This window comes from Idiotropiscis lumnitzeri, chromosome 13 (assembly GCF_059441095.1).
Source record: "Idiotropiscis lumnitzeri isolate Australia: NSW breed Sydney's pygmy pipehorse chromosome 13, RoL_Ilum_1.0, whole genome shotgun sequence".
Lineage (NCBI taxonomy): Eukaryota > Metazoa > Chordata > Actinopteri > Syngnathiformes > Syngnathidae > Idiotropiscis > Idiotropiscis lumnitzeri.
The window spans coordinates 4483390-4621133 of NC_142403.1; the positions used below are offsets into that span (position 1 = coordinate 4483390).

The window sequence follows — 137744 nt, forward strand, 5'->3', positions numbered from 1 at the left end:
TAGTCGAAGCCTCTCAGGACTTTCATTAGCAGGACAAAGAAGTATAAATCCAATCCAAATTTAATTCACAAGTTGCTGTTTTTCACAGTGATATGGTTTGAATAAGCCTGGTAAATATTGCAAGTAAAAAAGACGGACCATTTGTGACCCAAATTGGTGTCAACTTGCACAACTGCCATATCTGGACTGAAATTGGCTGCAATTTGGTTAATAGGAGTGAGGGTTAAATCTCAGGTGCAGCAGGAAAGCTGCATGTTTCTCTCTGAACATGACAGGGAAAATTGGCCTTAATCACAGATGGTATACTTTGCAACAATTTATGTCATACATGTCAATGTGTCGCGCCTGCGACCATCAGTTCACTAATCCCTCACCAAAGTGTGCGGGTTAGTTAGGTTAAAGTTCTTGAGCTGGGATTAGTCAATCAGCTTGTATTTTCTAGTGAAAGAGTTTGATGTATAACCGCGACATGTATTTAGTATTTCCTAGGATTTGTTGAAAAAAAAAAAAACTGCATTGGGACAGCTGTATCAAAGTCTTTCAACATTGTTCAGTCCCATCATTATGCCACAGTCACTTCCAGCGCATCATGATTGCATTGCAAAAGGGCAGAGCAGTGTAATGCAAAATGTCTTCCTCTTGTGCTAAATTTGCTAATGGCCCACAGGCTGTATTTGGATTGGCTGTCATTACATCATGTAATCACAGAAAGGATTACATTAAGATAGTCTGGTCTGCCGCTATTAAAGGACCAAATGGCCTTCTTGAGAGCTGGCATGGCGCCATGTTTACAGAGGGACCCATTCAGTTTACCAAAGAAAAGAGGGCAACATGGCAGACAAAGACGTCATTCTTAAAACTAAATGAGGTTAAAGAATACAAAAGTTTCACATTTCCTGCTTGGCATATTTTGGTTCTCTGTTTGAGTCTCTTCTTTATACAACAGTGGCTGTGGGCAACCTTTTCTATGTGCTGCTGTGCAACACCCCTTCAAAGTGCAAGTTGCACTGTTCCATACCAGAGTTTTTCCTACTAATATTTTGCTCTGCTCTGATGTAGCAAAATAAGGCCACCAACATAATAGAGTCAGCTCTCAGTACTGTTCTACACCACTGAAAATTATAACAATAATAATGAAAATATTTAACTGTGTTGTCATGGTCGTCTTGAAGCCCTTCACGTCTTTTTGTGACCTACTTGAGTTTAGGAAAGAGGAAAAAACTCATCTGGAGGCAGTTTGGGTCAGCTGAGAGTTTGCTCCAGCACGGCGATGTTCTTCTCAGCAGCTCAGGTCATTGTGAGCTGGCGCGTTGTCATGGTGAAGAAGCCAAAAGATGCCTAGCATCAACTTTCACTTCTTCTCACACACTGAATAAAGCAAACATTTATATACATATTACAAGCTGATCGTCTGGCCTTGTGGCAAGAACTCACAGTGGCTGACACTCCTCTCCTCAAATAAATTAAATAAAAGAAATGTTCTCACTCACCTCAACAGGTTAGATTTTGATCTTATGTGTTGCATGAAAATTTTAGCTAACATTTTCAGGGGTTTATAGTCAATATAATTGAATTTAGTTGAGGAAGAAAAGAAAACACAAAAAGATGAGTTTCCTACATGTGTGTGCGTGTTGGGGGCTCTTTCTGACCTTGTGTTGTGACACACCTGTGTGCCATTAAATCAGCACTGATTCCCAGGTGGACGCTCCTGCCTTCCATTAACCCTCCATCCATTTATTTAAGCCGAGGCCCGAGTCACAAGTCTCATATTATTGAAACACCATTTTTTTTGTTTGTTTGTTCATTGTGCATTTCACCATGGCAACGCGCATTCCTCCAGGTGGCATACACTCATCTCCAAATGCACCACCATGAAGTCAACAAACCCTTCCATGCTATTTGAGCATGGCAGTGATAAAGAAAAAGGTGTAAATGAATTATGACTTCAGCCTTCTTCTCTCCAGCTGCAGTTTGAATGTGTGAAGTGTTAGTCAAAATCAAGAAGTTCCATGAGCGCTTGGTTCTAAATTAAACAGTTAACATGATCATTGGGGATTTGGCTAAGTAATTCAGTAGATGGGGTAAAAAAATAAAAAAAACACTAGAGATGTCGGACTTTGTGGTCCAGCTCTTTCGCATTTTGATGCACTAATGTGTTATGAATGCATCATCGAGTTAATTCAGAGAACTAAGCTCATGCTGATATTCACACTTCCCGATTTACTTGCTCGCTTTTAATGACAAACAAACAAAGCTAAAGCTGTCATTATTTTCTGCTCCCAATTTGTGCTTAATTTGCAAATACTGTACAATTAGCCTATATATGTAACATGGGGAATGTTTTTTTTATGCTGGATTTATATGATGATCTGAGTTGTGATTTAAGGTTTCGTTGAGCCTGCAACAATTTCAAATTGGACCCCAGGACTCTTTGAGGTTTGGGAATGACTGCATGCTTTGGGTTGGACTCGCAACATTTCAGAAAATAAGCAAAAGTGTTGATCACTTATTGTTTTATTTAAAGTCTGGTCTCCATTATTGTCTTGTTTTGCCTAAAAAATAACTTGTTTTCTCTTATGGATGACTGATACTTGTGACTCATAAATGTTTTTTTTTCCAAGACTTTTAATTATAGTAAGTTTTTATTTCTTTTTGAGTTTTTTGTTTTCTCTTTGTTATTGGCTGCTGCTTGAAGACGTCAATTTTGTGCGACAAACATTAAGAGGACTACAACTCCCAAATGACTTTTTGACCTTCACTTAACTCTGTCATTAATATCTGTTTTCTATTTTATTTGACCTTTTATTAAGTTACTCAGGACGTACAAATACAATAGCCAGTGGTTTTGAGGTGTCATTTACCACAAAAAAACTGTTATTTCCTTTGAATAAGTCACCTTTCAAAAGGAATTGAAACTTTAAACTCCAGGAACTAAACACTGAACAACAATAATATTCAGACCCAAATTTGCAGTTTTCATTTGAGATTTAGTAAGCCTTTTGAGCAGACACACTGCTGTTGTGACTTTGGCGCAGTTGTGTCACAGGTTACTGATCTGTGAGATACATTATTAAATGTTTTCCACGTATGACCCCAAGGAACTTTTTTTTTTTTTTCCATATTGGTATAATGTGTAATGTCACAGCCGCTACAGTAGGTGGCATTGGCGGTCTCTCATTGTCAGAGAGTGCACAAGAGTATTTCCACCTCTCCATAGGAGTACTAACAACAATTTTAAAGACAAATGATAAATGCTTTTCTTCCTTGTGGGGGTGTAACAATAAACTTTTGTGAAGCACTGCTCTAGGGGTACTCATACTCCTGGTTGGGAAACACTATTCTATAATGTGGACATCGCTGGTCAAAGATGGGTGCTTATTGGTCAAGCAAGTAAAACTGAAAGTAAGACTACCTATTGCCAGTGTTTGGCCATCTGCATGCCAGTGACTCACCCAAGGGAAGCAAACTTCTGAAGAAGAAGCTTGCGCTACTGACCGCATGGCCTCTCATGTCTCACGAATTGATGGTTAGTACAGTGCACATGGATACGCAAAACTTTCACGGCCACACAGACACTTGTAAAGAAAAGGGGGGAAAAAAACATACAAAACTAAGTTGTACACAGGAAAGGGTGACTCAACTGTGCAACCGCCATGATAGAAATTGTTCTTCCTGAGATGAAGTCTTCTTGGTTCCAGCAGGGTCCATCAAATAATTGGCATTGTGTTACTTTCATGAAGAGCTGCATGTCTCGGTCTGGTTTTAATCTGAGATTTTGGCTGCACTTGACTATCTGCTGCTGCTTTGTAAAACAAACTCCATGGGGTCAGTGTATTGATAATTTGCCCAAGCATGAAGGTGTAGAAGGGCCAAAGAAACTTCAAATAGACTGAATGCTGACTTGTGTCGTGTGTTATTACAGGAATATCTAAATGAAAATAACTGAAGCTTCTATTTCAAATGATAGCAATTTAGACACACTCTAAAACTATCTTGATTCAGCAGGAAGCCTGGCCTGAATCATCTCCATACACTGATTAACATCTCTCCATGCAGGATTCTGAAAGCCGATGGTAGGAAGGAAGTAAAGTACGATTTTAATTAGATAGATGAGGAAGACTGCCGTAGGCCTGCTCCTGGACTTGACAAGGACCCGCAACATTATCAGTGAGGCCATACATTTAATTTACAATATCTCCACAAAGACTGTTCAACCACAACCATTTCAAACCAAAGATAATTCAATTAAAGGGGCTTTCATATTCCTTTAGTCTCTGAGGATAACAACACAGCCAAAAGATAATCAGAGACGACAATATTCTAATTAGATGTTGGTATCATCAATGTTCCCACTCAGGTCCGGTCCAGAGGACGCTAAAATGGTACCAATCGTTTCCTTTGATCTTCTCCATGTGTGCAGTCACGTCAGGACAAAACACGTGCCACAAATGAATTCATTAAAACTTGTTTGTAACATTTGTACATGCGTGATTGGCTGAACTTTCATTTGCCTTGCACACGTCTCACTTTGTTCGTGTAATCTTTATTTCTTTTCTTTCTTTTTTTTTTTCGTTAACTATTAATTGTGATTCCAAAGGCAGCCGGTATGTTTTCTTTTCGTGTTGTTTGACCGGGCCAATATACAGCGAGTAGTGACTGTTTCAATTATGGACACCAGATGGCGACACGTAGCTTCAAGGCAACCATTTGTTCAACAGCGTCTGCAGATTTGCGTGTGCGCCTGAGTTTAGTGGGCAGGATCGCGATCATTTGGACAGACGGGAAAGAAGAGAAAGTGAGCTGAGCTGCGCCAAGAAGGAAAGAGACACTCAAACCAGCAAGACCGCTGAGGCTCAACTCTGTCGCAGACGCTCACCAAGTCACTCACAGGTTACGTGACTTAAAGTTTTTGCTCTTCTCGAACTACCAACTTCTGACTGGTGGATGTTTAAAGCTGGCCAAGGTGTAAAGCGAAGTCGAAGGAATGTATCCAAGTCGGACCGCGGTGAGCGGGTGTCTCCGGGGATGTCCAGGCTGGATGGTCGTGCTGCTCCTCGGCTTTCTGGACCTCGGCGCGTCGGGTGAGTCTCCAAACTTTTTGAAACCACTCTACTCTGCACATGTAGTCTGGATTTCTCAACTGCGCGCGCGTGGGTTGAAATATCTGTCTAAATCATTGCATTGATTTTTCTGTGATGCTGTGAGTTCATCACAGAAGTTGAAAAGGCAATTTATGCATGCATGCCACTATACATGTCTTTGTTTGCCTCCACTATTGGATTTGCTTGGCCGTGATAATACCATACGTGTAATTTAAACAGCGCCCCTTGCAAACAAAGCGACCTCCCCTCACATGTAAATGATCTTTGCTATTTAGTTGATGGGGCCCATTGTCAGTAAGCAGCATCCACACGGGGAAGGACTTGACTCCTTAGGCCCACAATGGAGAGCTGTTGTGCCTGTCCTCAGGCATTTAAAGATTATCATGGGGCCTTTTACTTCTATCTATCTATCTATTAATCTAATCTATCTGGTGACATTCTGTGTGCAACCATAGGACCCTTCAATCATGCAAACCTGTAAATTGTCATGAGCTGTATTCTGTGTTTTTCCCCCCCCAATATTCGTGGGACCTTATTTTCTGTAGATATCTTACTTGTGTTTCTTCAAAGGTGGGTCCCTGTTCTTTTCACTCTCTTTTATTCTCTGGCAAAGCTGATTATTGTTGTTGACCCTCATATTCCGCTCATATTTTCTGTTTATCTTCTGAATAGTTGCCCAACTTTTTTTTCTAATATTGGTTAAGTCAGGATTGAGCTCCGGCACCAATAGGTTATTATTTTATTCATTTATTGATTGATTTATTTATTCAATTTTTTTTTTTTTTTTTTTGCAGATGAACATTTTCTGTGTCAGTCACACTGTAATTGACATGTTGGTAGAAAGAAAGAGCAACATGACATGGCAGCATTGATGTGAGGAGAGGACTGCAGTAGTCTGTCCAATATGTTTGTTGTGTGGAAGAGACTCAGGACACCCTAGCAGGAATAAACTGAAAGGCATAGCTGTCTTTTAGTTGCTGCTGTCAGGCTTCTGATAAAAATCATTGGTCTTTATTTCATGTTCCAGTGGCCACTAGTCCAATCAATATTTGTATAAAACCCATTTAGTAGATTTTTTTTTTCTAAATAGTCTAACAAGGGACCTGAACCATGAAACTGAAATTAATATTTGAATATTATGACAAATAACTCAACTGAAAAGTGATGAGATTTCTTTCAAATATATGTTGGATAGGCACTAAATTGCAAACCTTTGAGAAACACCTTAGTACAATAATAAAATGCTCTTGCTGTGTATTTTTTTAAGAAGTAGTCTGATCAGTTCTGTAATCAGCAACTGTGTCCAGTTATATGTTCCAGCTGGCATCATATATTCTAAACCAAATCTTTTCATCCTGTTGGAAAAAGAAATATTGGAATCAGTAGCAGAGATTCTTATTTGTGCTTAAAAAGGAAGTTGAGGAATTGTGTTCAAACATTTCTCTTCTAACTTTTATTGATTTGCATCCTTGGCTGCTCTACACAAAGCTGGAAACATTACGGCGATTCCATAACATTTAAAAAGTATTGTCATGCATTCGAAGGCGGGGGGCTGCTTCACCGATTTAGTTGCTTCTGAAATGTTAATATTGTAGTTTTTAGCGTGATAATCAGATTTATAAAAAGGTGTGCAAATATTCTCTAAAAATGTGTTCGCCGTACGGCGTCGTTTCAAAATGCTCTCTTTCCTTCCATCAATCAAACTTTGCCCTTAAGCTGCAAAGTAATAATCTGTGACATGCCTATAAAAATAAATTGACGACAGTGTTTTCCGACTACATAAATTGTGTACGTGTTCTTGACGCGGGGCATGCATTTGAGAAGGTAAAAGGTCCTCTGCAGAGCACAGGCCCCCATGTGAAATCTGTTTAGAATTGCATTTAGCTATTTAATAACACTCAGGAAGCCTATAGATCATGTTGGGCCCAGCTGTCACGCTACAGTCTGCAACCGAGCGCCATGTTGACACTAAAGGCACTTCACATCTGGGGGGGTGATGAAGAGGGTGGGGGGGCACTAATGTATTAGGGCTTGTCCAGCTCTGTGTGCTGCTCTGTGTCATCTGACATTTTGACAGACGTTATGGAAGCAATTTACAAGCAGGTTAAAAAGAGGTGTTGCACTGCAGCAGTGTCATCTTCCTACCACTCATCGGCTGCTCAGTTTCTTTGACACATGAAGGTGGTATCTTATTTAGTGGTTCATGCTACGCTGAATGGGTCGATATTTATTGGCGCCATGGCCACGTGGTCTCGAGCATTGCAATAAAAAAACTGTTTGGCAAACACTTACAATGGATTTGCGACTTCTGATGAAACCCAAAATGCGTTTGCACGCATTCGTCATAGTGTGACGCACGCCTCAAGGGCCAGTCACTTAATTTGACCACCGGACAAATTAATTCCTGACATTTCTATCATTGGCCAAAATTACATTTACGTCAGGTAAACCTTGCTTTTCCTACTTATTATCAGAAGCGATGGCTTTGTCATGGTATTGATGACACAGTACGATAATTCTTGCGATATTTTCTCGTCACATATACCGACGTGAGGGACTTTACTCGTCCGATTGTTTGAGAAATTGCACTCAGACAGGAGTAGTCCTGTGAGGGACGCCGGGCCTACTAAGTGCGATCCAAGTGTCCATAATCAAACGAGTTAGTGGGCAAAGCTGGCTTTTGATTTTACATGTAGGTATGGTAGTAATGGGTAGTTCTTTTTAAGATATTTCATTATTTTTTTTTTTTTAAGGTTACCTTACATTCGCGTTTGTCATTAGCATAAAATGTATTTTTTTTTTTTTAATTTATACTAGAGTAGTTTGTTGGTTTTCTCAGTACAATTGTAAATATAAAGATGATGGTGCTTATATGTTTTTTTTTCCTTTTTGCTGAAAAGATTTATCACAATTGCCGATGTGTAACACCTGCCACCAAAATTTAAGCTACATTCGACTCCGGTAGGAAAAACATACATCCAAGACAAGAAAAGTTTATTTAGAAAACAGAATGCGTAATGCTCATGCTACATAAACTATAGAAAAAACAAACATCGCTCACATAGCCTCACAGATGATAGCTTGTAAATCACATGTTAAGATGAAGGTGATATGCCGACGCTATACTCTTAGGTTCGGGACCAAAAATCAAATTAACCAGTTAAAAAAAAGCGATCACTTTGCAAATATGTATTGTATATTAAGTGAAATAGTCCTTAATTAAATTGGACAGCACGAGGCACATTTAATGAAATGATCACAAAATCGATGGCATTTTTAGCTTTCATTTTTGGGTGGTTGATATTCTAAATGTGCGCCTAATAGCATGCAATAGCAGTTAAACTATGCACAGTGCATGTGAATATTTTGATAAAATATCTTGCACCACTTCTTCTACTTCCTCTTCATTATCAGGAGCATAAATCTGCTAAATATCAATATGGCTCACTGCTAAAATATGATGAAGGGAAAGTGAGCCCCAAATATATTTGCAATAATATGTTCTATGTGCTTGAACAAGTCTAAACACGACATTCCAATTAATATTGCATTTGTGGAATAGTTAAGTAGCAAAATTCAGACGCTTTTAGTCTCGGGCGGCGGCCATTTTGTTACTTCCTGTCAACTGAAAATCACATCACAGATACTCAGTGCTCTAACAACCAATCATGGCTCACCCTGTTTTCTGAAGCTGAGCCAAGATTGGTCGTTAGCTGAGCCCTGAGCAACTGTGATGTCATTTTCAGTCCACAGAGTGACAAAATGGCCGCCCCCTCAGATGTCATAAATGGCGAGATTTTACTGCTTTAACTCATATTCCACAAATTCAATAATAAGAATATAGAATATATTCTTGTTTAAACATTTTTGGGGTTGACTTCCCCTTTTAAGGACATTGTATGCTAATGTTTGCTTTAACTCTTAAAAAATATGCAGAACATTTCTTTCCAAAGGTATCACATAGCCTGTGTTTAATGTTTCTATCTCCCCTGTGTAATGTGGAATTCACTTATTATGGCGTTTTCTTATGATGTGTGATCATAGCAAAGGTTACACATCTTTTCCATTTAAATCATTGTCTGGAACGTGCTGACAATTTGCTTAGTTGGTAGAAAACTCTTGAAGGAGACGGATTTAGGATTTGCTTTTTTTATTAATCTATGCTATGCCAAACCAGGGCTTTATGTGAATTCGACTTGGGTAAAATTGCCAGAAAACCGCTCTGACTTCTTTAAATTGGATTGTGTGGAGCAAGTTTATTTTTTAGTGGTCATCATGCTTTGGCAAAGCAGGCCTTCTGTCACGGGATAAACATGCTTCCTTCTGATCTTTACTGGAGACGTTTGATAAAGTTTCTACCACTATAAACTGTAGCCAAGCGTGAAAACCTCTTCCTGCAATTTGCTGTCTACTTTGGAGGTCAGTCTGTTAGAGGGAGGAAACAAAAGTGGCATGGCTCAGGCCACAGCTGTAAGTTTAAAGTCACAATATGTAGTTATTTGACGTTTAAATAAGAGCTTCAAATCCTGGGAATAGTTTTGGTGTCATCACCACGGCAACCGGTGTATCACACATTTTATTGGTCTCTTATAGAAATGGACCTGCCAGAACACCTCTCGTTTGCCATGCACAATTCAATGGATGAGGGCTAATTTCGCCACAGAATCATGATTATTTGCCCCAGTTAGATCCTTGATTGTCAATCATTCAACCGTCATCATGTGCTTAATTACAAGTAGCTGACCACTCTTGTTTTTGCTATTAGATGAGTCTTGTTACGTTTTCTGACAAATAAGTTAATCGGCACAAATGTGCTCTGTCTGGAAAAAAAATGCACTTGATGGATAGTTCGTCCTTTCGGAGCTATGCTGTTTAGTATGTCTGCCTCACATTGGAGCGGTCCCAGGTTCAAATTTCAGGCTCATTCCTTCCTTTGTGGAGCTCGTGGGTTCTCCAGTTATTCCATCTTCCCCTGACATTCCCAAAACATCATTGTCAGTTTATTACAGTCTCTAAGTTGTCCATAGTTGTGAATCCGAGTCTGAATGCGCGTTTGTGCCCAGCAATTGGCTCACGGCAGGTCCATGTTGTACCTGGCTTGTCGCCCAATGTCTGCTGTGATAGGACCCGCTCGCTCGCTCGCCTGACTTCACTGCTTTACAAACCAGCCGTAATGATACTTCAATGACTCTTCTTGCCTTCTACATATTTCTGTTCAACCATTTTACCACTTTTTTTGCCTTCTGCTCCGAGAACATGCATTCCATCAAATGTTCTTTGCTGTATTTTCCTGACTAAATACAATGTCCCTCCGCTGTAAACGAGGCAAGCTGTTTGCACAAAGTGTCCTGATGACAAAGTGACACTTTAATGAGTCTAATGGACTAGGCCACACATACAGGCATTGCATATCAATGACCAGTGTGCTTGGGGTAGTTTAACATGGAGGTCTGCAGGGGATAGTGCTGCCTTAAAGAGCTCCTTGAGGCCGTGCTTCATTGCAGTTTTATCAAATTACAGCTTTGTTAGCATTTGCCATTGCTCACTGTGTCTGTGCTTATAATGGGTGTAGAGCCGGCTACAGTTCATTTAATAGAGGTGGGATACAACCTAACATTTTCAACCCTTCATACTTGTCAGGGTAAATCTTTTAAAACCATGTTTGTATTGCATTAAGGAAACTCAAACTGAAAACTGGAGGGTGTGTTCCCTCCACCCTCATTTATACCTTTGAACAACACCATTCCAGTTTTTATGGGCATCTTTCACAAAAATATTTCTATTAAAATGGCTATCACTGTTTGGCAGATGGCCACTGTAAATATTTGTCTTTGGAACTATATTTTCAAGCCTGCAGCCGACTTACTTGGATTTGGCTCAGTGCAGAGATCTCATTGGTTGGTTAAGAAGATTCAAACTGACCCCACAGCTCTTGGTCCTACTTTGTTTCCAATATGTACTTATTTTAGCATGCTTACTCTTTAATTTTCTCTGTATGTTCCCAATAGAGCATTGCTGTCCAAACTGCGGCCTTGGGCTATTTGCAAATTGTTGTCCCATTTTTTTTTTTTTTGTGGTCTGCGGCACATGCTTAATTTAAAATCTGACATTTCATTTGCATGCAATGGGTAGCGAAGACAGAGAAGAGAAGAAGTTTGTTCTTATGTCTTAATTCAAGCGTGTCCAAATCCGGCCCTTGAGAGCCGATATCCTGCATCTTTTAGATTTTTCCCTCTCCCACCTCACCTGATTCAAATGATAAGCTCAGTAGCAGCCTGATTACAAATCTGATCATTTGAATCGGGCATGTTGGAGAAAGGAAACATCTAAAACATGTAGGATTAATTCCTTGTCCAACCATCCACCGGTTCTCTTTATTGTTTATCCTCACAAGGGTCACGGGTATGCCGGTGTCTGTCCCATGCTGGGCAAGTGGTGGGGTACATCCTGAACCAGTCAACAGAACGATGGCAGACCACAAATAGATGAACAACCATCCACCCTGAGAGACTGTCGATTCCCTAGCATGTGAGCCATTCTGACCAAATTTCAGTTTTAGGACAAAAAAGAAAATCCCCTGCTGGGCCAGTATTACACCAGTTCCGTTGAGGGTTCTTTGATTGTGCAAAACCTATTTTGGGATCATAAAGCTATCGCACGTTTTGATTTTTGTCCAAAACTGCGCAGGAGTCTTCAGATTATGCCATGCTTAGCACCCAAAATGTTGGCACGACTTCAAAGTATCCTTCATTTTTGCAAGACTGCAATTCAAAGACTCACAGAGCCCCTGCTGACCTGCAAAATCCAGTTGATGGTTGTGCTGCTGTTGTAGTGTTTTTTAAGAATCTCTCTCTTGTGTTTTGTGATGACAACTGTTGCGTTATGGAAGGAAGTGGAATAGCCAAAAGGGAGTGTTGCACATTATATTATCTTATCCTTTTGGCCTTGTCCAGTTTAGTCTCACTTGCTGAATTTTATATTTAACCTGGGGTGGATTTTTGTCATCTGAAATACTCAGAACCAGCAAATTCTACACACTGTATATCCCTTGAAATCTTGAATGTCACTCCCTGCTGAATTGCTCCCTCTTTAACATGAAAGATCATCCGAAGAGGAGTGCCGAGGGGAAAATGTACTTAAATCACTCTGTTTTTATATACAGCATATCCACTCCGAACGGTTATTTAACAACCAAGTAGATGTTGATCAAGGCTGGCAGTGACTTGGAACCAACTTGAGTTTACATTTGCTTACAGATGCGGTTGTGTCCCGCATGCCAACAGGCCTCTTAAACGTCACTCTTGTTTTCCCGTCGCCCTGTATATCTGACTCGGTCTTGTCTAGGAAAAAAAAATGTTGTCAAAGGTATTGGTTTCATTTAATGTACAGACAGTGTTGACTTGGATTGTGTTTTCATACGCTTTCGATGGCCTTTTGCCGCGGTGTAAAAATGTTGTAGGTGCATCTCTCTTTGGCCACTCTTGACCTTTACACGTTTATTAGAAGTCAATGATCTTCTCCTCAGAGGGGTTTGTGTAAGAGGCTTAGGCCCGCGTGATCCCGCCGGTTGTTTGCTTAACCTCTACGTGGTTGCCTTTGTGGTGCTAAGCTTTGCCCGCAAGAGCTCATTACATTGCAGTCAAACATGGATTTAAGAGCACTTGAGTACAAAGAAATTGTACACGCTGTCACCGTATGCAAACACATACGGTACATTTGCTCTTTATATCGTCACGGTGGCTTCTTCCTCTGCGTCCTACAAAACAGTAGATTTTGTTGTATTGTGATTCAAGATGTACACAGGTACCGGTATTCCTTTTCTAGTACATTACTATCTATATAATGCACTGTCAAACTCAAGGCCCGGGGGCCAGATCTGGCCCGCCATATCCTTTTTATGATATACTGATTAACTTTTTTTAATGCCAGCTAGTTTCCAAAAAAAAGAAATCCTGTTGCGTGCCAGACAGTTTCTAACATTCTCACTGATATTTCAAGGCTCACAGAATGTGTTTTCTTTTATATAAGCAGAGAAAGAACCAAATAAAAGATTAGACTCTCTTCTTTCATTGCAAAAAATAAGTTAGCTTCTACCTTCTTCTGTTTTTTAGTAATCAGCAATACTACCTGGGTTGGTTTTACCCAAATCGTCGATTTTGAACCCACCAAAATGCTGAAAACAAGCTTTTTGTTTAAAAAGATATATATATATATATATATTATGTCAATAGTGACTTTTATGCTAAGTAATAATTTTTGCTTTAGTGACAACTCAAACATCTGAACATTCCTTTGATTCTATAAAATACCGACAGCAACAATGAAAATGTATGCTTTTGATGGCAATATGATGTTCCTCCATTATCATTTCCAAAAAAATCAAGAATTTACATTTGAAAAACCTTTGTCACTATTTTTACGCTATTTGGTTGTAGCAGTAGTAGTCATGTGTATGTATATGCATTATGTCATAAGTTCTAAATTCAAATTCACTCTGTCATCATTTCTCTGTTTTGTGATATTCTTTGTGGTCGATAGAACATGCCAAAAACTTGTATCAATTACGAGGTGCTTGTACTAAGATCTGCATTGTTCACAAGCGTCTGCATTATTTTGAGACGTGAGACGTAACCAAAACGGACACAACGTTATCATCTGCTGACCATATTTAGTGCTATTAAACATTTATCAAACCAGATCTGTCCAAGCCTTTTCTCTACTCATTCCCATTAAAAAAAAAAAAAAAAAAGAAATTTGTCGTTGATGGCAATTAACGTCAACGTCACTCCTCGTTAGGCTTCCACCGCTCAGACTTATTGCAAAGGGTTACGGGTTTTTTACGCACTTATTGGGGAACAAAATGTAATTAGAATTATACATAATATGTAATAATTAGAACGTTAATTTTAATAGAATAGTTAAAACACACATAGAATAGACATGTTTCACTGATAAGCTATTGTTAGAACAGGCCCGCAGGCTACGCAAGATTATCTTTTTGTTTTTAAATCAAAAAAGTGTTTGCAAACATCTGATTTTATGTCACTGCAAAGTAATGACCAAACCAGGAAAGGAATCATTTTCAAAAAGTTTGGTGAGTGGTTTAGTTCAAGTCAGTGTTACCAGGCAAATGTTGCCTAAATTTACAGAGGGCGGCAACAGAAAGTAAAAGATGTTTAAAAATAACTTCTGTGATTTCTTGTGATTATTTTGGACTTGGAACTTTGGCCTTGTTGCATTGGGGATAAGTCTGCTCTGTTCTGTAATGATAACAATCTATGGTGGGAGAACTCACTCCATAAATGTCGTTCCTTTTGACTCCTAATATGACATTGCTTGTATCCAAATGATTACTATGCTCAGTGAAAAATCGGCTCGTTACGTGGTGGATGCCGACCAGCATGTTTGCCCTCAATCTGGGCTTGCACATTCAAGCAAACCAAGTGCAATTGCTGCTACGCGTTGCAAATGTGCACACCAGTGTAGGTGGTCTTGGAAAGCCACCAAGATCACTGGGCTGTTCTGTAATGTGAAAGTAATTAGCAGCCAGCAGTTTTACACACGGCCGATATGTGCGGAATGACAAGAGGCTATGTAGGTCAGCAGTGAGCTTTAGGTACATGGTGGTGTCAGTGCTTTTGTTCAAGTCTGTAGGTGTCTTGCATAATGTCCAATGACAGCCACATATGTTTATCAGTGCAACTAGGAAGGAACCACAACCCCGAGGTTTAAGTTACAAATTCTTGCTCAGGGTTAAAGTTGAATGTTAAATGAAAATGGGTTTAGATGGAGTTTAAATCCAGATTTATTCAGTTCCCTGCAGGCTTCTTTGATGTGTTCACCCTCCGTCTCCTTCATCTGACATTCCCCTCCGATAGAGATCTGCCTTGGATTTATGCTGGAATGTAGTAAATTGGTGTCACACACATATGAAGTTATGAACATTAGGTTACATCAAAGGTGGATAGTAGAGAGCTGCATTTACTCTGTTACATTTGCTTATGTAACTTTTTATCCAAATTTTACTTGACAGAATAGTAGTGTGTGTGTGTGTGTGTGTGCGTGCGCGTGCGTGAGCGTTTATGTATACGTGTATATGTGTGTATGTGTGTATGTGTGTGGATTATATGTTGAAGTGCGTGAGAAATTACTAAATATTTGTCCCCCAAAACCATGCTGAATATTATTACAAATGCATATGGCAGTTTAATTGGACAAGCAGCTGTTGTGACGGATCACCTGCAATACAGAGAAGATGCACTCGGGACAAACTTTACTGCACTGTGTTAAACAGGTGAGTGAGTCATTTGGGCATTTTCAATGACATGCCCATCAAACATATGCTGATATAAGATCAAAATCTTTGAGTCAATTGATTTTTGTAAAAACTTGCATTTAATTCTGGTGTGCTGTGCCATCTTTGAATGATTTTTTTTAATGTATTTTTTTTTCCTTCAAAGCCTTTTTAGTTGAGGAGTGTATCTTTTATATTGTACATAATTAACCATTAAAATATATTACAATACTGTTCTGATCATTGGTTCAATAAAAAAAAAAAACAGACTTGCATTTTTTTTTTGACCTTACGTAAAATGCTATTTTTGTCATACAGCTGGTTTCCGTGCTATGCGGTCCTATGATGGCCCCAGTGGCACTGACGAGAAACTGTGGCCCTCGCCGTCATTTAAGTGGTCCTTCTGTGGCATGAAGTGTAAGCTTTTCAGTCTGCGAGAATTCCACATGGAATTTGAGGAACATACAAGTGTCAGTTTGCGTATGCAAAATGTAATGGAATAAAACCAGCAGGTCACGTTATTCAAATTGCATTGCATTTTACGCTCACTTGAGCTTTCTGTTCCTTTCTGTAAAAATGGTTGTGCACATTAAAATACGAGTGTGGAGAAGATGTGAAACGTATGGACAGCACTCAGAACCGAACACTCAGAACCTGCTTTTGAGTGATGAAGCAAATGTTAGTATTTCTGATAAGTGTGCATGAATCCACCCGAAAAGGTTCAATAACATCAATATGACCAATTTGAAAAAAGAAAAAAAAAGAGCTTGACTCAGCAAGGCTGGCGTTGGATTTTAGCCCGGCCCACTAATTGGCCCTCGTCCGTGTGATGTGGTTTTCCTGAAAAAGGCTTCAAGGTCGAGGCCAAAAGGGTAACCAGGTCATGGTGGCCGAGCGGGGGACTGACCGGCAAAAAAGGGTCAAGTGCTCAGCTCTGTCAATTACTCAGTACTTGTAGTTTTTTTCACAGAACACACTCGTACTCAAGTAATTATTTGACCGACTACTGGTGTCATATTGCCAAATTTAACAGTACTTTTACTTCACTACAATGTTTGGCAACTCTTCCCATCTCTAGGTTAGATTAGGTTCCTTTGTAGATTGAGGATTTTCGGGTGTGCGTGTGCGCGTGTTTACAGTGTGCGAGTAAGGTGCGTGGCCTCTGTCACATCTGGCAGTCTGTGGTTTCTTTCATGACCTGCTAAATGAGGGGGAAAATACTCCCAGCTGCCCTCAGGAAAACTCACCTGGTGCAGGCGTGCTGTCGTCACTGAGCTCACGATCTCGTTTTTCAACTCATTTCCATTGTTGCACACATCCCGAAATAGCCTTTCGTAAGAAGTCCGTGACCTGAGCCTCATGAATCAAGATTATAGCTTAGCTTCTTTGTTCATTTCTCAAGTATTGCAACAATTGGATGTCTTCCTTTCTCTGTATCACAGTAGTAAACATAGCAATACAGATTAATGCAATAAATGATTAATTGATCCTTTCTATGAATTTGTTCATTTTTGAGAAATTATTTTACCTTTTTACGCAATTGTGCCAAATTTGTGTACACACCAGGGCTGCAACTGGCATGGGTACCGTTGATACATTCGTAGCTTGTTTGCTGCTTGAAGAACATGAAACGAGACCTCAGCTAAAGCCCACCTGCTTCAGCCAGCATCATTTAGCTCAATACAACATTGTCATAGGGACAAGAACTCAAAAACATTCACAAACAAATCCTACTATATCCATTAAATATTTTTTAGTCAAAAGAGCATGAAGTAACTTCTGATGTGAATGTGTTGCACACGAAACACAACACCACCTGAATCAATGTTTACGCAAGTAAACATGACACTGCATGTAGAATCGCATCTCATTTCCCTATTTGCAACTTCTTAGGTCCTCGCTCCTCACTCGTCTGTTTGCTTGCTAACATCTCCCACCAGAAACTCCATCAAGGACATGAACAGTCTGACACTAATGTTGACGTCATCGTTTTGACACGCGTCTCAAATGAACCAACCTTCTCCATGGATTTTTACAAAATTGACAAATGTGAACTTAATGTTTAATTTTTCAAGTCCAATATCAAATTAACACTTTGCAGACTCTGTATTTGCCCGTTGCGATGAAAAAGGAGCCAAGTTGAAAGGCAAAACGTTTGATTTACTTGTCCGTCTATGTTCTTAACCTCACCTATGGTCACCAGCTGTGGATTTTGACCGAAAGAACAAGATCACGGAGAAGTGTCTGAAATGAATTTCTTCTGCAGCGTGTCTGGGCTTGACCTTAGCGATAGGGTGAGAAGCTTGGTCATCCAGGAGGGGCTGTCTGCTGGGAGTCGAGTTGCTGCTCCTCCACATCGGAAGCAACCAGATGAGATGGCACGGACATCTGGGAAAAAAATAAAATAAATTTACCAAATTGTGACAGAGGAAGTTACGGCCAGATGGCAGCGATATGTGATTTATATCCATGTGGGAAAGGGTCCAGGTCCAGTGTTTTAGGATTAGCAAATAGAAATTAGGATTGTTCTGTTCATATTGCATGTCAAATTGCAACTGACGCGCTTTTGCAAGATTTAGGGCAGCTAGTTGCCTTAATTTAGGTGCTTAAGGCCCCCTCAGCTGTGAGTGCAGGTTGAAGGGATCAAGTCTAAGACAGTTTCAGCCCCAAAACCGCACAGCTGTTCATACTCCATACAAAAATATTTACGCACGTACGTTTTTAGCATAATCTCAGAAGACGAAAAAGAAAGACAGGCGGTGTGTAGCAAGATGTCATGTCTGCAGGAGCAGCAAATGCCTCTTTGCATGGGAAAGTCATTTTCACCTTGGCCGCTGTGGGAAGAGCCAATGAGGACCAGCAGCCATCCCTCCCACCCCTCACTGAAAATCCGCACCCGACCTATTTCAGCTATCTGAAGTGAGCTGAGCTGGGAGATATCAACCTTGAGAGCTGAAAAGCAGCTTTTGTCTCAAACGACCCTCTGAGAGATCGGGCTGCCCGCTCTATCAGGAAATCATAAACTATGCCGTACAGCCAGAAGTGAAGGGCTCCAAAAAGAATGAAGTGCTATAAAAAGGGGAGAAACACTCAACAACATGAGAGGTTTTAAATGTAAACAGGCACAATTAATAAGTCACATTGTAATCCTCAACATTAATTTTTGCATTAGAAATGGCAGTCAGGTGATGCGGCTTCTAAAGCAGGATGATGGACAGAAAGCTTAGCAATGCCAGAAAAGTTGCTTCAAACATTTGAACTTTGCTTTTAGTGTGGCCACCCCCAACCACACCATCCCACCGGGGAAGTCTCCTCCAAACAGCTAAGATATGTTATCTTAATTTCTGTTCACCATCGCTTTTAGTGCTGATGTCCTCCATCAACAACTCCCTGGAGGTAGCCGTCGCTATCCTTTCACCCCTTCTTTTCTAGAATGTTTGTATTCTCTCACTGTACAAATAGTCAATCTGCCTTCTTGAAGGGGAAGTCAAGAAAAAAAAAAATTCTTTACGGTAATATGTTCTATTTGTAGTCTAAACATGACATTCTGATTAATATGTTATTTGCTGTATATGAGTTAAGCAGCAAAAGCCACTCATTTTTAGCCATCTCAGGTGGTGGCCATTTTGTGACTTCTGTCACAGTTACTCATGCTCAGGTAATGAGCAATCACGGCTCATCTGTTTTCTGAAGCTGAGCCATGATTGGTTGTTAGGCCCCCTGAGATGTACAAAAACGGGTGGACTCATATTCCACATACCCAAATAATAATCAGAATGCTGTGTTTCGACTAGTGGGCATAAAACATATTCTTCAGAATTTTTGGGGTTGACATTCCCTTTGAGGTATGACCTGTCCTGTAGACCTTTCTCCTTAAAGTTGCTGAGATGTCCCCCTTTTTTTCCATTTAAATTCCAATGCACATAGTGCACTGTTTGCTTCAGGGTGGTGTGTTGTTATGAATAGAAACATCAGTCGAACGACAGGCTCTGTGCCCACATCCTTTAAGTTTCTCTAAATAAGATTGAGAACGCCTACTGGTCCTGGGACAGTTTTTTATGAGCTGAGCCTTCTGACACTCTAATGTCCTTGTAGAATGGGAGGATTAAAAAAAAAAAAAACTCCATATAAGAAAGGGATAGGCCACTTAAATGCTGTAGGGGCCGCAATTCTTTCCCAGTGCTACTGGGGACTACACACCATGCACTTCCCGACCACCTGTATGACAAATGTGCCGTATAATAATAATAATAATAATAAAATGAACATAATATATAATTGGGCTCAATACAAAATCTGTGCACCTAATATATTTCACTGTTGATAATACTGTTTTTCAATGCTTGTGTAAAATATCCACTATCCCAACCTACCATCAAATGGTTTGAAGCACACAACAAAATAACATTCTGTATTTTCCCCCCCAGTGCAACGGGCTGTCTTACATCAAAATTACCATTCAAGAATGGCACAACACTGCTGAACAAGAAACCAACATTAAGTGCAGGAACTCATTTTGCGCATTTTTTTTTATAAAAAAAAAAAAACAACACTCAAAAATGTAATATTGTTGAGGTAAGACGTTTGTCCTGCATATCATTCCAAATACCTCCAAACAATAGTAGGCCGATTTGCGTTCTGCTAAAGGGCATTAAGACCCAGTGTAAGATATGTCTGCCATCTAGTGGTGATTGACGATATCACAACTTAAAACTACAGCTGACCCCTGCATATTTGTAGTGTAGATTCATATACTCTGGGACTTTTTTTTTTATTTTTTATTTTTTTATTTACTATCCCTCCCTACAGCACCCGCCTCCTCCCATTTTCATATATTGACTTTACACACTGGATGCCAGTTGCCCATCCCTGATCTAGTATCCATATAACAATAGACACTTTTTCCATGGCAACAATTATGGGGTGGACAGATCTGCTCTAAATGCATTTAAAAGCCTCTCATTTTTAACCTCAGCCTCACGTTCAGTAAAAGAGTTAAGATAATATTATTCTAAATAAAAAATATTAACTAGGTGATACCATGATCCATTCGGCCAACATTCAACGTATTTAACTAAATTCATTTAAGGGCTTGATTGCAGTCTGGAGTATTGGGGAAGTGAAACTTGACCAGTTGGAAAAGTGAGGCACTAATTGTCGTTGATATATACTAAATGTGTCCAAGTTGAAATCGAGCCATTACCTGAACGTCTCATGTTTGGATAAATGCTGTCGGAATTCAATTTACTAGTTAACTTGGTTTGTTTTAGTATAACAAAGTTTTTCAGTTCGGTGAACCGTGGATATTTAAAGCATTGCCAGTGTCAAACGGCCATGAAAGACAAGCGGCTATTGTCATATGAAAATAAAAGCCGTCACTTTTGTTGTCATAAGTCTGTCCCAATTACCAGCTTGTTGCACGAGTCTGTCGAGCTTTCACGTGACTGCGATTAACTCACTGTCGTTCCAGCAGAAATGTGCCATCATCGGCTGCACTTCCAGTAGTTATTTACTTAAGCAGACTGCTATTTAAATGACAAACGTTTGAAATAAGAATTCAGAGTAAGTAGATTCACTGTTACTTCATCCTCAGCAATACGACCATTGGAAGTGTTCAGCTATTCACATTTACGACTCCCTTAATTAAAGGGTAAATCTTAAAATAAGATACTGCCCTTTTTGAGGATGGGTTTGGATAGCGAAGAGCTAAAATGTATGAAAAGGATTAATGTAAAATCTTTTATGAAGCGGTGGAGAATATGAATATCTTCTTTAATGACCATTCAACAAAAAAGCATGACATGCACAAGAATATCTCACTCGTTACAGAACTAAAGATTGACTGTTCTGCCTGCTCACGTCCATGATGGGCAGATTTTTGTTTTGTTTTACATGTGCAAGAGGAAATAGTTGGGAAGTGTAATGACCGTGTTATAGTAGACTGTTGATATAAAATGTCTAATACCAAGTTATTTTTGGGCTTTTGGAGGGAAAAAGGAACAGAAAAACAAACTTGGAGCAGCGTTATGCATTCAGATCCCAATACCAACGGGGCAGCAGGTGGTCTAATTGCTGCCTTATTCGTCCACAAGGCAAACAGCAGCGCCAATGTCTGTCAGTAGGATTACGACAAAACTATCAGGCCAATTTGAATGAAACTTGATGGACAATTGAATGTGACTTATTTCAAGTCAGAAGCATTTAACCTCATATAAATGTATATTTGGTGTTGCTTTTGGAGGTGTGCGCCGTATAGTGTTCATGTCGTTTCAGCCTTTTACTGTGTCCACAAACTTGGGAGTCAAAAGAGATGATGAAAAAAGCAGCTCAAGCAGAAAGTGAGGGAAAGAGGTTAAGTGAAGGCAGGTGTTCCATGGCAGACCCTCGACCGCCCCCTCCACTTTTTTTGTTCTCCTTCTCCCCAGCAGTATTGGTCCACTGAGAATAAGTTTAGTTAACGAATAGCTCCTTGCGAGTCATTTCCCTCTTTCTCTGTGACCGTCTTTTGTCTGGTGTATTCATTGGATCTGATCAAGTCGACCACATTGCACCTTTTCTTTTATCCCGGCCCAATTTGCACAGTCCCCCCTGTGTGCTTTCACCATTGCTGCGAGACCACCTTTGTGCTAAACCTTATAAGCTTGAAGTGGATGGTTGGACAGCTTCCCCACTTTTGCCTGTGTTTGGCAAATTAATTCTGATTCAATTGAAAACAAAATGTGTCCTCTTATCGTGTTTCAGTGCTTGATAAACTACAATTGACAGGCTGACAATTTCATTCAAAGAAAGTTGTAATTGATTGTGAGCTTTTTTCCTCACGGTCACTTATCATGAATCAGCCACATTGTGTTTTTACTTGAAAAGTATTTTCCTAATCAGGTGTCGCAAAACAACACTTCAGTCGCATAACAAATCGGACTGGATCTTTCTCGGTTCCTTTTGTATTCCCATTGGCTGTTATCAATATAATATACCACTGAGACTAAAATTATTTTCTAAAGACAATTTTTGAATCTGGAGAGATACTCTAATACCAGTGATTGTTTTATTTGACAGATTTTCCTAGCTGTAATTTACTAAAACCTGTGGAAACGTGGTCATCAGTCACTAAGAATTCATTAGATTATAAGGATCCTGTCCTGGATCCATTTTTATTCACGATGTCGGCCACAACATAGTTGCAACGAGCCAGATTTGGTGTTGATCCAGTCTTAATACGTATTTGATGTAAAGAAGAGACTAAACAAACATTCAGCAGACTATTAAAGTGACCATTAATATTCCATTTTCCCAGGGATTTTCTGTTGAGCACAAAACCTCTCAATAAAGTGTGCACATTTAAAGTGATATGAATATTTGTCTACACATAAACAAGCAATACGTGAGAAGCATACAGTATCAATCAATCACAATTCATCCTTGCTCATCTGCTGACTGTTTTAATCCTTCTAGTTTCAATCAGAATTGTATTGTTCCTACATTGAACTAGCTTTCTACTTTCTAAATGTTCTCTATTACTTCTCTGGCTGCGACACATTTACAAACACCCACTAGTGAAGTTCTTGTCTAGTCAGTGAGAAACAAATGTGACCCAAGTCCATTCTAGAATAGAGCAGTACTGATAGACCTCCATGGATAAGAGGCCAACCCGAGAATAGGAACAATGACAGTAAATCACTAGATTGTAACACTAATGAAGATGCAGTTTCTCTCAACAGGCTCCAACCACACACCATTTCCAGTGTACAGTGCATTTTAGGGCTATCGTGTGACGCTTGTGTTGTCATTTCTAATCTAGTAAATGTCTCAATCAGACAGTCTGATGGGGAGTTTTCTAAGTTATGTTTAAAGGTCCACACACACACGCGCACACTCACACGAAACTCAAGAGCCAGACAGCGATAACAAGGTTGCCACTCCATTCCTGCCCAACTTCCTTAAGAGGTATTCATAACGATAAGTTATCACCACCCAGAACAGCGGCACCATGCCGGACACCACTTGTCACCACTGCTCTGGTTTATAACAAGCTACATCTATACGTTTGTAGTTATGGTCAATTCAAAATGATTATTGTGAAAGACTGACTCGGATTAAGGAAAAAGAAATGCAGTTGAATCCTTTTGAGGCTTCATAACTCTGTTGAGTGCTCAACATGCATTAAAACTTGTTCTGTTTGCTGCCAACTTGATAAGGAAATGATGAAAGGTTGGCTGATTCAAGCAGACACAAAACATGAACTAATCTGGAGTTTAGTAGCTTTGGGGTTTCTGCCTATACAAGGCTGAGTACATCATATCTGCACTGCTGGGTTATAGATTGCATACTTGATGTTACATGAAGCAGGCCAATGTGCAGAGTGAGATAGAAGTTAAACCTGATCAAGTGAGGGAGGCGGGAGGCTGAAGGCCTGCACCTGGATTTATTGTAATATGGAATTGTCAGGAGTGAGTAGCAACAGGAGGTTTAAGGAATGACTTTTCCTTGACTTGAAAAATGGGAGTCCAGCGATATCCTCTGTTTATGCTCGGGTACACACCCAACGATTAGGCTGCATGGTAGTCACCTGATTAAAATGACCTCCTTATGTAAACCTTGTTGATGGGTTTCGGGCATTGGGCATGACCTTTTATGACCTGGACGTATGAACAATTGCGTCTGTGTCATTAACTATGCGAGTCTTTGCTGGGACTGAACTCAATATGTAGGGAAGAATCAGTGCATTTTGCAGAACATGCAACATCACTGATGTTGAATACATCACAGGGAAACAGCAAGACACATGTGTGTGCTTAAGTACAGTTGTACACACCAGGTGAACAGATTTGGCAGTGATGGGTCATGTTCAGTCATCTGTCAGAGGTATTCATCAATCAAAAATGTAGCCACGTCTCTTCAGCCTGCTTGTTCTCGTGTTGCCTTCTGCGCCAGTATATCTCTCCGTATTTTTCTTTTGGACTCCTTTGCCTCGACTTCTTTTCAATGAAGCTACAAAAACATGCATGTGATTTACCTGCAGAATGTCAATTGTCAAAATGTGAATGATTGTTATTGATAAAGTACTAGATTTCTGGCATTATATTTTTGGACAAGAGTCAAAAGGGTTAATACACTAATAGTAGAAAGATTAAAGTCATCAATACTATAAGTCGAATTAACAGCCGCTCGCCAGAGTCTGAGTAGCTCAATGACAAATCCAGATCAGGGCACGAGGCTGCGCCCAAATTCCTTGTGGCGACTGGAAAAAAAATTACAGTTGCTACATGTACAACCTTCTGAAATCTCCTTGACTCACATTTATTATAAATGAAATGAATCAAATCCATTCAAAGCTACAGCCAAGATTCCCTCAGAAAAGTGAAAAAACATGAAAGAAGTTTTCAAGAACAGAGGAAATGAAAGATCTCTGAACTCTGCCACGAGTGCCGACTGGCAGTCCAGGTTATTCGTCCACAGTCAGCCGAGTCGAACTCCGCCTAAGCTAATGGCTAGCCACATAGACTGCTGGCGAGCCTCTCTGCCTACAACGCCAGGTCTATAACACACAAAACGGGTGAACTAGAACTAGCAGGAAATCGCTGTTCGGGACTGTTTCATTTTATTAACCGCCAAAAGTTGACTACATGCTCAGATTTCCGATGCTTCAATGCAAGGAGAAGGAAAGGAAATGGCCAAAGTGAAGTTTCATTGGTAGATTATGATGTCCAATAATGCACAGACAACAACTTCAATGCATGCTCGCGACCCTAGTCAGGGTAAGTTGTTTAGAAAATGGACGGATCGAGAACGAAAACTATTATACTGCTCTGTCGTTCGGTCATGATAGTAATTAGTCTAACGCTTGTTGGAATACACAATTTTCACGGCTTCTTGAAGTACAGCCATGGAGAAGAGATATTTTTGATAATTTTTTATTTTGGTCCTTGAAAATGTCTTGGATGTCATGGAAATGGACAGGAGCACTTAAATGTTTGGGGTCCTACCTTTTTATTTAAAAAAAAAAAAAGTCTGTATGTGTGTGTGCATTGTTGAAGTGTCACTGCTAAGCAAATTAAATTATATCATCATTATTTATATATATTTAATCATTAATATTAAATGTGTACAAAACACTCACGCATGCAAGTCCCGTTCTTAACAATATAAAAAAAAAAAATTAAAATTAAGATAAATTGTTCAAGAACTGAATATCTATAAGTGGGCAGCAACAAGCACTGTACAATACCGTGTCAGTGTAATTAAGGCCCTGCGCAAATGAGGCGCCATTCGTGTCGCACCATCGGCTCCAGGTGTGGGTGGCCCCTGAGAGCCGATGCTGTCTGCACACTAGGTGCTACTGGCATAGCTGCTTGAAATTGCGACGTGTTTGAGATCATCCTCCGATTCAGAGTCAAGTGACCTTGAAGCCAAAGAGATATTGGAGATGGTGTAAAGGGGGTGGCATGGATCAGTGGTAGAGTGGTCATCTCCCAACGCAGAGGTTGTGGGTTCCATCGCTGACAAGTATGATCATGTTGAAGTGTTCTTGAGCAAGATTCTGAACCCCCGCTAGCTCCTGATGCTGCGTCATCGGTAGGTAGCTGAGGTAACGGTGTGAATCGCTTTGAGTAGCGATGGTAGATATGTGCAGCAAGTAGCGGCCCATTTACCAAGCCTTACATTCTTAGACAACCGCATCGGGGCACTTTACAAAAGCTTTGTCGGTATCTGAAATGTAGTCACAAGGGTGCCTCCATATTTGGTGTATGAGGAGCGCACGCGTTGTGGATAATAGCAGGTTGGCACCTGGGCCCGCACACCTGCGCCAATGGCTCTTGAGTGCCAAAATGATCAAACATGTTTGGTACCCGGCGCAGATCAAAACCCCCCCCCCCCTGCACACAAGATGGGGATACTGAAATGCCGGGTGCCGATTGGGCCTCGTGTGCGCCGTATTTTAGTTTTGCGCCCTTAATTTATGATTGAAGATTATTTTTACGTCGTTATGTTGTTGAAGTCATGAGCAAGCTTTTGTGATGGAAAACGGCCCCAAAACTTTGGAAGACAATCAAGTCAGTCGTTACGCCGCGCCTTCTTGGACATTATTGTTCAGATATTATTTGGTAAGGTTGACTTTAAATTTGACCTTACCGTGTTGAGATTTCTCTTATTTCCAGCCATTGTGACTGACAGATGATTAGTTGAAGTTGCACTCTACCGCTCACCTTAGCCTCATACCCTGACTCTGATAGATGAAGAAAGATAGCACAGTTCTAAAATATATTATAGTATTTCAACTGTATTGAATATCAGAGCAAAATTTTGTGTTCAAAAGTAAATTGAAATACATTTTAAAATGTGCTCTACATAAATTCCTCATGACTGTTGGTTTTCTGCCCCTAAAATCTTCCCCATAAACACACCCATGTGTGACCATAATGATGTAATCTGTTCTTTATCATGAGAATATTATGTCTTTTAGTTTAGTTTAGTTTAACTTCACTCAATAGCACATAGAGACAACTCTGATAGTACGTAAAAGATTTCCGAATTTGACGCCTCCCAGAGAGGACACTGGGAGGAGTGGGAATGTCAAGACAAAGACTACCAGTTGGGAAGGAATGCCGGCATCCTGCTGAGCTAATCCTAGCTGGAAGAAAGGGGGAAATGTGGAAAGTAAGGCTTGAGGGAGGAGACAAGAAGATGTCAATGGTACGTCCAAGGGGTTGGGCAGAAATGGTTGCTCGAGAGAACTCCTCTTTGCATTCACTCCAAAATGTTTTTGCTCTATTGCTTTCGGGTGTTCTTTCTTACGCCGGTGGTCCAACTGGCCTCTGTTCCATCATGGAGACATTTGAAGTTAATGAGACAGCTGGACTATTTCAGAGGTGAAGTCCTTTAGATCGGCCTGTTCTGCATGGTCCAGTGCATATGTTACTTTTCTTCTTAGCCCAAGGGGGAGTGAGTGAAGCCAATTTCACCCTCAAGGGTAGCGGAATTGATGATTTAAGATTAGAAACTTAAGAGCATGGTGAATTTAGATTTTTTTTTTTTTCGTACACTGCACAGATGTTAACTTATCTTGATTCTTTTTAGAGTTATTCTTCTTTTATGAATATTTTTGTTTCGTGAGTCTGTGATTTTTAATTTAAAGCTGCTCTCCAAAAGAAACATCTCAATAAACACAGAAAAGGGCTGAAACATTTACGTTGGTTGCCTCTGATGGCAACTAGACCACTCAGAGCTAGTAGAGCTTAGACACAGATGCAATGGACTGGAAAGCGCATCTTGAGTTTTTGATTCGTAAGGAAAATACAACAACCTTACATAGAAGTCACATACAATGGAAAAGGCTCATTTCACGAGAGCAAGCCAGCATGTTGCCTTACTGGCTGATTCCAAACCATTTCCTGTGCCGCTTCCTGCGCAAGGCCTCCTGGTTTTGTCCTGTCTGGTCCAAGCTTGAAACAATTTTAAGTGACTCGGGGGAAATCACCTCCCTCCGCAACGTACGCTCAGGCTCATTTTTCATAACTCTTTTAAAGTGTTGACAGAGACATTAAACAAAAAAGGCAGTGTCACTGACAATGACGGATGAATGCAAGTTTGGGAAAAAGATCACAAACTACACAAAGATTACTTGAGTCAAAGAGGAGAAATCAATCCGAGGTGAAATTGACATAGAACATGCTCGTTACAAATGAGAATAATGTCCATGGTCCATTTGAATGGGAAAAAATATTTTGGGCCAGCTGTGGTCATTATTAAACATATTGAGAACTTTTATTGCCCGATTTATAGAATGTTGTCATTTTTACTTTCTTTTCGTCCAGGCATCTATTTCCTACATTTTATCTGGAGTCATTCCCAGCTGACTCCGGACTTAAATGTAGCCTATATTCTTGATTGGTTGGCAGTCAATCATACGGCATATCGGATATAGACGCCAACAATAATTCCCTCTTGCATGCTTATTTACATTCACTGTACGTACTTCAATTACCAGTGACAACTTTTTTTTATTCAATCTACACACACATAATTATAATGGTCAACATGGTAAGCTCTGCAGATAAATTAAAGCGAGAGGTGAACATATTAGCATTGAGTAGTCCAGGTGGATTGCTGCAGCAGATGGAAAGTGAAGATAACATTTTTTTCTGAACCAACCACTTTTCTTTCCTGACAAGCCATCTCACAGAAAACAGAAGTCAGCATTTCCCTTTCCACTCTGTATCTGCGTTTCCTCCTTCATTTCTCTGTCTGCCCTTTTGGAAGACTGCCTTTCTTAATATTTTTCTCTCTGGAAATGTCTTGCTGAAATCACCAAGGCCAACTGACTTTAAGTCATCTCCATGTTGAAGGCCAAACATTTTTTTTAAAGCAGTTATGATTCATATTTTAAAATGATTTACAAGGTATTGACACAATATTTATTATAGTACAAAGTGTAGGGCTGGAATCAAAGATAACTAGTAACCACTTGAACTGTATTCATACTAATATGGAAACATTTTAAATCAGAGTTTCCCTAAATATTCATCTCAAGACAAAAGTTCATGCTTCCTTCTTGGGATCCACACATGGCATTATGCATTGCCACTGATATGTACATGAAAACAATTGACTGTTGCTGTGTTTTCTGACTCTTAGTTTGCCTTGAAACAAAAGAGATTAAATAAATTAAAGCAGGAGTGAGGATTTCAGCAGAAAGAAATGTGAGCGACAAAGACATGTTGAGAAACAGCTAAAGCGTTTGATTGTGAGAACGGGGGCGGTGTAATTATAGCGCCAGCTCTGAGAAGAATCGAAGCATTGTCAACATTGTCATCAGTTGACGGGCTTGATGATGGACAAATGGAAATATTTGACATAGCCCCACTGTGCATCACTAAAAACGGAAATATTAATATTACATGATAATAATAATATTATGATAAGTCATTTTTTGGGTGGGTGGAAGAATGACAGTGGTTTATTTTCATCCCCAAGCTCAGAGGTCCCGCTGTGGTTATTTCTTGTTCGGGTGACGGCCTCCTGTCGAGGGGGCTGGGCAAGGGTTATCAAAGGACAAAGAGTCTTTTGGTGTGCTGACATGCGGACAGGTCAGACACCTGTGGGGGTGCGCGTGTGTGTGTGTGGTGACGTGTTTTTGTGCTTAGACACAGGAATCCCTTCCTTGCATGTTTTTACGTTTTGGTTCACAGCCGATGAGTCAGCGTGAATAGTAAACTGTTGATGGAGTGTGTGTGTGTGTATCTTTGTACTGATGGGCCACTGATGAAAGCAACTGTGTGATAACTGACAGGAGGAAATATCAGTGTAGCGCTTTGTTTATTCGAATTGCATCCGGAATACGCCTTGAGTATGTGACTAACAGAAGCACAGTATTTAATGTCGCATTTTAATGTTTCAATACACTCTATTCCTGTTAGAAAGCAAGGTGCTACTGTCAGTATTTGGGACTTCTCACAGTAAAACGAGACATTAAATATGAGGTCAGCAAGCCAGTCTTTTTGAGAGATAACAATGAATCAGATTTTTTTTTTTCGCTTCCTTGAGGCATGCACACTCTTGTGCCACTTTCATTTTGTACATTCCACTATTCGAAATGTATTTTTGTTTCTTCGGTGGATGGTGATTTACAGATTTCCTCTGATTGACAATTTATGAACAATTAGACAATGCTTTTTTATTTTCAATGTGGAGTTTAGGATGTTCTGAACTCCTATTGCAATACTCTTGGCCTTTTTTATGCGGGAAAAGGCAGTATGGAGTAGCTGCACAATAGTTCTGTGTGGATGTAACTTAATGTGCCACCCAAAAGAACGAATCACCAAATTTTAACTCGGTGAAAATGTTTTATTGTAAGGCACCTCTCGAAATTTTGAAATTCATAATTCGAGGTTGTCGACAGTTGGTTCGTTAAAATTCTGTAGTCTTCGGCTCAAAGTAAAAAAAAGTAAAAATAATAAAATATTTAATTCCTGGCTTTATACACTGAGCAAAAATAAAACGCAACACCTTTCCTTTTGCTCCCATTTTTCATGACAAAGCTCTAAAAGCTTTTCAACATACACAAAAGTCCATTTCCCTCAAATATTGCCCTCAAATCCGTCTAAAGCAGTGTTAGTGAGCATTTGTCGAGATAATCCATCCCACCTCAAATGTGTGGCATATGAAGATGCTGATTATTGCACAGGTGTGCCTTAGGCTGGCCGCAACAAAACGCCACTTGGTAATGTGCAGTTTTATCACGCAGCACAATGCCACAGATGTCACAAGTCTTGAGGGAGCTTGCAATTGGCATGCTGACCGCAGGAATGTCCACCAGAACTGCTGCCCGTAAATTGAATGTTCATTTCTCTACCATAAGCCGTTTCCAAAGACGTTTCAGACAATTTGGCAGTACATCCAACCGGCCTCACAACCGCAGACCACGTGTGACCACAGCAGCCCAAAACCTCCACATCCAGCATATTCACCTCCCAGATCGTCTGAGACCGGCCACCCGGACAGCTACTGCAACAAACGGTTTGCATAACCCAATAATTTCGGCACAAACTATCAGAACATCTCAGGGAAGTTTATCTACATGGTTGTCATCCTTATCGTGGTCTTGACCTGACAGCAGTTTGAGTGCGCAAATGCTAAGATTCGTTGCTGTCTGGCATGTTGGAGAGGTGTTCTCTACGGATGAATCACGGTTTTCATTGTTAATTGCACATGGGAGAGAGCGTGTGTGGTATTGTGTGGGTGATGGGGTTTGCTGATGTCAATGTTGTTGATCGAGTGGCCCACAATGGTAGTGGGGTTATGGTCTCGGCAACAAATACAGGTACATTTTATTAATGGCATTTTGAAGACGAAGAGAGCCATGACAAGAACCCGAAGCCCATTAATGTGCCATTCATCCAAACCCATCACCTCATTAAGTAGTAAGATAATCACGGTCCTATGTTGCAAAAATCTTTCGTCAATTCCTGGCAGGTGAATACATCCTGGTCCTTGCATGGTCAGCATACTCACCAGACATGTCTCCTATTGAGCATGTTTGCAATGCTCTCGATCGGCGAACACGACAACATGTTCCGATTCCCGCCAAAATGCAGCAACTTCGCACAGTTACTCAAAAGGAGTGGACCAACATTTAAGAGGCCACGATCAACAACCTGATCAACTATTTGCGAGGGAGATGTTTTGCACTGCGTAAGGCAAATGGTGGTCTCACCAGATGCTGACTGGTGTTCTGACGCCCACAATGAAACATTTCAGAATAGTGTTTTATTGTGGCCAGCCTAAGGCTTACCTGTGCCATAATCATGTTGTCTCATCAGCATCTTGATATGCCACGCCGGTAAATTGGGTTGGATTATCTGGACAAAGGGGAAATGCTCACTAATACCGATTTAAGACAGATTTGTGAACAATATTTGAGGGAAACGGCATTTTGTGTAAAACGTTTTAGATCTTTGAGTCCAGCCCATGAAAAATGGGAGCAAAAATAAGTGTTGCAGTGTATAATAAAGTGTTCTACTTGCCAGGGTTATATTTCATTAGTGAAGATTATAGTTGTGACATATCACAATTTATTGTCCCCTTGGGGATGTTTTGACTTGGGCACAGTGTATGCCGCAATTCTAAGTCCCACACAAGCACACACACACACTTCCACAAAATAGAATCATATTGTGTTGCTTAAAAGATTTAGTAGAGCTATTTTTATGCATTCTGTTTGTTCGGTTACTTCTCTGTATGAACTTGCCAAATCTAAAGTCAAATGTGGTTCCTGAAGAAAGCTTATCATTTGAGGAGCCACTGAGGTCATGTACACCCGCCTTATCATTATCATCTCTGTTTGCCTTGTCATATAAAGGCTTCAGTCTTGTGAGATTAGTTATTAAACCCAACAGGGAGCATTCCACATCCACAGGGATCACTTTAGTCTTCCATCTCGCCCTCCTGCCAACACACACATGCACCAACCCTTAAATCCCTCTCAACTTTACCTTTCCTGTGTTTCGTTAAAATATCTCTGTGTAACCTTTTGGAAAGCTTGGAAAAAGGAATAAGGTACCTTTTGGTGGATTGCGAAATGAACAGAATAACTTTCCCAAGTTTCATCAATCGGTTTATTTTCATTTTCCTAGCCAACTCCTGTTTAGATCCAATTACAGTTTAGATTCTTGTCTTCTTTTTTTTTCTCGGCATAACACAGAGCATTCAATACCGAATACGCTGTATTTCAACATTTGAAATGTTTAGATTTGTGTGAGTGTTTGGCTCATTTTCTAAACATAATTAGAAAAACCTTAGTTTGTTTCAATGTTGTTTCCCAGGGTGCTCTCAGTGGTGGTTGCCATCAATACTGCATTCTGGGGAACATTGATGGATTTGGTATGTTATTAGGGGAGACATGACTTTTCAGCCCTACCGCCACTGCGCTTGTGTGCTGGTGGGTCTTAAGCAGTGTTAGGCAAGTTAATCAAAAATGTAATATATTTTGTTTTGCTAGTTGCTTGCAATTGAAAGTAATGCATTTCTTGACGACATTACAGTCTGTGTAGAGTTACAAGTTACTTATTACTTTTTATATCACTTTTTTCGCAGTTAATCATAATACCTCATTTAGTAGTGGGGGCACACAAAATTAAAGTCTAACGAGGTCTATATGGTATCTGCAACGTGGTTACAATGAATACATGAGTTACAATAATATCATGTTAGAGAATCATGAAAAATCTCAAATCATGCGACATGAAACATTTGTTTTCTTTGCCTCATTTTTTCTTAATTCTTCTGAATTACTTTGCCACAAAAAGACTTAACCAATACGTTACGTTTCTGTGAAACTAAACAAGTTAAGAACTTATTTCTGTGAGGATGATAATTTAAGATACTTTGCCAACAGCGCACTCACCTGGATCAATAACTGATAGGCTATGAATGAATAATTCAAATATAAGTGTACTTCAAGAATGAGGTAGAACAGCAACAAGACAGGGCATGGTTTGTATCCTGCCCTGAAATAGCAGGAATAAAAAGAGCATGAGAACAGCAACAATAACGACTTACTTTGAGAATCTCAAAATATAGCTCGTTTCAGTCCCACAGAGACTTTACAGGGAATTTGTGCTCAGAACCTATTAATATCGGGCAAACAAAAGATGATAAATTGTCATCTTATCAGTAATGATCATAAAGTACTGAGGGTATTTAGCCATAACTTTAGCCTAAGACTCTGCGGAACTGCTCCATACCACTGAAGTATTTGCTATTATGCACCAGGAGTAGCGGCTAGAAGCCTTTATCACCAAGACGGTTTCTCTTTAGGGTGAGCGAGTCCTTAAACGTCAGGCACTTGGTCTGGAGGCAACTCTGAGATAGAGCTGCACTCTGCAGTGAACAAGAACTTAATGCTGTCTTTTCTTGCTTTCTCACGTAACCAGCGTGACCTCAACTTCGGCAGTGAGACAACAGCCAGCAATGCGTCCTTGGACTCAATACTTTCTGCAAACCAGCTTTTGATTGCTTTTATGTTGTCAGACAGTTCAGCAGTCCTTTTTAATACTCCATTTTTAACTGAGAGGGTTTTGGCTTTGGGACTTTCCCAAAGTGGGCTCAAGTGTACCGTAAATACAAGTGCCCTCACCCTTCAAAATGTCAAGGGCTACGGTGAAAAGTTTTACGATCAAACAGTTTTCTTTGAAAAGTTGATATTCCTTTTCATTCAACTGAAGCTGTGTGCACAGCTTATTGATGTTGGCAAGGGGCATTTCAATAATTTGTGCATCAGCATCATAGAATTAGTTTCAATGAGTTACTATGGGACAAATGAGCTTTTTTTTCCCCCACTGACCTCTTAGACGTACTCTGACGCAACAGTCGAGCGGCTGGCCTTTGTCCACAGCGCTCAACGTTTTCCTGTAACACTAAAATTAGACGCCAGCCATTCGTCAACTTCATTGGTTGCGTTTCGATTCAGTATATGGACTGCACGTTTATGTTGGGGAGGCAGTTCACAAAAGCTTTGGCCAATATCGTCCGTAGCAGAGCTGAGCACATGGTGCGGGTCTGTAAAAGTTACTTCTCTGGTCTTTTCCTCCCGCTCCTGATCAGTCTCAGGTTGTGCTTACCGCTGTTCAAACTCTTTGAACACCTTCACAGAGTTCCTCCCGTTATCTGTCACACGTGCAGTCACTTTGTTGTGCAGTCCATATCAGGAAAAGATTTCCACTAGCGACTGCATTGTATGTACTGTACGGCAAGTCTGCCCCGGAATCTTTTCCAGGATAGTGCTGCTTTGTCTCTCTTTAAGGTACCTGGTCATTTATTAAGCAATAACTAGTTGTTTATTTGTTTATTTCTTTACGATTGTGTGTTTTCACTTGTTTATATATTGCATTATATTTATTTTTAGCCACACACTGGCTAAAATAAATAGTTTCCAGTCACTACAATGGGAAATATGACCTGGATTTATGAAAGTTTCAAGTTATAAACGGAACCAGAGGTTGCACTGTATATTACTAGGCTCAAGTTACTCCTTAGTGTAAAAGCCATAAGTCCTCTACACCCAATGTTGTACTCACTGCCGGAAAGTTTAGTTGGTGTCTGTTGTAGATGACAAGGTCAGTGGATTTACCGTATTTTCGCACCCAAAAGACGCGCCGTGTCAAAGGGCGCAACACCTGTTGAGGGCGCTATTTCTGTCTTTGTAACATATACTGGACGCACCGCCTGACATGACGATAGCACAGCTGCTGTTAGCATAGCATGAACTTGGCAGAGCTGCCCACACTGACACAGCCGATAGCAGCCTACTATGCCCCAATAACATAAGCAATCACCCAATTGTTGCAGCAGACGCCAAGTCTTTATTGACAATAGCTGACATTGACAATGGCTCAGGCAAATATTAGGTGCATTGGCAATAGCCTACAAAGCAACGTCAGGGGAGGGACTTGGCTGCTTACCACACTCCTTAGAGTCACGGTTTAAAAAAAAAATAAAAAACTCATCATACAAGCAAACAATGAAACATAGAAATAAGATTAACACAAACATGTATCTCTCATGCCATCAATATACCCAAAAAAATGAAAATAACACAAAAGCCACTCAGCCTTAGCTAATTCAAGCAATGCATTCTGGGAGCAGAGACCCACAATCCCATAGCTGTTTAGAGAGATTTGCATGGCTGTTTAAAGAGATGTGCTGTTATGCTTTGGACTTTTTGTCTGTTGTCTAAACCTGGGACGTTTCTTGCTTGCAATAACATAAATGATAAGACAGACAAAAACATTGTGGACAGCTGCCCTTTGTCCAGCTTTTTCCAACACCATCACCCAAACATTATAGTCAGATAGTGTATTTGTCACGGTCGATTGTAAGCATGAACAACTCACTCTTTGCCCAGCAGGGTGTGCTAACATGCACTGCCAACAGCTCGTTGATGACAGGGGCTGATGGACGTGAGTGGTACTTTGTCCATTTAATGGACGCATCGACTGACAGGGCGCTTTGTTTGTTAAGGGGAATTTTTGTGACTTTAAAGTGCGCCTTATGACTGTGAAAATACGGTATTTATTTTTTTGACACATTTGATGTTCATTTCAATGTTAACGGTTTCCCCATTGACAATTATTCTGAGTATTACTCATGTTTGCATATTGTGATGATCAACCATTAATTTTCCATCAGAACATCATCATCTTCTTTCCTTCTTTTGATCGCTAAATTGTTTTGTTCTGCTGTCTGAATTTTACACTCACAACACTGGCAACAATCTTTCTTTTTCTTTTTTTTGTTCAAGCCACATCTTACTGTCTGTGCGTGTTCTTTTGCCCGTTTTAATATTAAACTTTTGTTCTTATTTTCTTTGCTCCTTCTCAACTTCTTTTTAAATCTTTGCTGTTTCTAAATATTGTTACATCAGATTTATTGACTTGCAGCAAGATCTACAGTATTTATTGACAACATAATGGACTTTTAATACCAGGAGAAAATCAACACCATCCTTTGGTGTACTTGGAGACTCTGGGATGGTTTAGCTGGTCATATGAGTTTGCAGATGTTTAGATCGAGGGTGAACACCTGTTGTGTGCTGAACTTTTCGAGGAGTTTAACTCAGTGATGTGCGCTCGCTGAGGTTTTCAGACTTTCTATCCTGACAAAGTGCTGGCCAGAAAAGTGTGACATTTGCTGACATATTAAAACAAACACTTAACTAAACATGTATCACGTGAACATTGAATAAGATTATACAAAAACTAATTTCAGTGGATACGGATTGAATTATGAATGAATTACAAATGTAAAATTACTAAATCTAACTGGACTGTGTAAAATAAAACATCTTTTCAATCATAAAAAGTTTTCCAAAGACTGTTTACCGTTTCATCATGGTCAGTGAGTAGAAGTACAAAGTCAGCAACGAGGAAAGCACAAACATTCAGATGAAGTTCTTCCACTTAACCGTCATTACAAAGAGCTTTGGCTTTCCTTTTACTCCATTCCATGATTGTTTCTTCTTGCCTTCGTTGTCTCTCACTTGACTTGGCCTCTTCCTCCTCCTTGTTCAAGGTCTCTTTTGCAAAACAGCCATTATTGATATTGAAACCATAATCAAATACAGGCATCGCTCACTAACTAAAACCACAAAGGAAAAGCAAGCCGAGTTAGAGAATAGTTTGTGCTCGACTTCAGCACAAGAGTCATTCAGTGACCCCTATTCGAACAGCATTTTCAGTTGAAGAGGCATTTTTTTTGGAATCTGAGGAACACTACTCTTTCCATTAGGCTGGTCATTTGTTCAGACTGGCAGACAGAAAAATGACAGTAACATCAGCAGTGGGAAGTCCAACTATGGCGTATTGCTTGGCTCAAAACCTTGAATAGAAATTTATAACCATGTTTCCACCGAGTGGTTTAGTCTACCATATTACAGTCTGGAACGCTAGACCTTAATGGCTTCTGTTTCTGTTGCCACATAGGGTGTGTCAGCTGTGTCGGCTGTGTCATAGTTGCTGATCTTCTGCGTAAAAATGTGATCTCAATTTATCAAGTCAGCACAACTCAATGGACAGCAGTTTGTCCAGTTTCAACTTGTCGGGGTGATTCTGCTGCAGTTAGTGCCATAATAAAAAACTGGCAAAAGTACTTTTGGTTTGAATAATAAAAACTGACTATGCTCTACTGACCTTTTGGCAAGAATACTGTATTAACGGACAATTAGGTGCACCGTATCAATAGACGCAATACCAATGAATGGGTATATTTAAAAAATAACTAAATAAACAAATCACTCATTTTATTTGCAAAAGTTGCAACAAGTTGTTTTTTTTCTGTGGAGAGAAACTTGGTAGCAGTTGCATGAAGCCAGCGCATCTGCTGCGCCATCTTAAGATGAAACATGGATGTCACGTTGGTAACAAGAGCAAACTATGAATTCTGATCATCTCAAGATATGGCGCCGAAGCCTCTTATGTGGTGTCTTTGCTCGTAGTTAAAGACAAGAAGTCATTCACTATCGCTGAAGACCTGATTTTTTTTTTTTTTTTTTTTTGTGGACCAATACAAATGAAGTTCTAAAGTTTAATGAATCAGACACTGATAGCATGTTGAAAGTCTTTTTTTTTTTTTTTTTTTTTTTTACCCAAATATTTTGCACTGGTTCAGGGGTATTTAGCTGAAAAAAATAATTTCACAGGATGTACATCACTGGAACCCACTGCTCTATTTAATAAAAGCAACAAAGGTTAAGAAATCAGAGTACTGTGCTCATGACTGAATCCATGTTTGACGCCGTTCCATCAGTAGAAAAGCGTTTAAGCGTTACCTAACGTTTGCGGCACTTTGATGGGTTTCACCATCGCCGATCAAATACATCAAAATCAGACTCTATTCCAATAACTGCAGTTGGTGTGAGCTGTGATTTCAGGCAGTTAATGGAATCAAAGCATGCAATATGATGTTTCTCCTTCAAGAGGTCCTAAACTTCCTTGTACAGGGTTCACCTTCATTTAGGAAGGTACACCTTCATTTCAGGGTCGCTCTGCCCAGAGTGCGTACATTTCATTAAGGCGCATGAGGAGGATGTGAGGATCTGCACAGCCCAAAAGATGCATAACTGTGGGCCACTTCTGACTTTAGCAGATGCCCCCTAGCCACTGAATGGTGTAATGGCAATTGGGGTGTCTTTGGTTGCTGCGAGTATTATTTTAAAGCTATCTTGAAATGCGAAAGTTCATTGTGAATAAGCAAAGTCACAGCTCGGTATTAATCTGTCTGTTCTAAGGAAGTTCGTACATTGCAAAGCAGTTTCTCAGAGGGTGGCAGACGCAGCCCACTGTAGTTTTAATCTAAGCTTTCTCTGTTTGGATTTGCATCGTCTTAGTTTATTGACATTGTGGCACACGCCTTGTACGGAGCAATGTGCTGCAACACAGACACACACTCACGGTTGTTTTTGTTGGACTCCTGAATGTGAGGCCTGCTGTGTGTCATTTCCTTGCGACTGAGGGCTGACAGAGAGAGACCAGGTGTCCTTGTGTGTTTGTGTGGGAGAAAGTGAGAGATAGGCTTGACCTTGTGTGTGTGAGCACATTGACCACGCTCATACAAACCGGGCCTTTCTTTAACGTGCTCATTTTTTATCAAATTGGGTCCAGTGGAAAAGTTGGTGTGAAGGGAGGCATGTTCTACTACTATACTCATTAGGGCTTGGATGTGGGATCGGTGTCGAGAACATCGTGAGCCTTTTTTTGTTCAGCGCCAGCATCATCTCGACCTACGCGGGGGAAAGTTGACTCACTCACATAAAGAACATGCAAGCACATTAACAAGCCCACTTCAGAATGGTTCATATTCACCACAACTTTGCCAAACAATTAGTGTTTCCTTTTTCTTTTTGGTAAAACATATCCTTGACACATGAGGTTAGTAGTACTGTAAAAAGGTTTCCAGCAACGGCGTCGGAATGCATTACGAACCACACATTTTCGTTTCACATGTTGGCAACCGATTTAAACATCCACGTGTCATTGCAAAATTTCACTTTTACTTTCCGAAACTTGGAGAAGACAGTGATGCATGAGTGTGTGGTGTGCCTCCACTGTGAGCGAAATGATAGGGTAGCAGTGTTGGATGACAGTGGCACGTTTGACAGATTTGTGATGTTAATGAGAGGAGAGCAGGACTTGTGTTGGAGGATAAACCTTGTAATGTGATGCACACATACTGGAACTTAAGAAGCCTCTCCTCACTATGGGAACAGAAATACAACACAACTTGACGGCAATCTGTTATGCAAAACACTCTTTAAAATAATCTCTTATAAATGGTTGGTTTAGAATAAAATGAGACCCCATAAAGACTTATAAGCCACAATGTGATCTCATGAACTCTGAAGAGAAATTTTCATATTGGGTTTTTCCATTTTTTAACCCAGCTGCAGTGGTAGTGTTTGTTTTTGTCCCATCTTATTTTGTCCTGATTTTTTATTTTTTTATTTTTTAACTCACCACTCAGCTTGTTTGTCTTCTGTCATAAAAATAAAAAGGCTGACCCCTTCTCCTTTTAATATGCAAGGTTGAATGTTTTCAATGAAAAACACATTTTTTAACGAGGTCTTAGGCCTTAGTTATTACCATATTAGAACTACTCTTTTACTGTCAAAACCCCTTTTAAAATGTACTTCATCAATATTGGAAGTTTAACCTGCTTTTTGACACCCCCAGTGACAGATTGAAGGAGAAAAATCAAGCTTGCATTGACAGACAGCTGAAGTAGGGGTAAAGCAAACGGCGGATATTTGTCTTCGCATTTTGTGGTCCGAACCTCGTATTTGCATGTCATTACTGACCCTGTGCTTTACAAAGATAGCATTCATGCTTGATGTCCTGCTCTTCCTGACACCTCTACTTTCCAAGTTGAGCCACAGAATCCTAAAACCACTGCCCGCAAAAGCTGTCACCTTTTTAAGTTATCCCCTTGTTGTCCACACAGAGGGATTAGGACACTTTCCTTGCTTCAACCACTATAGATGAATTGGAATGTTGTGCATTAAATGAATTGTGTGTTGGTCTCTTTTTCAATGATGTTGTGTTTGAGGGATAAGAGGACAGTCGTGGTTTATGACAACCATATAATACTAGCCTTGCATGCTTGGAGCACTGACTGACCAGTTATTACTAATAGTAATGCGAGCGTCAGGTTGTAAATGGAGGGTGCTAGCGTGTCACCCGCTCAATCACCTTGAAAGTGACAAAAATGAAAAAAATATATAATAAAACATGTATATAAATTTCTAAATGGGCAGTATAAATACTTAATTATTGTTAGTTATTAATTATTGACCAATAAAATTGGTTCATTTATCTCTGGTGCCTCAAGCAGTGATGTAATTTCCAGTGTGGGCACACAGAACAACACCGACTTTCATAAAAGTGTGACACAGGTAGTTGGTCCTACACACATTGGGCACCATCGGGCGCTGAATTGTACCACCCGCAGCCAGTAACGTTTTAACAGAGCTCCCGCTCCGGTTCTGCCCTTTCTTGCCCCATCCAATGTGGCCGCCACACCATTACTTCCTAGCCCCACCGCAGCGAGGGTCAGTAGGGCTCATGGACTAATGAGATTTGTGTCACCCATTCCAGTTCCAGTCTATCACCCGTTCTTACAGGGCCTGAGCTGGCACTGGCCAATTAGTAAAGCTTGTCCACACACAGCTGCACATATGTAGCATTCCTTTGTCAGCGAGCAGGACCAGCAACTGCAATCTTAGTCCAGTTCATCCAAGGAGTAAGCAGGGAACTACCTGGGATAGGGTGTGTAGGAGAGAGAAAAAATATTTAATTTTTTTTCATTCTATTAAGACTCCATCAAGCTTTGCATTCATGTCAACAGCAACAACAACTACAAAAAATGGCATCTAATGTAAAATTGGAATGGTTACCTGAGGCCAGCACTAATTTGTGTACTATGGAAACATGTTTGAGTTAAACCTGATCACTTGGGGTTCCAAACCTGATATATGCCAAGGTAGTATGGCAATTTTTTCCGACCAAGATTTGAACAGTGCTACCACTCTTACAATACTTGCCTTGGAATATGTGTTTGGGTGCCGTGCAGTGATTAAAATTATTGTAAATATTATTGTTGTGCTGGAAAATCACTGCCAAGTCTCAGTGGTAAGCCTCCAGTATTTGAACCGCAAGCTTGTAAAGACAAATTTGGTAAATCGTAAATGTTTATTAAAGATGTAAGATTCTATAATCTTGGCATGTGTGAGAATCAGTAATGCTCTGCTGCTATTTGAATGCAAGTTGGACAAAAACTGAAAATGTGTTGGAATTTTAATTTGAGATAATTGGAAATATACACATGAACCAAATGACAAGATAACCTCAAATGTGCGTGCACATTTTGAAGTCACATTTTTACTTATTTCTATCCATGTGATGTCCGATTACCTCATCAGCATGTCATCTCAGTCAGCGTGGCCACACATCATATGCATGGGATGGATTATGTGCAATCACAGCTAGACAGAGACCAAGGAAGAACGGGAAAGGAATGCATGGGGGATGGAGGGAGAGATGAAAGGGGAAAAATGGAGAAAGGGCTGTCAGAGGTAATGGAGTAGTAGCATTTATCAAACTGCAGATCTCCATGTGGGAAAGATGGACGAAGACACAAGGAGGCGAAGACAGAGGATTTGAAAACTGGGGAGGGCAGCGAGCATGATGGGTGAGTGGACAAGGCATAGGTCAGCAATCGCTCCAGTGAGACCTTTCTCAAGATGAACACTCCCATTAAAGATAAGCAACAACTTCCATATATTATTGGAAGTACAAACCGGACGGTTCTAGTGTCAGGCCATCAAAGATCATCACATAATCTTTTTTAGGTAGAAATTTATTATTATCCCCCCCAATATATCCCAATGATGATGCGTTTTTTTGTGATATTTCAATTTGATTGTCTAACTGAAATATTTTTTACATTGCATCGGTGTGTTAAGTGTGCTATTGCGTGCATGAAATCAAATATGTTGTTCTTCTGCCATCAGACATGTTTGTTTTACATTGGCCAACCAAAGTGACTCTTTTTGGGTGGGTACTTTGAGAAATATGTGATGTATGATGATGATAAATTCTTTGCTTTGAAAAAAAAAAAAAAAAAAAACAGACAGAGACCTGCTGAGAGGCAGCCTTGGAATGTGAACGAGAGCGTAGTCGGGATGCTGTGTCTATGTTGGTGTGTGTCGGTGTCTGGGTGTGTTTTCCCAGACTTCTTAGTCTTCCCTCTGTTTGACCCTGTTTTATGGTCCTTTTACGGCCCCTGCATACTGTAGCCATCAAGATTCTCTTCTCCAGGGCTCTGTTCCCCTCATCAACCTCTGCTTAGATCCTCAGGCAAGGTCAGCTGGCCTTTAACACTACAAGCCTCCTCTTGAAGACTCCATTTGCACAATTTCAGGGAATCTGCAGCCATTTCTTAATGTTTCCACATTGTGTCCACACAGAGATGATGTGTTTATGAACCCAATTCAGAGCTTAAAGATTTGGATAAATCCTAAAATGTATTCGGAGTAAGCTACTGATGATGTCATGTCTTCTAGTTGCCATCGCCATTCACCTAATTAGATCCTCATATATTATCCAGTGAGCGATCGAGACAGGGTTGGTCCGTGAAGGGCAGGGAGGATGATGGGGCGGTTGGTTGAAACTCCTAAAATTCTCAAGACAATGCTGGGAAAAAAAAAAAAAAAAAAAATTAAATAAATAAAAAATAAATAAATACAAAAATATCTCTGTCTATATGTCTCTCTCTCTCTCTCTCTCTCTCTCTCTCTCTCTCTCTCTCTCTCTCTCTCTCTCTCTCTCTCTCTCTCTCTATATATATATATATATATATATATATATATATATATATATATATATATATATATATATGTGTATATGTGTATATGTGTGTATATATATATGTATATGTGTGTATATGTATATGTATATATATATGTATATATATATATATGTATGTATATGTGTTTTATAAAAAAAAAAATACATAAATAAAACAACTCCGCATCGTGTATAGTTCTTGTTCTATTTAAAATGTAGTGCTTGTCCTCACAAGGGTCACAGGTATGCTGGAGCCTATTGCAACTGTCTACTGGAGAGAGGAAGGATATTCCCTGAACTCGTTGCCATCCAATTGCAGGTCACTAATAGACAAACAACCATTCACCCTGATATTTACACTTACAAACAGTTTAGTGTTTTAAAAAAAAACTTACCTCTACAGGCATGGGAAAAACACCCAAACTCCACACAGGAAATGAGCAGAGCCCAGATTTGAACAATGACCTCTGGACTGTGAGACTGAATTGCTAACCAGTTGCCAATTCTGTCGCCCCACAAAATAGGTCTAGAATCCTAAAATACAACAGTGGACATATAGTATCCGACTTATTTTCCCGAACATTTTACTGTAGTGCAGATTCTTAAATATATATGTATTTAGGATTACATTGAGCGTTCTCAATCCTGTACATATACATGAATTCAGGATAGACTTAATGAACAACCACGTTTGTGTGTCTGCGTAGAAATTCTGAGCCTTCTTTCCAGTTTGAGGATTATTGTTTTGGCCTGTGATCAATGATCCAGGACCAGCCTCATAAAACACAGTGACCTGAATATTGCTTGAAACGTACATAAAACTGGAACAATGCTTAATAAGCTCCAGAAATTAAAGGAAACGCTCGCATTCCAACATGGAAATATGCATGCAATGTGTTTCTACTTTGCTCTTATATTTGTGAATCCAAAAAAAAAAAATACTGACTATCCTACCTCCTCTGATAATTCTGCTATTAATTCCCTTTGAAAAAATGAGCCTCGAGATGAAACAAGGTTGGGAGGAAAAATCTTTTCTTTCAAAATGAGGTATCTGCAAAATATAAAGGGCACATGTAATAAATTATCTACTTATGCTGTCTTAAATCTTGCCAGGTTGTAGAAGGGCTTCCTCTGTTCAAAGTGCACCACTGCAAACAAAAACACTGGAATTGAATCAGGACACCTCAGTGGAGAGACACATTTCATCTTTAAGGCTTACTGAAAACTGACCTTCAAAACAACCAAAAAGTTAAACTTGAGGATCAATAAACTTCCAGGGAGTTTTTTGTCTTGAACATCAGCAGCAGCTGTTACATATAATCCATCGCACACAATTAAATACATCGGATTAAAATTTACAAAAACATACATACACATATGGACATTCTGCACGTACTGAAGTCATACATTGCACACGTGGGTTACCAGTTAAATAAGATTTGAAACAATATGGGGTGTTACATTAAGTCTATATGTGATTAAAAAAAAAAAAAGTCTAATTCTAGAAACTAGACTTTACAATCAACTGATCAACTCGGTGTAGATCAATAAATAGTTTGCATTTATTCCAAATCGCTGATTGAATGTAATGTAAGAATTTGAATACTCTTTCAGTCAAAGGTGGCGTCGGTCGATCGCATTGAATGCCAATCATAGACCTGTTGCATGCCTCACCGTGAATGCACATACAAGTGAGCTAACTAGCAAAATTAGCAGTTTCCGTTTTGTTCCTTACGAGGGTCGCGGGGATGCTGGAGCCTATCCCAGCTGTCTTCGGGCAGTAGGCGGAGGACACCCTGAATTGGTTGCCAGCCAATCGCAGGTCACACAGAGACAAACAACCACCCGCGCTCACACTCATACCAAGGGGCAATTTAGAGTGTCCAATCAACTTGTCATGCATGTTTTTGGGAATGTGGGAGAAAACCGGAGTAGCAAACCCACGTAGGCACGGGGAGAACATGCAAAATCAATCACATCACCTCTGCACCATGAGGCCATCATGCTAACCTGTCAGCCGCCGTGGCGCCATACTGAATTGTAATTCTATTTTCAAATACATACATAAATAAAGTGGGTAGATTACTGGGGATTTGTAATTTTATAAGTAGCTCAGAATTAGAATGCCCTTTATTGTCATTGTACTCGGTGTACAATGAGATTACATGCTGGGAAAGAGTGGGCACCCCTATATTTTTAGCTTGATATGTCTCTTATGAGCGGAAAGACTTTGCCATAGAAGGCACAAGTACCACATCTGTGCCCCAAACCATTCAATCACAAACTAATAGTATTTGTTTATTTTCTTTTTTTAGACTGATAAAAATCCCCCAAAACATTTTAATTACGTCAAAAAAAAAAAACACTAGCTACCGTATGTGTGTTATTTAATTTTAACATCTCTTTAATCAAAAATGGCTGTCATCACTCTGCGTTATGTGATCCTTCCTGCCAAACACATTTAACCAATCACAGATGCAACCAGCAGGCAGGTGTGTTGTTTGAACAAACATGGAAATAGGTCCAACTGTTGACAGACGCACGATACCTATTCTGAACGAAGATACAAGATATACTGCTATCATACCGGAAGTGAGATGAGCCATTCTCGCCACACAATTACATATTTAGTCAATGCAGTTTGCGGAGATAAGGCCAAGAGTTCAAAATAGAGATTGCTGTTCGGAGGTTTGAGAGCCTGTAAAGATTTGGTTAATTCTTATAGACTGGCTGTAAAGTTGGTACACCTCAAAGATGCTATGTGCTTCCTTTGCCACGCTTGCCTTAAATGTAGCGTGTTTCCTGTAAGAGCAGTTACCTTCGTGCCAACATTCACCATGTTGAGCTCTGAACAAGATCAAAAATGGATGGATGCATTCGATCAGAATTATTTTGCAAGCCGTTATTCTTATAAAATATTTCATCATACTGTAGTATTGCAAATGCAAATAGTCAAAAATGAGCCCAAGTGTACATAAACATGTTGGAATGGTACACTAAAATAAAGAGGAAGTCTGAGATGATGCAATATCCATGTGGTAAGGGAATTCTCATGTAATTAGAACAGGCAGAGACGCAAGCGTGTTTTTTTTTTCTCTCTCTCTCTCTTCAGTTAGCTTTTTCTTGTCCTCTCTGGCTCAGGCATCTTCTCCTTTCCATTCAGTCTTTTTTCACCGCGTGTCCTAACCAGTGAACTACTGCTGACCTCAGTGGTTTTGTCAGTGATTAATGCCCCCCTCCTATACTCCTGTAACTCCTCATCCCATTGAGGGGAAAAACAGTCCGAGTCGCGATTGAAATCAGATAGTTTGTACCATTAGTTTATAACGCAAAACGTTTGTCATCATTTGTACTCAAAATGCGCTGCATGACCTTGTTGTCTTAAAGAAAAGCAAAGTGCACGTCAGTTAGATTTGTCTAAGGTAGCTGTATATATTCTTTTAGAGTTTAATAATTTAAAGATACCCACTTTAAGAGTCTCAGTTTTTACTCAGTCATTTTTGATCTAATATGTGGTTTATTTTATGAACCATAGTTGCATTTAAAAAGAAATAAAAAACAGCCTCCCACATGTTGCCTGAATGGACTCCAGACATCAAGGCAGCTGTGCTGCCAACTGGCACATCCACTGATGTAATTCACTCAACTGGTGGTTATCCTGTTAGTTCCAAAGATAGAAGGTAAAACAGAGATTCATTGCAGCACATGTCTCCATACAGGAAGCAACATTTGATCTTGTTTTTACATCATGTTGTAAACATCCATCAGTTTTCTGTAGCGCTGCCACGTTCAACTGCCCGTCTTGTTTGAGAGCTCGGCACCGTCACTGCTCTTCAAGCAAATTCCCTCTCATGTTCACTTTTTTTTTTTTAGAGTAACCCATCTAAAGTTGGCTATTATTCCTTTCTCTTTGTCTTCATTCACTCACTTGGACACTCCCAACATGCATGCAAAAACTAGCCTTACTTAGCAGTGATTTATAGTGGCGGCCGTCATCGGTCAGCCGGCTCAAGCCAAGTCCCATGAAAGTAAAGGAAAATCCTTTCAATTGCGTTGTAATTGTTGGCACTTTGCAGATTCTCGTCACTCCGATACGGCTGAGATGCCTCTGGTCCAAAGAACAGACACTGTCAGGCAGGCGGCATCTTTTTGCAATTTATCCTTCCCGACCTCAGCTGACCTGCAGTGGGCAGCTTCACATTTCTGCAGGACTGCAAATGGCTTCCCTTTGGCCAGACAGTCGGATCCACACCCCCCACTCCGCCCGTCAGCGCTGAGGTCACCAGTAAAGTGGAGGTTGCCGCGGCGGTGACTTGCCGATTGTGTGAGCAGGCCAGCTAACAGGCCTGAGGGGAGGGGACTGTGTGTTTGGGACTGACATCTCCTTAGGGAGTAGATGGAGATAAAGACAAAAAAGATAGGAGCAGCATTAAACGGAGATGCGGGAAGCAGAAAGGTCAGCAAAGGGGACAAGACACATAAAAGAGTTCTTTGTGAAGGGACCACTTAAGTTCATCCACGTAATTACTTTCAAGAAAGACTATGTAATGTAATTTTAGCTGCAACATCATTTTTAGGTTCGCTATCTTATAAAGAGAACTGTGATTCTGTCACATCAGATCACTACGATTGTGGTTTGGACTATTACTGGAACGCTCTTGTTCTTACCGTTCCCAGCTTTGTGTGACCTGTGCGATTTAGTGCTTTTAACAATGTTTTGTTTTTGTTTTGTTTTTTTAATCTGTGTGTTATCCTTGTATTAATTGTGGCGACTTCCTTTCCAGCAGTTCTGAACTGGTCTCCTGTTGATGTTGTCATGATTATATACTCAATGTTGAATCTATTGATCGCAATAGATTACCGCAACAAAGCCAGACCAAACCATGTTTATGTCACCAAAGCCCATTTGCACAACTTAATCCACAATGTTGTGGAGTACAGAACTTGTTGTTGCTGCCGTTGTTGCTATGATGACATCATCAATCCACCCACGTTTAATTCCACTACTTTTGCATATGCACAACATAACGGGGTGGCGCATTTTTCATTAAGTGACCAAAGGAAAAAGTGCTACATGGGTATTCTCCTTGTGTTTGTTTGTCCGAGAAATGACATTGAGTTCTAAAGTGTCATGTTTTTGTCATCTTGAACGTCAGATTGGGTAATTGTTGGTGCACATACTGTGATTGTGATGACTCGCTTCTTATCTTCTGATGGACACACAATTGCTGGAATCCAAGAAATGCTGTGTACATGCTGGTCTATGTGACTGAAGCTGACCTGTTGCTCAGAGATCTGATATGATGAGCAGATAGCCCAGATGAAAGCTTTGAAATGTCTTTATCTGCGAAGCCTTCTTTGTCTTTTTCCTTCGACTTAACGAGAACAATTTCATTTTTAGTTCAGTTCAATTCAGTTTGGCATTGGCCCTGAAAAAAAAAAAGACATTGGTCTAGTTCTAATCTATTGAAAAGCGCCACCTAAAATTCTTTATTCGCAGATATAATGATACCAATAGAGTTATGAACGGCACAAATGAAATGGTGCCGTTCTTCACCACTATAACAGACCATGCAGGGGGGGCCAATGAGGTTTTATTTTTTTGTCAAGATCTGATTAGCACAAAAGTTATGCAGTTTAACTCCCAACGGATTCAACATTTCAATAGCTCATGAAGTACAAACATACTGTATCAACTCAAGCATTTTATTCTCCTTTTAGCTGCTTAAAGCAAACATTCAGTGTATCCTATTTGCTTTAGTTTATTTATTTGTGGGTCTGGCAAAAAGTGGCTTATGTTTTTATTTGATATTTATACGTTTTAAGTGCATTATGTCTTTGTTTTTGTTTTTTTTCGAAACATATATTGAAATATTGATTTTATTCCTGCTCAGCATTTTATCCATTGTTGGCTTTTTTCAAAACTGCCTTTTGTCTTTAATGTATGTACTTTAACAGTTTATTCCCTTCTACTGTAATTAATGATTACCTTCCAATGCCAGTGGATTAGAGAGAAATATACTTCTGCTTGAAGCATGCGAAAGATAAATGAGTGTCCTTTAAGTACCAAATGGATGTGGCACCTCCAGGGCATGCGCTCATAAAATAAAAAACACACAAAGGTCGTCTTAATCTTGGATGATAGCGATCGTAAAAATAATAAGTAAAAGGCAGTGTCTTCGATGTCACTAAAAAGCAGAGTGAGTTACAGAAAAAAAGTTGGCACCCACTGTCCAAAGTGCATTACCTGCGGAAGACTGGAATGAAACACTAAACCGGCACTTTTTTTTCTTTCATCACGTCTGTCACACATGTTTAGGTTTGTTTGACCTTGGCCTACTGAGTGCGCTTCTAGTTATCTTTGTCGTCTTACTGTATTTGTCTTCCGCGTTCTGGATTTACAACTCCCCCTACTTTTGGCCATTTTCATCTGCTGTACTTTTCTTTGGATCAGATTTCACTTTTCTCCACCTGGAGTCATTCATTTCCATGAATGACACTTTATTATTGGTGACTTTTTTTTTTTACCATCTTTTTTATATGTGCTTTGGTTGTGTCTTGAGGACTATTTTGGTAATTTAGTTAGTTTTTAAATTACTGCAGCCTTTATTCCGGTCTGCACATTTGTGAGAGACCCTTATTCATAGTAGTGGTCCTGGTGCCATCATGACTCCTCAATTACCAGATCCATCGGTGGTGTGCTTAATTAAATTTTAACGTCTTCTCACTTTTAATATAAGCTACTTCAAGAGGAAGCAATGCGGTGTCTGTGAAGCCAAGTAAAACGATCCACACACTGACACCCGACGCTCTTTCCATCTGTCCAAGTTTGATCGATCGGTTGTGACCTTTTGAAAGGGATGGATGGATGGAAGTCATTTGTTTTCTTAGACAGTATCGACGGCACAATCTCATCCAAACGTTCCAATCAAATGTCCTGTTTGATGATATCTTTGGACATGCTTCTGTGCTCAGACTTGTAGTCGACTCCAGTTTTGCCATTCTAATGACGGGTTGCTGCTCTTTCTCCTGTCCATGACAGTGTGGAAGCAATGTGTTCCTGAGAGCAAAACATCATCATCCTGTTGGGTGTATTTGTTTTTCAGAATAATAGATGATACTTGAAGCTGGCTATCTTGGCCACTCGGTGAATACCGAAAGAAACATCTGTTGCTCGGCATATGTTAAATTTTTAGAAACAGTTACTCTGGTCCAAAATGGCACTTCATTTATTGCAATTCATTTGGCAAATGTGTTTGCTCAAAAACTCTCAATCTCGTAGAAAAAATGGTGTTGGAAGTGGATTTTCTTTTTTGTTTTATTAAATGCCTAAACAAAAGTTACACATTATACTTTAAGTAGAAAATGGTGGCCCGCTAATGAGTAGCGAAAATAGTATTTCAAATAAGGATTTCAGTTTTTGCTCAGAGGATCCATCCAACCGTTTTCTCCTCCTCCTCTCCACACCAATCCAAGCTATTTCTCATGTACTAAATGAACTTTGCTCATTTTCACATCTCCTTTTTGGAGGACCGCTTTCAATCTCTTCCGTCTGCAAACCACCTGATTCAAATGACGAGCTCATCAGCAAGCTCTGAAGAAGCCTGATAAGTATCCTGCTCTTTTGAATCAGGTGTGTTGCAGCCGGGAGAGATAGAAAATGTGCAGGACGCCGGCCCTTGGGGACTGGAGTTTGACATCTCTATAAGTGTTCATGAAAATAATACGATTACTAAGTCAGTATGTAACATTATGCACAGATTGAATATTAACATTGCATTTAAATTGTACGAAAAACTTAAATACAACTGAACTGTACTTGGACAGTTTTTCTTTCAAGTACCACAATAGTACTTTTAGTGCTTCTCATTACTACACTTTGAAAATCAGGTTGGTAGGTAGGCTGGTGGGTAGACCGTTTATTTCTAGCTTGTATAGCACTGTTCCATGCTGACCTGAGACGTCAGGACATGTCAAGAAATGATACACAGCAACTGATTGTTCTTAGACATTGCTTGCATTCATTCGCGGAGGTTTTTGGAATCTCATCGTTCATTATCTAGAAATTGACTTAACTCAATGTCAATGGGACCTGACGTAACTAAACTCATTTAGGAATCTTTCGGTTGCATTCAACATCCCTGTGCAGCCCAGTTGTCACATTTTCTGAGAGTGATAGTGGGCCATTATGACTCACTGTCCAACACCCATGTCCTTTGCAATAGAACATCCTATGTGTGCATGCTTTTACTCTTGTTAGAAACAACACAAACTTCTGATGGTGATGATTACTCACTTGATTCATCATATGTTCATTGTGCTTCTGCAATGTTGTTGAGAGTAGATGTAAATTTTACATAGGTTAAAATTGGCAGCGAATTTTGGAAAATGACAAATGCATGCAGAGAAGGTTGTTAAACATGCAGAAACGTTGCTGCTCGTGTTACATGTACCGGGATGCAACACCAAGTCAAAGATTTATATTTACCTGAATTATAGGTTACGGTGTTAACACAACTGAGACAAATGAAGTCAAATGAAAGCATTCCACTGTAGCCACGAGCAATGAGTCTTTTTTTTTTTTGTCCTTTTTGTGGTTGGCTTCTACATTTCACATGAGTAGTACAAGTGATGCATGTGTGTGTTTCTCACAAACTACGCAAAATTAGAAGACAAATATCAAAACTTAGTCTAAATTAGTCGCATGCTATTTACTAGGACAACTGCCCTGCGGGATTACTGTGAGCATGTAGAGGTAAAGTGAACTTTCCAGCTGTTAAGGTATCAAGTTTGACAGCGGTGTCTTGTCTCAAGTTGAAAAGACGCCTTTAAACACGGCAGTCTTTACCACGTCTTCACCTGTTGACAAGTCTGTTAGGAACTGTTTCTATTTGTGATTTTAGCAGATTGTGCGACACGGCCGCCAACAGCCTGTGCAATCTGTTCGCGTGAACGTACAATTTTGCACACACTATTTGGTCACTGTGAGCTAATCCTAAACACAAAGCATTTTTTTTTTGGTTTGCTGGAAAAACTCCACTATCAACATGATTTATTGTCTTGAGCCTTTGAATACACATTACTCATCCAGCAGAAACACGCAGTGTCGAATGTGAGAAGTCGCTAATGTGTAATGTACTTTATTGCCACCTTCATTTGTTGCTCTTGACACAGGCGTGTGTTAGCATGTAGTCACCAATGACCTATCGTAGACGTGTTAACAACAACACCTGTGATTATGCACTGTGCTGCTTTTGGTTCATTAATACTCACAAACGGACCTGCCTCACCTTGGCCGCCATTGTTGCTGCCTGCGGCTTCGACCCTGCCCACTTTGCTCACGTTTCTTCATTCAACCACTGCAGCTTGTAAATGTAACAGCTTGGGTGAAAATTAGTGGCTCATGCCACTTTTATGAGCCTCTTCTTTCCACTGAGCGTTTCTACCGCCACCCAAACTCCCACGATGAAGGTTAATGAGCACTTTGACAAATAGTTTGCTTTTATGAGTCATTTATCTATCATTTATCTATGCAAAAGATACTGTATGTGCCTCTTTACATTATCTGTCATTCATCTTTTTGTCTTTTTTAGGTAAACTAGACCTATAGTAAAGAACTTGTAAAAAATATTGGGACACTTGTTCATTACATTTAGAAGTGGAAAAGGGAAGAACGCATTTCGATGTTGCATGATCTTCCAGGCTTTTGGTAATGTTGCCTGCAACAGTAATTCTGAACTAGTGTGTTGTGAGAAGTCATCAGGGGACCGGGAGGAATTATTTAATTTCACTTTCAAATATGTTTTTGTTCATCTCCAACAGTCATAGCAACAGACATGGCTTCATTTGAGTATAAAAGCTTTGTCAACTTTGTGTTCAGTTTAACAGGGTAAGATTTCACCATAATTTATTTGATGTGTGAGTCCCCGTGAATTAAGACAATATCATCTTTATTTCAGTTTCCACGCTTTTTGTGCCATTTCTTTTTGGTAGTGTGCCGTGACATTCTTATGATGTAAAACATTGTGTATTGTGTGTACCTTGGCTTAATTAAGGTTGCGAGACGGCGGTCTAAAAGACTGTTTTATGGAAATTTTGAACATTCATCCAGAAGAAGATTGAGAGGACAATGTTAAGAGTTAGACGTTAAATGAAAATCTCTGTTGTAGTTCACAAGCTTCACAACATTTGTTTCGATCCTCAAATACATTTTGAATGGGTCATTAAACTCTCTGGAATACACCAGCTTGATGAAAACTACTCTTAGGGTCCACTACAATTTTGGAAGAAAAAAAAAGTGCGAGTGAGAAGCAGAAAGTTAATTAATTCCAGACAACAACAAAGTCAGACAGCCAGGATCAACTGCAAGAGGAGACCCTTGTGAGGAAAAATGGATATTGGAAATGAATGTATGTATACAGGGCAGAAATGCAAAAAAAAAAAAAAGGACATTTCAAAAGGTTTGACTGTTTGTCTTGGAGTTTGGTTGCATTTAAGCACTCCTTGTGGTGTTCAGCTTCTGCTCAATTTTCAATGTTTATTCTCACCTGATGGTCTGATGGCTCACTACTGAGGCTGTCACAAGAATCATAAAACTGATATGGGCAGTAGTGAATGTGGAAATCAGGCTGTTGTCAGCCAGTTAAACCCTAACCCTTAAATTTAGAGGGTGCTTCTTTATGGGACTGCAGCCCCACAGAGGTGTTGGGGGGGGGGGGGGGCTGTCCTGGTTGCTCAGCGGCAATCACAGCTTGCTGCTGTCACGCCTCAACTTGGGCAATAAAAAGATGTTATATTACATAGATGGGAACACCTATGGTGTTACTGCTTACAGTATTATGCCAAACGCACACATGCACAATTGCACATGTTTTTATTGTAAAAGCCTGCCAGCAACACCAGTTAATAGCCACGGTGTTTTGGGGGGGAGCGTTCCTTGGAGCAACATTAATGGCTCACATACATTCTATTGGGCCAGACTCTGGAAGTGTTTGGACTTGGTTTTATTGCCCTACTACCTGTGTTAGCCTGCTACAAGTCTGTGTTACCCAACATTTCTGTATACAAGAGACCAAAGCCTTGTTTGAGGACTCTAACATCTGGCGCAAAGATAATTGAATCGTGAGATTTTTAATGGTTCAAGTTTTTCTTATGTTACTGGATGAAGCGTTATGGCCGACTGAACGCATGGGTGTAGGTTACAGCAGCACCCTAATTATGTGTAACTTATAGTTTCTGGAAGCTGCAATGCATTATTACTTTCACATTGTCTACCTCTTTTGCTTATTTTCACTTGAAGTCATCATTGTCTCAGCCTCAGCCACTACCCCTTTTTTTTTTTTTTTTTTTTTTAATATTCCTGCTGATACATTTCTTTAAATAGCTTCCTGGGTGGTCGTTAAAGAAAAGTCCAGGAGTGCAATAGTTTAGTGTATAGAGCACCATGTATGTAAATGAATGCTTTGAAAAAAAATGTTACATTTTGCCGTCACATTCAATTATTCTTGTCTCATTATTATTCACACCCAAATAATTTTTTTCGGAGTTCGGACAATATGTAAGATCCTTTTAAAGTGGAAGTCAACCCCCCCAAATTATTTGCCATAATTTAAGTTCTATGCACCTTCACTAGTCTAAACATGGCATTCTGTTTAACATTGTGTTTGTGGAATACAAGTTAAGTGGCAAAATCCACCTGTTTTTAGACATCTCAGGAGGCGGCCATTTTGAACCCACCCTGTGAGGCCATCGTGCTAACCAGTCGCCCACCCTGCCACCATTATTTCTTGATAATGAAATATATCTTTACTTAATGTTTACATTGTACTGTATTTATTCAAACCACACACCGATTCAAATTTGAGGGGAAAAAATAGTAACAGGAACGGATTAATTCCATCCATTTCAATGGGAAATGTTATCTTAATTTGAGAATGTTTTGAGTGACAAACTGAGTCATGGAACAATAAAAAGTACATAACTTTAGGCAAAACTTCTGTACTTTATGTCTCTCTAAGTGTTGTAATAGAATCGAAAGGTTCAACTTCTGCTTGAAAAGTGTTGAGAACCTTTTCCCAGGTTGGATGCGTCAATTTGCGTGACCCCTAGATGGTTAAAATTGAATTATGTTTTTGGGACTGTCTGGGGCCAATTTAGTGAGGGTTCCAGGCGGAATGAACTCAAACACAAGGCCCAGTAACATAGGGCAGGCATTGGGAATGCAGTGTCCATTCACAAACGCTCATAAAAATGCCTTATCGCATGAAATGTGCATGTCAGATTTTCCTATTGAGGTCAGCATTTAGGTTTGGCGGCAGTTTTTGGCAGGGAATCGCTGCCTATGAGGTCACTTGAGAAAATCATTGAACTCATTCAGAGAAAAAAAAACTGCACCGACTGTCACACGATGTGATCATCTTACATATTCCTGTGTTGATAGAGTTGCTCAATTTGCATCCCTCCGCTGGAGAGGAGGTGAAAAATGTGGGGACTATTTCAAGTGTTAAATGAACAGTTTAAAAAAAAATCTTGGCCACTTTAAGTACATTTTGGCTTGTACTGCTTAATATAAACATTTACTTTACAATGAAATGAAAGCTGATGTATAAACCAACTCACAGGAGGATGGCCCGTCATAGCTCTGGATTAGGCGGCCAGCCCAAAAAACAACAGAGAGCTGGATTTGGCTACATCGATAGCCATTCAAGATAGGGAAAAGTAATGAAGTCTGTGTGAGTGTGCAATGCAAAGGTCTTAGAGAATAAAATGTCTTCTAGTATTTACTGTATATAGTTTTCACTTCCCGAGTACTGTATTTGGATGCTCGCCTAATGGCAGAGCGATGTCCAAATTAAAAGAACTCTTTCTCCTGAATGAGTTAGTTGATTAAAAAAAATAGGGGGCCTCAGATGGAGAAATTAACCATGCTGTGACTTAAAAACAAGAATAATGTACGGGAAACTTGTCGGACAATATAATTTTGTCTTTGCAATTTGTTAACATCATTTTGGAGTATTTTTGTATTATTAGATACATTTGTTGAATTTTGTTGAAGTGCTCAAATAAACATTTTTTTTAATCACAAATAAATTATATTTTTTTAGACTACATGAAATTTACTTAGAATAATTAATATAACCGTGCTATAGTTTCAAACTGCAAATTTGACTTGGCGTGCTATTTTGGTTGAGTCAAAGAAAAATGTTTCCTATTGTTCTCCTTTGTGGGGGTTTTTGTTTTGTTTTTTTGTTTTTTGCTCACAGCATAATTAACTTGAATTAATCTTTCCTCAGTAGCTGAAAAAATATTGCCATCATCTGGACCTCCTTCCATCACGTTTCACAGCACGGAACCTCACTGACACATGGGCCGGATGTTTTCTTGTTTTTCTTCGCCGTTCAAGTAGAGATGTTGTCTTCTATGGTTCATGTCGACTTTTTTTGCTGTTGCGGTGCACGCGTTATGGGGCGATTCAAAACTACCTTAGAAAAGCGATTAATGCTGATTTTATGGTGTTGGGTTGTCCTGCTTGGACAGACAAACAAAGCGTTACTAACTGTCATTTTCTCATTTTGCTGATGAGTCACACTCAGCGTGTTCCACACACCCTTGGAGTATTATGATTTGTGTTTTTGCGTTAGGTTTGTTGTTTTTTTCTGACCCGTGTTGTTGTTCCTGGAACGGTGATCCTGTGTTTTCTTTAACAGTTCAACCTTGACGGGGGTCTGTGCTCAACTGAGTGCTCTTCTCTACTTAATGTCTGCCCAATATGTGGGGTAAATAAAAATTTTTCTTCTTCTAACTTTAATCAAAGTGCGAGAGAGCGACGGAGAGCGAACCCAGCGATTTCATCTCATTGTCTTGAAAAAGAGGACTCGGCTTTCGGGCCGCCATTGTAAATGGTGAAAAATGTTTTAAGCCCACAACGATATAATATACGCCTGGAAGAACTTGTTTTAAATCAAGCATAGAAAACATATTTGAAAACTGAACTCGATAACAGCAGAGACAATCATTCAGGTAATAATTTGTAATATTTTGGGCTAGTGCACATAATAAAGTACAGAGTACCACTTAAGGAGCGTTTTGTTTTTCCTCTTCATCAGCTCTTCTCAAAATGTCTTCGTTTTTTTTCTTTTTTAACTTGTCCTCTTCGGCTACTTTGTCATCCATATGGTGGATCCATATGCTTTTTCATGCCTCATTAGTTTTGCTGCACAACTGGAGAATTTGATACGCTTGCTCCATTTGTATTGAGATGGATATTTATTGGAAATGCGGTCCGAATGAACAAAGTTTGAGAGGACGGACAAAAAGATAAGAGAACACAGCCCAAAAAATTTACTCAAATAATGATTTGGATTTTATCAAACCGTGGAGGAAGCATTGCGAGTCAGCGTGCAAATGAGGACAGTCCAGAAAGATGAAAGGATCACGGGCATTGTATAGACATCTCCCAGTCGCCCCGCACCAAGCACCACATTCCCATTGATGTGTGCGATATCTAAAGAGACATGCTCGTGAATCAAAATCAACACACATGCGTATTCGTTTGCCAAGTTGTCGTGAAGGCACAATGGACGGAGGCAGATACGGTTTCTTCGTGTGGTAAAACACAAAATAGAATGTTTAGAATGATCACCAGCCATAAAAAAGGCGACATGGAACTAGGGCTGGGTGATATGACCTCAAATCCATATCGCGAGAAATTGAGCAATTGTACCTCGATAACGATAAATGCACGATAAATTCCCCCCGTGGACTAAAATCAAAATAAATGCAGGAAACGCATATTGACTGTTTTTCTTAATTGACCAACTGGTACACATTACTTTCAATGAAAAAAAAAACTACAAAAATCATTTGTATAAACATTCCAAATAGCTTGCTTTGCATGACTTGAACAATGTCACAAAGAAAAAGGGTACCTCTTGCAAAATCTTTTTCTGCAAGTAGATTGCGCCAAGATGCTCTCATGATGTAAATAATGGCAAATAAAAAAATGCTAAATAAAATGAAAGAAAATGTCAATGGATGCCAAATAAACAAGTGTGCATCATCGGGGAAAATGTGCCGTCTCGAGTACTCTGGTGCGCAGTCGCCACTTGTCGTCTATGTAATGCACAGTCAGGCTCAATCAGGGATCCATGTTGCGACCCGACCACAAGTCGGATGTAGATGCAAAATGCTTGACATGTCTAAGCTCCCGGCCCGATGTAGTCCATATCGGGAAATACGGCTTTCATGAAGCGTTTAAATCCCGTGCGCGCCACTGTAACTAGAGGAGCTTTATCTTTAGCTATGTGCTAGGCTATCGCGTCCACCTCTGAGACGTTCTCTCGTATGGTGTCGCCTCCGTTAATGGGCTGTTGTCACTTGTCGAACCTTGCTTCTCACTTTGAACTTTCAGCACAGCATGGTTGTGTTGTGGGTGGTGAAAAAGCTTCTGGATTTGAATCGCCAGCTACGACAGCGACGTCTGTTTGCTTTCTCGATCAGACCGGTGGAGTCACGTGACTAGAGGCGCTGTAGCGGTCTTAAAGGGGCATGAACATTGCCGCAGACAGAAAAGGCTTTTCTTTTTTTTTTTTTTAAACACCGAATTTACAGACATGGGCAAATGATTTCGGTCATTGTAATAAATTTCGGTAACGGTATATTTTCGGTTTATCGCCCAACCCTACATGGAACCCAAAATACTGTATAACACAAATTATTTAATGCAATACATGTATTGCATTGAATGTAAATCAACATTGATGAAGTAAATGTTAGCCCATAACAGACATCAAAGTTTTTGTTGGATGCAATTCAAACTATACAGACTCTTGTAAATAGTTGCACATTATGATGGATGGCGTTAAGCTTGTTGTCAAGTCTAAGTTGTGTTTGCTGGACTTGTGGAGAGAGTTTTACGACTGCGTGATAGAAAGACTTTCACTTGGCGTGATCAGTGTAAACAATTAAAAAAAAAAAAAAAATCTCTTGTCCTCTTTGTCACATTGCTGATATGATTTAAAGCAGGATTAGTGCTTGGGAAGCTAGATAGTCATAAAAACAATTTCACTTTGAAAAGTGGTTCAAAAATAGGAATTACACACATTCAGCAACATAAATGATGGGGGCTGCGTGTCCTTGAGCTGAGCCAAAGGCATTTATTGCCTTGCTCAAGGGCACCTAAATGGTGCTCACAAATCAGACTAACATCTCTCCAACAACCAGTTCTTACCCCCGTACTTCATTTGGTCAGCAGCAGGACCCATTATTGAATTTCGAGTTTTTCAAGTTATGAGCTGTTGTTTGGTGGATTGATTTTTGCTTGCATGATTTTTTTTTTTTCTTTCATTTTTGAGGGAGCTTCGATACGCCTCGACTTGAGCGAAGCATTTTCACCCGTTTACTGAATGAAACAAGCCGTCAAGGACACACTTGGAAATGAAAACACTCACAAGGAGAAGACGCGAGCATTGAACGTCCCACGTGATAAGTGGGATGTTCAATGCTAGCTTTAAAGACTCGCATCAACACATGAATTCTGCTCTGTGTGTGGGTGTGTGTGTGTGCGCAGTGCATGCATATGTGAGGGCCTTGGAAGCAGATTGCACAACTCTGGTCTCTATCCCTTTGCCACTGAGTGCAAAAGTGAATCATGCTGCCATGCATTATTAGAACTCCTGCTCTTCATCTTTAAGTCAAAGAAACGCCAAACAACCTCACAAGTGGAGCATTCATCAACACGGGAAAGCAACAAGAAAAGAAAAAGTAAATCTAAATCAGAGATGGAGCCAGCCAGAGCATATGGAATATGTTTCAAGTAATATTGCGGGTTACCATGGCAATTGTCAACAGTTTCAGACTTTCTCTCTCCTTTATTTCCTTTGGAAAGAAAAAAAAAGAAGCTTCTTTCCTTTTATATCTTACCAGCCAACTGTGCAGACTGTGTCTCCCTTTTATAGACATTAGAGCAGAGCACTGAGGCCAAAATGGAATTAAGGCAGTATCATACTCACGTAAACATTTCTCCCTCTCGAGAATGGAATATGATCTGCAAGGATGTTGAACATTAACCGGTTTAAGTCTTGCATACGAGTAGCAGTCTGATTTAAGGGAACTGCCTCATTTGTGAGAGTGCCCATTTTATTTCAAGAGTAAAGACAAGTTTGGTCTGTGTGATGAAGACACCGGTCAAGGAAGAATTTGCGACTGGCCTCATATTTTTACTTTAGATTCTAACATGGTAAGCTGGTTGGAAAGTGAAAAGCGACCGATATATTCATATATTACATGAGCAGTGCAAAGCGTTCTAGGGAGAACATATTGAGACACACCGCTTAATCAATCAAATCATTCCCAAACGGCGGAACTGCAGAACAAATGTCTGAGCAAATACGGTGTGTGTGTTGTGTGTGTGCAGCGTGCTCCCGGGTGCAGACGCGTGCACAGACACTCCAGTGTTTCTCAGCCCTCAGATCTTATGGATGGGCCCTTGTTAGCTCTGTCTGTGTCTGTGTGTTTTTGTGTTGATGTGTTTGAACGCAGCAGACACTGCCAGACATCATCAGACGCTTCGAGCTGACAGCTTGTTTTTGCTTCAATTTATGGATGGTTGATAACATGATTTATAAGGAATCTTGGAACAACAATATACAAACTATATAGCTGCATTTTCCACAAAATTCTGGAGGGAGTGTGAATAAAACACTTAATTTATTATGTAATTGCTAACTCACAAATCCGTATGAAGCAATTCCAGTTTTTAGCCAAAATGGAATGTGATTATCGTTTTTTTTTTTTTTTTTTTTTTTTTTTGTGACCAACCAACCCATCCCAGGTAGCCTCAGTGAAGCCACAGTTCACGTGCTTTTGATTGTTTGGGGACAAATTGCTTTACATCCACACTGCTATTCCCGCAAAATGATTGAAGTGCGATGGTCACTACCAAGACGAATCACAGTCGCCTGATGAAAACCTCGAGGTCACAACGGTGATTGAGTGAACTTATTTTGGAGATTTTAGCAATTTTTCATAGTTTAATTTTAGGCTATGTAGCATGTAGCATTGACCACAAGTGGTTGTTAAAGGACTCTGTTGCTCATTTCTGTTTGAAGCCCAAGTACGGATGCTACTCTAATGCGAGGCAATGCAAAACAGAAAGTCACATACTAGAAAGTGTTCTCATTTCCTCGCGTTAAGTTGAGAAGCTGGAGAAAAGAAGCAAGAGTTTCAACTTCTTGCGAGGTATTTACGGCATGGCATGACATTACAGCATTTGTTTGTTTTTGCTGGCTTTGAACAACATTGTCTGTACACAAAGAGGAAGAAAACTGAATTTTATGAGGTTGTTGTATGTAAGTACCCCCTATTATAGTTATTTACTTCAGCACCACCAACCCAGACAGCAGCATTAACAAACCTCAGTGACTCAGATTGTCTTTACTTTTCCCTCACATGATTTGTTTTGACTTGGTTGCTTGGAAACGCAAATATCAGAAGAGTACGCGCAGCCAGCACTCAAACGAGGTTGCACCCAAGAACAATAATTCTATCTTGATGAGAAATATGTAGCCCTATGAGAAAGAAAAATGTGCTTACATTTTTCTCCAAAGCTATAAATTCCACGGACTTTCTATCCAGATAGATGTGACTTTTTTCTGTCTTGCTAGTCATTTGAGAGCTTTACAGTAAATTGGCTTGCGGTGCTGAAGTAATCGGGTGACCTTCTATTAAAAGCACTCAGCTCTTCTTCATTTAGTTTTTGGGCCCCATGGGAACCCTGCAATAACTTCCAAGCCATTTGGCTGCACAGAGAATCCAGCTTTTTTCGTCAGGGTCATTGCACGGACAAACCATTCAAGTCGGCTGGTGCTCTGTTTTTGCTGCCTGGACAGATGACAAAAAAACGAAATAACTGAGGACACAAAAGCGGCAACTGTAGCATCCGTGATTTTCTGACCTTTTATTAGGGGCCGAGTGACAGTGAGGGAAGACAGCTGGCCAGAGGAGAAAATAAGCACTCATAAAGAATATGAATAGGCTTTTGTATGGGAGGAGGAAAGAGGAGGCCTTTAACAAGCCCTTTGTGTGATTCATTTTTGATGCGAGTACAACTCAGTTATGATTAAAAAATAACCAATTTAGGTGTGGAGAGGGGAAAGTTCTCCTGAGGCCTTTTTGAGCAGTTAGGATCTAAAAGGATCCTCCGATGAAATCCGTACTTGAAAACAAAGAGTGTGTTTTCCATGAGGCGTGCTGTTTAATCACTTGCACATGAGGGAAGGAACAACAAAAGTTGGAACAGAAGAGACGAAAAAGAAAGAGGAGGAGGGAACACTGGGATGAGAGCAGAAGGCCACTTGGGGCCAAAGACTTTGATGCCCTTGCAGGCTTTGAAGCGCTTGGGAGGACAGTGATGTCATCGTCAAGAACGCCACAGTGTTTCCTTGACTTATGAGTTTAATTTGATCTGTGACCACGCTTGCAACTCAAGTTCTCCAATGAAATCAACTTAAATGCAAAGATAAAGCTCCGTCCCACATGAGGGGTGGTTATGCATTCAAGCGTTTATGGTGCTTATTTTGTAAAGTTATTTAAATACACTTAAAATAATACAATGACAATTAATACAATTTAATTTACAAAGGAGCAAGGGAAAAAAACATATTGTACAAAAAGTGGACCAATTCCTGTGTTCACAGTAAACAAATCCCATTTTTCCCCAAACTAACAAATTTAACTTAACTCACAATATGAAACAATAATCATGCCCCAAAGATTTACATAAAATATTTAACCCACGGCTGTTGCTGTAATGCTGGCGTTCCCGGCGGTGCCGAGAACCCCGAGGTGGACTCGTTAAGAGCAGACAGGGACAAGCCAGAGAGGGTTGCAAGGAATTTATTATTCCGGCAGAGATCAAACGTAACAAAGGAACAATAACGAGGTGCCGATGGCAAAGCCGAAAGTGCTGGTGGGGAACACACACCAGGGGAAAAACGCGATGAACAGAGAACGCTTGCAAAAGGCAAGAAAACAAGAACGAACTTAAATCGCTTACCGCGGAAGGGTAAGGAAAGCCAATCAGGAAGCAAACACGGCCAATAAGGGCTAAGGCTAGAGGCGGAGTCGAGGAACGGACAAGAGGTCGAAATACACGTGGAGCACAGAACAATGGCGAGAATAATCACTTAGTACATGAACGTGAGCAAGAGAATAATCCGACGTTGAACCGTCAACACGGAGGGTTTAAGAAGGACAGGTAATCATGACGTGATCAGGATCAGGTGCGTGGCAGGTGGGCGCGCCTCTCCAGGCGTGGCGGCATGCCCGGGGAAGAGCGCTGGAGAAACGCCCCCACGTCAGCTGGGTAAACACAAACAAACAACACGTGAGACATGGCACGAGAAAACGGGTCATGACAGTTGCTTTCTGTATGAATTAAAAGCAAGAACAAAGAGAATTCAGACATTTAATAATCTCTTTCTAATCTCAAAAATGTTTTCTCGTTTTCTCTTTTTTGTTCAACTCACGAACTTTTGATCTTGTCGCTTCTCACTGCCTCAGCCGCTGATTGTTGTGACATTTCTGAACGAATGGCTCTTATGAGGTGAATGATGAACGAATCGATTTGCAGTTTTGAGAGAGACGTTCATTTTTTTTTATCCATTTTTTTTTTATGGTATGCTTGTGATTGGCAGTGTGTGCGCCAATAAATTTTGACGGTTCGTCATTTGCCTTCTGCCAGATATAAATTCTTATACTACTACTGCTTCTCCTCCTCAAACTGCTCCTTGCAGCTGGGGTACCCCAACAGGGACATGTTCCCCAGGTGGAACATGTCCCTGCTCGCCTTCTAACTGAAGCACAGAAGAGGGAGCACTGACCCCAATATTGCTTTCTCTTCACTGCATTCCCGTGCACAAGTTCATTTTAAGATACATCTTTTCATCTTCAAATCTTTAAAGTGTACCTCTCCGAGCTCCTCCACCCCTACGCACCTGCCCTCTGCCTCAGGTCTGTGGACCAAATGCTGCCGGAAATGCAGAGGACGAAGCGCAGCCTCAGGAGGGATCAAACCTTTTCTGTTGCTGGTCCTTCTCTTTTGGAATGAGCTTCCGTTGAATGTTAGGCAAGCCCCCTCTCTGTCCACTTTTAAAACTTCGACTCAACATAAGACTGTCGCTGTTCTTCTGGTATCTACTGTATGTGTTTGTGTTCTAATTTACTACTAATCTGTATTACACCCTATGGAAAGTTCTTTCTTACAGCTCCCGCTGTTGTGAAATGACTGATAAAAATACAGTTGTATTGTATTTAACTTTGGCATTATTGGTCCTCCGGCCTGCAAGCATAATTCACATTTTCATCAGGTAAATTGTTTAATAGATGTGGTGGAATTGACGTGATAAATGAGGGACTGGCTATTAACTGACTTTTCTGCAACTCGCAAGCGATTTCTTTGATTGTGAAATTGATAACGTCCAGAAGTGTAGTAGCAAGTTAACCGTGGCATTAAGCTAAAATACTCAAATAACAACCTGATCCTATTTTACTCAGAGGAATTTAATTAATCTAAATAATAAATAAATAAGTAAACTAACTCTTTGCGGGTGTGTCTGGCGGCACAATCACAAACACGTTTTGTCATCGTTTCAGGTCACGTCAGTCAAAATCCCTTTAGATTCCAGGTTTTGCTCAATCCCACCAGGCAGCCTTGCTCCCGCCTGTAAAGCACAATATTGGAGCCACAAAACATCTGCACATGGAAGCGTCGGCATCTAATCGCAGCCAAGGATCATGCAAAACAAAACAAGATCAGGCTCCATCTTGCTGCCTGTTTGTTTTGAATTCTGTCCGTCTGTCTGTCTAACTCTCATCCAGTGTACTTTTCCACCATGCATATTTCAATTGATGTCACATGGAATGTTGTATAGCAATAGCAAAGATGATGATGTTTGGTTTATCTTATGTAGCCAGACCATCAATCCGTCCAAAAGAGGATATGTACACGGCACATTTTCAATAACACCTGATACTGTTTGCCCATTTTAATAAACCGATGATTTAAAAAAAAAAAAAAAACAATTTCCTCCTTTATGATGGTACTCATCTGACGGGGTGGTGCCTGCTGCAGGCTTTTTCCATTGTTTCTCCCCGTCTTGTCAATATATCCTTATAAATCATGTCTGTCCCTTTCCCTCACTTTGATACTCGAGTTGAAGGTTTTTCTCTGCGTTTCATCACTGTCCTCCTCCACATGGACTGTTTGGAAGTCCTCCAGCGGTTGTCAGCGTTTGTTACCTTTGCTATGGTCTTCATTATGATGCATAGTGCTGGACTGTTCCACTGATGCCATAGGTATTGAAAAGAAAAAAAAATATCTTAAATACATTCTTGCATCTGCACTTTGCTCCAATTTGGTGTCAATTCTGCATTGGTTTGTTGCCAGGTCTCACTTTGGGGACTTTCCTTTCAGCTACTCATCTCCTTCGTCGATTTACATTTCACTTTGGCCTGCCGCATAGCCAGCCACCTTGAGAAGTGGAGGAATGCTGTTGCTTATTTTCTTAACCTGGAATGAGGAGAGGCTTCCCATCGAGTATTGCTGTGATTGACAGGGAAGCATGCCGGAAAGGTTCAGAGTTTATCTCAAATTGGCTGTTGGCAACACTCTAATACAGACAATGTGAAGAAAAAATAACAAATGGGAATAACATGACATGTTTTTATTGGAATTCATTTTGCTTGTCAGCACAACAATTCAATCTGGGTTAATCACTCTCCTCTTTTTTTAACACTATTGTCATCTACCTTTCCCTTTGACTTCAAGTCAGACTTTTGTGGATTAGTCTGCACTTTTGACTCAGAACTGACTAGGATTCTTGAATGAATTGAGGATCCGTCACCCTCTTTCCCAGAAGCATCCCAGAATCAGCATAGTAATCTTATGTAGCTTAAAGACAGCGTTCACTTCCTGGCAGTTCAAATGAATGTGGAAAATAAATGAGCGTTAATTGCAATCATAACTAGCACCACAGAAAAAAAAAAAAATTGTAACCCTTTCATTGCATATACATATTTCTTGTTCACACTTTGAAATGCGCTACATAAATAAAGTTGTATTGTGTTGAGCAAACGCAACCCTGTCCACTGCACTGATGGAAGAAAGAGAAGACCAATCTAGGATAATATTGCTAATGTTTTCCACATTTGTGCCACCTCTGTTACTTAAATCAAGCATCTTTAGCTTGTCACGCTCCGTTTCATCAATAGCGGCTCACCTTAATATAACCAGTGATTTAAAGCAGCCTTCGAGCAATTTCCACTCATTATGTCCTCCAGACACGGGGAGATTTGGCCTAATGAGTGATAAAGTACTGACAGGCATGAAGAATAGCTCCGGAATGGTGCCCTCTTCGACTGTAGTCACATGATGTCTAAATCCTCATCATTTTTTGGCAGCCAGGAGCATTATCCTGGTGGTCTCTTATTCCATCTATTTGGGGCCCCTCCTTTTATTAGTGTGTCATCTTCACGGAATCTTGAGAGGTTGCTTCATGAGATCATTGAGGAAAAAATGTGTCTCAGGCTGCACCTAAGTCTTCTGACATACTACATAAGGCCTTTCCCCAAAATGCATGCTCCGACAGTCACTTGTTTCAAATGTGATCCTCCCTTTGCAGACTGTGGTCGTGTAGCAACAAGACACTATCAGATCCTAAAAGGACACTTGAGCCGGCTGAACACTGGCACTTACATAATAGGTATGCATGTAAAGATTACCTCGGTAATACATTTCACCCCCTTAAAAGTCTCTGTAGAGATTTAAGGGCTTTTTAGGGAGGAGATTTACGACGAATTGGCACGCCCCCTTTTGTAGCACGGCTTATTTTTTCCCATCTCAGTTGTATACAGCACAGCAGGCAGGCTGCATTGTAATATTGCTTGGTTTGTCATGTTGTCTGAACCAGCGATCAAGCACCACCAAAGTTTAAATTCACATTAGTACTACTATCCACTTCAACCTGTGAAAGTATAAAAGCATTCTGCAAAATACTTTGGATCAAACGTGAGCTTATATTCACAAAAACCATGATCACCTCCATAAAATAAAAAACACCGCGCCCGTCACGTCTTCACGCACGCAGGTTGACGCGGACAAGAGCATGTATGAAATGAGCACATGGTGTCTGGTTGTATTTTTGAAACATTTTGCTACAATAAAGTTCTATGAATTTGTCTGGAAGCCAGGCATGCATACAGCGTTACTTTTTGCTTCAGGAGCGCCAATCCCAGATAGCGAGCTTCACGACAACCCCGACTGTCGTGCCTTGGTGAAATTTCAAATTTCAAAGCTGACATGCTTAAATAAATTCCTCACTAGTCTGCTTGCAATACTGCTAACTGGTGCTAATGGAAGCCTCTCCCAAGCAGGCCTTTTACATTAAGCCTTGAGTATCATCCAGGTTTCTCAAACCAGTCGTACAATGTGGTTTTAAGCCTCTGTTTATATGAATAGTTGTGCTTTTGAACACATTTTATTTCCACAAATGATGTTTCAAAAAAACAATCTCTGTGGCAGGTCATCACTAGCCCGCCAAAGCATCAGGTGGAGCTATAAACCTTGCATCATGAAGATCTTCTTGGTGTGCTAAACTCATGCGGAAATGTTCTGAAGCAGCTTGAAGTCACTGAAATGAGATTTCACAACACAAACACTCAAAATGTATCCTTGTCACTCCGATGTGTTCTTCAGTTAAATTAATGAGTTGTAGTTTTGTTTGAGAATTAAAATGTTCGTCGCTGTGGAACAAGACATGTTTCTTCTTTCTCTTGTTCATTTCTGTGCTCTCTCTAGTAGGTAGACAATTAGAGTACAAAAGAAATCGCAAGAAATTCAATTTTGATATATATGCAGCGGGATAGATGATGGAATCATACAGTGGTAGTTAAATTGTAGTTTTCCCTTTCTGAGCTTTAGTTTCACCCTCAATTAATCTTTTTGGTAATCTAGATAATCAATAAATGACTAAATTACTTAATTAGAATTTACTACATGATGGGATTAGTCCTGCACTGTGAAATTTTGTTGTCACCGTGATGAAGCCAAAGATAAGAATACAAGCATCCTTTGAACTACGATCAGATGTTTCTGGTGTCCGTTTCCCTCCAATTAGCCATCTGTCCTTCCCTGTGACACCGTGTTTAAACTGGTTAACTATTTCACATTTACACAGCCAAAATGAGACAAAACCTAATCCCGTCCCTCTGGTTTAATCATAACATATTCTGAGAGTGTGATTCAATTAAGGAGCAGATCCATATGAGATTGAGTTGATCTAAACTGACACCGGCCCACTGAAGGTTTCTCTTTGAAAGACCTTCATTAAGAAATAGGCTGAATGCAATTGCTTCCCTCCATTACTGCGTAACGTCAGAAAGCTAATCTTAAAATTGCTGCAATTCATCGCAGATATTCTGAAAGAGAACTAACAGATGTGACCCAAATAGAGGAGAGATTAAGTCGTAAAAGGACAAAGAAATACAGGCACATCGTTTGGTCAACTATTTACAATATATATTTAACATCATTGATATTGTCCTCGTGACAAATCTACAGCTTTCAATAAGGGGAGAAAACACCACTTGGACTCAATTTTCACCTCACTCTCCCATCTGCTGGTGCATTCTCACATTGACCTCTTTCCATGCTCAGCTAGTTGTGTTAGAGAAGTTAGTCAACTGCAACGTCGCCTCTCCTATGTTCTTTGTCCACCACACAACCCTCAGGCTCCTTAATCCTATCAAACTTAAACACAAAAGGAAATTTAGACCCACCTGGGGACTAGAGAGTCACAGTAATACGCTGTTGTGTGTAGGGGAGAGCCAGCAGGAACACGATAACAATAAAAGCGTCAAGGTTTTCAAAAAATGTTGATATTGACTCCATGGTACCATTCTCTTACTGGTATCGTTTTTTTTTTTGTATGATATAGAGTCAGTCAACCCCCACAAATCAGAACCGCGTGGTGACTCACAGAGTTGTTCCGGTTCTTTCAGACTTGAGCCTTTAGCATTTGGGAGCTGGACAAGAGGAAACACAGTCAGATGGCCTAGATCACTGATTCACTATCAGTGTGCCGCTGCACATTACTGTTCCGTGAGAGATCATCAACCATGGGAAATGATTTGATTTCACTTAATTGATCCCAAAGTCTTTTACTCGCTACAAACAATATTGTATTTAATCATCTATCTATGCCGCAGATTTAAAGTGACAAGCAGAACAGTTGAATGTTTTTCCATTAGATGGTAGAAGTAGTAGTCCGAGGCGAGATATTTACTCTTTTCTTACTGTCAAATCAAATTTATGGGGGGACAAACCAAAACTTGTAATGCATGATCAAAGTCTAAACTATTTTGAATGTAAATACATCAGACGTTATTGTTATTGCATTTCTATTTTCCTATTGCTCTTTAATAAAAAGTATTTTCTACCACAGTCATAGATGTAGAAGTATACAGGCAGGCGCTCAAAAGTTAATTCAGTGCAGGTGACGCATAACGAGTAAGTCTCCTCACGAGGGTCGCAGGTGTGCTAGTGCCTATCCCAGCTGTCTTCGGGCACTGAACTGGTTCCCCCCGCTAATTGCACACAAAGACAGACAACTATCCGCGCTATAATCATTTAATTAAATTATTTTGAAGGTGAAATTTCGGCAGATTGTTGTGCCGTGAAGCTTTGCAAGTGTGTGTGCAAATGTTTTATCTTCAGGGTTCGTTCAAGGTCGCAAACGGTCACAAAGCCGTGCACCAACAATTTCATGGTTCCAAACAGTTTTTCTTGTCACAATGAAATTATGAACATGTTGAAAATTTGATGGTGACAAGAAAACCTGTTTGCGTCTTTTCTAAAATATATGCCTTGTCTCAAATAACGATTGGCAAACACAATTGTATACTTGGATCTTATCAAATTTTGACTTTGTTGTGTAAAAAAAAATAAGTCAATTGAGTTTAGTGCGACCATCCCACTTATCAGCCATGAAATTAGTTACTTGCATAAGTGATGAGCAGTCGGCAACATGATGACTTTACAAAGATTATAACGTTTTGGTGTGACCAAGTAGCTTGTACGGGGTGACACAAAAAAATGGGAACTTTTCGACAATCCAATAAAACCAATAGTAATGGAAAAAACAATTTTATTCATAGTCATTGAAACTTTAAAACATGCCATTTAAGAAACGATGATGCCATTTTAATTTTTTTTTAATTACATCCTGTAGATGGTGTCTTGCTGTAGGAATGAATTGAAAATCTCATTTTTTTTATTTTTGGCTCACCCTCCATTACTATAGTTGTCATTCGCAGTGATATAGAACAGCACTTTGTCATCGTGAGTAATGTTCCTAATTTTCTGTTGCATTATTAAGATACATGAGAGGAGCAAATTTATTAGAAATGCTGAATTAAACCGTCCAGTTCTACAATAATCTAAGCTACAATCATAATAATAAACATATTGTTAAATTAACACCTCTCGAACTTCATCAACAGTGGGGGAGGATGCAATGCTGATGTTTTTTTTCCCCCCCAACTCTCATATTGCACTTCAAAGAATTGTGCTGTTTGTGCCTGTAAGTGGATTTTGGTCACTAGAACATAATTCAGCCGTCCTTTCAAGGCGATAACATCATTTTTACATTATAGAAACTACTAAAGCTGCCAGTGTGTTTGTTGGCAAGACTGGCGATGTGATGTGTTAGCTTTAATCTCATTTCACAAGCACCTCCCCACAGTCTTTAGCATCCTGATGGAGCGCATGGGAAACGACACTTTATCACCACATTAGCATGTCTCGTCTGCTCCGCTCTTCCTTCTCTCTCGTCACAGCCTCTGAATCAAAAGATATACCGCTAGGAAGAGTTGAAATGTTTTCGGAAGTTACTATCTAACCTTTTAATTTAGTGAAGTCTTTATGGAGAGGACATTCATCTTTTTTGTTCAGTGCACATGGTTGTATTTATCCATCAAATGTATGACCAGAATATGCCCTCCACAAGAGCTGCTTTTATCATGCAGTTTTTTTTCATGTGCCCTCCTTGAAGGTCCTCCAGATTTTTTTTCTTCCCAATTGTCAAGAATCCCCTTATGTGGCTCATTTTCTGTGCCCCTCATCTGTAATGAAAAGCAGGTTCCGCGCTGTCGTCGGATGGTAATAACGCGGCATTAGGGCCACATGGCTCACTGATGGCATTGCGCTTATAAATTAAAACCTTTGCTCAGTGTTCAGTTGGAGGCCAGTCAGGCGTCAAGTTGAAGTTGAAGAAAATACTTTTTTTAAAATCATTTTTAGTAGTGTCTTTCTATTCAAATGCTTCTGAATCTAGAATATACAAATGCTGCCAGACAGTACAATCAACACAAACTACTATATATATATATATATATATATATATATATCTCAGGTTATCGTTTGCTGGGTGGTGTCGCAATAGGCTGTGAAAGAAAAAAATATTTACAGTTGTCAAGGAAAAACATTCATCAAAGCTGTATTACATAATCTGATATGTTGCCAGACACTTTAATGAAGTATAAAATTGCACTAACTGAACGACTATGATTTTCCACAGGCATGGAAAAAAAACCCTCACTATCTCGAACATTTAGCTTGGGGCATAAAATTCAGTGTGAATTGTTTTTTTTTTGTGTCTAGTGTAAAAAAAAAAAAAATTACAGAAGAGAGAAAATGTTTGATTCCATTCATGGATCCTAATTAATATGTATAAAAGCTTAATTCATTTTTAACCAGTAAATGAAAATATTTTTTCAAAATGTCAATAACCTTTACGTACCTTGTGCAGTTTATTTTTGTTTTTGTTTTTGTAATTCAAAATAATGACCTAAAAATGCTAATAGGAAACTGCAATTGTGCTTCCAGGGTCCGACTTTGGCCAAGACCCAAGTGTGGTGGCAGCCCCTTCATGGAACACTTCTGCTGATGGTAAATAAACACACACACATATGTACACACTTTACATTTAAGCATCCACAATAGATCTAGTCTTTATCTCGACCAATACCGTAAATTCAAATGCATTGGCTGTTACCGACATTGGATGCATTTAACGCAGCCTGAGTGTTATCTGAAATTGCCTTCAATGAGGTGTTGACAAATGAAGGGCAACCTGCAGCAGTTCAGACAACACACACTGTCACAGTCCAGCCACTGTAGAGGACAACTGATGGAACAAATTACACACTAATCTACTCAACATGTGGCCATAGCCACAGGTGCGTCCCTAATTTCCAATGACACATTTTGCTTTTGCTTACTACTGAAGATATAAGCGGAGCAGCAAATGTAAACATCATTTTGTGCTTTGCTTTTATATTTACGTATTCTGTGGGGCTTCTTTATCATTTTTGGTTTGAATCGCATACTCAGTTGGGCATTTCCATCCTGCATTAAGTAAAGATTATGAGTAAAGAGTAAACATTATGATCACATGCACAACTGCAACTGCACATGAACTGAACTGCCTTATTCCGGTAGGTGTAACATTTTATTAAATAAATAGAGATAATAACTTAAAAAAAATTATAAAACAACTTCAAAGTGAATAAAAATCTCAGCTCACAAGCAGGCGCACAAATCGACATACCTATTTACTTGTTTCCTTGGTCACATTGCAATTTGCACAGCAACTTGTTGCTCAGCAGTAAGAAAAATAACAACAACACAAACCATCGCTGTTGTACTGGCAATCGCGCCCCAAGATAGGAAAAAGAAGACATCAAACTTGAGAAAAATGATTGATATTTATTCAAGCAAATTAATGTTTCCATCGAGCCACAACTCTCTGTTAAATAGAAAAATATATTTTTTTTTCCCCCTTGCTATTATCGCATGTTCTATGATCTACGGGCCGATTACTTCAGCCATTCTTGGCAACATTCCACCTGGATCCGAGGCCATGACACCTTCTTGTTCACTAATGATATTTACAAGTTGATGCATATTGTGCCTTTATGTAGAAACTTGATGAAGGAGTCATGTCAGGTTGTTTGTTCTTCAATAATGTTTTCTTAACAGCGTTATCGAGCAAATCTGTCCCCAGCGTTGTCGTTTGGGGCTCAGAGAGCCGACATCCGCCCTCGCAGCCACAAAGATGCGCTGAATTGGAAGGCCCTCATTATTATTGAATTTGACCTTATTTTGCTCTCTCATTTGGTCTGGTTTGTTTAATTCCGCTCTTGCGGGGGCCGACTGAACCGCAACATCCGTCCCAGAACAGATGCTGCGTACAGGTTGGAGGTTGTAGTTTGAACCCACGGCTGCGAAGCCAAGGTAACAACGGTGAACGTCAGGGATATTTCAAACTCCAAAATGAATTGGTGTGAGTTCTGAGTTTTTCTTCCAACAGCAACATAAAAAATGAAAGCGGAATAATGCCGATTGTGTGCCGGCATGCGGTGAAGCGAGTGTGTTTGTGTGTGTCATTTTGAGTCCAGTCTCATAAGCAACATCTGCTCCTTATCTGATGGAAGGATGGTGATTGCGCCACCTGTTTTGTCTTCAGGCGGGGAATGGTTTAGATTGACCAAGAAGACAGCATTCAGGTAGCGCGGCTTTATCAGTATGCATCAGTAGCAGGAAGTTATGCTGAAAGAGGCTCATTATTGGGCTCAGCAATACTGGGATGTAATTAGGAGTGTTGATAGTTTACATAGTTTCTTTTTTTCAGGCTTCCTTTCCTTTTTTCATGCACTTATTTCTTCCTGTCGTCTCGCAGTTGGAGAGCGAGTCAACTTTAATGAAATTCACCTTTAGCCATCGCTGGCAGCGCTACAGAGCCGACTCCTTGTGTGTGTTTGGTTAGCTGCGTAGCCGCTCGGGTTTCTGGGTCGGCCCCTCGCTGAGGGCGGCCTGCAAAGCGCTCTCTATAGAACACGACGGTTGTGCTCAAGCAAAAATGTGCCGTGCAGTGGCTCTAGGACGGAATCCGAAATGCTTGCGTGTGTTGTGGTGGCGTGGGGGGCGTGCTCTTGTTTACGCATGTGCTGCTGCTTGTGAGTGTGTGATTGCACAAAACCTCTGTGAGAAAATGCGGCTTGATGACAGGACACCATTTAGTTGGCCGCCACATGAAAAGGAAAGTGGACAAGAACGGTTTGGATTTCACAGTGCTAAATACCACAACACTCATCACAAGACAATTGCCTACAGAGTGGGCTTTGTCACATTGACATTGGTAGGACATTTTTCTTCTCTGTCCTCTTAACATTGCTCACATCCTTTCTTAGTGCGCTTAACTTTCCTTCTGCGTCTCACTGCTTCAATGCCAATGAAGTGTGCAGGCTCTCGGCTTCAAAGACAATTCGTCTTTTCCATCAACTCTACGAATGTGATGAATCGTAAAATAAGTGCTCGTGTGTCACCCTCTTGTTTGTTTAACAGTGACAATGATGTCGAAGGTGGTGAAATCGTTATGGCAAGAAAGTTCAATCTCCTTTCTTCGTGGATGAAGGAATATTGCAAGTGTACACTTTCCGTTTGAGATACATCAGCAAGAAGCGCTGACCAAGTAATTGGCAGCTACAACAGAGTCAAGCGACTACTTGTGCGAATTGGTTTATGTTTAGGTTGATGCTACGGATAGGTCGATGATCGGACGAGTCGACTAGCCGTGCTGATATTTGGCTTTTTGATGAATATCAGCATCTGCCTTTAAAAAAAAAAATAAAAATCTGACAGCCGTTAAGAGATATTTAAAATTGTTAACTTCAGGCAACCTTTTGTTTAAATTTTCAGTTAACTTAATAATAGATTGCTGACCCTGGGAACTCTCTGCAGCTTTGTTTTTTGGTTTGTTTGTTTGTTTGTTTTTTTATTTTCTTTTTATTGAAGAGCAACATTTCCATTCCACAAACAATCAGACCAAGTGAAAAAAATAAAGTCTTGTCAAAGAGAAAAAAAACCAAAACAAAACAAAACAAAAAGTAATAACTAATAATAGTGAAATAAAATAAAAATGATTGGGAGCATATCGGACCACTTATACAACATAAGACGTAAAACAAAGTAAGGAGCACTACTGACCGTTTGTTGTTTTTTTTTGTTTGAAAAAAAAAAACGTCTACAGTAGCACATAGCGCCCATTTATTAAATATAAACACATCCATAATTGGCCAAATGTTGAATAAAAAGTGGAATTAGGCTTTGCTGAAGTGCAAAAGTGCCACATTTTCAGAAACGGTTGTTTGTCGTAGCAATTTTGCATGCGTGCGTGTCTGTGCCCTCTGTCTTTTGACCTTGTTTATAGTATTCAGTGCAAAGCACTTTTTGATGCAATATCTGAACAAATAAAAATGGATTGAAGGCATCCTGATTTAAGTTCGAACAGCGGAACAGCGACAAGGTGGTTAGAGCAACAATTTGTGTCTTAATTAATAAGGCCAGTGTTACTAGTGTGCATCTGCCATAAACGGACGGTTAGAGTACATAAAAGTAAAGTAGTAAGTAGAATCGGCAGAAAAATTAAATTGATTAAAATAAATATAAGATACTGAGACTGTACAAAACTGCTGAGAATTGGGCCATCATGTTGCCAGGATGGCCGAGTGGTCTAAGGCGGCGCGTTCAGGACCCAGTCTCCCCAGGAGGCCTGGTTTTGAATCTCGAATTTCCCCATTGTGGGACTAATAAAGGGAATATTATTATTATTATTATTATTATGTCAAAAAGGTTTTTGTGTAAGAGGACGCATAACATTATAAATGCGACCGTGGTCTGTCTGGTGTGTGAAAATATTGCGTCCCCAAAACCTTTTTATCTAATATCATAGAGACATCAATAAAGATGATGTTACGTCATTGCCGTACGTAAAAAAAAAAAAAAAATGGCTGAATTATTACTGTCACTGTAAAATTCCGCTTTATGCTTCATGTTTCAAGTGGGATTCAATTAAAGTACATTATTTTTAATAAGAAAATATTTGCTATTTCATTTCTATCCACATCCTTATAATTCTCCCCCTTATGTCTCCAACATGATCTTTTTCTCTAACCTCTGTAGCCCACATTCTTATTTCAACAAGAGCTGGAGTAAATAAATGAGCTTTTACACTTTTCATCTGGACGCATTGTGCAGTTGACAAGTTCTTTCCTCGCTCTCAGAATGTTTGCCAAAAATAACTAGGTTTATAATCCAGTATCAGCCTTGCCAATGTCTCACACCCACACAGCGGCTGCCAAAAAATCAACTCATCAGGAATAACTAGGGGTTCATTTTCTTACTCAAGGACACTTTGACACTTTATGGAGTAGCCACAGACTCACACACATGTGCTTAGACCAAAGCACTGACAAAGGCTCAAGTGTCCTCTGTTTAATTTAATAAACCCTCGAAACGAATAATCAAGGCAGAGGGAGATGATAAAATGTAATATGTTTCGTCATAGGTTGTACATAATGGATAGCCGTGTCTCAACAATGGGGGTTAGAAAGGCAAGGCTCTCTACAATTATGACCGCAGTTAATTTATTCCTCATTTCTATTTGAGAAATTGGTTGGCTCAAGTTTTGTAATCTTTTGACCCTGATTATGTTACTGTTGGTAATTATTTTAACTGTCATTAGACAGTTAAGGGAATGTTGAATTGGAAAGTATAACCATTTTCTGTGGCATGGCAAAGTTGCTTTTACCACAGTCAGGGATAGCGCCAGGATTTTTTTTTTTCTCCCAGGGCTAAAGAGGGGCTTTACCGATACATCGGGAGGCTGGAAAAATAATGTTTGAAGATATTTTAGAATATCAAATAAAATGCTGGAGGGACTTAACTAGGGCTACAGAGATTTCCGACTGGGCGAGATCCCACCCTCAGCCCCAATGCAATGCCTGCAATCCCTGCCCACAATAAAATGTGCTGTTAAATTTAAAGTGAATTAATCCGATTGGTCAGTCTAGACCCAAGAAAGAACATGACAAAAATGGTAGCATGGTTAAAAGTGATGAGCGAGTACGCACAGTGTCTTTCTTTTCACCCATATAAATTATATATATATAATATTATTACCTATCTGGGCTCAGAATGGGCAAGCCATGAACCAGATATGGGTGTGGTCTAACTGGAAGTGGGTTGGGCTTAAATTGGTGCATTATTTTCAGTCTGAATTTTTATCAGAAGAAAACTATTTGCAGAAACCTCAAAATTGAAGTTGAAGCTGTTTTTGATAACAAAAGTGAAACAACTACATACAGTACAAATTTTCAAGTATTTCCGGAATAATCTCAGAATGGAGTTTCAATGTTTTTCATTACAATAGTAAAGGGATCAAATACAGGCAAGCTGAGAAAAAACTAAAATAAATAAATAAATAATTGAAAAAAATGTCCTGAGTGATGGCAGTGACCAACGCAATGAGCCATTTTCAACTGTGTCGAGCCAATTGCGCATGTTACGAAACAAAGGTACCTACCAACTTTAAATATTAAAGAAATATGCTCATTCATGCTCGTATTTAGAAAACATGCAATATCCATAAGGGATACGCGTTTAAAATGCACACACCTAATTATTAGTTTCTTTCAAATTTTTTGACTGACTAAAAGATATCAAAATGTCTTACATTTTTAAAAAAATAAATCAAATATAGTAGGAATAAGATGAACAGTTTTCTGTTGGAATGGTTGGAATCATTCAAACAAAATTTGGGACTTTGTTTTGACAGTTTGAGAAACAAATTGTTGTAGGGATAAGATGAACAGTTCAAAGTCGGAACGGTTGCAATCAGTCAATAAGTGTGTAAATTAGATGGGGAAATGCATGTTTTTTCTGCCTTTATTTTGAAATTTTGGAAAATAATTTGTTATAGGGATTATCTGAGCTGTTTAAAGTTAGAACTGTGAGAATCTGTCAAAAAATTGGGGGATTAGAGATAAAAACAAAAAAATCATAATTTTCTCTTTTAGTATGAAATTTTGTGAAAAAAAATGCTACAGGGACGAGATGACATGTTTAATGTTGGAACTGTTTCAATTGGTCAAAAAGTGTAAAAATGTGAGGAAAAATCATAAAGGTCACACTGGCATTTACTCTGGGAACAAAATTGTCATCGGGATGAGTTCAAGAGTTTAAAGTTACAAAAAAAAATCGGTCGGTAAGTAAAAATAATTTCGTCTGGAATGTTGAATGTCTAATTGGAAATAAATGGAGATATTCATGCAATGATGAGAATTGCTCGAGAAACGGGGAGGCAGAAGCGAATAACGTATCTACCCAAGATCGTAATTTAGTTTTTGCTATGTGGGAAATTAATCCTAAATTGAATTGAATGAGCTGATGAATTGTTAAACATTCCATTGTAAATGAAGGTGGAATTTTTGGGTGAAAAACTGAAGAAAACTGAATGTTTGGAATGTGAGTCATAGCCTGCAAGGCGTAGATTTCTGGAATATTTCAAAGATGGAATAGTTTGAATTTGTCGAGAAATGTAAAAATGGAACAAGTGTTGAAAGATGAAAAAAAAGTAGATTACATATTGTGAAAAGCTGTTTACCTCTTTGATGTTACATATCGTCCCTGACTTTGTTCTCCATTCCTGTCTTCCAGGATTATCATTCATCCGTCTTGAAATGCCGATGAACAACATCACCACCTCTCTGGGCCAAACAGCTGAGCTGCTCTGTCGCGTGTCGGGCAACCCGCCCCCGACAGTGCGCTGGCTAAAGAATGACGCGCCTGTGGTGCAGGAGCCTCGGCGGGTCTCGTACCGGTCCACACCATATGGGTCACGACTTCGCATTCGCAATCTGGACACTACAGACACTGGCTACTTCCAGTGTGTTGCGACCAACGTCCAGGGCACAGTGTCTACAACAGGCGTTCTCTTTGTCAAATTCGGTAAGAAAACATACTTAAGCAAACTTGTATAGGTAGTGCAAGAAGCAGTTGAACAGTTCAGAACAGCCTGCCACACTTATAAAAGTGAATGACTTTCCTACGTCACAATGAAAACATTTTATGAGCAGCGTTTCACCCACTTGGTCTGATTGAACTTTTTTTCTGATTCCGCTTTTCCTGGAGGGGATCTGGCTCCACTTAACAACACTCAACCAATTCTTGCTTGTAGCTGGCAGCTAGCACAGAAACGAATCTGGTTATAATAATATTTATCCTGTGGTCAAATATCCCCTTGTCTTCTTTTCCAGATCCGCTGCCTACGCCTCTACCAGGACGGCCAACGTAAGTAGTTTAATCTCCATGTTCTGGATCCGTATCGTCCCCCATTTTAACGTTCAACAGAGTTGTGTCGACTGGCTTGTGCATGTCAAGGCCAAGGATCAGAATTCTGACTTACCTTTGAGCCTGCCGTTGCTATATTTCATGCTGCTGCGTCCTTTTCATACACTTATGTTTCAGCTCACCCACTCAGAAGAAAATGCCCATAAAAACGCCCTAGTGTGCACGAGTAATGACTCACATACTATGGCCGAGCATACTATGGCCGAGCATGACGTTTTTGTTGTGGCCAAATGAATATCCAATGGCAAACCTTAGTCGCTTGGTTCACATTGACTAAGCGGGAAACACAGTTGATAATTCTAATGCAGGGGTGGGCAAACTTTTTGATTAGCGGGCCGCAATGGGTTCTAAAATTTGACAGAGGGGCTGGACCAGGAGCAGATGGATGGAGTGTTTTTCTAAAACTCAACTCATCTGAGAAAAGAAATAAGTTTGATTTTAAATGAAAGTGAACAAAAGCATAACAAAATATGTCTTTGACACCCCACGATATTTAGAAAATAAAACATGACCAAGGTTTATTCATTTAATTTTTTTCAAATTTGGCGGGCCGGATTAAAACGTTGAACGGGCCGGGCCGCATGTGGCCCCGGGGCCGCAGTTTGCCCACGCCTGTTCTAATGCGTCGTAACAGTCACAGTTTTATTTATCCTACATGGCTCAATAAAGATATGCATTATGGCAATGCAAGTCTGTTTGAATTGCACCAGAGAAGCTGCTTTTAATGGGTGCAACGACAAGTGACACTCGTGATGTTAATAGCGAGTGAGTTGAACTGGGCAAGAGATTCTTTTGACGGCAGTTGAACTGGAGTGGCAGGCGGCCGCTCATCACTGCTGCTCATCATTAGTGTCATGGGCAACTGATGGGCTGTAAAATTGGGTAGCAGCTGTCAAGAAGATTGGGTCACCTAATGAGGGCACACATACTACCTCATGCCGCAGTTACCTGACCTTGCACAAATTCTGCACTTTTTTTCTGAGGCATCTGGTGCACCACTTTGTTGTGTTCACTGAAGCTTGTTCACTGCAACATTAGTTTTTTCCCGAAGAAAAAATGTTGGGAAAACATTCTGAATGAAATGTTGTTTTTCCTTTGGTCTGTGTGGTCATTTTAATCTTCTCCATGTTGGCCTTGAGTACACACGTGGCGTGTGGCCTATTAATAGTGTGTGGAGGTGTGCTTTTGAGTTTTGCCGCAGGAGTAAAGCTGACAAGCCAGAGGTCAAAACTTCAATTCAAAGGATTCTAAAAAGTGTTAAACTCAAACTACTGTTACACATCAACACACGACAGGTTAAAAAAAACAAAAAAAACTGTTTTTTTTTCGCAAATGTTTTTCTGAGTAGTTGTCATTTTCAGTGCTGTGATTAGCATTACATGCTAGTTTACATGTGAGGCATTTGAAAAGTTGACTTTGGACATAGTTCTGCTAGTTGGTCAACAGTTTCATCAAACTGTTTTACATGAAAGTAAATCGGGTATCTGCGCAACCTAGTTCCGTGTTGGGTAAAAACATGCAAAAGCATACTCGCCTATTCCGAATGGGAAAGGGGGACCTTGACATAGCACCCGTGTGAGCTTAAAATGCCTATAAGGTCTTTTTTGAAAACACAGGATGTTACCACAGAGCCACCAAAGATGGCAACAGTTAGACTTTGTCAGGTTCACATCACATCATATTCATAGACATAAATTATATTTATATTTAGTTATTATTTATTTTTAATTTGTGCAAAGACACAAGTCATTTTTTTTAATGTTTCGCTTGAAAACAATGATGTCAACAACCCCCATTGTCTTGCTCCATGTGTCAGCCTACACTATAGGTCAATGATCACATTTCCCAGATTTGGTCCTATGATGCATGAAGTGCACTGAAATTAAGAAGTAGCCCAAATGGTCCTTTTCCCACCTACAACAGATAACACCGGTCACAATTGTTACACCGGTTCTATTCAAGTTTTTTTTTAGCAGTGCTACATTTTTAACATATGTTAACATGAGCAACGAAAAAAAGTCTCTTCTGGGTATCGAGCAAGGGTCAGGCACTTCATATAAAATCCGTTTGGCATCTTAAAACATCACATATTAAGACGTTATGTTTTCTTTATACATATCAACATAAAGACTGAAGTGTTTGTGGAATGATGCGGTGGCTCGTATCTTGGCTCTGTCCAGCCACGACTTGGAGTCTCCACGAGTTGCCTAGCTAGTAAAGAGTGGCCAGAAGGCTTGAGGAAAGCATTGGCCAAAACCAAGACACAAAGAATGGTAATGATGTTCTCGTTTAACTCTTGCTCTGGAAGCCAAGAACTTTATTTCCCAAGAAGTCATAACCGTTCCTTGAAGTCACGCCTCACATCCTTATTTTTATTACTTTTGCCCAACCGTGTTCAAATCCACTTCGGTTCTCTTCCACTCCAGTGTTCCTGAATATGTCAACAGTTATCTTCCACCAAGAGACAGATGAGTACATCTCCGCAATACCCTTCATCTCTGTTCTTTCTTTCGTCTTCATCCTCCGTCTCGCTCTTCTTTCTGCATTGGTCATGTTTTTATAGAGCCTGAACAAATAGAGGTTGAGGGGGAAAATGTCTCGCATGCCAAAGAAAGAACACACCCCCACCGATGCCCCCACGCTCTCGCTCTCGCTTTCTCCCTCTTCCCGCCACACTTCCAGGGTGAAAAAAAGAGCAGTGATGGAAACGTCGGGAGGGTGAAAGAAAAACAGTGTTAGTCGAGTGTGAGGACGATGGTACCATTAACACTCAGGCCGCGTGTTGTTCTTTGATTCCCGACTGCGCTCGGGTGTGATGACTTGTGTTTAGCTGAAGGAAGGTTTCGCTGTAAGCTCACATCAGAGTCAGTTAATAACTCCTAAACTGTCCAAACTCTGCTTGGAACGTCTCATCGACAATGATTCTCAGCTAGTGGTTCGGCATCACAAGCCCACAGCATTGCCATTGTGTACTTTTTGATGCCGATGCAGAGTCAAGATGATGAAGCATGAAAGATGGCCGACCCAGCGAAGCGCAACCGCTGCCATCGTGTAGCCGCCGCAGCTGGGGAGATTGGGCGGGAAGGGCCCGGCGCACGTCCATTGTCGTCAACTGATGCGTGGGCCGGGATGGGCTACATGCCGCGCACACACATTTCCTATTAGTACTTCTTCATTCGCGGTTCTTCAGCACTGCGAAGTAACCATCAAAATTAAGCAGCGACATATTAAAATCTAAATTTAGAAATTTAAAACGATTCCGGTAGAATCACAATGATAGTCCCGGTTTCACTCAATTGTCTGTGCCCAACTCTATCTGTGAGGCTGATGACAAGCGCTGGAGAATGGTTATCATGACTTGATTCTTCGGTTCCTTAAAAATGTGTTCTGAAATGTACTTGGAACATGCCACTGTGTATATTTATAAAAAAGGACCCACATGTGTTATTGAAAGATGGCTTAGAAAAATGCATTTGAAGTGAGGACCAACTTTATGAACTTAGGATTGTGCAAGTTCAGAAACCAGCACAATTTTCACCATTTCTTTGAACTGACTGCTTTATCTGCGTTTTTGATCACATGCTTTACATCAGGGGCATCAAACAAATTTTTGTGGACGGGCCACTTTGTAGATAGGTATATATATATATATATATATATATATATATATATATGAACCTATGTGTGTATGTATTTTTCCTTACATTATCACATACAGACAACAAATTGATGGGAAGCCAGTTTTGAAATCAGAAGCCAGTAAGTAATTGTTCGTTCAACAATTTATTTTAAAAGGGGGGATTGGTAACAAATAAATGGCAATATCTCTTATCTGAATGTTGTTAAAAGTGAAGAAAACGTGCGAGAAACGGGAAGTTGACCCACATGATTTGCTCTTTGCGGGCCACATAAAATGAGGTCGTGGGCCAGATCTGGCCCCCGGGCCTTGTGTTTGACACCAGTGCTTTAGAGGCTTCTAATTTGACAACAGCAGTAAACCGACTTTATGGAACATAGCCACAGATCCGCAGTCTCTGTCTGTGTTTACAAAGGGCTTTTCTCCCTGCTTGAAAAAGATTAATACCACTACACCTCGGCTGCCGACTCTGTTTATATTTCTTGAAACGTTCTCATTCTTTTTTCTCCCTCCACAGTGTCAAAAAAGACAAATACTTAAATAGCACACGTTCACCCTTTCTCTACCTTCATTGCGTCTCTGCTTTCTCTGCTGCCTGAGTGCACTTGAACATAAAGCAGCAACCTTTAACAAAGAACACATTCTCTAACTGTGCCTTTCTTTAAACTTCTCGTCATTTACTCTATTTCAACATATTACAGCTCTCGCAGCTCCTCACCTCATAAATCATTGCAATTCCCATGTTTGCTTGATGTACTACCTCACTTGCTCAACAGTCTGCGTTGTCATATTTTGCGCATCATCATGACTGCTAGCAGGCCAGTCCAGTCCTCGCACTTTTAATATGAAGCCACGCTGTTGTAACGCATGCAGAATGCGGCTTGGCATTGTCTTGCTGAAATAAACCCAGACGTCCCTGAAAAAGATGTTGCCTGTATGGCTGCATATGTTGCTCTGAAACCTTTATATACCTTTCTGAATAAATGGTCCCTTCACAGATGTGAATGCGTTACCCGTGCCTCACACAACAGATGCTGCCTTTTGAACTTTGTGCTCATAACAATCCCGATGGTTGATTTCCTCTTGGCCCAGAGGAAATGTCATCTATGATTTCCAAAAACAATTTTGAATGTGTACTCGTCAGACCACAGCGCACTTTTCCACTTTGCGTCAGTTCATCTCAGATGACTCCCGTGGCGTTTCAGAGTGGTGTTGATACTGTACATGACTTTTGCTTTTCATGGTAGCGTTTTCACTTGCATTTGTACATATAACGACAAAGTGTGTTAACTAGCAAAGGTTTTCGGAAGTGTACAATATCCTTTACACAACGATGCCTGTTTTTAATGCACTGCCATCTGAGGGATCAAAGGTCACAAGCATTCCATGTTGGGTTTCGGCCTTGCTGCTTACTCTAGTTGCAGAGATTTATCCGTATTCTCTGGTATATATTTGATGATATTATGGACCATTGGTGCTGAAAATCCCCAAATTATTCTCAATGGTTGGTTGAGAAACGTTCTTAAGCAATCTTGTTGGACTATTTGCTCATATACTTGTTTTCTTGGACTAAGTAGTGTGAAAAAAAAAGTCTTGGACTCCCAGTTAATCCCATGATACTCACAGAACTGAAGTCGTGTGAGGTATGGAAAAATCCTGTACAAAATGCTGATGAATTGCGTGACATATAGTAGATGAGACCAATTTTGTTCAACTTTTGTGCTGTGTTTTAGTCTCGACACTACAAGCTTGGAGACGTTCGTTCTTTTCAGAATTTAGGCATGTGCATTAAATGTGTACCTAGTAAAGTGGTTTGGTTTAGATTAAATTTAGGCGTCGTTGACCTGTGCCCTACTCTGCACCATTATATTTTTTTGATTCTATTTTTACTTACATTGTTTAAATTCCTTGTCATTGTTCTTAATTTACCTTAATTTCGGGAATACAAAAAACACCTGACTAAAAGTCGCAACAGCGAAATTTTATCATAAAAAAACAAATGTGTACATTGGCTGCTTCGTATTAATAGCTGTGGATGTTCACGTTATAACAGATTAATTGCAAAGAATGAGGACACACAGATGAATTTTCGAAAACTTTAATTACCTTAATCTCCAGTAGACCTGCACCCCCCTCCCCAAATGCCGAACGCAGCTAATTATACACAAGCGTCCCAGAACCTTTGACGCTCCACGGCCTGAAAGCTGTCTTCCGTGGCTAGCCGTTAGCCCCTGTCGGTCAGTTGACCGGGATGGTGAGAGTCGGTTGCCAAACAAATACAGAGACGAGCCACACACCGCAGAGATGGCTGTATTTATGGCAATCATTCCCTATGCTCATTAAACTCAACTCTATATACTGTATCCACCATATTTGCTCCAACACAGCCGCGTACCGTTAGACACACAGGATTCAACAATCTAGGCAACCCGCATGCACACTGATAACCGATGAATACTCAATAATGCTGTACTTAAATATTGGCCAACGCTGTATTTAGTTTACCATTACAGTATTCTTATCATTACAGTACTTTTATCACTGCAATATTTTCCATCATTGCAGTACTTCTACTATGACAGTACTTTTATCATTGCAGTATTTTTTTATCATTGCAGTACTCTTACCATTACAGTACTCTGAATTTCTGCTGCTAATTTTATACATTAACGGCTACATTACGCCGTCCCCTCTGTGTGATGATCTTTATATTTGCTGCTGTAACACTGCAAATTTTCCCAGTGTGGAACTATTAAAGGACATCTTTATCATTTTGTACTGTCAATATATTTATCTACTTGGTGGCTAAGAAACCAACCAAAACACGCTAAATGACTGTAATTAGCCAGCCATCAACGCTAGTTAAAAGTGACGTCTTCTCTGTCGCGACAGGACCTGTGAGGCCCACACAACCATCAGCCCACTGGCAATCCAATTATAAAGTTAAAGCATGAAAGCACCGGTAATTGGACTTCATTATGGCCACCACTGGAGCATGTGTCTCACTCAACGCAGTGTACGAGATGATTGACAAATTATTTTAAGAGAGTTGTTTTACTCACATGTATATGAAAACCCTAAAACAATAATTGCCTTCAATGTCTCGGCTTTATTTACAGCTGTCATGGAAATTTTCAGTCGTAGCAGGTTTTATGTTAATGAGCAGCACTGCTCTCGAGATTTGGAGGGATTTTGGGCGAGTTTGCGGGATTTTCAATCCGGTGAAATCAGCAGTCATGTCATATCTAAATATTTATTAGGTGTATTTTAAAACAATATGCAAAAATTTAAAATGGTACCTTTTGTACATCTAATGTGACAAATATAAATGTAAAATGTATGGCACTTTGTTTCCCACATTTTGCTGTTACAGCAGCCGTACTCCAAATTGGATTTTATTCTGATTTCCCCCCCCCCCCCCCCCCCCCTCAAAACTCTACACTTGATGTTTTTTTTTTTATTTAATTAATTTGAAAAGGAACTAAGTCAGCAACGTATTCACAGCCTTGGCTCTTTCCATTTGTTACTCTTAGGCAGCAATTTCTGCCTCACGTCTTGAATATGATGCCACAAATTTGGCACACTTGCGACTTCCTCTTTTCAGCCACTCTAACCCCATCAGGTTGGATTGGGAGTGTTGATGCGCAACCATTTTTAGATCTGTGCAACAATATTCCAAGTCTCAGTGACTTGGCTGAGTATTTCAGATCATTGCCTTGCTCAAAGAGGTACCATCAACCCAATCTGTGGTCCTGAGCACTCCGGGGGAGGTTTTCATCCAAGAAAAGACAATTCCTCTGACTTCATGCTTGGTTTGTGCTCTGACATGCCTTGTCAACTGTACGACCGTACTGCATAGTAGATGTAGGCCTTTCAATTGAATTTACTCCAGGTGTGCTTTAATTAAGATGTAGAAACGTCTCAAGGATGATAAGTGGAAACAGGAGCTCCAGTTTGAGCTTCGACAAAGGCTGTGAACACTTAAAGCATATCATGTACATTTTTTAAATATTATTCATTAAAGTAGTAAAAATCTATAGTAATAATAATAATTACATGTTTTTCTTTATGATGTCTATGTGGGGTTTTGTATTTGTAATTTTGAGGAAAAATCCATGTAATCAATTTCGGAATAATGCTGTAGCTAAAAATGGAAAGGGTCAAAACTTTGTAAATACCTCCAGATGCACTATATTTTTTACCAATTTATCACAATCTTTTCTCCATTTGCCACAATGACTTAAAAGTAAATACGATTTTGAACACCTAGAGCGAACCCTGAAGTTAAAAAAACATGACCTGAAGTGTTTAGATTAAACCTATATTATATTATCCCACACAAACATTGTTGGCATTGGTCTCCAGATGGCAAACTTTGAATTACTCCCGCATCTGACATTGGCAGTTAAACATGGGTGGCAAAAATATTTTCATCTCAAGGCTATTTATTGTCAAAATAATGCACTTGTCTCGCTACATGAGCTTGTCGGTGAACCGCATGTTCAAGGTTGGTGAGAACACTGGTTCAACTGCTAATTGTCTTGTGCTGCAATTTTCTGACAGGCTATTCGATGTTGTGTAAAGATATGCCGTTAAGATAAATAGCATTATTTCCAAGTTGTTGCAATGAGGTTGTTTTTGGTGCGGGACACAGAAACTGAAAAGATGGTTTGAAGCCAGGCCCACACATGGCTGCTCTCGAGTGTGGCTCAGAATGGACTCTTAACTCTGAGTGTGAACTTGCCTGTGTGCTGAATTGAGAAAGTCTGGATTTCAGTTTCACTTCTCCTCACCTCAGTGCCAGTGTCAACACTGCTGTGGTTCTCAGATACCGGCCAGGATTGATGACGATCTGCTGCCGTTTAAACTTGGGCCTTGACAGGCCTGCTCGCTTTTTTGGGGATGCATTGCTCCTTAGCTGCCACATTCTGATCCACTTGAACACACGCGTCAGACTCAAGCACGGCGTCGACTCCTTTTTATTCACTGTGGAATCTTATTAAAAAGTATATCGCTCATTGTGGATCTCATTGAGATTATGACCTACTTACTTGTCGTACTCCCAGTGCTGTTTTGTTTGCAGCATATGGGGCTGTCACTAACAAATCATTTTAGAATCTATTACATTACAAATATGAAATCCAGTGTGTTAAGTGGACCGGTACGCAGCGGTTCAGAGCAGCACTTTTCAATTTTTGCCTCTAGCGTACCGGGACTTTTTACGACATACCGGGACTTCACAGTTAACCCTCTCTTGTTCTATTTCTCTCTTGAACTTTGTGATACTCATATGACGCCTACAGTAATTCTGAAATGTTTCCTCAAGTAACAGTTTTTTTGGCGCGTGGCTTGTCATTTAGACATGTCAGGGAAGCTCCAAAAATACTCCTAATTTCTTTTTAAAATGGCCCATGTGGTGGCGTGACGGCAAGCTTGATTTGTTTTTCTGACATTCCGGCTTGCATTATCACAGTTTTTATTGCCATTACACACTCGCTACCAGCATCAGCATCAACCAGTCATACCAAAATCATGTTCAATTGCTAATTCAGGACGCTAAGAAACCACAAGATAATGACGCCATCAATGTATGTCTGTCTTCATTCGTTCATTATATTATTCGTCCATTATTATTTTTCTTGTGTTGTCGTTTTGTTTACGGTGTCGATGACCTGAACAACTGGACGTTTTTTTTTCTTTTCTTGGGGCTGACGCTATTCTATTGTTTACTAATGTCCACTGTGCATGTGTTACTCATTAATTTGAGTGTTAATTTACAATTTTGAATTTTAACAGTGTTTGTTGTTGCATTGTTGTTATTTCATGCGACGTGTCATGTGCTTTGTTACTGTTGAAGTATTTGTGAAATGTGCTATATAACTAGTTGTATTGTACTGTATTAACAATGTTAAAAACTGAAGTGTGACATGAGTCACTTTGGCATTGCATTTTTGTTACTTGTTTTTAATGTTAAGCTGTTGACTTTTATTGTTGTAACTATAAGACGTTTTGTTTTTCTAAATTAATTCTTATGGGAAAAACAATTTTGAGGCAGGGTATGTAAATAATAGTTTAAGTAAAGGGGGTTCCTTTGTGTTCATGTTTGGATTGTTTTAAATTACAAAATGTGAGTGGATATAGTTTTTGACACATCCTGCCAACCATTTGGATCTTTCACACCTCCGCCATCTATGTAACGCACAGACCGGGTCTCATACCCACACACTCAGTCACACACGTCTGACACACTTGCAGCCCCACATTAAGCACCGGCAAATAAGTGCACACACAGTTACTCTTACAAACCCTATCTCTCACATGTGTTTGGTTAAGCCCTCGCCGGGGCTTAATTGCCGTCTTGTTGTAGATTCTTTTTAGCCCAGTGCTGATTGATTGGGGATCAGAGCCCTAATATGGCTCATAGGGGATGGGCCCTTTGACATGGTCTGGTCCCTGGGCGCCAGTACTATTTGAAACCAGAGATCCTACCAGAACCCACCTACCACAAGTCTGGACGCCTCCTACTTCATTTTGTGAAGCATTACATACTTAGAGGATGGTGTGTATGAACACATGCATGTGGTCCTGATGAATATGCTACTTGCCTATACGATAAGCGGCAGTCAAACCAGGCATTAGGTTTTAGATGTCTCCTAGTATGGCGGCGTAGTACTCTTGGCTCGGACAGGACTCACTTCCTGTTTCCCAGAATTCCAGGTTTCTGTCTGACGGCGATCCTTTTGGCAGGTCTGCTCAAGGTCACGTCTGGTAAAGTTTGTGCTTTCAACAAAGTGTGTTCATGTATGTGTGTGTGGTTTGTTTGAATCATGGTTTCTCCCAACGGGTCACAAGCTTGAAATGGGGTATGCGGTGTTCCCCTGAACTCTGCCCCCTTAACACACATACTCACGCACGCATGCCGGCATGCACGCACACACACACACGCACACACTTAAAAAAAACATATATGCACAAAAAGTGTTCTTTCTTTGCCCTTGGTGCCGGTGGGTTGTATGAGGGCAGGCGACAAAGTCTACCTTGAGCATTTCCAAGTATAAATAGAGGCTTTTGTTTGCAGGATTCAGTTCTCGTATGTCTGAGCCAGAGGTTATTTATTCATTTGTAGCGTTTTAATTGATCAATGCAGCTTGTAACCTCCTTTTAAATCTCCTTTTATCAGTTCACCATTTTATCTATAATGGCGCCTCTCAAATCGCAGGCATATGATGAGATGATATTTTTGGTAATAAGTCAGGGAAACTGCTAAAAATTTATTCCTTACTGATTAACTTGCATGTTAGGTTACCTGAAAAGCAAACTGTCCTGAGGTGTGAATGTGAGTCTAAATGGTAGTTTGTAGGCTTTACATGATCATATATTTGAAGCAGATCACCATTAGCCAGTTTAAACAAAACGATCCAATCACAAGGCATAATAATATGGCAATTTGGTAACTTATTTTTATACTGCATACTGTTTACTGAGCATCAACAAATGAAGGAAACAAAAACAAAACAAACAAGGAATTTGTATATAAAACTTTGATTGGTTAATAAACAAACGGAATTCTCTGCCAGTGTTGACTAACAAAGGCCATTTTCTATTGACAGTCTTCATCTGTATCCATCATGTTGCTTACTGACGAGATCAGGATCCAAGTGAATTTTCAAAAACCGTTTAAGAGCTTTTGTGAAATATCACTCTATTTACCCTTTAATCACCTGTTTATTTTATGTGCAGGCCTTCGCAGCAGTTTGTCAGATTTCGTTTTATTTTTTATGAGCTCCACATTGTGACTGTTTCCCTTCCCATCATAAATGCTTTAGCATTAATTCACATTAAGCAATATTTCAGGTTGATTGTGTTTGGATGTGCGTGTTCTTCTATAATCTCCGTCAGTAACCAGTCAGCCATGTGTTCTCCTGTCTGCTTTTGTACATGCAGATTCAGCTCTGTGATGGGAGCAGTAATTCTGTCGTGAATCATGCAGAAATACTTTTCTGTATGATTTACATCAAGGAGTGAGCTCAAAGTGGAAAGTTGACAAAATTCCAGGAAAAAAGCTAGACATATTACCAGTTTAGTTTATTTTGAAAGCATGCCTGTTTTACATGCATAGCAATGAACAGATAATTTTATTGATTTAGCTTTGGAAATTATCCGTGCTGTATTAAATTCCTAAGTAGGACAAGCTTACACAACAACAAATTAATCACCCGTGATACTCAGCAAGTTTTATCCTAGTTATCCTAGTCACAATAACTTGCCTTTTCTGTTTATTCCATAGTTGTTTGTTTGTTACCAATACGATAACTATAATCTGTGGAGGAAGTAATCGATTTACAACAGAAGTCCATTTCAATGACACAGAAGCAACCCGATATTTTGCCGACTAACCTATACTAACACAGTAGTTCATTATTCATTCCTTACTTTATTCTTTGGGTTGGCTTGCACATTGGAAGGGGCACAAATAAGTTCAGAACCATGAAATATCGTAGGTCGGGACCATTGGACACATGAATGCACATGCTAACACACACTCATGTTGCTAATTAATGAGATGAGTGACACACTTCCTCCGCAGTGGGATCTCCTTGTGGGGGAAAATGATATCACTAGATCTAGCATGTTAAGAAGTGACTAGATGGATGTCAGGCCCTTGCTTGCATGCTCGATCAACGTGTACAGTATGTGTTGTTTGAAGTCTTTTTCCACAGTGTTGTCTTGGCAAAATGTTTTTGAGGTATCACATACTTGATAAAGGAGACTCAGTAAAGCTGCCATACAAATTGTTGCTTCCAGTACGTACTTTTCCACAAATTCTTCATACAGTGGGACTATGTTGTGTCTTATATTTTTGGGAAAGGCAAAGTGAGGATAGTGTGTAACAGATACAGGAAACATATGTGCAAACTGTACTTTGCTGAGGCAGACAGACACCGCAACTTTCGGGCGAGGCCAAAGCGGATTCATGCGCCAGTGTCGCACAAACTAAAAGAATTAAACTCGAATTTCTGTCATAGTTTTGTGGCAGCGTCTATGGTCCTCGGATGATACAAAAAACATGCTTGCACCCAGCTGTACAGTTTAGTTTGGTTTACCACCATGCAGTTCCCAAACATCATCTTGCACTGCAGGATGTGTACACCACATGACCATAGTTGCCTCACCAACATAAATAGCTTCGCGTTGCCAGTCAATGAATAACAACAAAAACATTGAGACGTGTGTAACCCAGTAGAGAAAACACCATTTTATTTTGAAAAAACATTTATTGTGTTAAGAGGAAGTGTATATCTCTCGTCTACTTGATTTCCTGTTTGGAGTGTCATTCATCTGATTATGACTTTCTGATTCGTCAAAGTCAAGTTGTCCCGCCTTCTCGAGACGCTATCTCGATATTAGCTGTGTATATCGTTCTTTTACGCCTGGACGCCCTACTGAAAGGTTGCGTGACGATATCTAATGCTAATGTGCCGTTCGTGTGGATACCAGTGAGAACTGAGGGTCTGTGACAATCCGACCGTGTTCATACTTGAACGTCGTCTTGGCTGGGTTTTTTTTCTTGGCATTAAACCAAGATCCGAAACTGAATGGATTCTCCTTTGATGGAGATGGCGAGCCTGAGCCCAGAACCACATCTGCGATAAAGGAACCACAGTCTTCACCAACTTCTTTGTGAACATCACGTGGTAACACACCTAATTACCACCACAACAAGACTTTTTTCCCCAAGACTACCGGAAAGAACATTGACTGACTTAAACAAAATATAACTGAGCTCAGTAGGACTTTGGGTTTATTATTTCTAATTTATGGGATTTGTGATTTATTTTATGTATATGATGCCAGCTGTGAATTTGTAAATAATTGTTTTGTTTTTCATGTAATACAGTTATTGTTGTTGCTCATTTCTGCCTCCAGCTATTTCATTCACACACCTATCAATTATCACTATTGTAGCCTTCGAGAATCTAGAGTCTGGTCCAATTTATTAAATATCAAACTAACACTATCTTTAAGTAATCGGGGGTTACACGTGGTATAGTGCTGCTTATTAACATAAACAATAAGCATAAAACAAGAAACATTGTTTGGATCCTCTCACTGGAATTTTATATTCTTCGCATTCCATTCATATTCTCAGATTGAATGTATGAAGGACTGCCGACAGTCCAGACCATTGGACAATAGTGTGTCTAGTTCCGCATTAGCACCGTCTTAACACTCAGCTGTTCTAATCTTTACCAATTACATTAAAATTGAAAGACTTCACATGTGGGTCAGGTCATTGCCTAGCATCCATTTGAATGAATAAATTGAAATGAGCCGCAGTGGTTTTAGCAGTACTCATCATTGTTGGTGTTTTCATCGCACTATTTCTCCGGCGAAATGACCCATGAGCCACGTGTACCACATCGTCACTCTACAGCTGCTTCTTTCATTTCTTCGATGAACAAAGTGTCATCGTTTGATGCGCAGCAACCATATTGCTGACGTCTTGCTTGGATGCAATCCTCTAGGGTTAATTGTTTTGTTTTGTCCATCGCTACTTCTACTATGCTCTCCCCGCTCTCACCACGCTACTTCACCACGTTAATCCACCACACTCACGCCTTCAAGTCTTCATTCTCTTCTTCTTCAACATGACCCTTGCATGATTACTGGCTGATCTCATACTTGCTACCACCTGCTGGCAACATCGCAGTCAAGACTTATCCTTCAGTCTGAAGCTGGGTGAGACCTTCCTGTTTGCGCTCGCGTAAAAAGAACATAAGACGTATTAATACGTCTTTGGTAGGTGGTAACTAAACTTCTGAAGACGTTTATATATGTTTTCTGAATTAAATGAGTGATAACAATGAAGCTAGGGTAACTGTCAACTTCCCTGGAATTGAAAACTTTTGTCCATGGTGAATGACTGGGGAGACGCAAAGAAGCAGTTGCGCCTTCATTTTGGGTCAATTTATTCTGGCAAATTTATCTCACTTCATAATTGGCTATTGTTTGTTCTCTTTGAGTCTGTGGTTCTTGCGCACTCAAATATTGAAGAGGTTTAACATTTAAGATTGTTGGCCCCGACCGTTTCCAGAATGTGAAACTTCCAATGTGGAACATCCACATTAAATGAATGTGTGGTATTTGTCTAAATCATTCAATTTTAAGTAGTTGATACTTGTGTTACTCTAAAATGAGTGGCCCAGCTTGGGAATATATCTATATATAATAGATAACATGGGAAGCAGCATAATGTTCTTTTATAAAATATTGTGCTCATATGTTAAAATAGGAATGTAAAACGTTCTTTCAGTCACAAAAGAATAGAATGACTTGAACTAATCCACAAAGCCAAGAAAGTTGCAGTCAAGCAGTGTTGAAGTGATGACACATATATGCGTTAGTGTTAATGCAAGCCAGCGGGGAACAGGGGTGGTTAGCGTTAATTAGGGCTGAGGCACAGTATGATACATGTGGCTTGTGAGCGCACACTTGCATCAATCCAAGTATGTTCAGACATGTGTGACACCTGAAATGAGGAACGGAGCAGAAAGGAGCTCTACCGCTTGGTGGAAACATTTCGACTTTTTTATGGAATGTCATGAATTGCAGTTCTTCATCTCCCGCCCTGAATGAAGTCATGTCTCTAATATCAAGTGACAGAACAACCTGTTGATTAGCCTCTAAATAGCTGGAGAAGTGGCCATTCCTCTCCTCATTTCAGTTGTCTCTTGCTTCCTGCGTCTGCCAGTGGACTCTGTCTCTTGGTTCTTCGCTGACAGAAGCCTCTTTTATTGCATTCAGAAAGCAGCAGTAACACGAGGACCCTTTCTTTCTCTATTGTGTTTAACACGGTGCCTCAGCTGCCCTCGCTCGCTGTTCATTCCCAGTGCGGTCATGGGCCACTGGCAGCCACAGACCTCAGTCAACCTCGGTCTCCCGTGACCATTTTGGCTGCCTGTCTACATGCTGCAACCACGTATGTATTCTGCATGTCGTCTGAGTAGCGGAGTTGCACCGCTGATCCATTTGGGCCTGTATTAAGGGTCTTCCACATGAAATGTTAGTGAATTTTACGTGCAGGATTATGCTCTTAATCTCAAAATATACTGCAAGTACCATTAATCACACAGTTGAAGACAAGTTTGATCCTTTCAAAAGTCACATCCTGCATGTATCATAGATGAGCTTTCAAGCAGAAACGGGGAGCCGAGAAGAGATGTCGACGGCGCCATCGCAAATCTCGAGAGTGCATCTTTGAAGAAGACGAGCGGTACGCTGAGGCGCATCCCCCAATCAGGATGTTACCTCACTGCTCTGACCTCATACAGTTGGCAGCTCATCTCCTCTTCACTCAGCATCCACCGCAACCAAACCCTGAAATCTTAAATGTCATCAGGGATCTGCCTCTCCTCCTCAAATCCTGTCTTTTTTTTTTTTTAATGTCACCCCTTCCCCATCCCCCACCACCACCGAGACGAGTGTTAAATTTCATGTCCTCCTAACCCGCAAAACGTGACTCAAACCCATCACTCCAAGTCTCTTTCCAAAATATTACACCCTGGTTGCTAATAGTACAGGAAGTGAAACCTAAAGAAATCTGCAAAGTAATTTAACTTAAAAACAATTTGCTAAACTTTTGTTAACTTAACTTAACATTGTTTACTTTCTAAGAACTTTCAAAGAAGGCTGTACGGACGTACAGCCTTTTTTGATCGCAGTTTCAGAAAGCCCAATAAATGTGTCGTCAACCTGCGTGGCATATTTCATAAATCTGGCATTGTGTCTGCACTTTCACTGGCGCCACCCAGGTGTCCATGTGGATGTGAGTCAGCGCGGTGCTGCAAGAAAAACACGGCTGCTAACAGAGGGCTTCCCTCAATAAATAATGAGGTTGGAAAAAACTTTATTGAACAATGAATCAGTGTCCTCAATTTCGTATTGAGGGGTTTGCGGTGAGTCTCGTCTTTCTTTTTGTATTGATCTGGATCATAGATCGAGCATGAAGTTTTCCCCTATGCCCTTGGCACGGGTGTATGAAATGAAAGGCTTTCAATAGCTTTACTCACCATATACTGTCGAACGGCTTCTATCAACCACACTTGATGCTCCTTGCTTGGGATCTAAGATGTGAAAATTCAATTCAATTCATGCAGTGGATAATTTTCAGACATGCATGTGTGATTTTTTTTTTTATTTATTTATTTTTTACTCTTTACGTCTTCATTTTATCCTTCAAATTTCAGTGAACAGCTCTCTTGAAAGTAGCAGGAGGAACCTAGGAGTGGCTGGCCTTCAGAAATGACCTCAAGATCATAGTACCAACTCATTCAAGAGGTCACAAAGGAAGCCAGGGCAGAATCTACAGAACTGCAAGCTGACACGAAGGAAGAAACTGGGCAAAAACGACACCCATGGCAGAATTCTAAGGCAAAAACTACTGCTGACCAAAAGGAACATAAAGGCTCATTTCTTCTCACAAAAAAAAGAAATCAAATCTGAATGATTCCAAAGACTTTGGCGAGTATATTATACGGAATAACAAGACTAAAAATCTACATTTTGGAAGTTGTGTGTCTTGTTACATCCGGCGTACACGTAACATAACATTTCAGAACAAAGTTGAATCAAGTTGCCTTGGTTTTAAAATATCTAGTGGAGAATAATTGGTATCAGTTTATTTGTGGAAAAGACGTCATTACTGTGTCATAATATAGTATCGAAATCGCTTTTATCATATTGAATTGTATCGTTCAATAACAGCTATATTGCTTTGTTTTGTTTTATGTTTCGTATAGGTAAAAATGGGTAAAATAAATGTATGGTTATACCCCCAATTATTAAGTTTAGGTGGCAAGTGAATAACGCCTAGTTTTATTTTTCCTTGATAACTAAAATCATAACTTTAAAACTGCATTTAAAGTTCACTTGGGTGGTCTTTGTCTGATATTTACATTTTTTTGACGATCCGAAACAAAGCGAGGAAACTATACAAAAATTTAGAAATTTGAGAAGAGAAAAAATACTTTTTTTTCACAGCTCTGTTCACAAATTTTAAGCTACTGTGATGAAAAGAAATGGAACCTGTTTTAGTTAAACAACAAATGCGAGGCTTTCTTTGAAATGCTGGGGAAAAAAATGTAATAGGAAGCAGACAAGACATGATGGTTACCAAAGTTTGCACATCTGCGTTACAGTTCTGAGGTTCGGGGTATTAATCTAGACTCGGGCCTTCCTGTGTGGAGTTTGCTGGTCTTTTGGATTTTTCGTCCAACATTCCTAAAACATTAGGTTAATTTGAAGATGCAAAATTGTCCATGTGTTGGAATTTGAGTGTGACTGGTTGTTTGTCTTTGCATCCTGCAACTCGCTGGTGACCAGTCCCCACCACATGACATAGGGCAGGGATGTCCAAACTTTTTGCAAAGCGGGCCGGATTTGAAGTTGCAAAATGTGGGGGGGGCCGACCTCGGCTGACATTCACTGCATAAACAACAATATATTCAAACACATTTTAGCAAGCGATTCTGTGTTTCACATTTTGCTTTTTTATTTGCATTTAAACAATCAAACCATGTATTTTGGTTCATTTGAAATATGAACATCACATGCAATTGAATATTTGCTTAACTTTTTATTCTTAAACAGAAGTAATTATACTCTTGAGTGCAAATAATATTTGAACATGAATTATATTATGAACATGAATTATATTATCATCATGGGAGTTCAATGTCCACAGAATTTTTGAAAAACAGAAATGATTACCACAAGTGCAGGACTAATTTGATATATATGACATATCAAATATAAATGTTGATTGAAAATTTTATTCTGGAATGAAAACCGACAACTTGTCTGAATTTGTGACTGAACAAAACAAAATTAAGTCAGTGATTTTAATGACAAATGACTTGCCTGCATTAATGTGACGGGTGATACTGAGATCTGGACTGCAGCACAAAGGCCAGGTCTGGCTCAAAGGCAGAAGTATTAATGCGCAAGATGTCTCGCAGATGAGAGTCTGTGAGCCGTGTCCTCAGACGACTCTTATTTAAGTTCATTACAGAGAATGTCTTTTCACACAAATACGTCGACCCAAACAAGCTCAACATTTTCTTAGCAAACTCTCGAATCTCTCGAAACCTGCCTTTATCCAGCTCTCTGTAAAAGTTGGCAAGAGAAAGTTGCTGGTGCCGACTACGGCTCTCGGCGTCACACTGCAACTCAATGAGCTCCAGCTGTAAATGGGCTGGAACATTGTCTGTGTCCACGGAGAAAGGTGATGAAAAAAGAGCGATGTCCTTCTCAATAGCTGCAAAATCCCGAAAGCGTTGTGTGAACTCTTCAGCCAAAGATTTCATAACTGATGCGTACCTCTTCGTTTGTGCACTGATATTGCTCTCTGGGAATCTGATTATGATTTCTTGCAGCGCTGAGAAATGTGCAGTATTGGGCTGGGTCTGCGACAGGTGTCTTTCAAACAGTTTGAGCTTGATTCCAAAGGCTTTGATGTGTGAAAATAGTTGGTTTATGACTCCGTCTGGTCCCTGGAGACTGGTGTTCAGGACATTAAGGTGCTTTGTAATGTCAACTAGAAAACCCAAATCAGCTAGCCACATGGGGTCACTTAGTTCTTGCATAGGTTGTCCCTTTTCAGCCAAAAACTCACAGATTTGCTGCTTAAGAGAGTAGAAGCGCGACAGTGCAGAACCCCGACTAAGCCATCGCACGTCAGTGAAATAGACAACATCTCCATATTCTGCATGAACATCGCTGAGAAACTGTTGAAACTGGCGGTGGCATAGCGCTCTGGAGCGAATATAGTTAATAGCCTTTATCACCGGTTTCATAACATGTTCGTATTGGAGATGTTTGGCACACAGAACTTGCTGATGAATGATGCAATGGAGTTTTACAGCGCTACCCCCTTCTTCACTTACTTTGTTACATATTAGTGTCGCTAATCCACTTCGTTCGCCAGCCATGGATGGTGCGCCGTCCGTAATAATCCCAGAAATTTTATTCCACGGGAGTTTTAAGTCATCCACGGCAGCGCAAACAGAAGAGAATAGGTCTGTTCCTCTCGTTTGGGCTTTCAGGCTCTGCAGGTCAAGTAGTTCTTCAGTAACGTTCATTTCATTGTCCACTCCTCTCAAAAAAATAAGCAACTGGGCAGTGTCCGAGGCGTCTGTGCTTTCGTCGCAAACCAGCGAAAAAAAATCAAACTCCTTTCCTTGGACCCCCAATTGTCTTTTGATGTCTGACGACACTTCCTCAATCCTGCGTGCTACGGTGTTACGTGCCAGGCAAACTTTGGCAAACTCTTGCTGCTTCTCGGGACATATTTTCTTCGCCATAGTCATCATGCAGTCTTTGATAAATTCACCCTCGGTGAAAGGTTTGCAATGCTTCGCGATCAGTGTTGCTACCTCGTAGCTAGCTTTCGTGGCATTCTCATTTGACTCTCGGGCTCTTGCAAAATACTGCTGCTGTGAGAATAAACCCGCTTCAAGTTGCGCCAATTTCTTGCTGCGTTCCTCCCCAGTCAAATTGTCATACATGTCAGCGTGTTTCGTTTGGTAATGACGTTTGACATTGAACTCTTTAAAAACAGCCACGGTCTCTTTGCAAATGAGACAGACACAGTTGTTACGTATTTCTGTGAAGAAATAGTCCAATTTCCACACATCTTTGAAGCGTCGACCCTCGCAGTCAACTTTCCTTTTTTTTGTTTATTGTCGCCATTTTATAAATTGGGGGTAAAGGTCACCCGGGCTGATGCCTTGTAGTGATACTGCCTCTAGTGGGTAAATTAAGAACAGCAGTTAGGAAAAGCGCGCACTCAGTACTGTATATGTGCGGGCCAGAATGTATTAATTTTATTACAGAGGCTGCGGGCCGGATTAAGTTTGACCCCGGGCCGCATTTGGCCCCCGGGCCGGACTTTGGACATGTCTGACATAGGGCAACTGGAATAAATTACAGCTTGCTCACTTGCACCCCTAATGAGGACAAGCGCAATAGAAAATGGATAGTTGGAGGAACCAGAGAGGGATAAGCTTTTAGACATACAGTAGCTGCTTCGTTTGAAGCTGTATGGCTTGGCTGCAGTTCCATTTTCCTGGTAGTACTCCGGCTGCACTGCGGTGAATGGTATGCTTGAGCATATTATTTGCGTGTCTGTGGCAAAAAAAAAAAATGTTACAGTGGAGGTATGTCTATTATCTTCAATGACACACAATAAAATTGACCTTCTGGCTGCCTGGACATACCTCACTAAATACCGTGTGTGTTTTTCCATTTTCCATTTTAACCGTACAATCCAGCCCGTCAAAAGTCTAAAATACTTTTCTGCTTGATTCCCCTTCCCGCTATACCCTGTCAGTGATGATTTGCACCTACACAGATGAAACTGTTGCCAAAGGAAAATATCTGATGATGTACGTAGCTTGTTGATAAAGGGTAGGTGATCGGAAACCGCAGCATTCTGAAACGTGAGAGGTGAAATAAAATGTAAAATTAATGATATTACGTTGTTGTGTTGATAGGTTAGTGTGTTTTGATTCGATGTATCCATTTAAATGTGTCTGGATGTGGGGGACACAGAGCGAGAGCTGACCTTGACCCCTCAGTCACTTAACACTCCTTCGAGAGAGGCAACCTCGTGACCCCGTGCTCACTCCACGATGCCCTCATAACTTAGCGTGGCTGAGTGTGTGCTTGTATGTCAGTGAGCGCATGCATGTATGTTCCCACTTGCATCTTTAAAGCGTTTGATTGCTCTTTTTTTACGTTTGGGGGGGGGGAAATTGATGTAGTTTGCACAGGATTTTAAAACTTTCCCAAACTCCCACCGGCTTGGAAATAGAAATCAAATAACAAAGAAGCATTAATGCAGGTAGCAATTTAAATTCAGTATTCAGTGCTTTGATTCACGTAATAGTCCTGAAATTAATTATAATGTTTGTTTTTTTTGCTCGTGTTTCATAATCGTAAGTCTGGAGTCTGATATTTTCTTTAGAAATGCAATAAAACTGAACTTTATTTGTGAAGGGAGATTTATTGTAGGACTGTAGAACAGCAATCGGTTTAAATAGGTGCGGGTCCATTGGGTTATTCTTCAGTCGGCCAATAGCTCCAATATGTTTCTGTGGTGTGTGTGTGTGTGTGTGTGTGTGTGTGCGTGTGTTTGAGAGCATACACAACATCAGCACGCACCGTCCTCATATATTGCCTGGTCTTAAGGTCCCATATGGCACGACTTAGAGCACATGACACAGTGATCTCACACCAAGCGAATATTCAGCATGTGGCTTTTTGCGTGGCGTGTCCTTGCACAGCTCCATTTTCTGTCTCAAAGCATCATGGTGTCTTTTCTGAGTCTGATCAAAACTAAACTCGGGGGAGGGGGTATTGAATGTGACGTGACTAAAAAGTAAAAGTTGTACATTTGGTGGTGAAAACATCGTCCCTACTTCCCTCCCCCATCTCTCCTTGGTGCATATGTTTCCGATCATGGCTCATAAGGATATCGCAGTGCCATAAACTGAAATAAGTCCAAACACTCAAACATTAATTCGTCATGTAGTTTACACCCAGAAGTGTGATGGGGATTTTGACTTGAATGGAACTTAAACCTTGCAGCAAGACTCAAGTTTTGGCTGAGCATACACGAGCTGCCTTTGTATTTCCATTCACAATGGGGCCCTCTAGTGGCTCAAATGTGGAACTTGTGGGAGAGGTCGTCTTATTTTCCCAGATGTCCAAAGATTCCAGTTTGTGTCATGGTTATAAAACTGGTACGTGAAATAATCAACGTAGATGTTGTAATATGTGTCTGTTTGTATTTTTCAGGGAAGATTTTGATGAGGAGGGATTCTGCCAGCCATACCGAGGCATCGCCTGCGCCCGCTTCATTGGAAATCGCAGCATCTTTGTCGACTCATTGCAGATGCAGGGCGAGATAGAGACTCAGATAACAGGTGAGGAACAAATATCGGTTTCCTCATCAGTCCACCTTTCAAGTGTTACACAGCATACAGTAAACTTTTATAATATAAGTAGGACAATGTCACTTCTGAACAAGTTAGCAAATCGGGGAATATTTTTTTTTTTTCATTAAAATGACCGCTATATAAGGTGTAGTCCTCTCTCAATTCACTTTGAATATTTTCTGGAATATCTGCTAGCCAATTTCTTAATAAATTGAATTCCATCCAGTCCAGAATTCTGTCTAAAATGTCCAAAAATGTCTAGTTCATGTCAAACGTTTTACATCACAGTTCAATTTATCGTTGCCTTACAAGGAAAGTCTTGATTCCCAACTTCCGGCTAAATTTGAACCTTTCTAAAAATGTCTTTACTTACTCATAAAACTGTATTTCAGCATCATAATAGAATTAAACTACACGGCCAATCCTCTCAATTATTTTGCTGTTCAAATGCAGGCATGCTGTGGTCTTAGGTAATGCATATGTTATTGATTCTACTAATGATGTCACCCTTCTAATCTGGGACGTGAGGACCACTGACAGAGCACTTTTACGATGCCACTTGGAGTATTTGCAAGAGGTGTGAAGTAGGACTGAGAAGCGTTGCTTTTAAGGTGGCCGGAACACTCAGCAGCTTTCCATTTCAAGATGCCTTCAGTCATTTCAAAAATCACTTTTATTTCAAGAACTTGTGCTCGTGGTTTGGAAAATAGCCAATTTTCCGCATTCACCTTTAATTGCCTGTCCGCTCCCCCCACAAAGAGCTGCTTTAGCGATAATCCCCGCCACAAAAACGCATGTGTTTGCAATAACTGCACAGTCTATGAATCATGCTCTCACGCTTTTAAAACTGCAGGTTTTTATTGTCAGTTGATCACTTTGATCCTTCAGGCATGTGCGTGGTTAACTATATGAGTATAACATTTACTCCTTTGTTGACTGTCAAAAAATTGTATTTTAATAAAAGAAAATACAGAATGGGGCGGCACGGTCGATGACTGGTTAGCACGATGGCCTCACAGTTCAGAGGTGCAGGGTTAGATTCCAGCTTCCTGTGTGGAGTTTGTATGTTCTTCATGTGCCTGCGTGGGTTTCCTGCCACATTCCAAAGACATGCATGGTAGGTTGATTGAACGCTTTAAATTGGCCGTGGGTGTGAGTGCGGATTGTTATTCGTCTATGTGCGCCCATCGATTGGCTTGCAACCGGTTCAGGATGAACCCCGTCTATTGCCCGAAGACAGCTGGAATAGGCTCAAGCACACCCACCATCCTTGTCAGGAGAAACGGATTAGATAATGGCTGCAAAATACAGAAAGAGAATGTCTATGTTTTTATGGTCTCTCTTGCCCATAACTGACTTTGTCCACTTTGCTCCCTAGCGGCCTTCACCATGATCGGAACGTCCAACCATCTCTCTGATCGCTGCTCTCAGTTTGCCATCCCGTCCCTCTGCCACTTCGCCTTCCCAACGTGTGACCGCAGCACAGGAGCGGACAAACCTCGGGACCTGTGCAAGGATGAGTGTGAGATCCTGGAGAATGACTTGTGCAAGACCGAGTACATCATCGCCCGCTCAAACCCGATCATCCTGAAAAGACTGAAGCTGCCTAACTGTGAGGATCTGGCAGCCTCAGACAGTCTCGAGGCAGCCAACTGTCTGAGGATCGGCATCCCCATGGCAGAGCCCATTAACAAAAGTAAGGCACCTCTGATTCCTTACTTTGGGGACCTTATTTAGCGAGATTAGAAAGCAAGATAAGAGAAGGCCCTGGCTGGGCGTACCTGATGATGTGGCCAGTGATTGCATTTATTGATATATAGCCTTTGTAAACCAAAAATCACTCGTTGATTCGAAACCGACTAGACCTGATTGGGATGTTGTGATTCATCCATTCAACTTTGTGTTAATGCAAATTCCTATCTCGAGTGTTTTTTATATAATTATTGGCAATCCAATTTCTGATATTCATATTACAAATCACGATGGCCCAGTGTCTGGCACTGTTCTCAGTTCTAAGGTTGAGGGTTTGAATCTCGCCTCCAGCTATGTTTGGAATTTGTTCTCGTGTGTGGGTTCCTACCTCATTCAAAAACTTGTACTTTGGTTAAAAAAAAGACTCTAAATAGTCCAACGGTGTAATACGAATGCCAATCATTGTTTGACTTTTTGTTCCCGGCGACCTCAATCAGGATGGCTTCTATCTGTCTAAAAAAAATAAAAAAAACATCTTGGCAAAGAAGGCCTCTAAATTTTAACAGGAAACCCCAAGCAAGGAAACAGAGTCCACTGTTATATCATCTTGTTTGTTCTTCGTCAGATCACAAGTGTTACAACAGCAGCGGATCAGAATATCGCGGCACAATCAGCATGACCACGTCAGGCCGTCAGTGTCAACCGTGGAACTCGCAGTATCCTCATAGCCACAACTTCCTGGCTGCTCGCTACCCGGAGCTCAACGGGGGTCATTCGTACTGCCGCAACCCAGGAAACAAACACGAGGCCCCCTGGTGCTTCACACTGGATGAGGGGGTCCGCATGGAGCTCTGCGACATACCCATCTGTGGTGCGACATTACATTCAAATTTTAGACTTGAATGTCAATAATGTTCTCCGTTAATTCCTAGTCATTTTTTTTTTTTTAATTCCCATCCGCCGGTGTGATTTTATTTCCTGTAGACCATAAAGAGAAATCTGGTGGCGGCAACATGGAGATCTTATACATCCTGGTTCCAAGTGTGGCCATCCCGTTGGCTATTGCCTTGCTCTTCTTCTTCATTTGTGTGTGTCGCAACAACCAGAAGTCCGCCAGGCCACCCGCCCCTCGCCAACCCAAACCGGTGCGAGGGCAAAACGTCGAGATGTCCATGCTCACAACAGCATACAAGCCGAAGGTACATCACATTTTGTCCTTCTCTCAATACACACCTAATTCCCGACGTGCAATTGTAATTTCTCAGTGAATCTTAGCAGAATATCACATAAATCGTCACCTTTTTCCAAGGGGAAAAATAAGATGGAAATAACTACGTGTATTGAAATTGCCGCTATTGTTGTTTGTCCCATCATTAACCAGAAAAATATGATATGTAAAATTATTCGTACACGACATATCCCGAGAGGAAAAACAATCTCTTTTGGAAAGACGTACAATTCTTTTAGATGACAATTTTTTTATATATATATATATTGCTTTTCTTTTTTTCTTGTAATATTGCTGCCTACGTCTTTTTGTCACTGAACATCATCATTCCTTTTTCCCTTTTTGGTGTATGTCTTTTTACTCATTTAAAAGTTCTGGGGTAATTTTTTTTGTGCCATGGTGTAGTACTACACTGAATCATCCAAATAATGAATAATTTTTCTTGTGATATTGCCCCCTTCGTCTCATAACATTACAACTGTTTGTCACTATACATTTTTTGTCTTCATTCTTTTTTTTCCCCTTTTTGGTGTATTTCTTTTTATTCATTTAAAAGTTCTGGGCCTGTTTTGTTTGTTTTTTGGGGCGGTTGTTGTTGTGCCATGGCGAATCATCCAAATAATGAATAATTGAGCATTCCTATGGGAAACTGCAGAATTTTGTATTGTGACCAGTTGAGCTATACATGCACACCTTTTCACTTCTATCCACACGCATAATATTATATACACTTGTACTCCCTTTTGGGCTAGCCTGTGGCGACTCAAAATGAAGTCTTGTGTTAGCCTTTTGAAGTCATGAGAGCAGACTGCAAGAGAGAGTCATAACACAGCACCTCCCAGTGTGTGTTTAGTCCAATAGCTGGCTGACTGCTGCGGTCGTGCATGTCGAGGAGATCTTCATATCTTTTTCATCAAAGCCCAGCAGGTTCTGGAATGTTTGAGTGCACTTCTTTTTGTTGCTCCCACACGCCTCCTTTTGACATAGCAAACTACTGCTCACGCAGTCGTAGATTGTACTTTTCTCAAGGCTGCATTTCTCTCTGCGTTTGACCACATCACTTTGGTAGTGGTGGTGGGGAACTAACGAGACGGACTGTCTGCCTGTGTTCAAGGCGGAATGCATAATATTCCTGTCAGTGTCTGTGGAGACGTCCATGGAATATGGCAGAGGTGTCAGGTGTCATTAATATATTTTATTTACTTTTTACCAGTGAGGTGCGGGAGTTTCTGGCCTCCTCGCTCTGTTTGAATGACCTTGTGTCAGGTTTAAAAGGATCAAAAGGAGCTTCGAACTGTGACCACCATGTATGAATGGAATTGTCATGTATTGAAATGTGGAAAAATTTGCTTTTCCATAACAATTAAGCGTTAAACCCCCAAAGAGTTCGGATACGTTGTCAAAGTGTAATTTTATTTTTTGTAATAGGTATCTTCTTAATCGGGGGAAATGCTGTTTCATAGTTATTAACATTAATTACTAAGATCAACACAAAATGTTAATCAGAGATGGCTGTATGGCTCCCAAAATGTGTTTTTTTAAGGCTGATTCAAAAAATTACATTCATCAGGTGTTTGATGTATTTTCATTTTTTATTTTTTTAAGTTCAAACTACTACAATATGGATTTTATCATACGTTTCAGACAATGGCAGAACTAGGAAATGTGGAAACAAATTTCTGGCGGGGGGTGAATTGTCACTTTCCAAGCATATTTTAGGGGGGAGCAGTGCCCCTGTGGGCCCCCTCATGCTCCGCCAGTGGTTCGAGAAAAAAACTAACCTTTAATTTAGAATTAGTATTATTATTATTGTTATTGTTGTTATTGTTATTGTTGTTGTTGTTGTTGTTAAATTGGCGGCACAGTGGAGTGGTTGACTGGTTAGCACGTCCGTCTTACATTGCAAAGATCGTGGGTTTGGATCCAGCCACAGCCTTCCTGTGAGGAATTTGCATGTTCTCCCATGCCTGTGAGGGTTTTCTGCGGGTAATCCAGTTTCCTTCCACGTTCCAAAAACATGCATGGTAGGTTTATTTGACACTTTAAATTGGCCCTACGCGTGATTGTGAGTGCGAGTGGTTGTGTTTCTATGGGTGCCCTGCGATTGACTGGCATCCAGTTCAGGGTGTACCCCGCCTACTGCCCGATGACGGCTGGAATAGGCTCCAGCTCGTGAGGATGAGCGGCTTTGATAATGGATGGATGGATGGATTTTTATGATAACCTGATGTGCTCAGGGAAAAAACAAAGGGCAGATTTACAATCAGCGCCCAATAAAATAAGCTAGAAAAGTTTTCTTGCATCTCTTTAAAAATGTAGTTCACATTTGTTATTAATATTGATTAAAATCATTCCTAATGCAATCTTTTGCACCATTCTAAAAGCTCCTTATTAGTTCTAGCCTGATTTATAAAATTCTAAGGTATTGTTTGGGGTATGAATGAGTTGCCAAAAAGTTTTTGTACATTTTGTACATGGCACATGGATTAAATGAATAAAGAAAATAACGATCGTGTCATTCCCAGCTATAAGATAATATAATTTACAGTTGTACATAATTTAACTAAAAATATTCACAAGTAGATGTTCACATCTCATAGCATGATACTATTTCCTCAAAACTAACAAATTATTTGGTCTCCTTTTCCTCCCAGCGACTGCTTGGCTTCTGTGCAGGATCGCACAGGGGTCAATGCCTGTGACCAACCACTTAGACACACATACACAACACTTCCACACAAAATGTGGCGGTGTAAGGAGGATCTGAGGCTTTGGGTGGGGCGGTGAAACAGACTTTTAACTAAAAGCATGTGTGTCACATCACATCACACGCACACTGAGCCCCCCCCCCATCGGGGCTCCTACAGGGAGGCCAAGCATGTCATTGCATGGCCGGAGAACGTCTTCAGTATTTTAGCCAATTTGAAATTGTGCGACAACATTCCTTTTCTCTGGACGCCTATCGTGGTTACACGCATAATATGATGTTTGATTACTTTCAAGTATCTTTAGCTGTCATAAAATTTGATCACTGGAAATATGGCCTTGTTAAAGCAGTGTTCCTCTCCCCAAATAACCTAATGTACTTCATAGTTAGACACATGTTAAAGATTTTAAATGCAATTTTGAACAGTTAACTCTCATCTCTCTTTGCCTGGCTGCATTTTTGTGGTCTGGTTCTCCACCTGAAAAAAAGTATATATGTATCTATGTTCATATTTTACTTTTGTTTATGTTTCAAATAAGACAAATACTCTAAATGGTCTTTCAGGCACAAGTGACGCTGATAATTTTCAATGTTTTTATTGAGTCCGTTGTGTTGAATATGTTGAGTTATGTTTTTTATGCACTTGCAGCATACCTAGCTGTTAGCAGGACACATATCCTTGTTTTGTGATTGTGCGTAGCTTCACGCTAAGCCCAATTCACTGCCAGCTCCTTTTTTATCATCTTGTCAGCGTGTACGCTGCTCATTGCACAAACTGCTGCCCACAACTTTGCGGTCACACAAACATACTTGGCAACCCCGTTTCAACCTTGGTATAGTTTTCTGCTCTTGAGTGATTTTCCATTTTTTTCCATCTATTGTGACATTCTGTTGAATTGAACATTGAGATTAGAAGCAACAGCAGAATTTTCACCTATGTGACAATAATGAGTAAAGTGCACACACCTGACAGGAGAATAAGGCTCTCATTGCTTTTTTTTCCTTGGTCTATCGCATACTCACTCTTTGCCACAAACTGTTCTCCTCTGCAGAGTAAGGCCAAAGAACTTCCCCTGTCGGCGGTGCGTTTCATGGAAGAGCTCGGAGAGTGTTCGCTGGGGAAGATATACAAGGGTCACCTGTACTTTCCGGGTATGGACCAAGCGCAACTGGTTGCCATCAAGACCTTAAAGGATGTCTCGAGCGTCCAGCAGTGGAGCGACTTTCAGCAGGTACGCTGTCTCAGCATGAGTCCATTCTCTTGGAAGAAAAGATCCAAGTTTGAAATATGCACTAGTTATGCTGCTGCATGTATAACGAATAAATAAATAATAGCGCAGTTAATAATATACGTCTAAATAGCACAATAGACCCGAGGCATTCTGTCGTTAGCTGGTCTGCCTGAAAAACACACGTCCGCTTAATTGAAGACTTGAAACCGCTGGGAATGGTTGATTAGTCACGATCCAGGAAAAACTGTTTTGAGATAAGGCTGCTCTAATCTAATGAACTTCCAAGCATGATTTGGATTGGAAATGGACTCCCAAGTTGACAGTTTGTATACATTTTCCATTGCTGGAAGGCAATTGATATTGCATACCCGTTGTTATAAGATATTTATAGACCGTGTGGGTTTCTGGTCCTTTATTTTCAAGAAGAGCCTTAATTAAATATTAATATCTTTAAACAAGCAACTAGCTGAATTCTAGACTCAATTTATTTATGATCCAGTCGCAGTTTTCTACTGTGCTTACCATTAGTTAGTACTTCCTTGCTTCCGTGGAGCCACACACTGTGACAGTCTCCACATTTGTGGGGATTTCTAAAAAGAAATGTGTCAGTCACGCCTTTCTACAAGCTGCTACTTTGCCAGTGGAACGCTTCGTCTTCCCACAGGCGCTGAAGCGTGTCCTGTTTTATTTCCACAGATCATACTCTCAATGTGGTCTGTATATATTGAAAACGGTTTCTTCTGCAGATGTGTTTAAGGATGTTCACTGAAAATAGTTTAACACATAAACAGTAGTTCACTATTATCAGGATGTCAAGGTAAGCGAGAGAGGAAAACATTCCCATCCGGTCTGTCTGAATCTCAAAATGAAGCATTTATGTAAAGAAAGAACCCCGTTGTGTGCGATTATGTTTCTGACCAAATTAATTCCTCTCACATTATTTTGGTTGCTGATGCAGGAGGCCGCCGTGCTGACGGAGCTGCAGCACCCAAACGTGGTGTGCCTGTTGGGTGTGGTGACCCAGGAGCAGCCCGTCTGTTTGCTCTTTGAGTTTCTCCCTCAAGGCGACCTTCACGAGTTCCTCATCATGCGTTCGCCACATTCGGACGTGGGCTGCAGCAGTGACGAGGATGGAACCGTGAAATCCAGCCTGGATCACGGCGACTTCCTGCATATGGCCATACAGGCAAGAATGGAGCTTAAATACGCTTTTTTTTTTCTCCTTGACACTATTTTCGTCATGGCTGGTTGCACTTCCATAAGTGGATGTACAAATAACACCAAAATGACAATTACTTTAACTTCTATGACCATAACTCTCTATTTTAGTGTGCGTGGGTGTGTGTGTGTGTGCGTGCGCACAGCTTATATTATTTATGATGTATTTCGTATGCCCCAAATTATGAAGTTTCCAGTAATGTAATGGAAAATGACCAAGAATGTTCTGCTGCTTTGCAACCTTAGCCATGAAAAATAATAAAGTGAATAAAGTAAATACATTGTTCTGAAGACTGTCTTACATCCTACTTTGTCATATATCATGCATGAAAATATATGAATGGAGCTCCGGCCGCTTTGAAGATTGTGCTGAATACCAATAAGAATCACATCCTGATTTCATTTACTTTTTTTTTAACTAATACAATCCAGGTTGCTTCTGGGATGGAGTACTTGGCCAGTCACTTTTACATTCATAAGGACCTAGCAGCGAGGAACATTCTAGTTGGCGAGCAGCTCCACGTGAAAATATCTGACCTGGGCCTCTCCAGAGACATCTACTCGTCAGACTACTATTGCATCCAACCAAAAACCCTTTTTCCGATCCGCTGGATGCCTCCCGAGGCCATTGCCTATGGAAAGTTCACCACAGACTCGGACATCTGGTCATTTGGGGTGGTGCTGTGGGAGGTCTTCAGTTACGGCCTGCAGCCTTTCTATGGTTTCTCCAACCAGGAAGTGATGGAGATGGTTAGAAAAAGGCAGCTGCTGCCCTGTCCTGAAGACTGTCCGCCAAGGTATTTGTGCTTTGCATCTGTATACATTCACTGGTTACGCCATTAGGAACACTCTTTAGTGCAATACAGATAATAATATGTTGTTATTCTAAGTATGACATATTTAGTAAGTTAATTTAAAAAATTGCGCCAGTTATAGGCTGACTATGAAGAATATCCAACTGTTCATCAATTAATGAAAACTATGTAATTAGATATAAAGACTTGCGCATTATACTTATATACTCCCTTCGTATGAAATATAAATTAAAAAAATGTTGCATATTAAGTGCAAGTATTTTAGTGGCTTCCAAACTGTTCAGGCTAATAAGGTTTGTGTAACCTTATTTCTGTATAATAACACAAGTTGGCTCATTCATTGAGGCACAACATTTTATTTGACAAGGTCACATTGGCACCGCAATAGAAAATTGAAGTCATTGTAAAATTTAAAGGGGAAGTCAATCCCAAAAAATCCCAATAAAATGTTTTCAGCACCCTCACTCGTCATGGACACGTAAAACGTGGCATTCTGATTGATGTTTGTCGAATATGAGTTAAGCTGCCTAATCCACCCATTTTTTGCCATCTCAAAGGGTGGCCATTTTGTCACAGCTAACGACCAATCACAGCGCACGTGTTTTCTGAAGCTAAACCATGATTGCTATCTGAGCCCTGAGCGACTGTGATGTCATTTTCAGGCGACAGAAGTGACAAAATGGCTGAGATGTGTAAAAATGGGTGGATTTGACTGCTTAGTTCATATTTTGAAAATGCAGTATTAATCAGAATGCTATGTTTCAAATAGTGGACCTGCATAGAACATATTCTTGTAAAGACATTTTAGGGATTGATTTCCCCTTTCAGGAATTGATCATTGTGTGTAAAATAACACTGATGTGTGATGTGACTTAGGTTCTATGGTTTGATGAGTGAGTGCTGGCAGGAGGGGCCAGCTCGACGACCTCGCTTCAAGGACATCCACGGCCGTCTACGAGCCTGGGAGGGGCCATCATCTCACGCAAGCTCCAGTACGCCTTCTGGCGCCGGCGGCAACGCCACCACCCAGACCACCTCGCTGAGCGCCAGCCCTGTCAGCAACCTGAGCAACCCTCGCTACGCCGCCGCCGCCGGTTATCTCTACCCGGCCCAGTCGATCCCCCCGCCGGGCCAGATGGCTCCCATTCCAGCATGGGCACCCATGGCGGTGCCTCAAACACACCCGCGCTTTATTCCTGTCAATGGCTACCCCATTCCACCTGGATATGCAGCTTTTCCCGCTCATTTCCCTCCCCCGGCGCCGCCCGCTCGGGTAATCCAGCATCATCTGCCACCCCCTAAAAGCCGTTCGCCCAGCAGCGCCAGCGGCTCCACAAGCACGGGTCACGTCAGCGGCGTTCCCTCCACCACGGGCTCTAACCACGACGCCAACACGCCGCTGTTGTCACACTGCATTATGCCGGGGAACGGCGGAGGCCCGGTCCAAGTGTACGGACAGCTATCACAGAAGACGGTGGGACAGCTGGACCACATGCAAACATCAGCGCTGCTCACGCCTGACTCTGACATGCTGATGTATAATGACGCTGTTATCACTGCAGACCTGTAGATAAAATGAAAAACGGTTTGTTGCCTCTCATCCAGCCGCCCGGGCAAAGAATTAAATGGCCGACCGCGTGAAGGCTGGCCTGTGGGAACATTTGGGTCTGCAACTACCACACATAAGCATCCAACCATCCATTTTGCTTGTTTGGGTCACAGTGAAGCTGGAGCCTAATCCCGTCTGACTTTGAGTGAGAAGCAAGGACGGTATACCCTGGACTGGTCACCAGCCAATCACACAACATGTAAACAAGTGTACTTAATATCATAGTGTTTCAAATGGCGCCTTGTTATTTTAACCTTTGTGTAGATATAGTACATAAGTCCTGAATGAATGAGTGAATGAAATGCAAAGTTATAAGAGTACTTTTAATTATGTTGTAACCGAAGAAGGTCCTGTTGCAATCTAAACGAGCGCCAGTATCCGTTTAAGGCCTTAATAATTATCAAGTGACGTTCTGGCGTCAGTGTGACTTCCTTGCTGTTGTATTTTTGAAAAAACAAATTCAATTTATCAAAGCCTTTTCATAGGAAGCAATAAATGAAAGTGTGCACTGACATGACAAGCTAAAACCAGTAACATTCTAAGTGGAATTCAAGGTTTTCAACCTTTTAGGCTCCAAAGATTGTCTTTAACATTTGGTTTTCTGCATTAATCAGGCAGCTAGCAGCGTATTTATTGGCTCCCTTTTCCCATTTTCATGTCTCTGCATTGACAAGACAGTAGTAGCTACAGGTTTTTGCTGTCATCTTGTGCCTTAGTTCTTACATATATCAAACAATAAAGTCATCTGCCAGACATGCAAACTGACTGGTGTCACTTGTCCTTCGTTGCCATTCCTTTCCCAACTCTCAATCTCACAAAGGAACATTTGAGTCTTGTATATTTTAATATAGATAGGTTATTATTTTTTATTGTTTTTTTTATGTTAGAATTTTGAAGGATACTTTCCTTGTTATGTTACTGTCACATTAAAGATGTGGGGAGTTGTGCTACCTTTTTATGATGTGTTTTTTTTGTAATATGCATGAATTATTACGGCCTCAACCAAAAGAATGTTATTATATTTAATTAGACACAAGAAGAAAAACAATGTTTGGCATTTAAAAGCATTCATGTTTGTGCTGAGACTTAAATTGAAAAATACTTCCCAAGTGTACTTATTTGGACAAAAAATTGGAATATTCTCTCTTTTCTTCACTTCTCGAATAGCCTTGTGATTATTTTTGCATTCTGATGTCTTTACTAGTATTGGATGATCAATTTGAAGCACATGAATCCCCGAAGCAGATGCAGCTTTAATAGAAACTGTTCGGGAGCATGTGTTATTGAACGAGACTACCTATGAAGCCGACAATCACTGCCTTTTGTTCTCATTCTTTTCCTCTCTGCACACATTCAGACAATTCTATTCTCTAAAATGTTTTTGTAATGGCACAACCCAAGTTAGTGTTTTGACAGTTGAAAAGACGTGTTGAACTGTTATGATTTTGCTTCGAATTGAACTTACTGAAAACTATTTTTTTAACCCGTTAGATTTTCTGTCCTTATTTCCAGCCCAAATGATTTTTTTAAAATGAATTTATGCTTAACAGGCAATGTTTTGGCTCAGTGAGATTTAAAAGATTCAGCCTATTTGTAATGTAGCAATGCAAATAGTACCACTTGTATGCAAGACTGTGAATTTTAATCAAATCGAAGTCATTTTTCTTTGCTGAATCTATTGTATCATGTTGGGGGTTTTTTTTAAAGAACAAACGGTAAAAGTCCGTTTTAATTCACCATTGGGTGTCAATTTGAGGAAGTTTACATGTTTTTATTTGTACCATTTGACCTAAAGGCCTATTGTTTGTATGGATATTTTTGCACAGATGTTCTTGTATTGCAGTCATTTATTAAATGATGTTTGGTTTACGCTGTAGTTGATTGTGATTAATATTTTGTAGAAATACTGTGTGATATTCATACCTTATCGATGTGCAACGTTTCGATCACTAGAGGTGACAGCAAAACTTTTTTCTTTTCCCCAATGGGTTTCGTTGCGGTTGTTGTGGGGGGGTTTTTTCAGTCCCAATTTTAGCCTGCAGGTAGCACCCTTGAGCCGTATTGGCCTCGTGAGAGTCAGCCTGTAATAACATTACTGCATGACCTCAGCAGGCCTGAGTAGGAAACATGACTTAGTCCGCGTGTTTGTTCTGTGCACTTTAGTTGGGCTTCATTTTACTGCATATTCCGAACCTATCCATATTTCAAGTGATTTTAAGGTAAGGTTACCATATTTTGACTTCCCAAAAGGAAGCACGGCCCAGCCTCGAGGTACTGAAATGATACTCAAAGATGAGTTACATGACAACTACTATATTTAAAGCAGGGCTGCACGATTTTGGAAAAGCGTTCTAAATATAGAAATATAGATACAATTTAGATGTTATTGTGATATTTAGAGGATTTAAAGAAATTTCAACTTTATTATCGAATGAAAAAAAATAGCATTAGGAAAAAAATTAATATATTGTCTAATTAAGTGCTTTAGTTTGAGTATAGCTCCTAGATACTGCTCTCCTGTTGGATGCACATTTATGGTTGCATCTGATTGGTCAACGTTAACGCATATGAATTTGTTACTTAGTTTGTATTTTGCACTGCATGTGCCCTTATGACAATGACAATACTTCACTTTGCTTTATATACTAGTAACAACAGAATCGTGTAGCAATATGGTATACGGCATGGTAACCAAAAACTGGTGAATCTACTACTTTGGTTGTTAAGGGTACATGTTAATTAAATTCATTCTCCTGCGGTTTTAGGGGCACTCATCGGTGAGAATTCTTAATGGAACTCAAAACTTGAAGACAATTAGAGATGAAAAAGTAAACCACTGCAGCTACTGTCTTTGCTTTCCATTTGTGTGATGTGTATTTTTTCCAAACAGTAGGTAAAACTTTCCTGAGAATAGTTACTCAGCAGAGTGGAGATTCCTACTGCAGAAAATCAGAATTGTATGGTTTTTTTTTGTTTTTATTTCAGACTTTCCCCAATAATCGCTGTCGATATTTTAGTTTGTGATGTAATCAAATGGATCTAAGTGTTGAGTATTAATCTGATTCTGTAATCATTTTGGGTTTTTTTGTTCAGATTGCTGAAACTGTCATTCCATTAATGACAGACAGTGAGTGACCTGGCAAAGTAGGTCCCCAAAGTTGAAGACTCAGAGAGTCTCAGTTGTGGCCGACTTTGGTAGGAAATACAAATGCCAAACGGACAGTGAGACAAATTGAGGTTGAATGGATGGATTTTGCTGAACAAGAGGAAAGGTACAAACAAGTGAAGTCTGTAAGTGGTGGAGGAACCAGGCATTTTTCTGTTGACAAGGATGAAACTGGCAAGTATCAGTTATGGCTGAAAAATCTTTTTCTCCCGGAAGGCCATTCAAAAAACACAAAAGGTCTTTCAGTCTATTCAACTCATTTATTTTGCTTGTCACTTTATTTCTACTATTGAAAATGTTGGGAGATTTATTATGCAAGACAGTTCTTGAGCAAACATTGGATTGATTAAATCTCTCGTGCTCTTATTTAAACAGGATATATATATGTATATATATATATATAAAACCATAACATGTCTGGAGTAATATTTGGAGCATTTATATGCAGTATTGATGATCCCATTGTCAGTATATGTGGTTGATGTCCATTTTGTTATTTTCTTTGATGGCAAGGGACTGATTTTTGTGTGTCCTTATGGTAACTCTGTTAGGAATGTGTATTGTTGCACGGCGGACCCAATAAAACGGACAGAGGCAGAAATCAAACTAAATTGAAATTTATTTAACAAAAGGGAGCACGTCAGATGTGCTTAAGAAAAAACAAACAAAAAAAAAACACTAACTACTAAACGAAACAAACCGCGGTACGCCAAATAAACTAAGGGTAATGGGTGGAAACGAGGATCTAGCCGCCAAAAACAGGACTAAGCAAAACGGAGAAAAACAAAGCGAATACTCGAAGAAAAAAGGAAAAACTCAGCCACGTGGGAACACTAAATACACTACAAAAGACAACTAAACTACACAAGGTTATTGGACTACATCAAATGACTAGAGCCAGGTAAGACTTACGCGGACACTATCGACGCAAAACAGGAAAACTCGCGATGCAAACTGGGAGATGGCAACGGGACACAATATTCCGGCGACTGGCTGCTCTGTCTCCAGCGCTCAAGAAGCCAACTCACGATGATGACCATCAGGTGAGCGCTGGAGTCTCCACCCATTCCAAAGACTGAAAGAAAAAAAACAAACAGATCTTAAAACAGGCTTGATCACAACAAACTAATCATTTCCTGTGGTGTGGAAACATATACAATTATTATCATTGTCATTACTATTTATATTGTTTCAAATAACTGTGAATGAACTGCGTCCCTCAGATTTAAGTTTAAGTCAAGTGCTTGGGACATGATATATGGAAACTCTCAGTTTGATTCCTCCATGAGTATCGTGCATAAATGTACATCACATGGGACTGAATTTAGAAATGTGCAGCTATCTTTACATGTGGTCAAATTTTCAGTCAGTGGAACAAGACAATCTTCGGCATCCCAAATGTGAAAGGCCATGTACATGACATCAGGTATCCCACTGGGAACATTGGGAACATTAATGTTCTTGGAGGGCATTGTACGGTGAGCTATCCAAACACTTCTGATGGCATTCAATGCCTACTGTTGAAGAAACAAGAAAAATATTTAGTTGTAGCCTATAGTGTATAGTCATCTTCATTCTCTGCCTGGGTTAAGAAAACCAAATGGCTGGCGTCGGGAAAAATCTGTTTATCTCCCAAACCGTCATTTTTTTTCAGGAACCCCTCAACCCCAAAAAAGCAACTCCCTGTCCACCGAGGACAGTCAAACCTTGAGCCCCATTTAACCTCTTGAGTTGTATGTGTGTTGAGTTGTGTGTGTGTTTGTATGTATAGTTTCTGTTGTTTTCTTTGAAGTCAAGAACAGCCATAAGAAGAGAATCGCTGTCTGAATAATGGCATGAAGTGGAGAGTTTCAGGTGAAGTGCAGTGAACGACCAAGCGGGATTAGCTTGGCTCCAAAGCACGACGACCTTAAGCGGAAGGAATCCGAATCAATGGCGGCTAATTCTTTGGTATTGTGTCTTGACGCAAAAAAGAGGAGCAGTGTGACGAATCGATGGTGCAATGCAGAGATTACGTAGAAGTGTTCATTTTGAAATCAGGCCGCATCCTCATCCGCCGGGAGGATCAGAAACGGAGTTGAGGGATTCTCTCCAACTGTTCAGAGGTTTGGTGTGTGAATATTGAAGCTGTAAACGAGAACATGGAAAGAATGTTTATCAGTAAATTCATGCAATATTGATGAAGATAATACAGTTGATTTCTCTAGAAAGAAGGGAAGACTCAACACATGTTTATTCTGTTTGAACTTGTTTAATTTCACTATTTGAGGGAATACATTCTTTTAAATTGGGATTAATTCTTTGTAATTCTTTTGTTTATTTTACAATTTTCATGAATAATTGACTTTTTCATTTTTTTAATGTGATTATTTTGTAACAAGAACACACTCATCAGTTTGCGATCTGACTGATGGCCACCGATGTGGCCAATCTGTGTTTACACAATACAGTTTGCAATAGTCGATAACTCTATCATACAGACAGTTGCTTGAAAAATATCGACCTTATTAATGCAACTGAATAAAGCAACCAAAATATCGCTGGGATTATAAAATGGAATCGTTACTTATCGTTGTTTTAATAAAAGTAGTCCGAGTCGCCAAATAACCAACAAGTGTGAATGTAACAAAATAAATCCTTTATCAGCCTATTTCTGGAACCAAATCTGTCAGCGACCTCCTCAGCATTTCTGCTGCACTGTTGCGCAACACTGAGGCCAATCTGTCACTTATCTAGTTATTTTGAAGTTTGATTGATATGGCTGCAAGCATATTTAATTATTACCATCATTGCATTCAAATGGCTATCGCAACAAATGGTTGCCTCACATGACCTTAGGCTTTGACCAAGTGTGAGAAAGAGAAAGCAGCAAGAAAAGGAGGAGAAGGGCGCATACAGTAGATCCTGTTTCAGCGTCGATCCCGCTGTGTTGGCAGTGATGGAATCCTCCAACAAGTCCCCGATTGTTGGCGAACTTGAGATGTGTTTTGGTGAGGGGCTGACAGGTTCTTGACCTCTGCTGGCACTGACCTTGGAGACTGGAAGTGAAGCTAATGCTGTTTGTTATCCTCTTTAAAAAATATATTTTATGTTTTCATCTACCCTTGTGAGGAGAAGCGGTACAAATAATGGATGGATGTTTTCATCTCTTTAAATTGTGAATTCTCCAGTGGCAGGCCGTGCATTTCACACCGAGGCCTTCAGTAGTCCCACTAGTCTGACTTGAATAAATCCCCCTCATAATAGCATCATTTATGACACGACAGCTGGAGAAATAATACACAGACACACACTTGCGGTCGGACGGCCTCGGCTCACGAAAGCTTCTCTTGAAAGGACCGTCTTGAAAGTGGCCTTGCAAGTACATCTGCAATCAAAGCCACACTTTTCCCTCCTTTGGCCATTCGGGGTTAAAAAAGCAAGAATATATTTTATATTTTCTAGCAATTATTTGTTGTGCCCGTTATTCTTAACCATTGGTGGATAATCAAAATAAAACAAAAACAAGTAACTAACCAAGATATCACATATACTGGTTAAAGTATGACAGTTCAAAAGCTGTCCTCAACATTGTTTACAGATACTATCGTGGAAAAGATGGCAGCTGAGCAACAGAGTGGAAGATGAATGTGCATTCCTGCTCTCTAGTCATGCCTCACAGGTTTGAAATCACATGAGCCCTCCCAGGCAACTGGGAAAACCACAACTTGAGCCTTTTTCCCATTTAGCGGCGGGCATTTTCAAATGTTGCATTTCATCCGGGTAAAAGTTAGTTTTCCTTGTTGTAAGGAAATTTTGAACATGAAAAAATCCATTGTTTCGTTAATGTTCGAAAAAACGTTATAAACCGTCAAAGGTTGTGTCACTCACTGGTGGAGCTAAGTGTGTAGCCACGGGGGCACTTTCTTCAAACAGCAAACTGGAGGATGAAACCCTGCAATCCCACCAGCGCTGTTCATGGGCACAAGGATGCAGCTGGTAGCAGCAATTAGATCAGCCAGGACAGCCGGGATGCCTTCCAACATCTGTCCGAGCACTGATGAAATACTTTCACCAGTGACACACATTTTTTGGGGAATAATTTATTTCTGCATTGCAATTTCAGCAAAGTCAGATTTGTCAATTAACCAACCCACCACCAGCACGTGGTCTCATTCATTTCATGAGGGTGCCTTGCAGAGTAAGAACAAATCTCTATGTAGAAAATCCGCCATACATACTCTATTCTGTTAAAAAGTAGTGGAGCTAGGTGTACAGTGTTTTGTGAATGGGTGAAAGGATGGCATTGTCTGTGGGGGGACAGGTGTTGTCGTTAACCCCCTCCCACGATCATGATGTAAATTCCACAAGGCCAGGCATGGAGACATTGCACGAATTAGTTGCTGGCTTTTACTCAAGACTGTGCTAGTTTGATCCCCCATTGAGCACTGAGCAACAACAAGCAAGTCAGCTGCGGTAGGAGATACCAATATACGGTACGTGGATTTTGATGTCTTATCAATCCACAATTGTAATGTCAAATCATTTCAAACTGAATTCTTGGGAAAAAAATTCATTAGTGATAATTGGTAACACCTCAAATTTAAATCCCCGCGACAAGGTAATTCTTTATACCAATGACAAAATAAACTGACATCATATGAACTACAGAAATTTTGTAGGAATCAAGCCAGAAATCGATTAGAACAAACACTTCCTTACATTATATGTGACATATCTATAGTCATTCTAGAAAAAAAAACGTTCATCTTCCATTGACAAAATAGGGCCTGCCCATATTTGACAATAAGTCGATTATGGAATGTCACAGAAAATTGTTGTCATCATGAAGTGAGCAGCAAATGGAAAGTCTGAGGGAACATTTTTAGCTACAACATCAAAATTTGTGAGAAATGTAACTAAAATATAGTATACGTAAAATGGAAAAATGTTATTGAAACCAGAACAAATATAAAAACAATGACAATAAATCAAAGTTGTCACTTGAATGGCATTATGGTGACATTGTGTCCAAACAGGATTCTGTGAAGGGGTAAATCTATTTATAACTCAAGTAGACATAGTCCTGTACTTGCTCACATCTATAGCCTTGTCCTGTTATAAAACCTTACCAATGGTGACTTGAATAGGCTTGAAGATAATCTGTCAGTGTTGTCGCTAAAGGGATGCTAAAAGGTCATTAAAAGTCACTCAATATAGATGACACCCGGATAGTTGTCGAATTCAAGATTCACAAACGTTCACTCTGCACTACGGTATGGGCTTAAGAGAAAGAAATAGAAACACTACTGAACTGTGATCCACAAGACTCATGAATCTCTGAAATCATGTTTTATCATATGCAAGGTAGTAGATGACCGCAACGAATGACACACATAATCTGAATTTCTGTCCTCAGTGTGTGTCTGAACACAAATTGACAAATAGCCAACCATGTCATTGTATTTGTCCTTAAACCAGAAGAACCGAAGGAAGTCCCATAAGGGTAGAGACCATCGTTCGTCTCCCTCTGACAATGCTGGAGCTAATTCTGCCTGGTTGCAATCGAGTTTTTTTGCATGAAGTCCAGGAAATGAGTCTCCATTTCAGGCTTTCTTGCTAGCGTGTGTTGAAGCGAATCAAGGCGACTGAGTCAACAAAGGTTGTGTTGCCAATCCTTTGTTTGACTTTAAAGTGCTTGGGGGATGGAGAGCGAAGGGACGGATGCCTGTTTTTGAGCATGTTGGTCTGAAAGAAAGTGACAGACTCTGGTTTGTGTGCTGATCCTAAACAGACATTGCTAATGACGACCAGCCAAGGTCTAGTCTTTGAGCATAAGGAGATTTCGGAGGAGCATTGCGATGCTCTCTGACTTTATGCACCTGAAGGTTGACGCGTCCCAAAAGGATTAATATCTGAGCCTCTGGATCAAGGCATGGAATCTTGTGGGCTATAGACCTCATGTGAGCATGGTGCCGTGCAGCTGCGGATGTTGGAATCTCTGCTCGATCATCCGGCATGTGATCGCACTCGATGAGTGTGAGAAGCGCCACTCTTGTCTTTCTATCTAATGATTCTGCCATGAACCCTGTAACTTTTCTCCCTGAAGTTTCAGTAGTGCCTGCACACGTTCACAGTGTGTATGGCAAGTCCAACCCTTTTATTTGGAAGAGGTCAAAGAATTCTGATCTAACTAATGACGTCACTTTGATCGTCTAAAATAACATAAACCCGGATCGATTTTTCTCTGTGTTCCTTGGGGAAGACCCTCACTTGGTTAATTTTGCTCCTTGTACAGACAACCTTGAACTAACCACCTCTCTTGCAGCCTATATATGAGTTTTTCCAATAATGGGGTTGACTACTCTAAAGTATGCAGGTATGAGAGACCAAGTGAGTAGATCTCAGATTTTGCAGCCAGTTCCAGTGTCTTTAGAACTGATCTTGGGAAAGTTTTCTACAGTCTCAAAAAGGGCCCTCTCGGTTACTTCAGGGGAGCCGTAAGATCCTCAAAGCGATCCCAAGCCACCTTCAAGCCTACAGCAGGATTAACAAAATGTACAGACCAAATTCTCATGGCATGCTCTGAATATTGATTTCCGAGCCGCTTTGGTAGAAAGTCCAGTTCTTCACTGGCACTTAAGTCTAGTCCTGCTATGGCATTTAGGAATGAGGACTTCCAAGCTCAGTAGCTCTCTTGGCGATTATTGAACCTGATGATGCCAGAGCTCACAAGCTCAATTTGTGACTGTAATTCTGTTTGGCTGTGTGAAGGAAGAGTTAGCACGGGGCTGTTGAAAAACAGCTGGGGTTTGCCTCTACAGCTGCATTGCAGTAGGAACAATAGTCTTCTCCAAGATGGGAGTTGGGGTGTACTACAAGGACGGTGCATATGCCTTAGGTTCTGGTGGTTCCTCATCACTGTGGTGTAACATGGAACGATGTTCAACATTGACGCAGGTGCGCTGCATAGCAACATGAACAGAATCGCATCAAGTCCCTCTGCCCTCATGAGTCTGCCTCTGCTTCAAGGACTTCAGCTTCCGCCATAGCTGCATCTATCTCCTTCTCATGTTTTAAAGTTTACAATTGTGCAGCTAAATGAGCCTCTGATAATTTTAGTTCGAAAGGTGGCCTTGCACAAGCTACTTCAGCTTAACTCGAGCTCTGACTGCAGCTCTGCTAGCCGAGAAAGATTTTGATGAGGTGGAGGAAGAATACAGAGGTTTTGCTTTGCGAGTAGTGTGCTTTCCTGTAAAGGAATCATCTTGTCTGAGTGAATTTTCCTGTTCAGCTTCACTTGCGTGTTACGTTGATTGAATTCTTCCAACAATCAATCTTAAGAGAATGCAGAGGCTGGAGTAAAGTTGAATTGTTTTACTGTTTTCTTCAATCTCTTGAGTATATCTGACAAAAATAAATAAATAAAAAATAAATAAAATTAAATTAAAATTAAAAAAAAGATGGGTTTTTTTTCAGGCACAACCAGCAGAGAGGAAACTGTGAGAACACGAGCGGTCGAATGGCTGTAAACACGTAAGGCTAGCGTGTAGCTTAGCAGACTGTACGTGCACTCGGAACTGGAGGAGGTCTCATGTGACTAAATCTGCCAATAAGAAGAAAAGTTGGAAATATTGGGAAAATAGTTAATTACTCGAAAGTACCTATAGAGGGAGACAAAGCAACATGAAGACAAGTTAGCAAGTCATGACAAGATCAGAAAGTGAGAAATGATAGGAAACGTAATAAATATGTTTGATGCGCGTTCACAAAAACCAAATGACACGTAAATGTATCTGGAGAGGCCACTTGGTAGCCAAAAGAAGGATCTTTTTTTTCTGCACTTCGTGTTGGACAATTCAGCAAGAACCATAATGTAAACGTGCATAGAAGTATGAATAGTGTATAAATAGGCCAGAGATTAAGGACCTGAATTGCCAACACCAAAAAGTCCTCATGTAGTAATTATTCTTTTGCAGGGGATATGCGTATTTTTAATTTTCTATATGCATGAAGGTACTATGAATGAAAATAATTTTGGACCAGTTTCATCAGTAATTCCATACTTGGTTTGACATTTTAATTATTTTTTATTTTTTTTTGTAATTCACTTGCAGGTCATTTCTTTGCATGCATCAGAGAAAAATTGCACCCAAAATATTTTATGATCAATTGTATTACCCTAAATACACTTCTAGATCACTGCAAATTTAAACTACAATCATAAACATTCTTAAATAAATACCTTTCAGACATTCAATACTGAGAAGGAATCTTAGCAAAATCCAGCGCATTTCAAATAACCTTAAACATGGAGCCCCCACACTCCACCTCCCTCATCCTTCTACTTGTCTCCCCACATCTCCCATTTTTCTTCCTTTTCTTTCTCTGTCTGCTTTCACTCCACACAGCATCAGCTTCTCCATCGAATAATCCATCCATTGCAGTGGAATGGAAGTCTAATGCTTTCCATCTGTGCGAATCAGTTGCGGGGCTTCAAGTGTAAGGCTTGCCATTCTTTATTCACTCCCCCTCTCCACTCCAACTTCTTCCCAAAAAGACCAGAATCTGGTTCCACTCAGCCCTTGAAGTGCTCTCCCTGTGCAGGGGCCCCTTGAGGCCCAAGGCTGTCTGAAGAGGGTGACTCAGGCCCCTGGATGGGAGCATTAAGTCTCCACACTCTGGGTCACTAGGAGACGAGGAGCGGCCAATTAATCACATACCTCGAAGATCCACACATCTCTCATTGATAAAGCAAATTAGGAGTGATACATTTTAGACTTTTATTTGTAGAAAGTAACAGAAGAGCCCTGTTTATTGTGGTTATTGGGTACAACCATTGCTCAGTATGAGATTTTACAGTGTTATTGTGGTGGTGCGTTAAAGAGCGAGAGGGAGAAAATCCACTCTGAAACCCCCAAAATCTGTTGTTGATTGCATGCTCATGATGAGAACAGTATGAAAGGTTCACAGTGGAGCTGGGAAGAGCCAAGAGAATTGGAATTGTACTAGGTTTCCTCTTTTGACTTAATTTCATTGAATTATGGGATAAATGGTGGGAGGGAGAATTTTTTTTATTTGCTGAAATGCTTTATCTTCCACCGCAGCCATCGTAACACTGCAGTGTCTAAACAACAGACTTTGTTTAACACATTATGATTAAAGCAGAGGCCACTGTGCTGCGAATAGCTCAGTAATTCTTTCAACCGCACTGTGAGATGAAATATGACGATAATCTGCACGCCACCTTTTCCCGGTAATGAAGACACTTTGAGCGAAAATGTAACCATATTCCTGTGGCCTATGACATCACCAATTTTTTTTTAGGTGAACTTTCCTGTCTCTCAAGCAAGCACCACTTCCGTATATGCAGTCTAACATCCAAATTTGAATGCCACTTATTTGTACAATTCAACAAAAATAAACAGATTAATGTGTCCCAAATGTTTGAACTGCCATGACGCACAAGGTCATTTGTTACCGAACCTTGAGGGTAGTGGTTAGCTTAGTCTTTGTGGACCCTTGGAATCGTCATTACTTTTTGTCCGTTTTTTTTTTATTTTTTTTTTTTTAATTGAACTAGTGTAGCGAAAAGTATCTTACTATATTTAATTCTCAGATGCATATCTAAAAGAACTTTGTGTGCATGTTTGACAAAAATCACCTCACTCAAAGACTTTAAAATTATACTACCTTATGTTTGTCCCACATGTCTTTCAAAATCCGCAATAAAGTGTTGCTTATATCCACCTTATTGGAGCACACAATGTTAGTAACTCCTCATGCACGTCAAAAGGACTGAAAATTATTCTATTAAAAAAAAATGCTGTTTTCGTACTTTTGAGAGAGATGTTGTAGTGGCAACATAAGTTGAAATCTTTCATTGCAGGTAGTTTCTAAGCAATCTTGGCAGATCGGTTTGTGTATGGATTTGTTGATTATAATCTGCTTCCTATTTGACTTGAAAGACACCATTCTCTTGACCTCATTTGGTGCACAATATTCTTGGTGTTGTAAGCGCGGGTGAGCGATGTTTGCCATCTAGTGGTGCACACTGTAATTACAACGTATTGGCTCTATTATAGGAACTAGTGCATTTTTATTTTCAGAAATTAATTGAGGGCCGAAGTGGGGGGCATGCTGCCTACAGACCACCAGTTGCCCTTTGCTGGGATAGACACTCTAATAAATAGAAACTATAAACATAAAACAGCTGGGGGTGCTATATCCTCTTTTTTAATCCCACACTTATTTTTTATGCAGTGGATTCGCCAAACTGATTCCTGAATTCTAGTCTCTTGGCTCTTAAAAATGGAACATTTCTGGATCTTCCAATTTATATTTTATGCTCACTTGGGTGATACCTGCCATTGATACTGTGTCGCATGACACAACAAAACATGAAACGTTTGCGCTCCTCTGGTTCTTCTTTTCCTTCCACCGTCTGCTCCTTTTATCTTCTACAATATAGCTCTGCTCTTGCCGTCCCTTGCTGCACCCCTCCATTCCCATCTCCCACTTTGCTTTTGAGGATTTTTTTTTGTTTAAAGGTCTGTCAGTGGTGGTGTGTGGTGCATTCTTATACTCACATTCAGTCATACTTGCATTCAAACACATGAAGCAATAGTCATCATTATCAGCAAGCAGCAGGCAGCATTTCAATCACATACTTTGGCTTAATGTGTGTCTGTGTGTGTGTGTTCATGCTACAATTGCAGTTTTTCTGCCGCATCTCCCCCACAAAGTCCACTGATTCCTTTATTTCACTTTTGTCTTTCTTATGCATGTCAAACGCAGCACTGCACACAACCTCAGTCCTGAATAGAGCCAGAAATAGCTTTGGGTCTGACTTGGAATCAGCTTAAGTCTTCAAAGAGAACATTTTGATGTTGCAGAGGGAGCGAGAGAGAGAGCGAGAGCGAAATGGAGGCAGAAGGAAGGGGGAAGAACAGCGCAGATCTGGTTGTTATATCCAGCTGTAAAAAGGGGGCCAAAACTTAAAAGAACCCAGTTGCCATAGAAACAGTATGGCGCCTACTTTATCGCCCCCACCCCAGTAACACACAGAAACATATTCATAAAAATTAATGGCAGACTGGTGCCACATATAGAATCTGCATTACTGTAGTAATAGAAACCCTTGATGTGTTGTGATGAGTAAAGGTAAAGATAATTAAACCCCAGACATTTGTTTCAGATTGCCAAGGTCAAGTGAGAACATTTTTGTAAGGTGATAATATGTCATTCCACTGCCATGTTGATTTAACTTCCATCTGTAATCATTTTCAATCCATTCTTTCCGTTTTGCACTGTATACAGTTTTTTTATGACGCTTTAGATAAGCAAAGCATTCACCCTTCGAAGATAAAGGGCCAACAGAGGTTTTCTGGCATCCTGTATATTTATAAGATAATCACACACTTTGAATCTACAGTCTTCATTCTCAACACTCTAATGAAATCAAATCCAGAGTGTTATCAAATATGATGCCTGTTCATATTGTCAGAGATTTTGATTTCACAATGTTTTGTGTTGTGTGTGGTTTCAAGTGTTGTAGAAGGACTGCAACCATATCAAAATCCAAATGTAAATTATTTCTATACTACATGGTATCATTTAATTCTGTCAGATACATGATGAAAATATGTTGCAGTGCAGTTCTACACTTCCGAAATTACAACTACAAAATAAACAAATTAAATTGATACATTTCACAATTGAATCAGATTAAATTGTTCAGGTCTTCCCTTGTCTTTCCCATTTGTACATTTATTACAAGTATTACAAAACATCTTTGATATGAATACATTTTCACGCACACTTAGAATTGGACAATGAAAAGGCCATTGATAAAAATGAGTCAAGACTTAAAGGTCCAATAGATCAGGATACAATATGAGCAGCTGTTTCTCCAATTCTGCCTGGCTGATCCTGCCAAAGTGAGCGTCTCTGTGGTTTAGATCAGTTTCGAGTGAAGCCTTGTGACGCAGGCCTTTGTGATACATCATAAGGAAGTGGGTCCAGCTCGTTTGTCCCAGGAGCTTTTCCTGTCAGCAGATGGACGGCTGCCCAGAGACTCTGAACCTCGAATGTTCTGAAGTTGCCAGTGAGGGAGTCAAGTGGGATCGGAGAAGCTGTTTACATTTAACACTAACATAGAATGATCACCAAGGCACCAGGGTCATCAAGACAGAGGCATGATCCGGTTACTCAATTGAGACCGGTCTTTTGCGTCATACAGCGAGGGATTGATTTTCCCAAATATTATGAATGATTGTAATGATTTTGAATGAGCGTATTGTGTTTGTGAATAGCGGATTATTATGAAAGAGAAGAGGTGTTTACAAAAGTTGGTGCAAGGAGAACATTAAGTTGACAACTAAGGAAAACTTGATTATCTCTATTTTCCTACAATCAACCTTTTAACAACAAAAGTAGCTCGGCTTCCACGACTTGTAAATCAAAGTGTAAGAGGAGAACATTTCACCTTAAAAGATTTGAGGCTGGCCCATGAAGACTAGTGTGTTAAAGGCAAAGATTTGGGATAAGGGCACTTAAGCAATATATCATGCAACAGGTGGGAAGCAGAATTTTGCCGCCTTGCTGTCCAATCACCAACAACAAAGGTTTGCATGTCTTAAACAGACGGAATTAACTTTATGACTTGGATTTTTGTGGGACATGAACTACACACAATAGCTTGGAAATGTTTCAAATAATAATCTATCTTGAACAGTGGCGCCTCCAGAATTTTTCTTACCGGGCACGACAGATCAGGATAACTAAAATTTTAGGATGTCATGCCAAACTGAACGCTATTGTTGTGAGATGTGTTTAATGTATATTCAAGACCATACTACCAGACGTCATTGTGACGTAGCAGGAAATATGTGAACAGCTCGAGAAAAAGCGCAAATTTGTTCCATGTGATTGCTGCACTGTGGCAGAATAAAGAACGTGGCAAAATCCGCAATACGGCTCTCCCTTCTCGTGACAGCAATCATTTTAGGATACAAGCGATGACGCGACTGATTTAGAATCTCAAATAAAATGCTGGCGAGGCCAGTTTAGCCCCTACACATATTTCTGACTGTCCTATTGCCCCAATTTGCCCCAGTGTTGTGCCATCCATGCAGCACAGGAACTAAAGAAGCACATTCCATAAAAGAAACCACTTCAGCTGATTTTCATTTCCCTTATCTTTTATTTATTTTTTATTTTTTATTTCTGCTGCAGACATCATCAACGGGTGGCCCAATTGAGGATGTCCGAGCATCCATCATGTTGGATGTGGCCATTGTATTAGCCGTCAAATTGACAAATAGTATTCGGAAAATGGCATTAGACTGATATCATGCAATCAAAATCAATAGTTCTGTATTAATCAAATGAGTTTTGGCTCGATGCTGGTTCTCCAACGACCAAGTGAACGAGACATCTTTTCACATAGCTTCATTTTGCCACATCCAATCTGGCTGCGGCGTGCACATACTCAAGAAGGCTTCTATGTATATGTACTGTAATTGTTGTCGATGAAAATACTTGTCAGCAGTTGTCGCAGTGTGCCATTCTTGACTTTTGATTTGGGATATAATATATATAATAAATATATCCAAATATATGGAGCAAAGTAAGTGTTGTCTTTAGTGTCATGATTAATAATAGTTAGGTTAACGTAATAATAATATTTGGGGCCCCCATGCATTTCATGTGCCCCCCCCCCCTTAGGGCTGGGCATTGGCGACGGGTCTGATTCTGATATTAAAATAATGATGATAACAATAGTGTTCATAGTCATAATGATCAATTATAGCTGTAATGATAGCCTTTTGGCATTCCTATTCCGACAAGTGAAACTCAATTACCAATAAACATGAATTAAAAAGCTTTGAATGATTATATCATGATTTGTAATTTAACAAAAAAAAAAAAAAACAGAACATATTTCTCCAGATGTTGTTACTGTGTCAATTTCATTATTAAGGGCACAAAGTCATAATTTCACCTGTAGATCCAGGAACAGGTTGAACGGCTGCTTTAGTGGCGTCCTTGCTGGCTTCTGTTTTTGCTATTGATGCTGGCTATGTATCATGCTTTTCCTCTACGCTGTCAACTAACCCTTTGTTGCTCCCTTGTCATTTTTCTCTCCAGTTATAATATGTATTCTTCTTAAAAAGGAATTACTCACCGTTTCAGATGGTGACAACAGAACGTGACAAACCAAGCCAGGAAACAATATGTATCACAATACTTGCTTTTATGATGTGGACAGGCTGAGTAGTAAAAATGGGCTCCAAAAGTGGGGGTGCCAATCTGTGCCTTGAGTAATCACCCAAAAAACTTAAATCACTCCAGATTCCTTTGGGGTGGTGAATTTTATCACTGCCACCATATTTACATACAGACCTATTATATGAGTGGCAATGTTCAGCCCATTCAAGTGTCCCTTTAAGTCCATTTAATTTAATAATGACCGTTCCACTACTTGTGCTCACTTGAAAGTGGGTGGCTTCAAACAAAAGATGCTTTGTCCTGAGTTGTTTAAAATATCTAGATGTAAATACCATGAAATAAAACCTTTGTGTGATATTCACCTTTTGAACAGGAATCCAAATGTCTTCAGTATATAACAAAAATAAAGGACTTGACCTTGCCGTTTCAATAGTTTTGGAGTGGACTGTAAAACGAGCCTCTAATCTCTTGAGCAAAATTTCAGAGAAGAATGGATGGATAAAAAAATATATCCATCCTTCGGTCGGTGAAAACTTTAAAGCCGCAAAGTGTGTTTTGTACGAGTTCTGCCAGCACCTCGGCCTGCAGCTCAATAAATATGTCCTAATTTTTAGTCTCTGGCTCATCGGACCTACTTTTTCTTTCTCTGCTTCCCTTCATCTTTCCAAGCCAGGTGGTGTTTGATTTCCATGTGGCAATTAAAATAATGCAAATGGATTAATTCTGTAACTGCAATCCTTGTAACTTTCTTAATGAGGGTTCACTTTCTATGCAATCAAATTAGTTTGTTTGAATGGCAGCAGCAGACAGAGAGAGACAGAGAGAGAGAAAGATGCCAGTCAGTCACTGAAGATAAGAATTTTTATTAGTATTTGCTAATTTTTGCACTGTGCAATGAACCTGATCCAAGATGTAAAGTTGAAAAAAATTAAGAACTCTGTTCGGCAGACAGGCACACATGTACTTGGCATAAAAATTGGACCATCTTCATTTTTGTGCCGGCAAAAGTGTAGTTTACCATGTTTGGGAATTTGGCAAACCACGTTGCACCTCATTATGGGTTGAAAAGGTGTTTACTAACATGTGCACCAGCTCACCTGACAATTTAGTGAAAGAGAGTAGACAAGAATTTAGACCAGCTAAAAGCAAGTCTCAGCTATGTCGCAGGTGTAACATGATTTTGCTGGATTTGATCGAGGTGCAAGCAAACAGATTCGGGATGTCATTTGTAAATATGACAACAGTGTTCCTCTGACTCATTGTAGAAATAAATTCATTGAACATAATATTATTATCATCATCGTAAAAAATGTTTTGAAAGCACGCCCATGACCGCAGAAAATCTAAGGGTGTGGAGCGTTGTCTCACATGGACGTACAATCACAGTGAGAGGGCAGTCTCCAAGTGCCTATTCCACAGTGGCCAACTTTACATTATCCGCAGGTGGAGATCTACTTGCAGTTCCTTCAAAATGTACTTCTCCTGCATCTACAGTACAGCAAGCCATGTAGACCACACGTTTCTCTGAAGGGAATGAGGGGAGCTGCTTGCTTTGGTGGCAAACAAGTCACCTGTGTTCCCTCCCACAACGACGCAAACACCCCCTTTTACCTGCGCCCATTTAGGTAAATACCATAAGAAAAAAAAACTCCATTCATGTACACAGTTCGACTACACTCTGTGCTAGCATGTAAATAGGACCGTATGTGTGAAGCATGAAACATTAGTGTTAGCTATAATTGCTATTTTAGCCATAAAGCTACATTTGTGATAGCTAATGGATATTGCCAGGTCCATCTTTTGCCATTGACGTAATGCTTTGTTAGTTGGCAGGATCATGTAAAATAAAAAAATATATATACAAACATTAGTGGGGTTGATACTTGTGACAAAAATTCTACCTGAATGATTGTTGAGTACCGCCTGCGGCCTTCCTGTGTGGAGTTTGCATGTTCTCCCCGTGCTTGCGTGCGTTTCCTCCGGGTACTCTGGTTTCCTCCGACATAGGTTGATTGGACATTCTAAATTGCCACTAGGTATGAGTGTGATCACGGATGTCTGTTCGTCTTTGTGTGCCTTGCGATTGGCTCGCAACCAGTTCAGGGTGTACCCCGCCTACTGCCCGAAGATAGCTGGGATAGGCTTGGGATAGGCGCGACTCTTGAGAGGAGAAGCGGTTCAGATAATGGATGGATGGATGTATGATTGTTACACGTTGAACCGGTTGCCACAAATAGTACATTTTGAGAAAGACAATTACATTCCCACTGTCATTGGGAATTCAGGCGAGTACACCACTACATTATCACTAACAGGAAATGAACACATCTTGGCATCTTGAGAATATACTCAGAATACAGGGAGGAAATAGGATTTTTTTCCAAGAAAAAAAAGTTTTTCCGAGAAACTGATGATGTGTAACTGTGGGCACACTGTATCTTACCCATCGATAAACATCCTTGTGCTTCTTCAATGTCAAAACAAAAGACCGATGTAAACGTGATTGAGAGCGCAGCCAAACGCACAAAGATAATCCAGCAGGCAAGCAAGCAAAGGGTCAGTCATGCTCATGAGTTGCCGGGCAGCAAGCTCATTCCTGCAATGAGTCCATCTCCTTCTAAGAAATACAGAAAGTAAAATGTTTTCCTCGCACATTTAGGTGATGAAAGCTGAGGTCATTATTGTGGCGGACACTTTCTGCAAAATAGTCACCGCAGTGTATTCTTTTCTGGTATATTGCACAAGACATTTTGTTATTTTTCTCATACACACACAAATTGATTACAAAAAATCAGCCTTTCCATGGACATGGCAGTATTGAGTATTGCCTTTCAGACAGTGTCTGTCTCGTTTGTACTTCATATGGGTATACTGTTCATTAACACAACCACAAAGTACTTGTGAGTTGAATTCAGAAAAGTTTGGTATTTCAGCATACAATAATCCCTCTTATATTTTGGCGGAAATTAACCTGCGAAAAGTGAAAAACCTCAAAAGTAGAGGTTGACTTTCTTATTTTAATTATTGTTATTGTTTTTTATTTAAATTTTGGCGGGATTTTCTACTCTGTCGTGCCACTGCGACCACACACACACACACACACACCCCGACACGTACACACATTCACACATTCACACACACATTGTCTTAACTAGAATCCTGCGGTGAATTTTAGCCAAAGGTCCCTTTTGTTGTTATTGAGCAAAACAAAGCTTGACATGCTTGTTGGTGGCTGATCGTGCTCCTCTCACAGTTTCTGACCACAACCGTTTGCTATCTGCTTATCCGGCTCGACTCTAACTGAAGGCACATTTAAATAACATTATGAGTTTCTAAACAGAATGTTGTGCAAAAGTGCGGTTATTTTATTAGAGTGATAGAGACTGGCAAGGGAAGATGGTGGGGCATCACATCCAATCAGCTTACGGGATAAATCCGGTTGTATGAGTGCAATTGGGGATGTACAACGCCTCCAAGTGTACTCACCTCTTTAAACAACACATCTTTCCGCAAGATGGCTGTCGATATGGCTGTATTTTTTATTTTTTGTATTTATTTTTTATGAAAACTTTGGGGAAAAACACACTCAGCGAAGTAGCGAGGGAACACTGTATATACAATAATTGGTATTTTGTTAGTAGTAATGGTAGTAGAACGCCACAGTGACCTAGCTGGCATGTCAGCCTCGAGTTTTGGCTCAGGCCTTGCTGTGTGGAGTTATGTTCTCCCTATGGTTACATGTTTTTTTTCATGCTTTTTTGGTAAATTAAAGACTCGTCACTGTCCATGAGTGTGAATGATTGATTGTCTCCATGTGCCCTCCGATGAGTTGGTGATCTGTGCAGGGTATAACCCACGACCCTCGTGAGTCGGCGGGGGAATAGAAAATTCATATTAGGTTAACTGAAGACTTTGTATTGTCCATAGGTCCGGATGTATGATTGAATGGTGATCCTGAATGAGGACAGGCCATATAGAAGATGGATGGATGGAAAGTCGTCAAAATTGGACCAAATGCATATCATTCAGCAGTTTTAAGAGGACTGTCTAGCTTTAAAATTCATAACTATACTCGTTTACCACGTTATCACACTATGATTAAATGTCACATGTCATCTTCAACCCGCTTATCCTGTACAGGGTCATGGGAATGCTGGAGCCTGTCCCAGCTGACTTTGAGCAAAAGGCGGACTATACCCTGAACTGGTCGCCAGTTAGTCACAGGACACACAGACAACATCACTGAGCGGACGCCGATCACACACACAAATCAGGCGGGTGTACCACTATACCATCAGCGACCCAAAATAAATGTTTTGGATCTACAGACATAACTTGCTGGTAGTTTAAACCACACTGTCGAACACCGTTATTAGATATAAGGTCATTTTATGTAACTCTTGTGTGGTTCCAGATTGTGGCTCACTGGTCTTTATGGTACTTTATTTTGCAGTGAAGATGCCACTTTACTGCACTTAGTCAGTCAAATCATGTTTACTCCCTCCATAAAATCTTATATCCAGAAATAACGACTGTTAAATGATTTGCACATTTACAACATATTTTTGCACCTCTCCAATGTTTTTGTGCCTGTGTATTTTTGAATTTGCTAGAAGCAGGGACAATTTGGCACAAAACAAAGGCCAATATTTTTGATGCAATCCACACACTATTCAATAAAGTCAAGAGGAGAGTAAGTGCTGTAATGCTGTTCAGCAAAAATCTTTTCTGATAAGAGGGTTCACACAAATCAGTTATCTGTCAGACTCCCCCGCTTTTCGTTTGCTTGCTGTAAATGACTAAAGCGTATGCGCCCACACACACACAAGCCTCTGCTCACTTCTCAAATTCGTCAAACTGATAATGAAACATTACTGAATGTCAAAGCTTTAGCAATTCATTTAGTAAATGACAATTTTAGGCTTAACTGTCTTACAAAGTAGCAATGTGGCTTCCATCTTCTCTCTTGCTTTCGCTCACTCTCACCATCTATCATGCATGAAGTCAAGAGACCTCAGCAAATATTGCAAATCTTGTTTTTGTGTTTTTTTTTTTTTAAATCATGGTTTAAAGAACCAGACTCAATACAAAGAAGAAGGTCAGAAAACACTATAGGAACCATAAACAAAGTGGTGATCTTTTTTTTTGTGAATATATATATATATATATATATATATGTATATATATATATATATATAATATAGTTACTCATAGCCATCCAAAACTTTTGATTACAGAAATGTGCAGTGAGGTAATAATTTGAGATTAAACATTTCAGGAGATTTACTGATGATATACTGTTAAGTTTTGTTTCAAATTAGTTTTACATTCCACAGTGGTTGTCTTTTTTGACGCTGTGTAGATTGTAGCTCTGTTTGCAGGACTTATTTCTACAGAGATACCTTTTATTCTCCACTGAAAGGTTAAAATCTGACATAATTAATTGTCTGCACCAATCAGAATATTTCCGACTATTTTGTATGGGAACTTTTTTCATGCAGAATGGTGTTCAACCTGGTGTGGTGAATTATGCTTCCTAGAAAAGTAGCAATAAAAGATGATGTCATATACCATTGTGGTCAGACATTGCGGCCTATGACATCATTGCATTAATATTTTCTCAATGATATCTTGAAAATAAGTGTAAACAGAGCTACTCTTACAGCAATGCCTTCAGTGGGGAAGTAATATGGATAAAAGAAATTGAAGCAGGTTCCATTAACAACAAAAAAGATGTGAAAACAACATATTTGGAGAAGCAATCTACTGTATTACCTTTTCTTGAAGAGAACTGATTAATGTTTTCTATTAAAGGATGTTGCGTGGCGAATTGTTGTCTTGCGCCGTCCTAAAAATTCACCAACTTCCGGTGTTGAACATTTCTGTCTTATTAAAAAAAAAAAAAAAACACATACACATACAATAAAGGTATTTTTTCAGTTTTTTGGGGGGGGTTACTAAATTCCCAATAGTTATATCAGAGCATGAAGGTTGAGTCAATCCCAACAAGATAAGTGCAGGGATTTAGTTATTTTTCACTCTTCTCAGCACGTGTACTAGAAAAATTAATGAGAGGCAAACTACTTTGTGTTCAGCGGGTCTTTTTCCCATTGTACCAAGGTATCAAAATCAGGTCCCATAAAATTAGTAATGTATTAAAATTCCTTTGCAGTGCCATGATAAACTATTTAACTCTTCTCAAATTTTCCATTTTTTGTTGCATAGTTTGCCCACTTTGAAGTGTCTGTGTCATCCAAAAATCAACTTTTTGGAGCCCCACCAAAAACAGCCCCAATGTGATGTTTTCCTCCATTCACCCATTTTTGAGCATTCTTGCTGATTCCTGCTCTCTAAGCACCTGCTCCGCCCTATCCAAGAAAACGAATGGATTAAGGACCCGATACCGGCCACCCCGTACTGACCCAAGCAGACTAAACATACGTCACATGAACACTTATTCCGAGCAGCCAACGGACCCCCGACAAGCATATCCAAAAAGGAGCGTCTCGGGATGCTCAACATGTGAATCCGGGGAAACAGGTGCTATGAGTACTCCCTGGCCGAGGCGCCGGACTTTACTACTATTAACTGTTTCGTGGACGGTGCGCAAATATGTCCGTGGCCGCAGTCTTTAGATGTCGTCATGAAAGGGCCATATGTGGAGAAGCAGGGTTTTTATGAGCAATTTGTCTTACTTACTTCCAGGTCAGAAAATAGACACCAAAACAACTCAGATTTCATAATAAATCATATCGCCATTGTGCCAAAAATAAAATATAATCATATATATATTCTTACAGGCGGCACAGAGGCCTCGTGGGGGTCTGGCCTTCCGGCTTCCTCACACATTCAAACATGCATGCTAGTTTAACTGAACAAACTATATTGTCCCTAGGTGTGATTGTGAGTGCGAGTGGTTGTTAGTTTATGTGTCCACTGCGATAACAACCGATCACGCATCACCTGTTTTCTGTCTTTGATTATGTGACGTTCTCAAACTTTTTGTGGGTCAAAATGTCACTTTGGCCATTAAGGGAAAAGTGGCATGTGTCCAGGCACTCACAGCCGGGGGACACCCTGAACTGGTTGGCAGCCAATCGCAGGGCACACAGAGACGAACAACCATCCATGCTCACACTCATACCGAGGGGCAATTTAGAGCGTTCAATCTGCCTGCCATGCATGTTTTTTGGAATGTGGGAGGAAACCGGAGTACCCGGAGGAAACCCACGCAGGCACGGGAAGAACATGCAAACTCCACACAGGATGGCCGGAGCCGGGATTGAACCCATGACTGATGCTGTCTCTCACTGTGAGGCCATCGTGCTAACCAGTCGGGCCACCGTGCCGCCCGACAGTAGAATCATCTTTTGAAAAAAAAAAATCCATCTTTGGCATCATTTTATGCCTGTAATTTAATTTTAATATTTAAAAAAACATATCACACTAGTCAATCAAATTGTGGAGAGAGAATGTGGTCCAAACACAGGAATTGCTTTTGTGAGGTTCTCTCTCACTGAGAGAGGCACAAAGCAACATTTCTGCTCGACTGGTACGTGAGTGTATCTCTCTAATAGGCTTTTCTTGTCACGGTGGGACAAGTTAATAATTAAAATAAAATTAGAGGCATAAGATGGCAAT

At 40.2% G+C, this 137744-nt stretch overlaps 1 protein-coding gene across 3 annotated transcripts; it reads left to right on the forward strand.

The window, feature by feature from the left end:
- The first annotated feature begins 4660 nt into the window (after positions 1–4660).
- ror1 (receptor tyrosine kinase-like orphan receptor 1) lies at positions 4661–114544 on the forward strand. 3 transcript variants are annotated; one of them, XM_088313508.1, is made up of 13 exons: positions 4661–4890; positions 4955–5081; positions 72226–72288; positions 78898–79188; positions 79497–79530; positions 102086–102213; positions 103604–103921; positions 104543–104788; positions 104902–105116; positions 108905–109084; positions 110043–110270; positions 110735–111099; positions 111994–114544. In XM_088313508.1, the coding sequence occupies exons 2-13, from the start codon at positions 4985–4987 to the stop codon at positions 112685–112687; spliced, it is 2859 nt and encodes a 952-aa protein (XP_088169634.1). In that variant the 5' UTR covers positions 4661–4890; positions 4955–4984; the 3' UTR covers positions 112688–114544. The 3 variants fall into 3 exon arrangements, with proteins under 3 accessions (XP_088169634.1, XP_088169633.1, XP_088169635.1); XM_088313507.1 differs by having other exon boundaries at positions 4661–5081; XM_088313509.1 differs by lacking the exon at positions 72226–72288 and having other exon boundaries at positions 4661–5081.
- Positions 114545–137744: the final 23200 nt, after the last annotated feature.

Bases quoted from the DNA above. Each gene is read 5' to 3' on its own strand.
- ror1 (XM_088313507.1), top strand. From the start codon at position 4,985: ATGTATCCAAGTCGGACCGCGGTGAGCGGGTGTCTCCGGGGATGTCCA. The intron at 79,531-102,085 runs GTAAGTAGTTTA...TGTATTTTTCAG, and splicing joins CCTCTACCAGGACGGCCAAC to GGAAGATTTTGATGAGGAGG. The intron at 109,085-110,042 runs GTACGCTGTCTC...TTGCTGATGCAG, and splicing joins AGTGGAGCGACTTTCAGCAG to GAGGCCGCCGTGCTGACGGA.